The sequence below is a fragment of the Hemicordylus capensis genome, chromosome 1 (assembly GCF_027244095.1).
Source record: "Hemicordylus capensis ecotype Gifberg chromosome 1, rHemCap1.1.pri, whole genome shotgun sequence".
NCBI lineage: Eukaryota > Metazoa > Chordata > Lepidosauria > Squamata > Cordylidae > Hemicordylus > Hemicordylus capensis.
This window is the reverse complement of record NC_069657.1, coordinates 239,542,174-239,683,978: the sequence shown is the minus strand read 5'-3', so window position 1 is coordinate 239,683,978 and position 141,805 is coordinate 239,542,174. Positions and strand designations below refer to the sequence as shown.

At 44.7% G+C, this 141,805-nt stretch overlaps 3 protein-coding genes and 1 long non-coding RNA gene across 19 annotated transcripts; 2 read left to right on the top strand and 2 right to left on the bottom strand.

Moving 5' to 3' along the window:
* The first annotated feature begins 10,121 nt into the window (after positions 1-10,121).
* Positions 10,122-18,123, top strand: LOC128333614 (uncharacterized). Its single transcript, XM_053269294.1, has 10 exons — positions 10,122-10,318; positions 10,546-10,716; positions 10,922-11,049; positions 12,118-12,197; positions 12,838-12,937; positions 13,540-13,635; positions 15,682-15,817; positions 16,285-16,379; positions 16,872-17,024; positions 18,112-18,123. Exons 2-10 carry the CDS (start codon positions 10,563-10,565, stop codon positions 18,121-18,123), a joined length of 954 nt encoding a protein of 317 aa, XP_053125269.1. The 5' UTR covers positions 10,122-10,318; positions 10,546-10,562.
* Positions 18,124-52,253: 34,130 nt separating this feature from the next.
* LOC128339766 (RNA-binding protein 12-like) lies at positions 52,254-130,492 on the top strand. 16 transcript variants are annotated; one of them, XR_008313204.1, is made up of 12 exons: positions 54,828-55,029; positions 55,265-57,160; positions 57,780-57,900; positions 110,556-110,878; positions 111,104-111,274; positions 111,480-111,607; positions 112,677-112,756; positions 113,394-113,493; positions 114,106-114,201; positions 122,123-122,337; positions 125,884-125,953; positions 129,827-130,492. XR_008313204.1 is itself a non-coding variant. In XM_053284176.1 (10 exons), exons 4-10 carry the CDS (start codon positions 110,653-110,655, stop codon positions 122,138-122,140), a joined length of 819 nt encoding a protein of 272 aa, XP_053140151.1. In that variant the 5' UTR covers positions 52,254-52,372; positions 55,265-57,160; positions 57,780-57,900; positions 110,556-110,652; the 3' UTR covers positions 122,141-126,926. The 16 variants fall into 16 exon arrangements, 14 of the variants coding, with proteins under 14 accessions (XP_053140151.1, XP_053140157.1, XP_053140158.1 ...); XM_053284176.1 differs by lacking the exons at positions 54,828-55,029; positions 129,827-130,492 and adding an exon at positions 52,254-52,372 and having other exon boundaries at positions 122,123-126,926; XM_053284182.1 differs by lacking the exons at positions 54,828-55,029; positions 129,827-130,492 and adding an exon at positions 54,264-54,400 and having other exon boundaries at positions 55,265-55,340; positions 122,123-126,926.
* LOC128333564 (uncharacterized) lies at positions 81,262-92,346 on the bottom strand. Its single transcript, XM_053269165.1, has 13 exons — positions 92,193-92,346; positions 91,797-91,961; positions 91,454-91,581; positions 90,479-91,063; positions 89,958-90,037; positions 89,221-89,320; positions 88,523-88,618; positions 87,056-87,160; positions 83,719-83,854; positions 83,153-83,247; positions 82,502-82,654; positions 82,320-82,398; positions 81,262-81,428 (listed from the first exon to the last, which is right to left on the bottom strand). Exons 1-13 carry the CDS (start codon positions 92,344-92,346, stop codon positions 81,376-81,378), a joined length of 1,929 nt encoding a protein of 642 aa, XP_053125140.1. The 3' UTR covers positions 81,262-81,375.
* Positions 130,493-140,299: 9,807 nt separating the features above from the next.
* On the bottom strand, positions 140,300-141,380 carry LOC128339989 (uncharacterized). The gene is made up of 3 exons (XR_008313386.1): positions 141,126-141,380; positions 140,632-140,759; positions 140,300-140,494 (listed from the first exon to the last, which is right to left on the bottom strand). It is a non-coding gene; the product is annotated as an uncharacterized LOC128339989 (long non-coding RNA).
* Positions 141,381-141,805: the final 425 nt, after the last annotated feature.

The window sequence follows — 141,805 nt, the reverse complement described above, 5'->3', positions numbered from 1 at the left end:
GTTAACTGTGCACTCCACATGCTCATTGCTTTTTTATATAAATATCTGAATGTTTTTGCTGACCCCAGTTGTTTCTAAACATTTTAGTATCCATGTGTGAGGCAATGAATCGAAGGCTTTCTTGTAGTCAAACCATGCAACACTTCGATTGGTTTTTCTTCTCTTGCAATTTTCTAAAATCATTTTGTCAATCAGCAGCTGGTCTTTTGTGCCTCTGGTGTTTGGGCAATTTCCTTTCTGTTCAACTGGAAGCTGTTTGTTAGTTAATAAGTGTTGCATCACTTCATCTGCTATTATTCCAGTTAATAATTTGAACATGGTTGGCAGACAGGTTATCGGTCTATAATTACTTGGAAATGCACCTTTTGCTGGGTCTTTCATTATGAGGGGAATTTTCCCAGTTGTTAGCCGTTGTTCAATATCACCTCCTTGCAAAATGTGATTGAACTGTTTTGATAGTTGTTTATGAAGGCTTGTTAGGTGTTTAAGCCAAAAGCCATGCAGTTCATCGTCGCCTGGAGCACTCCAATTTTTAATTATCTTTGCTCTTTCACTTATTAATTCTGGTTATTGTTAGATCTTGCATTTGTTGGTTACATTTTTTGACCTCTTTCATCCAGTCTGCTTTTTTATTATAATCTATTGGATTGTCCCATAATTTAGGGATGTGCATGGTCCGGAGCGGTCCGGACCGGCACTGAAGGGGGGTCTCCCTTTAAGGGCGGGGAGGGTTTACTTACCCCTCCCGCTGCTTTGCCCCCTCCAGCGCCCGTATTCTTAGTAGAAGCCGCCCCTTCTGCCTCCTCCAGTGCCAATGCCGCCTGGGCGCGCGCGCGGCTTTGCTTTTAAAAGTTCCTTTTGCTGGCGCTGAGGGATTAAACACCAAACAGAAGCCGGCAGAGCACCGCGCCGGCCGGCGGCTCCCCCATGCTCAGCCGCCCAGCAGCCACTGAGAACGCCCAGCGAGGACGCGCCGTCGCCATCGCCATCGCCGACGCGCCGCGGCCCCCAGGCAACCCTAACTTCCGGCTTCCATGCGACTTCCCCCAGCATACAGAGTGGCTGCATTCTGCCACTCTGTATGCGGGGGGAAGTCGCATGGAGGCCGGAAGTGATTCAACCCTCACTTCCGGCCTCCATGCGACTTCCCCCCGCATACAGAGTGGCAGAATGCAGCCACTCTGTATGCTGGGGGAAGTCGCATGGAAGCCGGAAGTTAGGGTTGCCTGGGGGCTGCGGCGCGTCGGCGATGGCGATGGCGACGGCGCGTCCTCGCTGGGCGTTCTCAGTGGCTGCTGGGCGGCTGAGCATGGGGGAGCCGCCGGCCGGCGCGGTGCTCTGCCGGCTTCTGTTTGGTGTTTAATCCCTCAGCGCCAGCAAAAGGAACTTTTAAAAGCAAAGCCGCGCGCGCGCCCAGGCGGCATTGGCACTGGAGGAGGCAGAAGGGGCGGCTTCTACTAAGAATACGGGCGCTGGAGGGGGCAAAGCAGCGGGAGGGGTAAGTAAACCCTCCCCGCCCTTAAGGGGAGACCCCCCACCCGAACCGAACCGGCCAGGGGACAGACCGGTCCGGACAGTTCGGAGGCCTTTGCAATGGCCTCCGAACTGGTCCGGACTCATCTCTACCATAATTTCCCCCAGAATAGCATTGTTTCTTCTTTAAAATATGCTTTATTATTATTATTATTATTATTATTATTATTATTATTATTATTATTATTATTCAAGATGGCAGCCACGTGAACATCTGAGGAGCAAGTGGTCTAATTTGTGGACTGTCTAACCAATTTAGACCAAATTAGGTACAGTTGCAGTGAGTGACATATAAGAAAACCTCAATGGCATTCTTTGTGATGATGTCATCCATGCTGATCCAAGATGGCAGACGGACTAACTTTTAGGCTCAAGTGGGCTAACTTGTGAACCACTTAACCGATTCGAACCAAATTTACTACAGCTGTAGCGACACATAGGCATGTCCTAATGGTGTGGTGTGTGTGATGTCATTCACTTTAATTCAAGATGGCGGCCACATGAACATCTGAGGCACAAGTGCGCTAATTTGTGGACTGCCTAACCTATTTGAACCAAATTGGGTATGTTTGCAGTGAGTGACGCACACAGACACCTTGATGGCAAAGCTTGTGATCATGTCATCAAAGCCGATTTAAGATGGCAAACGCATAAACTTTTAAGGCCGAAGAGGGCTAACTTGTGGACCGCTTAACTGATTTGAACCAAATTTGCTGCAGCTGTAGGGACACATAGGGACACCTCAATGGCTAGTTTGTGATGATGTCATCTACCCCAGTCCAAGATGGTGGACACATGAACACCTGAGGTTCAAGTGGGCTAATTTTGTGTACTTTCTAACTGATTGGAACCAAATTACGTACAGTTGTAGTGAGTGATACATAGGGACACCTCAGTGAAGTAGTTTGTGATGATGCCATCCACTCTGACTCATGATGGTGGAAGCATAAAGCTTTGAGACTCAAGTGAGCTAACTTGTGAACCGCTTAACCAATTTGAACCAAATTTGCTACAGATGTAGAGACACATAGGGTTTTCCAAATGGTATAGAAATTGAATAAACAAATAAATAATAAATGGTGTGGGGTGTGATGATGTCATCCACTCCAATTCAAGATGGTGGCCACATGAACTTCTTAGGTGCAAGCGGGCTAATTTGTGGGCTGTCTAACCAATTTAAGCCTAATTAGGTACAGTTGCAGTGAGTGACACATAGAGACACCTCAACGGCTATCTGGTTGACTGGGTAGTTTGTTGTGATATCACCCAACCCAACCCAAGATGGCAGATGCATAAACTTTTGAGGCGCAAGTGCACTAACTTGAGGACTGTCTAGCCGATTTGATCCAAATTTGGAACAGCTGTAGTGAATGACACACAGGGACACCTCAATGGTGCAGTTCGTAGTGATGACATCCACTCCAATCCAAGATAGCGGACAGATGAACATTTGAGGCACAAGAGATCGAACTTGTGGACCTTGATTTGCACCAAATTTAGTCCAGATGAAGAGACAGTGAAAGGAAAGTAGGCTGATTGGTTCTTGCTAGATCAACTTGTTTATAAAGTGTTTTAAGCCAGCTTTGGGGAATACAGCCAAAAATATCAATATGGGTGAACAATGAAGTGAGAGGTTTTACTCACCAGTGAACATTAGATTTGAACAATTCAGAAGGAATTGACCTGGAGCCTTCTCAGATTTTAACTGTGCTATAAAATTGAATATCTCCAGCTCTGAGACTGGTTTCTACTCAGGCAACCCTTCAGTGGGGAACTCTGATTTAACATTCTGAATAGGGAACCGGCTGGACGGCACACTTTACTTTTAATTCTCTTGCAGAACCATTACAAGTGGGGGGAAATGTTCCCATGTGATTTTCAGGAATCGTTTGCTATGTCATAACCAGTAAGTGTTGCTGTGATCATTTGCCAACACTTTACTGTTCTTATTTATTGTGGCCACTATCAATATTTGCCAGCTGTTTTTTTCTGCTGTTTTCTTTCTTGGTTAAGAGATTCTTATAATTATTCCTCAGCTGAACATAGGTATGTGGTAATACTTTGACACTAGAAGCTCTGTATTGCTAATATTGATCATGAACATTCCTCTTCAGTTTTATACAATGAGGCAGCCCTCCCCTTAGCCCAGATTAGCGGACCAAGCGCTCCGCTAACCCGGGTATTTTGGTCGTGTGTTGCCATGGTATGACTCTGCACTGTGGCAAAACACAAGTAGACCCCTGGCGGAGAGCCTAATGCAGCCTCCCGGCTCAGGGGTCTCTCCAGCATGCCCTGTGCGCTCACGTGGCACCGTGTGGCCCCTGATCCCTTGCCAGCTCCGTGACAGAGTCGGCTATTGGTTCGGCCGCCCAGGGCTGCTTCCCTCTGCGGGGAGAGCGGCTTAATCCCGCTCTCCCCGCAGAACGCTATCTGGCAGGTCTCACTGACCGTGAGACCCGCCTCAATCTCTATTAAACTAACGATTTCCCCTTATTGAGTTGAAACATCCAATTGACTGGGTAATAGTCAAATGTTTATAGAGAACTACAATCACGGTGTCATAAGCTACTAATGCTGAGACTAATGAATCACTTTCTATGGCTTTAATGATAAAAGATCAGGACATTTTAGTAGAGCATATTGTCAAGTTTAAATGACCACCTAAGTCTCCTTGAATTGATATTTTCAAGAGCTTTAAGATAGGCTCACGATACTTTTTGTGCAAAGGGAAGACTGGCACGTTCATTCTTAATTCCAATGGTCTGCTGATGGTCACTAAAGACCTGGGTATTTATTGTTAAGCTATTGACAGTCATTTGACTTGGAGATTACCATCTCATCAATAGATCAACTTCCTGCTAGAGTGCTGTAAGTATATTTGCCAGTAAGGTCTCCACAAGTGGAGCCATGTAAGTGTCTCAAGCGACTCCCCAATTTAAACTGAAATCATGTAAAACCTGCAGCATTGATAATATTGTCTTTAGAGTTTCTCAGCTTTACTCCAAAGTCCTCATCATTTCCTCCTGCTTTATTAGACTTAGAGGAATAAAAGATATAATCCGTTCAAGCATCGAAATCTCCAGCCATGACCACGTAAGCTGATGTGTGTTGAATTCCTGACTTCAATAGACATTGTTCTTGATTAGTCCAGCAGGTCCCCTTACAATTTTTTGAATTGGCAGGTTGGAGAGATATAACTAATAATCAGAGAAATATGTCTAATTTTAACAATAAAAGTTATTGCTACTGCCTAAATAAGCTAGTGTGGCATTTAAAGTAGAAGCTAGAACGCTGGCATCTCATCCACATGGTCTACGTTTCTGCTCGGCTGCAACTGCTTCTAATGTCAAACCCTGATGCCTATTTAATTCTATTCTATTTTGGGCCCAAGTTTCTTGAAATCATAATATATCAAACTGATGTATATATTCTAAGAACTCATTGAAGCTATTCTCACGAGCAGCAAAGACCAGGCGAGGGAAGCCCATCCCAGTTTTTGCTGCTCGTGAGAACCGCTGGGAGACACACGACTCCCGGTGGTGGCGCGGCAGTGAGGCCTCTTAGGTAGCCCACCACTTCACCCAGGTTTTGGCCGCGAGTGTGCCCAAACACCGGGCTACCTGATCGTGTGCCTGCTGCAGCTGCTTGCAGCCGCGGCGGACAAATTCAGGGGGGAGAGGGGCTCCCAGGAATGCACCGCGCACTTGCACAGTCATGATTGGGGCCCTGGGGGTGGGACACCATGCGGCAGTGCTTCCCTGCACCAGACCCCCGGAGCTGCTGGGCAAGGCCTGGCGAAGCACAGGTGGCCCGCAGGAGAGCCAACACCCATCTGGGAGGGCGATTTGCACGCCCAGAGACCTCACTGTGATCCTCTGTGGGGAGGTAAGCGTTTTCAGGCTTCCTCCCCACATAAGAGGGTAGCCCTTCTCGCTCATCGTGAGATGGGCTTCATTATCTGCTGTCTTATTAGCCCATCCAGCTAATTCCATGAAAGAAAGTAGAAATAACTGGAATATGTTTTGGATCTTAGATTGTCTACATGTAGGTTCAGTTATTCCTAGCTGATTAACGTAGGTACTGCCATTCTTCTGAGTTTTGGGGTTTATTCTGATTTCTGAGCCTTCATTTCAGTAAGTGATTTCGTAGGGTTTGAGCTCAACCTGGTTAGTTATGTTGGGGACTTTGGCTGCTATTCTTGAAGGAGCATTGATTTTAAATTAACTAATACTGAGTCAATTTCCTTTGGAGAAAAATGGCTACTGACTTCAATTTACTTCATTATTCTTATCAATGGTAATTTGTGGATGTACTACTGCACGTGTTTGTGGATTTTCTGAAAAAACGGTCAAATCCTCTTCAGTTGTCTCTTCATTTCTTTTACTAATGCATTCTAAAGACACTGATCTATTTATAATAGCTTGTTGTTCAATTAAAGCAAGATGGAGAAGGATTGAAATAGTTGTTGTTCTTCAGGTTCTGGGCTTTCTATTTGCAAAGATCTATCACTTAAAACCCTTTTTGACAGAACTTGTTTCTGGACTCAGAATTGCTTCTTTACCTGGATTAATTAGTGACATTCTTTTCATGTTAGGAGGAATCTTGATAGTTTTAGTAATGCTAGGTGGTTGTTTAGCTAAATTACTTATAGAAATAGATAAAGGTTTTACAAACCTCGCCAGGACTTGCCCAGCAGCTCCGGGGGTCTGGCGCATGGAAGTACTGCTGCATGGTGTCCTACCCCCAGAGCCCCAATCACGATTGTGCAAGTGCGCAGTGCATTCCTGGGAGCCCCTCTCCCCTCTGAGTTTGTCCGCCACGGCTGCAAGCAGCTGCAGCAGGCACACGATCAGGTAGCCCGGTGTTTGGGCACACTCGCAGCCAAAACCTGAGTGAAGTGGTGGGCTACGTAAGAGGCCTCACTGCCGCGCCACCACCGGGAGTCGTGTGCCTCCCAGCGATTCTCACGAGCAGCAAAAACCGGGATGGGCTTCCCTCGCCTGGTCTTTGCTGCTCGTGAGAATAGCTTCAATGATTCTTGGAATATATACATCAGTTTGATATATTATGATTTCAAGAAACTTGGGCCCAAAATAGAATAGAATTAAATAGGCATCAGGGTTTGACATTAGAAGCAGTTGCAGCCAAGCAGAAACGTAGACCATGTGGATGAGATGCCAGCGTTCTAGCTTCTACTTTAAATGCCACACTAGCTTATTTAGGCAGTAGCAATAACTTTTATTGTTAAAATTAGACACATTTATCTGATTATTAGTTATATCTCTCCAACCCACCAATTCAAATTTGTAAGGGGACCTGCTGGACTAATCAAGAACAATGTCTATTGAAGTCAGGAATTCAACACCCATCAGCTTACGTGGTCATGGCTGGAGATTTCAATGCTTGAACGGATTATATCTTTTATTCCTCTAAGTCTAATAAAGCAGGAGGAAATGATGAGGACTTTGGAGTAAAGAGTTTCTAAAGACAATATTATCAATGCTGCAGGTTTTACATGATTTCAGTTTAAATTGAGGAGTCACTTGAGACACTTATATGGCTCCACTTGTGGAGACCTTACTGGCAAATATACTTACAGCACTCTAGCAGGAAGTTGATCTATTGATGAGATATTAATCTCCAAGTCAAACAAGTGTCAATAGCTTTACAATAAGTACCCAGGTCTTTAGTGACCATCAGCAGACCATTGGAATTAAGAATGAATGTGCCGGTCTTCCCTTTCCACAAAAAGTATTGTGAGCCTATCTTAAAGCTCTTGGAAATATCAATTCAAGGAGACTTAGGTGGTCATTTAAACTTGACAGTATGCTCTACTAAAATGTCCTGATCTTCAATTTTTTAGAAATATATATCTTTATTATTTCCACGGTTTCTTTCAAGATGATGATGATATTCCTTTCTCTTCTCCAATGGTTTTATTATTTGTTATGAATACTTTATAACAATACTTTGAGAAGCTTAACTGAATGAACAGTTTGTGATGCAAACAATTGGAAGGAAATTGTGAAGGATTAGATATACCTATAGGGGGGAGATCTCACTGTCATAGTGTGTGATAGCTCATGCTCCCAGTTGTAGGTTATAAAGATCAGTTATGGCTGAATTTAGTCTCCCTCTTCATGAAAGGATATCTTTCCATTTATCTCTCCGGTTGGTTTGTTTATTTTTTCATTATATAAGGAGGGGGACTATTAAAGGCTTAGCTGATTTCTGTCAATTACTTTATTGTGGCGTTTTGTACACCTGTTTAGGACGAGATGGGAATTTTGATTATTTATTGGTGGATATGTGGCTTTGTATTTACAATACACATACTATTTCTGTTATGGCAAAACTAGCGTGTTTTTTAAAAATTGTTTTCTTCTCCATTGATCAATCTTGTTTGGAATCGTTTGAATATATAGTTGCCTAATAACTAATTAAACTCAGGGGGAGTGTTCTGTGAGAGGTTTAGGTTCTATTTTCTCTGACGATTAGATTTATAGTTGAGCTTACAGATACTAATATGATTTTTGTATTGCTGTCTTCTGAACCTCTCATGGATTTTTTAGGAGGTAGCTGTGCTGAACTGCGTTTGGAGAAGACAGCCAGTATGAAGTGACTGATGTGATCTATGGTGTGCTTTGGGCGCAGAACCATGCAGAACCAGCTTATCTTCTGTCTGAGGGATCCTCCCCCTTTATTTTATTGGAATTATATAGTGCATTGAAGCACATTTAAAATTACATACTAAGACATATTTGAGACGTACATTTGAGATACATTTAAAACTACATCTCTATTTTAGAGTTCTTATTAGCAGGATTGAATTCGTGAATTCCATTTAGATTCCTTCATCTCTTATTTATAACATTGAAATTTAAGTGGAAGATAGGTGCAACTGAACTTTATAACATTTGGTGGTGGTCTGCTGCTGAGGTTCCTGCAGTAAACCTGTTATACCCTTGTTTTGATAGAACAAGGATTTTAAAATTCACTGAACTCGTTTTTGGTTTTGTTAGATTCATGGATTTTTTTTTAGACAGGGAGCCATTTTCTCAATTATTTTGCTAATTTGCTAATAACTGCTTTGAAAGCTTTTCTGTGCTCAAGTTAATTCTCAACTCTCGGTGGAAAAGAAAAGCTATTACCATGTTACATTCAAAAGAGGGTTGCACAATGCTGCATACAGCTTGAATCTGCTATAAGCGGCACTAATCATAAACCCCAAAGGGAATGCAAAACGAAGTAATGCCATGCAAATAGGTGTGGTGGCCTTGTCAGTCCATTAGCACTACTTTGAAATGCCAACTTAGAATTGTGGGAAGGCCAGATAGCCAGGGCCGGTGCCAGACTATTTTGTGACCCCTCTGAGTTCTGTACTCTGCGCCCCTCTGAGTTCTGCACCTTAAGTGGCTGCCTAGTTGGCCTGATGGTAACACCGGCCCTGCAGTTAGCACTGAGGAGTTACTTTTAATAATCTTCCAAAGATAAAGAAAGAGGGTTTTCTGATTCCTTCTCATTCTTATTTCTCTAGTCATAAGTCTAAAGTATTTTGGTTATCATGGTTATGGACAGAGGCGCTCTTACCCCTGGACTTCCAGGCTGAAGTCCAGGGCCTCCAGTCCCCTTGGGGGACCCCAAATCCTTTTTAGTCTGTCCCGGGTGGTGTGGTCACACTAAAAGTGTGTGTGAAATACTGTTTGTGTGTGTGGGAGGGGCCTTCAAAAACCTTTAGGTCCATGCTCCAAAATTCCCTAGGTGCCCCTCTGATTATGGAACTGGTTGTCCAAGAGCCACTGAAAACATATCTAGAAAATCAGAAGTAAATTCAGAGGCTCAACATAGATCAAAAGCCACTCAGAGAAATGAAACATTGGGACTCAGGAGGAAAAATGGTCCATTGGGCCATGACCTCTCTTGTTACACCTCCCCCTGCTCACTCATCGGTCACATGAGCAGAGGTGCTTTCTGGGAGCAGAAGCATATGCTTTTCTCTGCCGTGTTATAGTGTTGGATCACTATATTGACAAAAAGAGAGAGAAAGAAAGCGTGCACACGTGCATCTGTGTTTGTGCTTGAGCTTTCTGTTAGTCAGAGAAACACAAAGGGAGCAAGATGTAAGTAGGATTTCATAGAGGTTTCTACTTTCTGATTCTATCATTCTCTTTGTGATTTCAGGAGAGCCTTGGGGCTTCCTCTTCTCTATCTAAGGCAAGCATCTTTTTAATAGAGATTGTCCTCAGGGCATGCTCTGATGCTTCAATACACCTGTGTGTGTATCTTCATGACTCCAGGTGCTGGACCATTCATTTGACCCTTTTAAGCAAAGGCTAGTGCCACCTACTGGCTGGACATATTAGAGCAACATTTCCAAACAGGTGGCCCAAGCTCAGTCTAGGGGCAAAGAGCAGGAGGACCCTGCAAGCCCCACCTCTCATCTTCTTTCCACTCGGTTCTAGGCTGCAAAGGCTGCGGACCCTTCTGCGCAAGCGGAGGCCCAAGTCTGGTCCACCAGAAGGAAGCAGCAAAAGATAAGAAGAGGGTGCCACAGTGCCCATGGCTGCTTATCCCAAGAGCTGGCACTTGATAGCCTGCTGCAGAAAGCCAAGAGACCACCAGGATCCTGAACGGCAGGGGAGTTTTGGCATCAGCACTCCATCAGCCCCTCCCAGAACCAAATGGTACCATCTGTGCAGGAGGAGGGAGGCTTTCGCTGTCAAGGATGGGAGAGATGCACACAAAAATAGGCAAAGCTCCAGAGCACTTGGAAACCAGTCTGGAGGTGAAGAGATTCTCAGGATTGGGGGGGGGGGGATTTAGGGGTTGGGAATGGAGTATCTTAGAAATTGAGGCCAATAGGTGAGGATGGGAGGCAGAGCAGGTTCCAAGGTAGCTATACTCTTCCTAAACAAAGAGGGTTTCAGTAAGAAGGAGCTGGGTCCTTTTTGGAAGAAGGACAATGATGGGTGCATTAATATGTCTGCACATTCTTCCTGTTCTTTCCCCCAGATTCATTAGTCAGCAGTATGCACTGCACCCTCATCTCCTCAGATGAATCAGAGCTGGAGGACCTAAAACTGGGTGAGGAGCTCATGGTGGACCGCTCCACACAGAGGGTCTGGGAAGACCTGAGCGATACTGAGAGGCAAAGCTCCAGAGCACTTGGAAACCAATCTGGAGGTGAGGAGATGCTCAGGATTTAGCGGTTGAAAATCTCAGAAATTGAGGCCAATAGGTGAGGATGGGAGGCAGAGCAGGTTCCAAGGTTGCTATACTCTTCCTAAACAAAGAGGGTTTCAGTGAGAAGAACCTGGGTCCTTTTTGGAAGAAGGACACAGATGGGTGCATTAATATGTCTGCACATTCTTCCTGTTCTTTCCCCCAGATTCATCAGTCAGCAGCATGCACTGCTCCCTTTTCTCCTCCAGCTCCTACCAGTCTGAGGTGGAGGACTACAAAGTGGATGAAGAACTAATCAAAATCATCCACAGGCATATGGAGGACAGAGAGGAGGTACAAAACCCCACATCCCAGGTGCTTCCTCCACAGGTTGCTTCCATGTTCTGGACCTTTACCTTTCCAATTGCTTTTCTGCCATCAGATGGAAGGGAGGGGGGTGGGCACGAACGGTGGTTCCACATGACATGTCATATAGGACTGTCACGGTGATATTCCCTGTGAAAATCAGCAATGCCTCTCCCTACCGTCATGATCTTACTGCATGATGAGACTCAGAATTAAGCCCCATTCAGCACCTGCTCCTTTATTTCATTTCTGCCTCCTCAGTCCTCACTCCTTTCTTTCCAAGTGGCTTCTGCAACTTGGGCTGATTCAGAGGCACACAAGTGAACAGGAAACAACTGAGACAAGTGGCAGAAGCGGAGAACAGAAGCCTATTTAAGGATTTCCTTTAAGGGACGCTAGTCCTGGGAAGCCTCCAGAGTGCCCTGCCTAGATATTCTGGCACTGCCCTTGCATTTTAACTCCCAAATTGCACCACAAAGAGGGTGTGGAAAAAGACAAGAGGGCATCATTGAAAATACAGGAAAGTGCTGGGTTGCTCTCCCCTCCGTGTCATCTGGATCCCCTGAAAACACTGAGTGGATGAAATGTGTGCCTCCGGGACAAAATGACTGGAGCAGAAGCAGCCACGGAGCCTAGAACAATTTCCATGGTGGCCTACAGGATCCCACCCCTTTTGATTCCATCTCCTTTTCAGTTCTGCCATTTCTCTGTGCATTAGCAGAATGCTATGCAGGGTGGGAAGGTCCTCAATTCTTCTCCATTCAGAGCCACCGTGGGATGGGTGCTGGACCCTATCAGAATGTCTTCTCTTACCTAACTGCTTGACTCTCTTGCAACTTCAGAGAGCCAACAATCAGGATGAGGATGTCCATTTCCTGGCTGTCATCTGTGCTTGCTGCAAGGCTTCATATAAGAGCGGCCAGGAGAGTCTGGATCTCTGCTTGGAAGGTTGTGTGAGGTTGGAAGGAAAGCTCAAGAGTGGGCTGAAATAGCCACACTAGGAACCCCCATGAATTGATGCTTCTCTGCTCTGTTTTGGCCCTTGGTCTTTCTCAGGTGGTGATGGAGAAGTCCCCTGTGCAGTCTGGGCCTACCATTCTCCTGCTTTATGCCATGGCTGCCGTCTCCCGCCTCAGGTATCTTTTCTGGGAGAAGGGGGATCTCTCTTCACAATAAGCCAAGATGGCTGGCAAAAAGGGGTGCAGTGAAAGTGGCGAGTGAGGGGAGAAAACCTTCAGACTTGCACAAAAGACACCAGAGCAGTTCAAATAAAGGGGAGAGACACGGGCAGAAAAGGAAATGGAAATTGCCTATAAAAAAGAAGGGGTCTTCCCTTTCGCCCACAACACTATCAGTACAAGTGGCTGGGAAAAGAACGGGGATGTATTGGCTCTGTGATGGGCCCCAGAGGAGTTTTGATTCCTCTGGAAGCTGCTGAAAATCAAGGATTTTTTATTGCTGGACATACAGTAATTCGGGCTAAGCCAGAATGCGGAGCCATTATTCGGGAGGCAACAGAGTCGTGTCTGAACTGACCCGATAGCCTGCAACGACTTTGGGGTAAATCCAATTGACATGTGGACTCACGCTCTCTATTCTGGAGGATATTCAAACTAAAAGCCATGTGTGTAAAAGCTCCAGGTAGGACTTGGGGGGGAGCAAGGTGAGGCAGCAATTTGCACCTCACCTCAGGCTCCCAAATGCCTTGGGCTGCACCTGAGGATGACAGCCTCTCCCCCACCCTGCATAACTTAACTTCCCCCTCTACCCTGCCAGCAAAATCAAGCCTCCAACTGACCCAGAGCTAGAGTCTGCGATCCTGCGCTTCGCTGTTCGCGGGGTCATAGAGGTGCAAGCAGGACATGTCCACAAACAGGTACATTCTTATGGAATTCATCAAACACACCTCCTGGAGCCATGATTGCTAATTCCCTGAGATACCTTCTATCTTCAGGGGTGCAGTGGGCAAACAAAGCAGAGGAGGTGATTCACGGGTGCTGACACAGTCTCTTTCCATCTCCTTCATTGCATGGCCCGTGGGCCGCTGGTGGCCTCGACTTTCCTGTCCTCACTCCCGGCCGACGAGGCGCATGCTCTCCCATGCCTTCTGCTGTGCCTTCTGAGTAGCAGCGAGAGACGGGAAAGCCAGGAAGGTGCCTGGAGAGCCCCCTCAGTGTGCACACTCCCCGCTCGCCACTGGGTCACATGCTGCTAGGGGTGGGGGCACTGGACCAATCACAGGCCTGTGGCAGAAGGCAGAAGGAGATGTGGAAGTGGCAGCAGAATGGGCGAGTGCCGGCAGCCTCTGCCGCATAACCAGTGAAGGTCACTGGTCTCTTTTGTCATCCGGAATCCATGGAATGGCTTTGATGGAAGGCTCTCGCCTTGACTGTGCTGAGCTCCTCTTTGTTGACATGCTGGAGGGCGGGGCCTGGGGGGAGTGCCGCAATTACACACTGGCTCTCTCTTTTCTTTCAGGCTCTGCACAAACTCGCAGCAGACAATCTGGAGCTGATGCTGAGGGGTTTTTTGTCAGAGGCCCCAACCACACAGCATCTCTTGTCCCTCCTGGAGGTAAGAACATTGAAGAGGTGGTGAGGTGGGAAGGAGAGCACGGCAGGGAGAGATGGACACCTGGGCCACATGTAGTCAGCGGGAATGCCCGCCATGCACCACTGTGGCTCTTCTGTGATTGGCAGCCCAACGGAAAAGGCAGGAACATCATGCGCAATCTCATACAACATGCTGTTGAACAGCATCACATATGCTCTACACATCTCTGAATAAAAGCTTGATCAGGAACAGTATCCCCAAATCAAAGAGACGCAGGAGAGAAACAACTGAGCAGACTCACCTGTTCCATCCTAGAGATCTCTGGGAAGCCACTCACTTCCTCTCCTGGACACAAAGGGCTAGACTATACATGCACAGATTCAAGAGGTAAAGCTTCTCCTTGAAAGCACCACTTTAGGGAGCAGGTGGCTGAGCAGATACTTAAATGCTCCCTGTGGCAAATCAGTACTGCCCTTGACCCTGACTCCCCCCAAAAGGATTCTCAACTTGACTCTTAGCCAATATAAGGGCATAGGGGAAGAACTGACACCAGCTCTGTGAAGAAATTCTGCTATACGTGTACAGGAGTGGCTGGAGGAATAGTTTCAAATCCAGGCAAAGGGGCATGAGAAAGCTAGATAGGTCCCTCACAGGTGCATCACACAGGCTTCCGACACCTCAGTATGAGCAGTTGACAGATTCCCACAGAAAAACAGAGGGCAGAGGAGGAGAGGTGAGAATGGGAGGAAATCCTACTCCTTCTTTCCAGACCAGAGGCTTCACTGGAGTCCCTGACTAAGTCCATGCGTGAGGCAGTTGTGTGATGAGGCCCGGGGATAGTCAAGAGTTCAGAAGCCGTGACAGAGACAAAAGGAACTTCAAAACTGGACTAATCCTCATGCTCCTCTTTAACAATAACAATGTTTTAAAGGATTCCATAGGGATAAAAATGAAAGGCAATAGTCCATAGGCATAGACAAAATAGGTTAGGAGGAGGGTTCAGCCCAGGATTATCCCTGACATCAGGGGTCTCTGGCTCCCAAGAGATGAAGGGTGGCAGTCCATCTTACAGTGGTGGATTGGCAGACAAGCAGACTGGCTGCCTCCACAGACCTGCCACTGCCTTCAGCCACTACGGCTCTCCTCGACCTGTCATTGTCTCCCCACCCCAACATTGCTTTGCCAGTTACTGCTACTGCCCTTCCACATTTTCCCTCCTTGCCACATCCGATGCTCTGCCTTTTGCAAAAGGCAACCTCTGGGAATTTTTGGACAACACACACACACACACCGCGGCGAAACACTCAAATGTACTTTAAATGGGCAAGGGTAATCAAGGGCCAGCAAGAGGAATGAACAGTTTGAACCCCTGAAACCACCCGATTCCCCCCCAAAACCCATGTGGACGGATACTTGGTTTGCGGTTGGTGAGACCGGACACCATTTCCCAGTCGCAGAGACTGAAACTGCGGGAACCGTTGGGAAAACTGCAGTTGGCAAGGGATGACTGCACTAGTATAGGCTGGGAACTAGTATAGAGCAAAAGGAAGTTAGAATTTGTGATGGTTGAAAGCAACATTAAAAAACACAAAAACTAAAAAAAATTGATTGATTGATTTGATTTATATACCGCCCTCCCAGAAATGGCTCAGGGCTGTTTACATCAAAATCAAAACAAAGAAAATCAATTAACAATTAAAATCAAAACTAAATCAATTAACCAATGGAAATCATTTAAACATTAAAATAGTTTAAAACCAACATTACAAATTTAAAACCATAGATCTCATTAGATTATATAATATCTATAGAAAGCAAATGAAACTAGAGAAGTTTACTCTTCTGGCAATATACCTGTAGGTATCAAGTTCATCCTGTCACCAACCCCTTGCCAAGACAGAGAGGAAAATGCACCCCCTTGGAGGGACCTACTTGTCTATTCACGTTAGGAAGGGAAGAGATGACTGGTCTACCCAACCCAGGAATATCAATTGCCAATGAAAGAAGGGGAAGGGCTGACAAAGAAATGTCGATGACAGAGATCCCTCTCATTTTCCTTCCTGCTAGAACTCTGCAGAACTCCCCAGTTTTGGCCACAATGTGCCCAAACTGGGAATCTGCATTATGGATTCCAGGAGGGATGTGAGCAGATACGCCAGGGAGGGAATCTACCGGCTCCTAGAGGTGCTTCTCCACCACAAAGGTAAGGAAGCTGGTGAGACCAACACTGCTTTCTAGATTATTATGTGTTCTATAACAAATGCCTTAGTTTCAAATACCAGTAAATAAGATTATAGCCCCTGGTCTTTTGGCTTCGTCCATTTATATCTACTGATTTCAGCCGAGTCCCTTGAAAGGTTCTTCAATAAGGATGTGTCCTCCACAAAGATGACTCTACTAGTGAGTGACCAGCAGCTGATTCAGCTGGATTTCCTCATCTCCCCTTCTCCACTAGACCCCATCCCATAAGCAAACATGGAGACAATGAGTATACAGGCCCTCTCATAAACCAGACTCGAACCTCTTATTTCTCAAGTCTGGCTTCGGACCACTGCTGCAATGAGCAATTCCTCTTGGGGGGGAATCCGGAAAAACTTCCAGCCATTTTGTCAGAAACCCCCTATGTCATCAGGATGTATAACTATTTAGCCCCTGATGTTTCCTTCTCAGGCCAGAGCAGCAAAGAAGCTGGGGAGCTGGGGAGCCAGAGATGGCAGCAGGATGAGAGAATTCTGGCCTATCTCAACACAGCCAGAGTTGGGGAGGTAAGAAGATCCCTCTGTGTGGCTCCCTTGGGTTCCAGAATGGCCCGTTGTCCCTCCTTTTGAGAGTGTGAGATGGGCAGAGGCGTCCTCATCACTTTCTGCATTCAAGAAGTGCCAGAATCAGCATTAGGACATCTTGACAGAACACTCTCCAGAGACACAACGGGCTAAATAACTGCAGAGCATGTTAGTTCATGGAAACGCAACTTTCAACCTGCTGTAGTGGCATGACACCTTGATAAGATAATGATGATTAATTTGGAATATCTACATCTATCAATGCACATGGTCCTTTCCTGAGTAGCCTGAGCAGAAGAGCAGGTCCTTCCCCAAGCAGCTTGTCATCTCAATTCTGACTGTGGAGGAGATCAAAGAAGGAAGGAATGAAGAGGGAGAATAGGAGAAGCAGTGCTTATGAGCTGAATGCATGTGAATCAAGTTGCACATCTTTGGGCTTCAGGGGAATTAATTGAGGCTGATTCTTGATTTTAGGTTTTCAGGGAGATCTTTAACAAAGATCAGCGAAGATCCTTCCTGAGGACCACTCTTTGGGCCATTGATCATCCCCTCCACAGGATTGAAGAGGCTGGTCAGATTCTGCTGTACTCCCTCCTGGGCAAGGCCGATGCACTGATGGGGCATGAGGTGAGCCACTGGTTAAGCTGCATGGCAGTGGGGGTGGGGGATGGCACACAGCCCCAGCCCTTTCCTGTAATCAAAAAGGGCCTCTGATTCTGGCGGGGTGGGCATTTCCCCCATCTCCACAGGAGGAGGAAATCAGGAGGAAAATCTGGTGTCGTCTCCGCTTATTTAAAAAGAGCAAAGGGCTGCCTGAAGAACTCCAAGGTCTTTATAGAAACCAAGGTAATCTCTATTTCCAAGGAATTGGAGCTGGTAAAACCACATCCCTGGAGCCACAGTGCAAGTACTTTCACCCACCGAAACCCATCCCCTGTACCATAGCTGGTCTCAGGAGTTAAAGGTCCCAAACATATTGCTGTAATGTGTGTGACCCGGACTTCCCAAGGGGTCATGTCTTGATTAGTCAGAAAACCTTATCCAAGTTCTTGCATTAAGTCATTGCTTTTAAGGCCACATGCACATGTGCAGTGCATCCTGGGAAGATGGAACTTTTGGGAGAGAAATTCCTATAGTTCCTTGCTTTTTCAGGGGCTACAGGCTCAAGGCAACATCCAAGGACCTCAAATCTAAATCTAGTAATCCTATTGTGAATGTCACCCTCCTAGTCACCCTCTCCTCCTGTTGCCAGGACCCAGAAATTCAATGTGGACCTAATGCAGAATTCGGGCGGAATTTATGAACGTGGATGCTTATCTAGAAAATGAATCCACTAATGCGGGATTATTTTCAGAGCCAATTTTCAGCGGCCCACCTAACTTCCATGGCACTTAATACAAGCTACACCTATGACTTGCTTTCTAGCTGCATCTTTTATATGCTGTGGCCTCAAATGATTACTACCACAGGACTATTCTAGAAAAAAATACCAGCCATGACATAACTCCAACAGAGTTCTTTCTGCGAAAGAACCTACTGCTTTGGAAGCAGATGGTACTATTTGCTTTGAGAGCCTAAATGCTAACACCAGCTCCACATACAACTCCTCCACTTATTACATTAGGAGTTCTACAGCGATTCCCATCCCTAACACTTTCCTTAGTCAAATGGTGCTGGCATCATTATATTTTTCCTTCTCTTCTCTTCCATTCAGGTGACTTACTGATGGACCTTGGCAGTGTAGCTAAGCCGACTACCCTCCCATGAAACCTTCTTCCTTCCCTCCCATGACACCTTTCCTTCCTTTCCATATGAAACACTCATACTTGAACTATACATCCTTCCACCCTAAACATATCAAGAGAAAGATCACATATCATCTGAATTAAATGTATCAGTCATCATGATCAAAATTCTTCAAAGGAATCAGGAAACTGAAATGACACCTTTGAAAATGTGGATACCCTCAAAGATTACAACATTAATAGGACATCAACCATATCAAGGGATTCTCTACAGAGGCAAAATATGCAAAAAGAAGAGAGGGTCCCATTTTGGTAGACTTTCATCCTGCCTCACCAGACTATCACCAGGCAATAAAAAGACAGCCACCACCCTGAGAGCTTTTCCCAGAAGTTCAGAATTTGCTTACAGCTAAAGCTGTTGCTTTCCATCAACCACCTAATCTGTACAGGCAATTACTGAGAGTTGTCCAAAAATCACTCATCAGCAATCCTGGATCACATCACTGTCAATCCAGCCACTTCATTACTTTCACTTTTCTAAGGGATATCATCACTTTTAGCAGTACCACTACCAAGAAAACCTATTATATCTGGGGGAAACTCACCTATACATCCACCTGTCGTATATATTAAAGAGTGCAAACATCCATATTGCCATATGCGCTATGAAGGCAAAACATCCTCAGACCTGAAGCCATCTTTCAGGAACCATAAATCTGCCATCTCAACAAAGAACAACCTATGGGCAGATATTTCAACTCAGGTCACCATAGCCTCAATGATATGGAGATCTAAGAGCACCTTTCATCCATCTGCAACATCTGGCCATCACTCTTTTCTTGTCACTTGCCCTTGGACTCTGCTAACATGACATTCTTCATTGCCATCTTATGAACTGTATGTGCTCACACACATCATGATGAATGATAATGGGAGGAGCCACCATGGGACATCCACACCTACAGCTTCTCTTGCTGCATCATTTTCCCTTTGTTCCATCCACACAGGAGTCTTTTTGCCAGGAAGTACTGCAGGTATAGGCAATATCAGTAATTCAAGCACCCAGAAAGAAAGAAGAGAAAAATTGATTAGTTAAATAATAATAATTAATTAAATAGATTTTTTTTAAAGGCTGTCACATAATAAAGAAATACTCAAACCCACTGAAATAAAACCTTCATAGAGTATCCACATAAGAAATCCACCACTTAATGGTCCGCATACAAAACAGATCAATAAAATCAATGAATGTAAATTTCCCCACTCCAATTTTTTTTATTCAGAATTATTCTGAAGCTTTCAGAATCCTGAGTCTAACAGAAAGAGATGAATTTTAAAAAAACTTACAATGTTCTCCAGTGCTAAATTTTTAAAAGGGTTATAAAAAGTCATAAATCTTCTAATATTTTCTGTCCCAGCAGCTCTGAATATCAAATTTAAAAAATCCATGTAGAATACTGAATGATATAAGTAATGAGTACAAATTCCATTAATAATGCTATTTATTAAGCTAATGGAGGGATAGAGTCTAAGATAGACAAAAAGAATCCACGAATCTAGAAAAATGCCAGAAATGTTCAATGTCTTTTAAAATCCTTATTCTGATAACACAAAGACATAAAAAAGCTTCAGTGAAAAGCTATAAATTCCATTCAGACACACCTATCTCTCCAGTCATAGTTTCATTCTGTGAATAGCAGATGAAGGAATTTGGACAAAATTTCCAATCAGGGTTTCAATACTGAGTAGTATAGGCAATGAATGCAAGCTCCATTAGTGGTGCTAAACTAATAGACGGCAGGGGGAGGGGGGACGACTAAAAATCGAGAAAACATTAGAAAAATTCAAAGTCTTTTAAGAAGCATAATTCTAATAAGAAAAGATCAAGAAAAAGAAAAGCTCCTGCCAGCAGACTTCCCCAATGAAAGCTGTAAATTTCGTCACCATAGGTTCAGTGCTGGTAGTGAAAGCTCTAAAGTGAGAATGTAGTTATCTGGTCATAAAACCCTTCATAATGCAAACCAAATAAAGCAGGAGGATCCCTCAAGCAGAACTTAAGCTGATTAACATAAATGCAGAACTCTGTGCCAGAACTATGCAGCAAGATCTTAAGCAGATCACATTAATCCCTTCCTACTGGCTCTCTTCTCAATACACAATACAGCATAGTTGCCTCCTAAAAAGTCCATGGGAGGTTCAAAAATGATGGAAACACAGATACTGAGGAACAAAAATGCAAGGAATCCTGTTAGTACTTATAAGCTCAAAAGGTATTCTCAATTGTGGGAGTGTCATTTAAAACAAAAGGGATAGCGACAAAAATAGATCTAAAGTCTAATGAAAAAGATTTTAAAAATGGATTTTGAACTTCCCATTCGACTGTCCAGATAATCCAAGGGCTTAGGAAAGAAGAAAGTTAATTATTAGAGAGGAAGAAACTGACCATGCAAAGACATGAAGTATGGATATTTTAAACCCAGAGCCAAGACAAAATTCCCAACCCATGCACACCAAATACGAGACGTTTTGGCAAATGTTCATGACTGGCATCTAGAACCTATTATATAAAAAAGAGATGAACAACAGGGAGGAATTTGAGAGAAGGGGAAAAGGTTAATTTAAAGAGAAGAGGAGATCTTATGAAATACTAAAATGAAATTCCTCAATGAAAAATCAAGCAAACAAACTGCATCTGGAACTCTCAATCTTCTGAAAACCAAACACATCTTCAGTGCCATAATCTCATGCAATACCATCCAATTAAACTTCAGTTTTAACCCATGATTTGAAAAAAATAGAGAAAAAACAATACCCTTTAGTATAAAGATTTTCCTCTTCACAAGAATTTTTGATAACAGCTGTTAAATTAACAGGGAATCCATAAAACCAATTCTTCATATTGGAAAAGACTAATTACACATACAGGCCAAAAACATAGCAGTAATTATAATTATAGACGAAATGTATAAATGTATAAATTAATTTCCCTAGTCTCTATAATACTTTTGGAAACTGCAATAACAGGGAATCCAATGGGGGGAAATTAATCAGCTTTCAGTAAAATCTATCTCTTATAAGTTCAACCTAATAGCTTCAACAGATAAATTCACCTATATGCCTTTAAACACAGATTTCCATATTCACCAATATCATACATTTGCTATTTCATCAGAGGGAATAAATTGAATATGTTCATATTAAATAAGCATATAATAATAGCTAAAATAACAAACTAAACATATTAGTATAAATTGTGATAATCTAAATGTATACATTTTTATCTTGAAATAAACCAATAGGAATTAAAAATTAGGGATGTGCACAAAACCGGTTTGCCCGGTTCGGTTCAAATTCGAACCAGGTTAGAACCAGGAGAGGGTGGTTTGGTTTTGGTTTTGCTCAAACCTCCCCCTGGTTCGGTTTGAATTTGAACAATTTTGAACTGGTTTGGACATCGAAAAATTGGTTGGATGGTAGCTGGCACCCAGGGGTACCTACCACCCAAACCCCAAAGCAATCGGACACTCGTACGATTTTTTATGAATTTTTGAAATTTATTTATATTTTTTTCTCATAGGGTATAATGGGACTCGAATGAGCCCATTATTCCTTATTGTGGAGCAACCATGGGTGCCAACAACCACGCAAACCCCAAAGCAATTGGACACCCCTAAGATTTTTTTATGAATATTTGAAATATTTTTAATTATTTTTCTCATAGGGTATAATGGGACACAAACCAGCCCATATCCCCTATTGTGGAGCACCTAGGGGCACAATAGTGGGGTTCATGGTAGACAACCAGGGGTGCCTACTATCCACAAAGTTCCAAGGCAATCAGACACTCCTCTGATTACTGGTGAATTTTAAAATTATTTTGGAATTCCTCATAGAGAATAATGAGGATTGCAGCAAATGTATAGCTTCACGTCGGGGATAAAGGGGTGTCCTAGAGTGGAGTGTGGTGGGTGGTAGTTCCCAAGGTGGGCAAGGAAGCTATCAGAATTATTTGAAAGGAATTGGGCAAAAGGCTGATTTTTAAGTGATTTTTGAAGTTTATGCAACTTTAAGGGTTTTCTCCATAAAGAAGCATGGAGGTGTCAGCAAATGTATAGCTTCAGGTCGGGGGGGGGAGGGGTGTCCAAGAGCAGAGTGTGGTGGGTGGTAGTGCCCAAGAGGGCCCAGGAAGCTATCAGAATTATTTGAAAGGAATTGGGCAAAGGGCTGATTTTTAAGTGATTTTTGAAGTTTATGTGTCTTTAAGGTTAGCAGATGAGAGTGGATTCATGGTTTGTCATTGAAAATCTCATATGCTACCAAAGAATCTACACTCAGAATACTTCCGAAACAACAAAACCCAGTACCCCATGGGTTAGCAACCCATGAAGGTGGTTGGCACCCTCTCTCTGGGCCACCCCAGCACCCCCAAGTGCAGTTATGGGGCTGCTGAAACCTGAATTCTTCCCTATGGAGAAAAACCTTAAAGCCACTTGTGAGGTGCTGGGGTGGCCCAGAGTGAGTGGTGGTCTAGTGCAAAGAGGGTGCCAACCACCCCCATGGGTTGCTAACCCATGGGGTACTGGGTTTTGTTGTTTCTGAAGTGTTCTGAGTGTAGATTCTTTGGTAGCATATAAGATTTTCAATGACAAACTGAATCCACTCTCATTGCTAACCTTAAAGACACATAAACTTCAAAAACCAGCCCTTTGCCCAATTCCTTTCAAATAATTCTGATAGCTACCTGGGCCCCCTTGGGCACTACCACCACCACACTCTGCTCTTGGACACCCCTTTCCCCCCGACGTGAAGCTATACATTTGCTGACACCTCCATGCTTCTTTATGGAGAAAAACCTTAAAGTCACGTAAACTTCAAAAATCACTTTAAAATCAGCCCTTTGCCCAATTCCTTTCAAATAATTCTGATAGCTTCCTTGCCCACCTTGGGAACTACCACCCGCCACACTCCACTCTAGGACACCCCTTTCTCCCCGACGTGAAGCTATACATTTGCTGCAATCCTCATTATTCTCTATGAGGAATTCCAAAATAATTTTAAAATTCACCAGTAATCAGAGGAGTGTCTGATTGCCTTGGAACTTTGTGGATAGTAGGCACCCCTGGTTGTCTACCACCCATCCCACCTTTGTGCCCCTAGGTGCTCCACAATAGGGGATATGGGCTGATTTGGGCCCCATTATACCCTATGAGAAAAATAATTAAAAATATTTCAAATATTCATAAAAAATCATAGGGGTGTCCAATTGCTTCAGGATTTCAATGGTTGTTGGCACCAATGGTTGCTCCACAATAAGGAATAATGGGCTGGTTCGAGTCCCATTATACCTAAGAAAAAAATATAAATAAATTTCAAAAATTCATTAAAAACCGTACGAGTGTCCGATTGCTTTGGGGTTTGGGTGGCAGGTACCCCTGGGTGCCAGCTATCATCCTACCAATTTTTTGATGTCTGAACCAGTTCAAACCAGTTCAAACCGGTTCAAATCAAACCACCCCCATCAAGGGACTACAATTCTCAGGTATCATTTACTTTCCAACATCAAAGCAAAATAGTAAAGAGTCCCAGAAAAAATCACATCAAATAAGTAGATACTATTAAGAGTCTTTCGTAGTCCATCAAGGGGTTAACTTGAAAATCTTCAAAACATTCCAGGTAGAAAGATAAGAGGAAACTCTGCTGGGAGACTAAACACTGCCGGAACTAGCTCCATATGAAAGAAAGCTTGCGCATGGGAAAGTGTGTTATCAGGTTACGTGTAGTAAATATAAAAAGTCTTAGGTCTTCTATTTGTGATTATTCCTATTCCAAATGTTGACTTTCAGGCCAGATTTCTGAATAGGATTTGCAATGCTGGGTAATATTTATACTCCATCAGTGGTGCTAGAAGGTATTCATCCAATTAGTCAACAGCAGAAAATAAAGAGAGTCCAAAATTCCCAAAGGATGCCGTAACGTTCAGAGTTTTTTCTTTTCCCCTGTTTTTCCATCACCATAATCCATAATATAATGAAAAGGAGGCATCAAAAGCTCAGAAATTAAGAATCCCCTTTCTATTTGTCTCTACAGTCCCAAATTCAATAATGTTGCTAAAAGTTCCAGGCAGCAAGCAAGAGACATAAACATAATTGTACCACAAGAGAGCTTCTGTATTCAAACTTCCCTATACATACTGTATTCAAACCTTTAAAAACAAAAAACCCTCATTCATTTATCTATTCCATCCCAACTTCAATAATGCTACTAAATGTTCGAAACAGAGAGTGCCACACAAAGAGCAAAGAACTTAATTACCAGCCATAAAACACTTTTATCAGTGCCGGAATTCCAGTGCTGTGATTAGAGTTCAAAATGAGAGTAATTAGTAACTAGAGCATCAAACGCTTTGCAAAACCACTCGCAGGAATTCTTCAAGGTAAAACTAAAAACTGATTGAAATAAGATGCTGGGTTCTGCAAAAAATTAAGCAGTAGAATCGCACATCGGTCATGTAAGACTTCATTCCTCTCCCAGCCAAGCCTCTTCTTAAAGCCGTTTACATAATTCCCTCTGGAAAAGTCAGTAGGAGGCTCAAAAGTAATAAAGACCAAAAAAGGGGGAGGCCAGAAGAAGTAAAAAGAAATGGCAAAGATCTTGCAAGCTCAAAAGCCATGGTCATCTCAGAGATTTGATAGGCAAGAAAAAAGTAGATAAATAGCAAGCCGTTCTTCAGAAGGCATGATATTAAGCCTGTCTCCGTTCAGCCTGATGCTTAATGCAGAAAGGTCTCTCCTGAGGGTTCATCCAGGGTCCTCCAGGTTTTTTCAAGCCTGGAATCTCCCCAGACTCCCCCCTACTACTACTACTACTACTATCCATCAATATAGATCTAATTTGAAACCAAACTAGCCATGGTATTTGATACCATGGTACTAGTCTTATCTAAGTAGTTATGGATTTTCCCCTGTGTTGGGTTATGAGAATTATATAATTGTTCAAGGAACTTAACAAACTGATCACTGATATCTTTAGTGTTAGTGATGGTTCGACCTTTATAATCCTTTATTACTTTTATAAGCCTCTTCTCCTTAACTTTCTTTAATTTATAGGCTAACGATCTTGTAATTTTATTATCATATTCATAATAACTTTGTTTCAAATAAATGGGTTGAGTAGAAATTTTTGTCATTTCCAAAACCACGAGCACCTTCCTTTTCTTCTCTATTTGCTTAAAGGCATTAACAGACCCTGTTCTATGAAATATTGCCAATAAGTGTTTACTCTCCAATTCTAGTTTATCATGCATTTGTGTTGATTCTTTTTTAATCCTGCTCATCTGATCAATTCACTCCCCTCTAATAACAGCCTTCATCACATCCCATTTCATTACTAGTGATGTATGTTCCTTATCATTTTCATTTAAAAAAAAATTCTTAATGTTTAGGCCAACTGTTGCTTTGCCACCCAGTCCACAAGTAATCTAGGTTTAAAACGCCAAACCGGGAAGAATAAAAATTTCTCCTCTAATTAGATACTGTTTTAATTGTGTTTTAATTATGTTTTAAAATTTTTAACTTTTTAATTTTAATTTTTGAAATGTTTTAATCTTTTATTGGCTGCCTTCATTGTCTATAAACCACCCAGAGAAATTGCGTTTGGGGCGGTATAGAAATGTATCAAATAAATAAATAGAAAGATAGAATTAAAGATCACTGGGGCATGATCTGAAACAAGAATGGGTCCAATTTCTCCCTTATGAAATTTTATGAAATGGATTTGTGTTAAAAAAGTATTAGATGCCCATATATAATCCAACCTAGAATAAGATAGGTGTCTTCCTGAAAAAAAGGTAAAACTTTTGCAGAGGGATCAAGCATTTGCCAAGAATCTATAAGCTCATATTTATGCATCAATCTTTGAAAGTTCAATTATAGTAAGACTTGTTTCTTATATTGTAAAGATCTTGATTTATTCTCGTTAGATGACTTAGTGGCATCAATATTAAAGCCCCCCCCCCCAACACTATATTAGTACCAGCAAACCTTTTCATTTTTCACGAGAGCCAGCGTGGTGTAGTGGTTAGAGTGCTGGACTAGGACAGAGGAGACCCGAGTTCAAATCCCCATTCAGCCATGAAACTAGCTGGGTGACTCTGGGCCAGTCACACATCTCTCAGCCTAACCTACTTCACAGGGTTGTTGTGAAAGACAAACTTAAGTACATAGTACACCGATCCGGGCTCCTTGGAGGAAGAGAGGGAAATAAATGTAATAATAATAATAATAATTTCCCTCATTGTTTTCTGAAGGAAGTCAATATGTCTCTGATTTGGAGCATAGATATAGGCCCAAGTAATATCCTTATTGTGCAACTTCCCCTTAATAAAAATAAATCTTCCATACTTATCTTTCAAAAAAATTTCAATACAAGATCAATGTCAGCTTTAAATAAAATGTCAACCCCTCTTGCCTTGTTTTTCCCTTGAGCAGAAAACTGTTTTCCAAAATATCTATCAGCAATACCATCTATCTTATAAGTCTCTTGCAAAATCCCCCTCCCCTCTGCCTCGTGCTGGGGGAGGGAGTTTGTTCCAGCCCTTCACGGGCCCAAGAAGCAGCCCGATTGGCTGCTTAGCATGAGAGGGGGCGTGGTTTCGGCCGAAATCGGCCGATCCACGCCCCAAGCTAGCAGTTGGCCTTCAGCTCTTCTGCAGGAAGGAGCTCCGTTTGCGTGCTCCTTCGGATCAAGGGAGGGTGGTTGGTTTCGCCCGGGAAGGGGCGTACGGCGCAGGGGAGTCCTCTCTGCAGCATTCGGCATCGCGGCGACGACGTTCTCCGCCCGGCTGGGCGCGGCGCATTTTCGGCTTCTCTGGGCCTTCGGCCCGCACGGTTTGGTCCCTCTCCCCTCCGGCTCCCGGACTAGGCCCTGCCTTTTAAGGCAGTAGCGTTCATGGGGGATAACCCCTTTCACTCTCCTGGGTGGTTGAAGTCCCGTTTTTGTTGTTGTTGTTGTTGTTGTTGTTTCTTTCGTGCATTATCTTCTTCTTCTCCTGGCTTCTTCCTGGTCCCCTGGTGACAGATTGGGGCTGTGGGTGGTCTGCCCAGCTGGGTGGGGGATCGGGACTTGGCCTTGGGGGGGTGGTTTTTTTACGCTGACACAGGGTTCTATCTTCCTGGCTGTTTAACATAGCGTTTCTTGAGTTTGGGTGGATTGGGGTGTTCCTGCCTGCTGCCAAGTGTGTGAGTGTACTGGTTGTTGGCTAACTGGTTTGCAGTCGGTTTGATTGCAGTGCGAGTCATGCCCAGGAAGGCTAAAGAAAAGAAGGGTGGGAGACCCATCAGACCACCCAAGAGACCTGCTGCTCCTCCTCCGTCTTCCTCCGAGGATGAGGACGAGGAAATGGGTGTTATTAGGGCCCTAACATGGAGGATGGAGGCGTTGGAAAGGGCCAGGAATGTTCCATCGGATCCAGGGGCTGGCCCATCTGGCGGCGGGGGCATTCCGCCCCCCAAGGTCCCTCGCAGGACTCGTGGGGCTGCTAGGAGCCAGTCTCTTTCCAGCAGGTTGGAGGCCCTTGAGAAGGCTGGTGGCCCTGCTGGACCCGACACTCCATCTGAACCTTCTGGTCCATCGATGCCTTCGCCAGATCTGCTGGGGCAGCCGGCTCCTGCACGACCTCCGGACCCGGTTCCTGCACTGCCTGGACCTGTTTCACCTCAGCCTGTGGCGCCGGCGGAGCAGCCTCTTCGGGATCCGTCTCTCCCTTTGGCCCCGGGTGAGCCAGCAGCACCGACACCCCCCGGCAGCACCGGCCAGTGGCCTTCTATACCCTGGCCTGTGCCTGCCATGGGGGGATGGGGACCAGCCACATACTGGTCCCCCTATGTGCACACTTGGGGTTCAGGGTTCACTCCACCCATGATAGGTAACGTGTTGGGCCTCCAGGGCTCGGCCAAACAGATTTGGGGTGTCAATAGGCCCTCCGGCGCGCCCATCATCTCGTCTGCGAACAACACTACTGCCCCGGTCCCCGCGCCTAGCGGCCCGGGGTTCTATCCTATGGGCATTACCCCCACACCCCAACACGCCCCGTATGGGAGGATGGGGCTTCCTTTAGGAGACCACTTGCTCCCTGCCACAAAGGAAAAGATCTTAAAGGGAGAGTACATAGACATCTTTAGCCTGCTGTTCAGGGAACCCGAAGTTAAACATAAAGAAGGAGAGTCCTGCAAGGAACATGAGGCTACGAAGCGGAAACCGGTTGAAAAGACATGGAGCAACTGGCTCTCCAGCTTTACCATATACATGGGGGTAATTGTGCAGGCGCAGCCGGCTAGGGGCCCCTCCTTGCTGAAATACATGGATATTATCCACAGGGCCGTCTCTGATTTTGCAGGATCCGCTTGGATCCGCTATGACGAAAGTTTTAGGATGAGAGCGGCCCTTGATCCATCTTTGCCCTGGGATGCCCTGCTACAGGAATTGTGGCTTGTGATAATGTCCCCGGCCCGCCCGGTTGAAGGGGACAGATCTGATAGCAGACACTTGTTGTCTAAGCCGCTTGGCTCCGTGTCTACTACTGGGTCAGGCCATCAGTGGGTTCAATCCCACTTGGTCTGCTGGGAGTACAACTCAAATGGTAGGTGCTCCCGGTCGCCCTGCCATTACAGGCACGCGTGTGGCCTCTGTGGGTCCAAACACCCCAGTTCAGGCTTCTCTCGGACCCATTCCTCTGGTTCGGGAGGCAAGTTTCAGTTGGGAGGTGGTAGGAAGGGGGGCCCCCCTCCACCCGCTGCGGGTAAAGGGGCCCAGCCCCATCAAGCTTGAGGTGTTGGGCCGCCTGTTGCAGGATTATCCCGATGGATCGGCGGCTTCCTACTTGTTTTTTGGTTTCCGGGATGGGTTTCGCATCCCTTCATCTTCTAGGCAGGGGTCCATCACAACACGTAACCTCAAGTCCGTTATAGGTCAGGAGCAGGTTGTCTTAAGGAAAATCGCAAAGGAAGTCGCGGCCGGTAGGGTTGCGGGGCCTTTTCAGACCCCTGCCTTCCCAGGGCTGCGCGTTTCACCGCTTGGGGTGGTACCCAAGAAGGTGCCAGGTGAATTCCGGCTAATTCACCACCTCTCTTACCCCAAAGGGTCGTCAGTCAATGACGGCATCCCCGACACTTTGTGTTCCGTCCGCTACACATCCTTTGATGAAGCGGTCCAGGTTGTTCGCAGTAAAGGGGTGGGAGCTCTCTTAGCCAAGTGTGATATCGAGTCCGCCTTCCGCCTGCTGCTTGTCCATCCAGCTGATTTCGAGCTCTTGGGATTTGCCTTCGCTGGTCAGTTCTATTTTGACCGAGCGTTGCCCATGGGCTGCTCGATTTCATGTGCGGCCTTTGAGGCTTTTAGCACTTTTTTAGAATGGATAGTGCGGCGGAGGGCGGGGCTTGTGTCAACGGCCCATTTTTTGGATGACTTTGTCTTTGTAGGGAGGGGCAATTCTGGGGAATGTTGTCACCTGCTGTGCTCCTTCATGGAGTTAGCAGCGGAACTTGGTGTCCCTCTAGCGCAAGATAAGACGGAAGGCCCGGCTACCCGGTTGTCTTTCCTAGGCATTGAGCTTGACTCAGTAGCAGGGTGCTCCAGGTTGCCCCCTGACAAGTTGCAAGCCTTGCTGGCTTTGGTTAGGACCCTAGGGCAGGCCCGCAAGGTTTCCCTGAGGGAACTGCAGGTGGTAGCCGGTCACCTGAATTTTGCCTGCAGGGTGGTTGCCCCTGGTAGGGCTTTTCTGAGAAGACTCTGCGATCTCATGGTAGGCCTTCGGGCCCCGCACCACAGGGTGCGGATCTCCGAAGGAGTCAGGGCCGATTTGGCCCTGTGGGAAACCTTTCTTCTCACATTTAATGGTACCTCGCTCTGGCGGTCTGAACATCTTTTAGAAGACGACTTGCAGGTCCATTCGGATGTGGCTGGAGGGGCCGGGTTTGGGATCTATTTTAGGGGCCGGTGGTGTGCTGCCCCCTGGCCTGCATTGTGGGTCGAACGAGGGTTAGTTAGGGACATGACTTTTCTCGAGTTGTTCCCCATTGTGGTTGCAGTCCACATCTGGGAGGGGGAGTTTGCCAACTCTTCTGTGAGGTTCTGGTGTGATAACCAGGCCGTGGTGCACATTGTCAATACCCAAACCTCACACTCACAGAGGGTCATGTGCTTGGTCAGAGCACTGGTGCTCCAATGCCTGAGGGGGAATATAGTCTTTCAGGCCTGCCATGATCCGGGGATAAAAAATGAGATCGCTGACGCCTTGTCTCGTTTTCAGGTAGACAGATTCAGGGCGTTAGCTCCCGAGGCAGCGCGGCTCCCGGACCCCATGCCAGCAGTCCTGTGGCAGCTTGGCAATTGGAAGCCCAGCAGGCCATAGCAGCGTCACTGGCACCTAGTACCAGGGCGAGTTACGCGGCCAAGATAGAGGCTTTTGCCCAATTCCGGAAGGCTGAAGGTTTGGCAGAGTCTTGGCCTGCCCCGGTTGGTCACCTGCAGCAGTTTTTAGTCTCACAACACAAAGCGGGGCGATCTGGGTCTACTTTGGGTGGTTACTTGTCGGCCTTGTCTTTTGAGGCTCAGGTTAGGGGGGTCGGGGATTCCTCCTCCGATCCACGTATCAGGCGTATGTTGGAGGGATGGGCCAGGATGTCTCCGGCGCTGATTGACAGCAGGCGCCCGATTATGCTGGACATGTTGGCTTCCATTTTGGGTCGCCTGGACGGCTGTTGCTCCAGCCCTTGGGAAGTTTCCCTCTTTAGGGCAGCGCTTCTGGTTGCCTTTTTTGGCGCATTTCGCCCCTCTGAGTTGCTGCCACGTAGCAGCTGTTCCCCACGGGATTGTTGTCTCCAACTTTCTGACTTAACATTTGAGGCCGGTACGGCTAACCTGTGCCTCCGTCGATCTAAGACGGATCAGAGGGGCAAGGGTCACTTGGTCAAGTTAGCAGAGGCTACTGGTTCTGCGCTCTGCCCGGTGGCAGCCCTTAGGCATTACATTGGACTGTGTCCCCGGCCTGGGGGATGCTTGTTTCTTCATGGGAGCGGCTGCCCATTGAAGCAATATCAGTTTCTGACAGTGATCAGGAAGGTCCTTAAGGAAGCCAGGATACCCACAGCTGGGCTCACCCTTCATTTCTTCTGGATAGGGGCTGCCTCTACTGCTTCCGGATTGGGCATGACTGAGGATGCCGTGCGGCGGATTGGGCGTTGGAGGTCCGTGGCGGTCAGGCGGTATGTGCGCTGACAGTGGCCAACGTCTCATGGTTTCTCTTCTGTGTTTCTCCCTGCAGGTGCTGGTGGAGCGGCGGCTCCAGTCCAGGTCCTGGTGTGTGGCCATTCGCTGGTCTTCTGGGCCTTCAGGTGGGCCAGCACCTCGCAGTGGGGCACACAGTTGGGTTTCGGCCGGAGGGCCTCTATATATATTGGTTGGGCATGCGTGGCATGCTATGGGGCCAGCTGCTCCCCACGGTTAGGAACCATTTAGATACTTTTCCTGCCCCTCAAGTGGTAATTTTACAATTTGGTGAGAATGACTTGGGCCGGCGAACTGGCCTCTCAATTATTCGGCAAGCCGCATCCGATTTCAAGGTTCTTCGGAGCTGGATCCTGGGGGTATACATCCTTTGGGTTAACTGGCTCCAGCGTAGAGTCTGGAGGGGGGTGTCTTCGGGTCTTGGGGTGGAGAAAGCCCGTCGCAAGGCTTCAGCGGCCATAGGCCATATGGTTAGGCCTGCTGGAGGTAAAGTTGTACTCCAACCAGGGATAGCTGCACGCCTACCTCAGCTGTACCGACCCGACGGGGTTCATTTGTCCGAGGTTTGGTGCGATTTGTACCTGAGCAATATTCGGAGGGGGCTTGCCGAGTTCTTGGAGGTTTATGGGGCAGGGAGGTCAAGTGTGGGCTAACCTCCCTGTGTGGCAGTAGCAGTGCGGGCTAAGGGAAATTGAGGTTAGATCTCGGTGAGCACCCTTGGGTATTCTAAGGTTGATTGGTTAATCGCTCCTTTGTTGCCTGTGCGGCACGGGGAGAACGATTGCCAAGAAACCAGCTTCAGGACTTCACCAACCTTTGGGCTCTGCGGTCCGGGGTGGTTGAAGTCCTTGAAGTATCCAGATCACTTCCTGAAAAGGGGGTGGTTGGCTGTGAAGGGATTGGGCGGGTCATTCCTGCCCTATTTCCTGAGCCAGGGTGTGTCGCCCATGCAGGCTATGTGCAGGGCTTTGGGTCCTTGCTCATGCCTAGGAGCCCGCACTGTTGTTTAGCGGTGATTAATCACCTAAAGTTCCAGTTCGCCATGTTGTAATTTTAATAAAGTTGTGGCCCTTTTCACCATATACATGTCTCCGTGTCTTCTTGGGCTAGGGTCTGGGAACAAAGACCACAACTGGGTTAAAGGACTTAATATGTTTAGATATCCTGGCCCTTCTAATTGCATCCCCCAAACCTCTCACATGCAAGGAAACAACCGTACTGTAATCACTCATTTTTGATTCTTAGTTCTTGCTGACAATTATATAGATTGTCAGCAAGAACAAAGAACTAATTTCTCTATGCCAGAATGCATGGGGATGCGCAGGGATGCCTGGTGGAACATTCCAGCCAGAGGAGCAAGGCAGCTGGCAGGGATGAGGATGGCTGGCGGGCAAAGCCCCGCTGGCCTGAGAAGGAGGGCGGCCACTGGGGAGGAGGACCACCAGTGGGCAAAGCCCCGCCGGCCTGAGGAGGAGGGTGGCTGATGGCCCAAGGCCGCCATGAGGAGGAGGCAGCAGCCGAATGGCTGGCCCTGGCTCACCCAGCCCAACTGCTGGAGTGAGGAGGAGGTGGTGGCAGGCCCTGGCCTGGCCGCTGGGAGGAGGGGGGAGAAAGTAGAGGGGGGCCAAAAGCAGGCAGAGGGTGGGGGACGGGGATGGCCAGTCGGCTGGCTGGCCAGTCAGAAAGCCGGCCATGCCAGCATGTTGGGGGGCACAGCTGGGCCCAACTAGCACACAGATGCTCTGTACGGTGTCAGCTAGAAATGATTTAATTTCCCAATTCCAGATAGTTCCAATCCCCTCACATCACCCATTTCTATCTTAGTATATCTATCTATAGAATGCAAAACAATGTATTTAACTGTTCCTTTTTAAAATATGCTTCCCCCTTCCCAGAAAACCCTTCCCTCCAACTGCCTCCTCTTCCTGTCACCCCTTCCCCCCCCCTTCCCTCCCTGGTACACTCAGACCGAAAGCAAACATTGTTGCAGAAGAGATAAATTCTCTAACGATTTGGGGGGGGGGGTGAGAGGAGCATCAGCTCGCCCTCTCTCCATTCCAGCCCAATATTCCTTATAACCAAATGACTATTTAACTACTTACCTATATTCAACCAGCGTAGCTAATCACCTTAGCATTCTCCTCCCTTCTTCCTCATTTCTCTTTTAAAATTCACTTACTATAGTAATTTATCAAATCTTCCAGCTGCTTCTCATAGATTCCAAATGGCCTAGTTTCAAAGGAGACAGTTAAAAAAAAAAAATCTTAGCAGAGACGCATATCTTAAACGAATTCTTCTGTTTCCCAGTTAACTCAAGGCCAAGTTGTTTAGTTCTCTGTGAGACTTTCCAGCTCAGCTACTTCTCTTTGCATTTCTTCCAGAGATGTAATAACTTGCTTCCCTTCAGGTTTGAAGACAATTATTTTAAAGGGAAACCCCGATTGGTATCGAATCCCTTTTGAAAAGAGAATCTCAGTCAAAGGCTTGAATTCTTTATGCCGCTGCAATGTTGGTGTATTAATATCTTGAAAAAATGGTACTTTCTCATTATCCCAGATTACCTCTTTTTGACGTCCTTTATATAGCTCTCTGTCCTTCAAGCCAGAATTAACGAATCTCACCAGGACGTCTCTCAGTTTATATGAGATCCTATGAACTAGTTCCAGATCTCTTCCTACAATTTGCAAGTTTGAAGACACCTCTTCATTTTAGTGATAACATAGCTCATTAAATCCACATTTGGCAAGTTTGCACTAATGCCCCGAATATTTAAATTATTTCTTCTATCACGATCTTGGATATTCATAATATTTTATCATACTTCTTCCACTTTCTTCTGAGTAGCAGATAATTCTAGGGCATTCTTATTCACCAGATCAAAGGCATTACTAGCTGTTTGTCCAATATCAGAGATTTGCAGTGAAAGGTCCTTACATTGCTTATTAATTTGATCAGTTATACTTGCCAAATCTTGACGGACAGTTGTAAACGAGTTACTCCATTCCACTTGTAGTTCATTATTAAGCTGCATTATCAAATGTTTAATTAATTGTAATTCCAAGGTTTGCACGGAGGTATCCAAAGGCTTTTCTTATTGTTTTTGTAACTCCAGTTGAGCTTCTTCCTGGATCTGGTCATCTTCGTCCTCCGTTCCGATATTGTGGGGGGGGGGGGATACCAGCTGGCTTCAAATCATCCAAGAAGGCACTAATTCCTTTCCCTTTCTGCTTAACTCTTTCTTAGACATTTTTCCTCCAATATCACTTCAAATTAACAAATGTAGCTGCCAAACTCTCAAGGCTAGGTCTGATAAAAGGGCTGAGATGGAGAGAGAGATTGAGCTAACATACCATCTTGTCCGTGGCTTGCTCCGCCTTCCCTCTGACAATTTCATTCATGCCAGCCATTTCAGTGAAATACAGTAGCATTAAACTGAAATATCTCTTGGAAGAATGTTGAATTTTTGCATCTATATATTTGCATCTATATATATCTATATTTTTGCATCTATCATTTTGCATCTATAGAAGCTATTGTCTGAAGTTACAAGGAACTATTTTAATTTATTTTTAATTGTTAAAGTTATATACCGCCTTTAATCAAAACAATCCCAAGGGGGTTTACAGCAAAATTTAAAAACAAGGTTGTAAAAAGGACACCATTAAAATATTAAGCTAAAAATATAAAACAAATCTGATTAAAATTTTAAAATGAAAGCATAAAAGCACTACAGAGTAAAAAGAGCAGCAGCAGAGACAATCAAATAGAAGCCTGGGTAAAAAGACACATTTTAACATGCTTTCTAAAAACTGTGATGGAGACCTAGGAGTGAATAGCCACTAGTACAACTTTTCAAATTCTTTGATAGTGACCCTGAATGTGATGCAACCATCAGCACTGAAGCCAAAGGACTACTTCTAAAAAATTACCCACCCATTTTCTGGCACACTTCTTGACACCACCCACCCCCCGCCCAACAAATGTCAAAATTGATACATCCAGCTAATGCTATTCTGGAATTGTTTTCAATAGATATTTCTGTTTCCCATGCCCTTGATGTCATCCTGGCAGTTTGAGAAGAAATGGCATCACTGCAAAATGATGCCACTCAAAATGATGATTTTCAAAGCATTCTTAAAGAAGCAGGACTGAACACTATAGAACACCAACCAAATCATTCAAATGAAATAAGGTCCGGAGATGGGGTGCAAAAGATGGGCAGTGTGTGGGAGGAAGAGATGCAAACTTAGAATCCTGGCAAGGTGGCTCCTCTGCCTGGGTCCCAGTGATACCTCTCGGTTGTGCTAGCATGAGGGGTGGCTGCTGGGGAGGGGCCAAAGGAGACAGGGAAAGAGCTTGAAGTCCTGGATGGGGCCAAGCACAAGCTCCCAGCCCTAGAGCAGTGCTGTTGCCACTAGCCCAAGTGGTGGCTACACAGGGACGGGCCTTCTCTGTTGCCACCTCCAGACTCTGGAATGTGCTCTCTGCTGAAATAAGAGCCTCCCCATCTCTGACAACGTTAAAGAAGCCTTTCAAGAAACATTTTTCACCAAAGCCTTTTAACTAGACTTGTGGTTTTAAATCGTTTTTTAATGTCTGTTTTATTTTGTTTTATGTTTTTGTAAACAAAATAAACTGTCACTCAAATGAAACTTGATGTGGATACATGGATCTCCTTAGCTAACAATATTTGGAGTACAATAAACATAATTAAAATAAATCTTCTTCCCTGTTTGATTTATGTATTAAGGAGTCTCCTCTTATTCATTCGCTGAAAACCCTTCAGACACTTTCTCAAACTTTTCTGACACTTTATATGGCATAATGTTTTTATGGATTTTTAAATCTAGTTTTATGTTAAACAGTTACATTCTTGGTTTCTTTTATTCTATTTTTGTTTTATGCAGTAAACTGCCTAGAGACTTTGGTAGTGGCTAGAATACAAATTTACTAAATACATACATACATACATACATACAATCTCAGTTTTTCCCTTCATAGCTTACAGTTACCAGTCCTAGAAGGGGATCTTAATTTCTCAGCTATTTTACAACATCATAGAACAAATTGGCTTAGTTGGATCTTTAAATTAAAATATGATCTTCCCAACCCTTCAGCATGGTCCACTCTTGAGGTTTGCTTGTATAGCCTCTATCAATCAGACCTGTGTTGTGCTCCAAATTGGACTGGATTGGACTGTGCTCCAGATTTTAACAGACTGGAGCTACCTGTTCTCCTACCATCAAGACTTTGAGAGAAGCATGTTTATGCTCTGTGCTGACATAATGACTCTGATCCTTACATGACAAAATGACCCTCTGATATAATCTTGCAGTCAAAACATCTGGTATTATGTTTACGGAGAACAATGGGGCCAGAAATCATCTTCTAACTCTTGACCAGATATTAGACACCGATCACAATTTCCTGCCTTTTGTGCATACAGGATGATCTGCCCCTGACAGCTCGGTAGCAATACCTGCAGCTGAAACACACTATAACTTCCAGATTTGGGCACTCTGCTCTAAGTGCTTCTGAGGTCCCTAAAGTTTTAGAAGATATCATTTGCATTGCTGACCAGCCGAAACCAAACATATCCATATACCGTAGATACATCACATGATAAGTCTGACTTATTGCTCCTATGTGCCGAGCAACATGAGGAGTTGGAAACCCAGATCCTTCGTCGAATGGACCAATGTTCTAGGAAGCAAAAAATCCTCTACACTAGAAGATCATTCACATGACCAAATCAGCTGGGTCTGGGGAGAAGGCAGGAGCCCACCTGGCCTCCCTCACATGAATGGTGGCTCCGCAAGGCTCTGCCACTTGCATGCCCAGAAGAATGGCATGGTGGCAAGTGGCCAATGATACGGGAATCAAGAGCAGGGGGGAGGGAACTGGGCCTCCTAGAGTCCCACAATGCACTGTGTGAGTTGCATGGTGCATTTGGGAAATTCCCACTGCGGGGCGACTCCCCCTCCCTCTTCCCAGTTCTATGGAAATGGTGGCTATGGCAGCCAAAGCACCCCATGGCCTGGGCATGAGGTAGGAAGTGCATATGCCTCCTATGACTTCACTTTTAGCCTGGGAATGAAAGCAGAGCTATCTGAGGTGGAGTGCCAGGATCGGGAGTGATCCTGGCACTGCGCACAACCCACCCTACCTGGGGTAGCCCTGTCCTGCCCCTGTTGGGCTGGTCGTATGAACAATCACTGATTCTTAAATTGAAGCTCATCCAACAGATTTTCTCCACCTATTGGATACCGTAATGTTTATTTCATAAACATATCACTGCTTTCTCCCTTATATTGATGCTGTGATGTTGCTAAAGGTTCTCTAATTCATATGATATGGTGTTGTCCAAACAGACATCCTGTGATGTCTGGTGCAATGAAAATGGCCCCCAAATTGCAACAGGGGCCATTGTAAGTCAATGCAAAGGAGAAGAAGTGTGAATACAAGTAAGATAACGTGTTTAACTTTATTAGCTGATTTTAATGAAATGGTTTAATGAAGTGCGATTCCAGTTGCAGAGGGTCTATGGGGGACATAATTTCCCGGTTTCTGAGGAAAGTGAAGGGAACATGAAGACTTCCTAGGAGGGGACATGTGTATGCGGAAGGGCAAAGGGTCCTTGCTGCCGGGGTGGGGGTATCTGTTCCACTGTGACCTAGGATGGTGTTGCAAGGGATCACCCTGTCAAAGCAGTCCATGCAGACCAAACCAAAATCCTGCTCCTCTGGCAGCTTGCTGCTGGTAAGCTAGGCCTCTCATTAGAGGTTCAGTCTACTAGGGAGGACCATGCAGCTGAAACCCCTAGGTCTCCCTGTAGACTACATACTCATGAGTGAAGCTAACCCAACAAAGCTTGTGTGGGGTCCCCAACTCTCCATGGTTAAAAAAATATATACAAAAAGAATCCCTGCAACCCCACCCACCCCTTTTTCTGTGCACCCAAAGGAGATTTTGACACTCTATATGTCAGAGCCTGACCGTGCACATAGATGGGGGGGGGCATTGAGTGAGTGGGTGGATCTTTTAATCTATTCAAAATTCCTAAGTCAGGCCTGGCCTGGCATTGCATCATATGCAGATCTGCTGGGAAAGGGGATCTGCCAACTCTGGGGCCCCCCTTTCCCCAACCTTTCTGTGGGGAAAAAAAAAGAATTTGGCTGCTCAAGAATTCCTGGTTGGGGCTGTTTTTTAAACCTGATCCCAGGCACCACACCACGAGCCATTTGTTCCCCTCCCAGTGCTGTGATGGGGTGCCCTGCTTATGTTGCCACCTAGAGTGTTTGTGCTTGTGAACATATATCATTGCTGCTTCCTCCTTGGGGAGCAAAGCACTTAGTGTCCATCCTATCACCCCGTCCCCTTTCCCTCCTGCTTGCCAGGTTGTGGGTCGGGGGGAGCAAGGGACAAAGTGGGAAGAGAGGAATGCCCTTGTGTGACTACACTGCTTGTGAGGCTGACAAATCTGGGGGTGGGATATGGTGGTGTCCCTGTTGGGGGGCAACTCTATAGCTGGATAGGTGACAGGAGGGGTGGGGCTGGTGCTCAGAGAGGTGACCAGTGAGAATCACAGAAGCAATGAAGCGGCTGCAATCCCTGGCACATTTGTGCCACCACCACTTTGAAAATCAGCACAAACCCATGATTATAGCAGCCTTTGGGCTCAGACATAACCCTTTAGTGACCAAACCAGTGGTCTTGGTGGCAAACATTTGTGCAAACTGAAGGTTCAATTTGGAGGTTGTCAAGGCAAACTGCAGATCATTTTTGCTGCAAAAACATGGTTTCACGAATTCAGACATTTATTTTATTTATTTATTCGATTTTCAATTACTGGAGTTCCAACCAATCCCCATTTAACTCCAATTTCATGCCATCTCTGAACTCAGCCATAATGTATGGATCAGGGTTTTTTTCTACATTGGTGATATAGTTCAACTTAAATAAAACAAGAAATACACACAATGTACAAGACGATTGTGTGGTATTCCTAGTGCCATCTGCCCAAAAACTACAGCGATCCATGAATAAACTGATTTGTTTCCAAGTTCGAATAAAAGGAGTTTCAAAAGACACAGTTTATTCACAGAGTATGGTAGACTGTCAGCATATCATGCTAAGAATAGTATGCTAAGAAATGTCCTTGTATGTTTTGTGAATTTAGTGAAATAGTGAAACATGGAGCTATATGACCTGAAGCATTTATTTACTATCACAGTTTTACAGATGCATATGTATACAAGGCACACTGAGGCACACTGGGGAAATTCTACCCTGAAGCTCAATTTTAAGCAGGCGTTTAGGGAGTGAATGCCATTTCATGAAGAGTTATAAGTTATAAGTTTATTCAGTCATTGACCAGCAAATTTCATGATAATGAGGATGAGGACGAGGACGAGGAGGAGAAATAGATTTGGGTTTCATCAGCACCCTGATAATACTTATAACAAGTATTATAAGTATTATAATACTTTCATACAAATCTATGGTGCAACCACACTGGGAGTACGATGTACAGTTCTGGTCACTATATCTCAAAAACTATATTTTAGAATTGGAAAAGCTGCGGGAGAGGGCAACCAAAAGGCTTAGGGGCCTAGAGCACCTTTCTTACAAGGCAAGGCAAGCCTAGAACAACCTCTGGGGCTTTTTAGTTTAGAAAGGGGCGGGGGGGGCAACTAAGAGGAGACATGATAGAAGTCTATAAAATTATGCATGGTATGGAGAGATAATATAATTCCTAAAGATCCTAGCATGGATGTCGGGACTCTCCCCCAACGCCGAGCGGCAATTATTCTTGGCTTAATGCTTTTCACAACATCACAATACCAGTCAAGTGACCAAAAACATACATACAAGAAAAAATGATGAAAAGCAATATACAAAATTTCAAAGGTAAATACGATATTTATAATTGATATGTTACAAAATACATTCCCCTGGTGATTGCAAGTGTTTATGTGAAAGAAAGTGTTGCAAAGTATGACTATTTTATTCCTTATCTTTTTAAGGAATAAAATTTACTTTTCTAAATATTTAAGTGGATCTGGGGGAAAAAATCAAGACAAGTGTATAAAAATTTAGCTACAACTTTGGCAAAATCACAAAAGTCTACAATTTTATAACCAATTACAAAACACATTAGGGAAGCAGGATCTAGAAGTCAAAAGGGCAATTTTCTGGTACAAGAAACATAGACTTCACAGTAGCCTAAGAATGCAACATTATATAGTGCTAGCAAACTTTTTTTTTGGGGGGGGGGAATGTTGCAGATCGCACTTGCTTAACAGGAAGCTCTAGCAGTGGAAATATATATAACCAACAGACTGTAGCATTCTGTCTCTGTCAGTGTGCTTGTTGAAGGCAAGAGAATTCAGTATCAAAGTTACAATTTCTAACTATAATAAGTTACAAAGTTTCATTTCATTAAGATGAAGTTAAGCAATGAAAAACCCTCCCACCCTCCAACGCCCAAAATTATCCCAAATCATATTTTCATCCTTTCCTCCCAGTTTTGTTGGCTCATACCTCCTTGGCCCCCCTTTTTATACCACAAAATAAATAAATAAAATAAAATAAAATTAAAAAATAAAAATCACATTATAGAGATACACCACCATTGTGAATCTAGTTATGAGTACAGAAAAATGTTTTGGAGGCGTTTTCATCAGTGTTTCATGATAATCAAAATGGTGCATCCGCAGAGTTTCCCCCGACACATACATAGCAAGTACTAGACATAGCCAAGACGTAATCAGAAACTTTATACAAAGTAGGTATCGCTTTTTCCTTATTCTTCAGGACCAAGAAATGTGAAAATATGAGAGAAGATCAGGAAATAAAATGGAATTGTTCATGAAGCAGTCGGTTGATTCTTAACAGTTTAAATAAAATCTTTAAACAAAGTTTTTGTAGCATTTCAATGTGTTTTGAAGATACTGGTTCCATCAGCATGTCTTATATACTAAGCTTGTCCCCTAAAAAGCTCATCTTCTGAAGCTCTGTGTTACAGTAGGTAAACAAAAATGAATTTACATTGGTGGGACTACAAGCACCACTCTTTTCCACACAAGCAGCATGGAGTGATTCAAAGCCATGAAACTCATGCCAACTGGTGGGGCATGTTTGTAGAGTGGCCACACACCCTGTTTCTGCCCCTCCAAATGTTAGAAAGTTTGCACATTTCTTCATAATTGCAATCTGTTTGTGTTTTAGATTAATTGGTCAATGCACTCATTGCTTCATTGTCTCCAAACAGAAAACTGCACTAAATGGTAGATTTTACTGTTAAAGACCCTACAATAAGATTGTTTTATCTGTACATTTTTACAGATATTTAACTGTATAAAAATGTTCATTTTACACAATCTTGAATTAAAGTATTTCTTGTCTGTGAATTTCACTTCTGGTAATTTTTATTTTTTGTCGGGTGTGTGTGTGTGTGTTGATTTTTAAAACAATGGAAGACTACAAGCCAACAACAGCCGGAATTGTTACTTTCAAACTCTTAAGAATTTCTCTTCAAGGCTTGCCTGGTGGCTGATTCACACGTTCGCGTGCATCACTAGATGCCCATTACTTGACCTTGTGTGAATTGCTATAACTAAAAACGGTTGTGTTTGAGCTGTGATAACTCTTTCATGTATGCAAGTCATCACTTGATGTTAGTTTGGGGCACTAATGAATATCATGTGTGAATTTGACCCTTAAGAAATGGGGACTCAGACAAGTCAAGCAGTAACCATGAATTTCTCTAGATAACTGCTTTTGCTGCTAGCAGTCATACTTTTGCAGGTGACTGGCATGCTGACATTAAATGTGCTGATGCCCTAGCTGGTTGTCTGTCGTACACATGTACTACAGGGAGCAGGAATGATAAGAATTGTGCAAAACCACAATGACATCTAGAAAACAACAGTAATAATCTATAACTCTCATGTATGTGGTCTTTTTGAAATCATTTTGTTTCTCCCCAACAGTGCTGCCCCTCCAAAATTGCCCCTTCTCCTAAATAAGCAACCTACTCTCATGTGCCCCCCATTACCCAATTAAAAAGCATCCCATAATATTTTCAACAGCCAAGCAATGAAAGCTATTTGTATTAATATGAAAGAAAATTTTCTTAAAGTATTGTATCAATGGTATATGACACCTAAACAACTTAATAAGATATACAAAAGCTCTGTGAGGTGTTGGAAGTGTGGAGATTTAAATGCAGAAATTTCCCATATGAAATGGAATTGCCTTGTGGTTCATAAATTTTGGAAGGTGGTATTAGATAATTTAGAAAGAATAACAAACATAATAATTGAAAGAACATCTAAGTGTTCTGGTGGCTACTCAGGGACGGGGCCTTCTCCACTGCTGCCCCGCGGCTTTGGAATGCGCTTCCTAGTGAAATAAGAGCCTCCCCATCTCTGACAAATTTTAAAAAGTCTTTAAAGACACATCTGTTCACCCAGGCTTTTAACTGATATTGTTTTGGTTGTTTTAATATTGTTTTTAGAATATTGTTTTTGTTTGTTTGTTTTTAAATTAAATAATTGTGTTTTAAATTTCTTGTTTTTGTTTTTTTAACTAATGTTTTACCTTTGTTTTTATCTTCTTGTAAACCGCCCAGAGACATAAGTTTTGGGCGGTATAAAAATATGTTAAATAAAATAAAATAAAATAATAAATAAGTGGTTCTGATGGGATGGTTTGTAAATATCCCCTGTAAACTGGGAACTCTGACAATAGGGCCTGACTGCTGCTAAAAAGACAATTTCAAGACACTTGAAAGACTATGAATCTCTCTCTGTAACTGAATGGTGCAGAAGGGTTTGGGGGGTGGTTCAAATTTATACGGGTTTATTCCAAACACTTTAGCAATGATTGCCAAGTGTATGATTTTACATCTATGTTGTACCATTTACTTTGTTACAGATGAAGTGATAAAGGATAAAAATAACAGAATTCATAAGATAGGAAGAAGGGAGGCAAAGAAGATCATCTTTTTTCTTTTCTTTTCTTTTTTAATTTGGTGGGATCCACTTTGGGGTATCTGGAAGAGAAAACTTGATATGGATTTTAATGTTTATATGAAGCTAGTATTATGAATGTTGAAATTTTTTGTATGGCTATGTTGATATGCTAGGAAATGTGTTGTTTCAGGGTTTTTTGTATTTTGTACTGAGTCTTTTTGTAATGAAAATTCAAAATGTAATTATAAAAAATAAAAATAAAGTAATATATAGTTTTACATAGAGACTGAATTCACAAAAATTCCATGTTGCCAATTCTGATGTCAAGAGAATGTTGATACAGGATGGTGGCACAAAGCTATTTTAAGAAACTATTCACTTCTATAGCAGACTGTGTCGAATAATTCCAAATCTTTCTCAAGGAGGCCTATGCATGTGAGTTTGGCTGTGACCTTAAATCTTGTTGATCAGTGTGAGTAAAGTTACATGGGCACTCAATTCTCACCATCTACCACAGACTTGCACAGGTAGACTTAGCCAATAGGTGATACAGGGGAATCAAACCCTAAACAAATGAAGATGCTTCAACCATGATCCAGAAGACTTATCTTGGAACTCTCAGATTCATATTCAGCATACATATACTGTACAGCCATAGACACACAATAAGAAATGTGGGGGTAAGGGACTGCAGCTGAAGAAGCTATGGGCATTTTGCTAATCCAAAAGAAACTGAAGGACAAATCAATATAATCAAAACGGTACTATTCGCCAATATATATATTTTATACATGTATGTATACATTATAGTGCTTTTTTCAGAATTCTGCTCTACTTCCCCCAAAAGGAAATACAGCTTTCAAAACAGCTGCACTTTCTATAGAGTTATAGCTGTCTGCTTGTACCTCCTTAAAACAGTATCTGCCATAAACATGCTTCTCTTTCACTGTTGACGTAAGCCTGACCTCCTGACCCTAGGGTCATTAATCATTTTGAAATCAAGTATGGTTATTCTACTACTATTGTCAACCCAATCTGTAATGCTTGGGTAATACCCCTTTCGTACAGTAAAGAGCCGCGTCCTTGGCCACCTGGTCTATTCAAAGGGTGTCTCCTCCGTAATAGTGTTCCAGCTGTGCGGGTACTGTATCTCAACCAGGCCCACTTCCCACTCTCCAGGAAGATCCAGGGGCTTTGCTAATTGGATAGTGTAGGCAGAACTAGTGTTCTGTGGGAAGGCCTTATGGCTGGCATTACTGGGCAGAGTAACAGAAAACCCTCTGCCTGCCATTCTACACCGGTTTGCATAGATCTGAAGCAGGCACCCAGCTGTTGAACTTATCAGGCCAACCTGCCCCCTTCACTAAATGTTGTTTTACTCTTCCACAGCCTTTTGTATCTATAATTTTTTCAACCCTGTCCACCTTGTCCACCCCCTCTTTAACTTTCTGCACTTCTTCAGGATAGAAGCTGCCGAGAACAGCTTCCCCCATGTAATCTTTTAACAGGTAAACAGGTCTTTCCCTTCTTCTGATGACTTGGTCCACTATAAAGAATTCTGTGGTGTAGTTCTGTTCATAGCCTTTCTCAAACCTTCCTTTAATCTTTGAAATCCTGACATGATCACCTTTTTTTAGCGTAAGAGTCTTGGCTTTTTTGTGGCTAGTGTTACCGTAAACAGTTTTCCATACAGCCAACTCACTGGAAGGCTTCACATCCACAGGCCTGTTTTGTATGGTTCTGTGAAAACTGTGGTTATAGCTCTTTATGAGTTCAGGTAAAACATCAATATATCTGAAGGTGTTGTGAGCTATGAAATACCTCCACATTCGTGTTTTTAGTGTTCGGTTAAAACGTTCAACCACAGCAGCTTTGACATCATTGTTCGTGATGAAATGGTGTATTTCTTGTTCCTTTAATAGGGCCCCTACTGTCTTATTTAAAAATTCACCCCCTCTGTCCGTCTGGAGCTTTCTAGGTTTTCGGCCTTCACTGAAAATAGCTTTAAAAGCCCTGGCCACTTCCCTACCCTTTTTGTCTTTTAGAGGTACACACCATGCGTATTTAGATAGAATATCCACAACTGTCAATATGTACTTGTAGTCATCGTTGTATTTAGAAAACTGCTGCAAGTCCACTAGATCGGCTTGCCATTGTACATCAACCCCTGAAACAACCGTCTTGTTTCTTTTAAAGTGTATCCTCGCAGGTTTATGCCGAGTGTAAGCATCCTGCTCTGACAGCCATGTCTTCACTTGTCTTTTACTCAACTCTTTAGTGTTCTGCCAGGCCTCTTGATATCGAGGTTCTACACCACCATAGCTCCCTACATTCCCTGGCGTATAATATATTTTCTTTAGGATTTTCTCATGTTCCGCCATGGTGCTACTTAACACAGGTATGAACACACATTTTTTCAAACAAAATTCTTTTATTGATCGTTTTCAGTACAGACACATGTGATACAGGAAACGCTGACATCGCCTAGATGCATGTTCTCAATGGTCCTGGCCTGTACAAATAAGAGGGGACAATACTTTAATAAAACTGAGCATTAAGTAAAACAAACTAATCATACAAAATAAAAGACATATGGCTCACCATCTTGGGATCCTCCTCATTTACATTTTGCTCTTCAGGCATGGCCGTGGTTACCAGACCACTATCCATACATTCCTCCCCACCTTCAGCTGCTGATGTAACGCTTACATCCCTTAAGTAATCCTCTGTAGGGCTGGATGGCCATGGTGTCTCACGATCTTTGCACATCCAACAACTCTGATCGACACACCGGTACTCCCGAGGCCTGTTTGACATGAAAGATAGGGAGCCACACTCATCAGCACCCTTATTCAGCTGATGCTTCTTATTCACCCTTTTTTCCCTACGCAGCTTTGGTTTCACAGGAGCTTCTGTTTCAGAATCTGATGATGATGAACTCACGTTTCTGGGATTGGGGGGTACTCGTTCTCTCCCCTCAGGTTTCACAATCACCTCTTCAGACTCTCGGGGTCCAGTTCCCATAGATGGTTCTTCGACCGATTCGTCCTGCTCCTCAGCTGCTGTTTTCTCTGTAGGTATTGTAAGTACACAGCCATCAGTGACATCCTCCTCACTCTCAGATGCTGATGTGAAACACACAGCCCTACAATAAGAGTAATGATTCTGGCTAGGACTCGGCGTCTCACATTCACATGATGACCAATCTTCGCTCGAACTGCAGCACTTGAGCACACGATAGGATACCCTTGGCCTGGATGACCACTGCTCAGATCCGCACCCACACTCATCAGAATAAGTATACTCCCCACATGAACTATCACAACATTGCTCATCACACCAATCAAAGTGGGGTCTGCTCCTAACCCGTTGCTTTTTCCTACGCAGCTTTGGTTTCACAGGAGCTTCTGTTTCAGAATCTGATGATGATGAACTCACGTTTCTCTGCTTTAGGGCTGTTACTGGTGGTTCTCGGCTCTCAGATTCCCACTCTACTTCTTGAGGGTCTCTGTTCTCCGTTTCCACAGGCACACCTTCAGGAGTGGCACAGGAGTCCAGATCTAGTCCATTTTTCAGGCTCGAGGGTGGAGAGTAGGAGAGGCTCCTCATTACACCATATTTGGAACGACCCCTTCTAGGTTTCACTGGTGCAATCGGTAAAGGTAGGGTCATGGGGCATAAGGGTGTCCTGTAGTCAGACATCCTCTCTGCAAAAGTGTACAACAACCCCTTTTGCAGGAACCTACACCCTAGCCTGCTACTTATATCCTACAGTATCCCTTTTCAACCAATAAGAGCTCAATGACACGCAGGGTGGGACCTCGTTCCTATTGGTCCTCACAGGTCAGGTGGGTAGCCCTCATAGTACAGGAGGCTCTGGGCATGCCTGGAGATGTTCTCTGGAGGGTTTTCAACTCCTCCCTGCTGTGGTGACGTCATGCCCTTCAGGGGGAGGGGTTTGATGATGTCTTGCCCTTCAGTGGGTGGGGCTTGATGACATCTTGCCCTTACTAGGCTCTGACTTCACTTGCCCTTACTTAGGCTCCGCCCAGGTATGTATATAAACTACTACTGCTGGGCTCTGGCGCTGAAACCACATGCTCAGGGACACTTCACGGATCCCATGGCTGAACCAGTTCTGCTGCCCAAACTGGTGATCCTCCCCGCCAGGGTTGCCCAGAAGGTGCAATTGGATGTAACCCAAGTGCCAGACAGCATTAGCACCATGCAGGGAAGCACAAATTACAGGCTGTTCAAGCCGATACAATACTGGGGAAGCCATGGAATTTGAAGCAACAAATGATAATACATTACAATCAGGCCTAAGGGAGGACATGGGGCAGGAAGAAGGCTCTCCAAATGTTTCCTGAAGCTGGGCAGGGGTGAACTCAACCAATCCTTTGGATGGGAGACCAATGGGAGGGGGAAAGGCCCCCCCTTCCCAAAACAAAGAAGCCACAGAAAACAGGGTAACGCAACAATAACAGACCACAGGAGGAGGAGAAACCGTGTACATTTTATATACAGGTGAAACTCGGAAAATTAGAATATCGTGCAAAAGTCCATTAATTTCAGTAATGCAAATTAAAAGGTGAAACTGATATATGAGACAGACGCATTACATGCAAAGCGAGATAAGTCAAGCCTTAATTTGTTATAATTGTGATGATCATGGCGTACAGCTCATGAAAACCCCAAATCCACAATCCCAGAAAATTAGAATATTACATGGAACCAAGAAGACAAGGATTGTAGAACAGAACAATATCGGACCTCTGAAAAGTATAAGCATGCATATGTATTCAGTACTTGGTTTGGGCCCCTTTTGCAGCAATTACTGCCTCAATGCAGTGTGGCATGGATGCTATCAGCCTGTGGCACTGATGAGGTGTTATGGAAGACCAGGATGCTTCATTAGCGGCCTTCAGCTCTTCTGCATTGTTTGGTCTCATGTCTCTCATCCTTCTCTTGGCAATGCCCCATAGATTCTCTATGGGGTCAGGTCAGGCGAGTTTGCTGGCCAATCAAGCACAGTACACTGTATACTTTTCGGAGGTCCGATATTGTTCTATTCTACAATCCTTGTCGTCTTGCTTCCATGTAATATTCTAATTTTCTGGGATTGTGGATTTGGGGTTTTCATGAGCTGTACGCCATGATCATCCCAATTATAACAAATTAAGGCTTGACTTATCTCGCTTTGCATGTAATGCGTCTGTCTCATATATCAGTTTCACCTTTTAATTTGCATTACTGAAATTAATGGACTTTTGCACGATATTCTAATTTTCCGAGTTTCACCTGTATATGCAAAAGGAGCACAATATATCACTTGTACTGAAAACAGATAGGAATGGAATCCAGTTATAATGGAGAGCTCCAGAAGCCCTCTGTGACCATTAGGTAATAGACCTTGGAGTATATTGGGGAGTGGTGGACTAGGACCAGGAAGACCCAAGTTCAAATCCCCATTCAGCCATGACACTCACTGGGCTCTGGGCCAGTCACTAATCTCTCAGCCCAACCCCCTCACAGGGTGGTTGTGAGGCTAAAAATAACCATGAAACCTCTGGGCTTCTCAGAAAGAGAAGTGGGGTATCAATATTTAAAAAAATGTTACAAATAAAAAATGATGGAGCATCATCATAGTGGAAGAGAATTATGTTGAGAAAACATAATGTACAGTGCTCACATGTAGATGTCCTAGCCTCGTATTGTAATGAGGCGCAGTTAAACATCAATTATGATAAGTCAAAAATTATGTGTTTTAAGAACAAAGCAAAGAAATTTATATGGACATTGAATGGACCTCAATTAGAACAGGTCACTCAAAGAAAATATCTGGGGGTCGTTTTTCAACAAAATGCCAGGAAATCTGCGCACATGAGAATGGTAGCCAAGTCGGCAAAATGCAGTGTGGCGGCAAGTAATAGATTCTTTAGAACGCAAGGCGCAGGTTTCATCCCTGCAGCCTTAAGATTATATTCTGCCAAAGTAATCCTTCAGTTATTGTATGGCATTCAATTGGGTCCATACTCAAGTTCTGATATGCTAGGGGGGGAAATCAATCTGGGTTTCTGAGAACTTTATTTGGTACTTCAAGATGCACTCTAAATGTGGTCTTGCGTATGGAGGCTGGTTTTCTAAAAATTGAATCACGTGCTTGGCTGCTAATTATTTATTTTTGGCTGAGAGCACACTTGCGGCCGACTGGGTTAATTCCCAAGTTCCTAGTGGCTGTTCCTCAGCTGACTTGGTATTCAGCGGTAAGCAATAAGCTCACCTCTTTAGGAATAGCTCCTGAACAGCTGGTGGAGTTGGGCCAGACTAAGGCTAAAAGAGCAGTGAGACAACGTCTGGTAGATACTGAGTTGCAAAATAACTGAGCCTCTCTACCAGAGTTTTAGAAAGGAAAAAGGTCTGAGATGGCTCTCTCACCCGCTGATTATTTGTCCTCCATTCTCCTTAGTAAACTCCGCTGGGTATTCACAAGAGCTAGGGTTAACTCCTTCAGCGTTAGTAGGGAGATACCAAGGTATCCCCATAGAAGCATGCTGTTGTAGCTGTGGATCCGGGGAAATAGAAACCACCGACCACATTTTCTTGCACTGTCGATTACACTCAAACGTAAGGATATTTTATTTTATTTATTTTTACATTTTTATACCGCCTTTCGTTAAAAGAGAACCCCAAGGCGGTTTACAAAAATTAAAAACATACAGTAAAAAACAGTAAAAACATCAAGCTAAAAACAGGATATGTTTTATTTTCCTCTTGATATGTAGATTGTCAAACCAGTCTGATGAACATCTTGTTAAATTTTCACTTTCAGATGAGGGTGCCCCAGTTTCTAACTCAGTAGCTAAGTTTTGTTATATTGCTTCCAGGATGTATATAGGGGAATCGTTTTTAGGATGGTAATGTATTATCATATAGATGTAATTGTATTCACAGAGGTATATGTTTTCTGTTTTGGTCTAAGACCGTAAATAAAATTTGACTTGACTTGACTGAAATGCAAACCAGGGCAGACCCTGCTTAGCAAAGGAGGCAATTCATGCTTGCTACCACAAGACCAGCTCTCTGCAGGATGACTGAGACCAGAACTGCTGAGAAAAGCAGGATTTGCCAAATTGGAAACATGCTTCATGATTCTCTCCTGAAAGCAAAACTTTGCAAAATTAGGAACATCGGAAACTGCCATATACTGAGTCAGACCATAGGTCGTTCTAGCTCAGTATTGTCTACACAGACTGGCAGTGGCTTCTCCAAGGTTGCAGGCAGGAATCTCTCTCAGCCCTGTCTTGGAGATGCCAGGGAAGGAACTTGGAACCCAGATGCTCTTCCCAGAGTGGCTCCATCCCCTAAGGGGAATATCTTACATGTAGTCTCCCATTCAAAAGCAACCAGGGTGGACCCTACTTAGGTAAGGGGACAAGTCATGCTTGCTACCCCAAGACCAGCTCTCCTCCAAGAACTGCAGCTTCTTTTATGAATGGCCAGTGAATGACATCATTCTGGCCATTTGGGATGTTGTTGTGGCGACATCTTCCACCCTAATGACACTACCCCAAATTAAACCCCGTGGGGCTTCTGTCAGCCAGAGTGAAAGTTTCTCTCTTCTCTAACCAGGCTGGACTAAGCAAAGGAAACATTTCATAGCTGTATTTTGCTTAGAAATCAGTGCGATGGTGAGATATGCACATTTAATATGATTAATAATAGTATTAATACTTATTAATATGAGCATTATCATTCCCAGTTCCATCCCGACATAAGTATTTTGAGAACCTGCTTTTTCTACACATTTTATCTAGGATCGAAGGGCACTTATCACCACATAAGCCTTGGCATTGAAAGAGATACAGAAACGGGAGAATTTGCAGGATAAAGCAAAAATAAAAATAAAAACCAGACCAATCTGCAAACTTTCAACTTACACAGAACTCTTCCATAGTGCTCATTGAGGAGCCTTGTGCACTTCCAAAGCTGACACAGCTGAGTCAGCCCCAAGATTTTTAGTTAGGCATGCAAACTTATCATGCCCATAAAGTATCTCTGAAGTGAATTGGCTCAGGAGTGAGTCCAGGCACTTGGATCGTCTGCCCAGTTGGGGCAGGAGGGAGAAAACTCTACTGGAAGACTGAGCTGCCCTTTATTACCCACCCCAGAGAACAGAGAGGCGCAATGGGAAGGGCTTTTAAAAAGACATTTTTAAAGAGCCAAAAGAAACCCTCCCAAATGGGGGAAAAGAAGAAACAACTGAGATAGAAATAAAGATGGATAGATAGAAATAAAGATGGAAAGAGAGAGAGAGAGAGAGAGAGAGAGAGAGAGAGAGAGAGGAATAGATCTGCAGAGAAAAAAGAAAGAAGCCAAGCTGGGGATAGCTGGAGGAAAGAGATGCTGGGGCTCATGGGACGAGGGAGAGAGAGAGGGTTAGAGAGAGAGAGAGGTGTGCAAGTCGAAGGAAGGAAGGAATCATGTGAATACGAGAGTGAAAACCCAAAAGAGGCACATAAAAGGAACCACCCACAATAGGAGAGCCAAATAATTGAGGGGGCATTTACTGCCCTGAGTCAGAAGCGATCTTTGCAATCCGATGGCTGAGTAACAGGCAAAAGAAGGTGTGTGTGTGGGGGGAGAAATATCAGCTGGGAAAGGAAGGGCAGGGGTGGTGGTCCTGAGCCCCCTGCAGCATCCAGAAAGGACCAAGATGGTGGGGTAGTGTGTGTGTGTCTCAATTGAGCAAGGGCTTGTTAATATCAACCTCACACACACACACCCCTGCAACACACACACCACCATCAAAGCCCAGGGGGCAGGGCAGGGCAGGGCTGAGTGGGGTCGGGGGAGAAGGCTTTGGGGAAGAAGGAAAGTGGAGTCCATACCCACCAGCTGCTTGTGAGAATGCCCGGGAAAAGGAGCCTCTTCAGAGGGCACAGAGAAGAAGCTTTAGGGTGGTGGAAAGGTAGGTGTGCCACCCGAAGAGCTCCAAAATCAAGAACGGGCAGGGTGGCCAATGGGTGGGAAGGCTGCTTAAACTCACTTTCCCCCCAGATGAGTGGTCTCATGCTCCCGGAAGCGCAGACCACGCTCCCAGACAAGCAGAGCTGTGTGGTGCAGTCTGAAGTTCCAGAGGCTGAGATGATGCGTCCCGGTCTCTGGGGATCCCACAATGCACCATGCAACACAAGTGATGCATTGGGGGATTCCCCTGAGAGATGGGCGTTCTAGGCGTCCATCTCTGTGCGTGGCCAGGCTCAGGGGCGTAGCTAGGGAAGAGGGGGCCCGTGTTCTCCGTTCTTCCTGGTGGCCCCTTGGAGTGAGGGAGAGAATGAAGAAAATAGGGAGGGATGTAGCTGTCGGGGCCCTCAGGAGATGGGGGCCTGGGTTCTTTGAACCCATCCACTCAATTATAGCTACACCCCTGGCCAGGCTAGAAGAAGACCGTGCTTGTACACAAGCAGGTAGGTGGGGTTAAGGGAGCACTTGCTCTAGCTCCCTTAACCTGGGCTAACAGCCGGGCCTAAAAGCCAGGCTAGGTGGCGCTGCCTCACTGGGATAGGGCCCAATGCGCAGTTAACCCAGACTGGGCATTCCTAGCCTGGCTTAGGCAGTGTGTGAGAATAGCCACACTGTAAGAACTTAATAAAATGACATTATGGGTGTCCATCAGAACATAAACAATAATCTATTCGTAGTGTAATGTATTAAATTTATCTAATATATTTAAGTACTGCATGTCTAAGAATTCATGGGTAGCATTCAGTCTAAGTTAGCCATAACCAAGTTCCATTGAAATTTGTGGGCCTTAAGGGAGTAAAGATAACTCTGTGCTTCCAGTGGTGCTTCTCATGAGTAACTTTGTCTAAATGTTATCCCCATAATAAGCAATAGCAATTTTGAAAAGCAACATGATAAGAAAACAACTTAGCTGATAACAGTACAATCTCAATCCATTTAAAACAGCATGTTAAATTCAAGTTGCTTTTTGCCCTTAGAGTGCATCTCTTCTTTTCCATGAGTATTTTTGGTTACTCCATATTTGTAGAATTTTGGTATTGTAGGCTGCCCTGAATAGCTTGGGAGGAGCGTTGGTCTTGTGGTAGCAAGCATGCATTGTCCACTTTGCTGAGCAGGGTCCACCCTGGTTTGCATATGAATGGGAGACTGCATGTGAGCACTATAAGATATTCCCCTTACGGATGGGGCTGCTCTGGGAAGAGTATATTAGCATGCAGAAGGTCCCAGGTTTCCTCCCTGATAAGGCTGAGAGAGACTCCTGCCTGCAATCTTGGAGATGCTGCTGCCAGTCTGTGTAGACAGACAATCCAGAGCTAGATGGACCAAAGCTCTGACTCAGTTTAAGTCAGCTTCCTATGTTCTAGCTTGCTAGAAAGGCAGGGCACAAAAGTTTTAATGAATAAATAAAACAAAGGGCTTGACCCAACCATCCAAGGACAGCGATATTCACATATTAGCAGCACAGAAGAAATACAAACGTTCTTAACGTTTTTCAAAAAAAGTAAGCATAGCTTTACTGTTTGAGAGAAAGACCCTCAAATTGCCTTCACTTGCATTGAACTGGTAAAAGACAAAAAGAGATACTTTATGGGCTTCTGATTAACTTCCAGCAACTTGTGTATGGCTTGATTTTGGCCTCTCCTTCGAATGCTGCAAATGTGACCTTCTCCAGCTGCATGTTGTTTCAGCTCACACACTCCACCGTGCAGAACTAAAGAGTTTACGTTGCATATATTTCAACGAGCCTTTAAAGCAGTATCGTCCAGTTTAGACACCTAACAGAACTCCTTTCCCCATTCGACACGATGTCTTTGCACCACCCTGCCTTTTTGGCTGGAGGTTGGGTGGAAGAAGACGACAGACAAGGAGGCTGCTCAGCTCCAGGGAGAGACTTTTGTAGCATGGGCCTCGCCTTCACAGGCCTGGCTGCTCCACAAGGCCCAGCCTTCTCCTATCGCCTGCAGGAGCAAAGGTGAACTTCGGGCTCCCAAAACAAGCTTCATTGTGGGAGTTGTAGTCAGGGGCGTAGCAAGGTTGGAGGCGGCCCAGAGACAAGATTTTAAAATGTTGTCTCTGGGCCCCCAGAGACAACACACACAAACACACTTCACAATATATTGTGCACTCACACTCACATCCCCATTATGAATACGGTGAATATCTAGTTCACATTGAATCTAGTTTTTTTACTCTCTGCTCCTGCCGATCTCCAAGAGACTCAACATCATCTATAGAGGGTGCAACATGGGCTGGTGGGGAGTCATGTGATGTGCCTTGGGGGGGGGACCTCGAGGTAGTGGGGCCCAAGACGACTGCCTCCCCTTGCCTAATGGTAGTTACGCCCCTGGTTGTAGTCCCACAGTGCAATCTGCTCTCCAGCCTGCAGGGCTGAAGAAGACCCCTTGCTAGAGGCCTGCAACATGAAGCCAGCCTCTTCATGGTGTGTCCACTGCAGCCAGTGACTGGCCTACCTGAGAGTGCTGGAAATATAGAACAAACTGTGTTCTTTATTAAGTGGATAAAGGACAGGTACAGGCTAATGCTAAATAAAGAACCGTTCTTTGAAAGAAAGAATGGGTGGCAGGCCTACGCCCAAGAAAGGTTTGCAGTTTAAATCCTATGCATTTCAAACTGTTCTTTTACTTCTCTTCTGCAAGCATTTTAATTAAAAATTCTATGAGATATATATTTAATTTCTTGAACTTTCCTGTAAGTGTAATCTATGCAACATGACTTTGCTGGGCAACAGCAGGTCTCACCTACTAGTATTTGAGATTTATATAGTGCTTCCAAGCATTCAAAGCACTTCACGGGTGTTATCTTGTAATCCTTACAGCAATCCTGCAAAATGATCATAGGCTGAGAGGGAGTAGCTGGCTTGAGGCCAAGGGAGGACTTCCCAGCAGGCAGAGGTGAGGTTCAGGCTGGGGAGGTCCGGATGTGTCGGTCAGCCTCTGGGCCACTATGCTACATCGGTGCTATTTAATACGTGTGAGTAAGAACTGCCCAAGCCATTTTGGACTTCTCGCCTCAACCATGAAGGCTGGAAATCTGTCTCTCCCGGCTTGGACGCCAGGCCATGGAAAGTTAATATCCTTCTCAATCTGTTTAAGTGACTGAAGCATGTTAGATTCTTAGTCCACCCTCTTCAGTGCAATTCCAGCCAGGTTCCTACGCTCCCTGGATATAGACGCCGATTGAAGCAAGCCTTCAGCTAGTTGGAAGTTGGTTTTTCTATTCTTATTTTAAACCAGGGGTTCCCAGCCTGTGGTACTGCAGATGTTGCTGAACTACAACTCCCATCATCCCCAGCTACAATTTGTTGATAGCGAGAAAGTTCTCCCCCTCTCTCACAACACTAGAACCAGGGGTCAGCCCATGAAACTGAAGGGTGGGAAATTTAGGAGCGACAAAAGGAAGTACTTCTTCAAAGAGCACGTAATTAACTTATGGAATTCTCTGCCACATGATGTGTGGATGGCCACTAGCTTGGACGGCCTCCAAAGGGGCTTGGACAAAGTCTATCAGTGGCTACTCATCTGGTGGCTGTAGGTCAGCTTGCCATCTCCCCTGGGCACTGCCTGGATTTGGGCTCTGCCCCTCGCCCCGCGCCTGGGTCAGCTCTTCATTTGCCCAGATTTTCACTGCAGCTGCCCATCCCCTCTGCAGCTTTGGTGGTGGTGTGACTCGGGCGACGGGTGGCTGGCTGGCTGAGCTGAGCTGAGTTCAGTTGATGGCACCCAGCACGTGACAATGCCATTTCTCTGCCTTTCAAGCTTCATGCTTTGTTTATTTTTAAAATCACTGTCGGTACAGAGTTATCAGTCGTCCTAGGGAGAATTTTTAATATGGAAAGATCTGTTTATAGTCTTATTCTTTGGGAGGTATACGCTCCCTGACCCCTTGTATCCCTGCCCAGTCCTCTGGACTGGTCCCTTGGATTGGGACGTCTCAGGGTTTCGCCACCTGATCGGGGAAGGCCCACCCTCCCAGCAGTTGCGCTAGTGTGAGGCCTAGTCCTCCCTCAAAGCCTCCCCGTCCCCAGTGGCACACCAGGGTGATTTGGGAGCCCAGACCTGAAGGGCTTTGGAGCCCCCCCACCCCACTGGCAAAGTTTTAAGGGGGGGGATAACCTGCATGTGGGGGGCCTGCCCAGAAGCCTGCCGCCACCTTGCCCCTGCCGGACCGCGCCAATCTAAGCCGTTGTAATGCAAATGGCTCTAGGTGTGTCATCCATTGAACACGTGGTGAGAAAGGCTGAAGAGCTGATTCAAGTTAATGGTTATAAACTTCCATTATGTAGTGGTGGTGGTGGTGTAAGGTTTGTAAAAGGATGTCTGGCTTTCAACATACCATTTGTAACAGATCTGCATGGCAGATACAGTTAAAGGTTTGGCAGCAATCACTTGACAGCTTCCTGTGGTGTAATTAAAAAAAACAACCCCAATATGCAGAGTCCAGAGAGCTGTCTTGAGGCAGCAAGCGAAGAGTGGTGGGTTGAAAACACCTGACTGGACTCTTTCTTGTGCCAGAAGAGTCACCTCTTCCTGCACAAAAGCCTAAATTTCAATTTTCACATAATTCACAACCCTGGGCAAACCCTGAGAATCAGATACTGTTTCCCACATAATGGAGGAAGCCGGACTGTGGCAAGACTTGAAGGATCGACAGACTTGATATATTCCTCAGCTTACAAACCTGGGATAAACGGAGTCAAGAAGAGTCAGTTCAGGTAAGGTAAGGACAGAAGACACTTGGCCAGTTTCAGGTGGGAGGAAGAAGTTGCACTTCCAAACACACAACAATGCTAACTGTGCATGTGTGTTGAATGAAAGCTTCTGGTTGTTTCATTCATGTGTTTTTAATTTGTACTTCACCACCATAGAGTCCCAGCACAAAAACACAGTCTATACATGCAATGGGAATGCATTTCCATACCTGGGAGGCTACTGCGCAGGCGCTTTACCCATATATGTGAATGCACCGGTGAATGGATCGTGACGAAGACTGAGTATACTTGCCTTTTCACAATGTAAGGCAGCTTACAATAACTGTCAGGACAAATTAAAATACAGTAGAATGCAAATGAAATGGCGACCCAAAAGCTGTCAGCAAGACTGAGGTCAGACTAAGGAGATGTACCCTCCTAAAAGCCAGCTTTGCCCAGGGAAGTCAGGCTGTTAGACATTCTAGCCTTTTTCTGTCTCTACAGTTTATCCTGGGTGTGTTACTGAGCCCCATTTCTAACATTTAGCCATGCTTAGTTTTTTCAGTAAGGCCCTGAAGCATGTCCTGCTTTGGGTAACTGATAAAGCATCCATTTGCCAACCTGATCATTTGATTGCTCGCAGCTAAAGGAGCACCTGTCCAAGGAGCGTAGCATGCGGGAAACGTTGGAAGAATCCCAAGCCGTCCTGCTCTATCGGATGGAGGATATGGAAGCGACAGTGGAGAAAGAACAGAAACAGTTTGGTGAGACACAGCAATCTTCATCCTTTCTTACCGATTCGACCAAACAATGCAGTCTTCAGCCATTTTTTTAGTAGTATAGACGATCAAATCTACGAACAGCTCACGGCTGATGGCAGCTGGTGAATATCATTATTACGACTGCAGTGCAAAGGTCCTGGTAAAGTTTCTAGAGGGCAGTCCAGAAGGTTTCTGCAGTCAGAGAGCATGAGGATCCTCTGCAGTGTTTGGGCAGCACTGTACTTGCAGAGAATGGGGTGTGCATCGGAAAGGATCCCCACCCCTCTGGTTCTCCACCGATTGTCTGTTGAACGAGTAGCATTGTGACACACCATTCCATGCAGGGCCAACCCCACCTGTCTTCCCTCGGTGCCAGCCTTGACATTGCCCCTCTTCCCCTGGCTCCAGCCTCACCTTCTGGGTGTGTCTACAGCTGACAGCTGAGCATCCCACTAGCTTCTCCTATCCCACTAGAGCTGAAGCAGCAGCGGTAAGAGGAGAAGCCACTGAGATGCTGTAGCTGCCAGCTGAATCCCCAAACAGCAGTGTGGACATGGACAGAAGGTGCGGCTGGCCTAGATGGGGAAGGCCAGTGTCAGGCGAGGGGGATGGGGACTGAGCTGAGGGCCGTCAAGGGGGAAGACACGTGGGGAGGGCAGCAAAGGTCAGGTGGAGCAACAGGAAATGGGGGGGGCAGGGCCCATGTGTGCACCACCTGAGGCTGTTGCCTGATGTTGCTTCAGAGGGGGGCCACCCCAGGATGTCTGAGTTTTTCAGCATAGCAGGATTTCCTTCTACTGTATTTCCCTTCAGATGTCTCCATGTGCTCATAGTTCTCCCAGCCTTAGTCAGGCAATACATATCTAGCATATATTTAAAGCTCTTCCTCTCAGTATAGGATCATGGGAAGTGGCTATAGGCAGGAGAGTCTGGGGCAGGGAAGAAGAAAGGGACACTTTCCCCCATCCTCTTGTAGTCCTCCCCTACTGAGCTGCAGGATCCATTCTGCGACTGACTAGTAGCAGGGAATGGTTCTGGAAAATGAGACAGGACCCTCAAGAGCTCCCAACATTCTGTAAGCCCTGGAAATGCAAGCGCTTGAAAGATCACAGGTCCATTTGGGTTCCGTCCTGTTATTTCTCCCCCGCCCCTTGTTCTCCCTTCCGTTTACAAGCTTATCTGTTCCCAGGCAGCTCCCCACCCATTCTTGGGTTTGTGATTGTGAGCCCTTTGTAGATTGTGGACCCTTTCGGGACAGGGATCCATCTTATTTATTTATTATTTCTCTATTTAAACTGCTTTGGAAACATTTGTTGAAAAGCGGTGTATAAATGTTGTTGTTGTTGTTGTATAGTCCTTTTTTGAAAGACATTCAACCACCTGCTTTCACTATTAGAGGGGATGAGAATTCTAGCTCCCATAAATGTTTAATAAGATTAACCTTTTTCCCATAACAATGCTAGGCTAATATACACATTTGCCAGATAAATAATCAAAACACAGTTCATGAGGATACTTGTGTTGAGGTTGACACTACCAAAAGCCAGAAGAAATGAAATCTTTTGGGGAAAAGAATAAGGCAGATATCTCATTATCTTGCTGTTTTCTGGCTTGCAGCACAGATGTCTGCTGCTGTCCGTCTTCTTGCAGCTTGCCTGGGGTGTGTAGCAGGAGTCCACAAGAGAGACTGCTGGTGGTGAGCCAGGGTGGGGTCGGACTTCTCTCTCATCCATCATCTCCCATGCTTCTCTGACAGGCATTCCTACTGCACAAGTCCCCATCCAGCAATAGTCATGGCAGCAAAGCCGCCCTGGCCTCCTCCGTGTGGCTGTCTCCGTGGCTTCTCGCCGTGGCTCTCAGCAAGGAGCATTCTTTCTTCTTGCCTCCCCCAAGGCCCTTTCACTTCCTGGTCTCACTCGCCATGCTGCATCTCCGGACAGATTTGCTAGGGATGAGATCTGGATTGACTAGAGGCCCACAGTGTTGCAGGAATTCCTCAATTTCCTCAACAGTAATCTTGGCCACAGAGGGTTTGTGGTCTGCCTGGAGCTCCCGCAGAACCACATAAATAGTTTCAATTTCCTTGGGGGACAAATCAGGCTTCATGTACTGTGCTTTGCACCCTGTCAATATGACCGCTGCCTGTCGGTGGGAATGGAACCCACTCTTCATATATTGCTCCATCTGGGCTGCCATTTCTGGCAACTTCCCTTGGTTTTCCCACATAAGGTACTTGCTGATGTTTCCATATGTATACAAGAGGCTTACACTGGGGTCCATTTCCAGCACATCTTTGGGCATATCTACCCAGTTCATATAATTGATACAGTTGGCAAACACACCCTTAGAGACTTCTCTGGTCAAAGGGTCTGTCAGCTGAATTAAGAGGGGAACATACGCTTTGGAAACTTCTCCCTTCGGGCTCTGTTTGGAGCCATCTTTAATCCCCCTCAGCAGCATCCCAAAGAGACCAGTGGAGGCATCTCGCAATTCATTGTCGTCATCATCCATGTACTGCAGGAGGTGAGAGATGAGGGTCTTCACCATGGGCACAAAATCCTCCGTGGCAAATTGCTGGAACATAGCCCGGAGGGTCTTAATGGACTCTTTGGCAATGTTCCTGTCGGAATCTAAAGCACAGGTCAGCAGGGGAGAGAGGAAGGGCTCGAGAGCCTCATGCTTTGAGGAATGCTGCAGAAGGTACACCGGCCTCCGATATTGAGGATCTGCATGAGCGGGCAGGCCTGTCCCATCCATTCTCAGAGGACATCCAGAATGCCTTGCTTCGAAATAAATAGACCAACCTCTGCATGAAAGAGAAGCTCAGCGAAGCAGGCCATCCCAGTCGTTCTCTCCTTAATGTCGGCACGGCGTAAGTAGGCGTTGGCTAGTATGAAAGTATGTTTCAGGTGCATCTTGTTAGATACAATCAAAGTACTCATGAGGCAAAAAACACCTTCAAAGAAATTGTCTGGGGCGGCCAGCATGTCCCAACAGCCTTGCATATCCAGAAGGTTATATTCCTTTAGGTAGCCGGCACACACAATCAGGTTCTTCAGGGCTTGGACGGCAGAGCCCAGCGGGGTGACGGGGAGCTCGCCATTACTTAGCCTCTTGGACCCTCTCCTTCCTGCCCCAATGAGAAAATAGATTTGAGTGACCAGTGCAATGAGCTGGTGGGCAAACGTGCCCTGGATTGCATCCGCACACTCAGGTACGGACAGGATCGGACACAAAGCCTTTGTAGCTGCAATAGGCATGAGAGAGTCACTGTGGCGCCTCTGATAGACGTCTGAAAGAGGCTCTTCATCCTGCAGCCTCCTGAGCAGTGGCCTGATAAGCTTCTTGTTCAGATGTGGCTAGCAGGCCAGGGCCTTCCAGATCTCTGCTATGCTGTGATGACATTCCAGCGAGCATTCAAGGAGGATGTCTAAAACTCGGTTCAGGCATTTGGAAGCTAAGTGACACACAGCTTTCAGAGTCTCCTCTTTGGTGACAGGGTCGGTGATGTGAGGAAGATGTTGGTAAATTTCCTTGACTGTCATGGGCATGTCCTCCATGTCCATCCCACATTCCTCCAAGAAGGAGCTGAGCAGCATGCCTGCCCCCCCGAGAGATGGCCGCCTCTTCATGCTTGAGATGGTCTATTGCTTTGAGCACAAGCTCCGAGATCTAGCTGGGGTCCAGGTGCTCTCCGAAAGCCTTTGCCACTTTGGCGATATTGTTGAAGAAGACAGAGGGGCCAGGAACCAAGAAATCTTCTTGGAACCATTTCACAAAGTTCCCTTTTTTGTTTTTGGGTTTCTTCTCCATCTCCCTGGCCTACTTGCCCATGACAATACAATGGAGATAGTACAGGGCCTCTGCGGCCTGCATGCCAATGTCCTTCACACTGTCAGCTATGCAAAGGGACAGCAGTGCCACCAGATGTCCAAGCAAGGGAAACTCCTGGCCCAAATCAAAATCTGGGTGTTCCGAGACAAACTTCAGTAGGTAGTTGGTGCACCTAACAGCCCTTTCCTGCTCATATTTTTTGGAGGATTCAACCCATGTTTTGAATCAAAACATCCTGTCATGACCCAATATTGGTGTTTTCAGACAGCAAGCCACTGAGCATGCTGTTGCAGACATGGGCGGTCTGTTGATACAAGTCCTGTGTTTGGATGGGGTGCGTTGGGCTGCCAGCTTTCAGCTTGGTCATCTTCAGGGAGGGCAGAGAGAAGACCTTCTGGACACTTTTGTACACGAGGTCAGATCTGAGTTCGGAGCTCAGTGGGGGCTTCAAGGAGGTCAGACACAAGGCGGTGATGATGGCCTGGTGCAGAACTCTAATGAAGCAGGACCCCAGCGGCTCTTCATCAATGATTTGTATAACACATCTGACCAGTTCAGTTTTATGGGGGACACAGCTATCTTCCTTCCGGAAGACTTCAGGAAGCATCTCTTTATTGCGTCATCCTTGTCGTCACGGTGGTACTGAGAGAAGATCTCTGATGGATTTCTGCTTGTGGCAACATCTCCTGCGAAATCGTAGCACAAAATGAGAGTGGCACGCATGTTTCTCTCAAGGACATGTTTCTGTCACTCAGACATCTCTCGCTGCAAAGAGTGCCTTGTAAGCATCAAGTGCCTATAATCCTTAATTGTCGCCATGTTCTCAGGCAAATTGGAAAAAGCCACCCGGTTGACTGCTTCTACGATTCCCTCTCCGCCCCCTTCTCATCCTGTTAACCGCAGAAGCATATTCAGGAGTTTGGGGACCAACTCTTTATGCTTTGATTCTCGCAGTTTTACCCCATAGTACTTATAATTGGAAGACTTCTCTTGGCTATGTGCTTTGGGTCCCTTTTGTGGTCCTGCTTTTTTCTGGCTTGTAGCAGAGATGTCTTCTTGCAGCTTGCCTGGGGTCTGTAGCAGGAGTCCGCTGGAGAGGCTGCTGGAGGTGAGCCAGGATGGTATCTAGGACTTGGCTCTCATCCATCATCTGCGCTGCTAAAAGGACAGTTTTCCCTTTCTGCAGCTTCTTCCTGTCCCACAGATATCAGAAATGCTCATCAGAGAGTTCTGACGATAAAGGTGCTCCACCCTCTGGCAGTTTCTTTTTCGGTATTGGTCTGGTGCTCGGCTTTGGCTTAGCGGCTGGCAGCTTGGGCAAAATGACCTGTTCCTTGGAAGGCTTGCCTAGAACCCGACGTGGCTCCCTCTTGTCTCTCCTATTAGCCCCTAGATCAGACTCAGAGGGTGGAGGCTGCACCAGTTCGGGGAGGGCTACTGGCTGCGACTGCTCCCTGAGCTCAGCAGATGCTGGCACAAGAGGTTTGACCTAGAGCGGCAAGCACGGGGATGTTCTCTGGGCGGGTGGATCTTGGGAACTTGATGATGCTTGAAAGCTTGGGCTTTGGATGGCCTCCCAACTCTCTGGCCAACCTTGACTAGTCTGAGGAATAGGCTTCTTGCTCTCCACACCCTTCTTCTTTAGGAGCTCCTTTAGGATAGGATTCAACCTCAGGCTGACTAATCACCTAACTTTGGTGGGCACTTTTCAGGTTTCCACACTCAGGAAAAGCTCTTTTGCAATACTGCTCTCTCCTCCTTAGCTTTGGGGAAAGCCTCCAGGCCTCTCAAAACAAGGGTCTTGAGGCTACACCCCTAGTTATGGCATCACCGTGATTTATGGCCTCAAAGGTGATGCCAGCAAACAAGAAACCTCTTGCTCAGCTGACTGAAGACAATGGGATGGCTGTGTGCAGGGGAGGCTTGCCCAAAGTAAACATGGCATTGTTGCAGTGCAGCCAATAGGTGTCTGGCCTATGCAGGCAGGGGAATGGCGGCAGAGAAGAGGCTTCTTGCTCTCCACAACCTTTTCTTTAGGAGCCCTAAAATCCTATTTGTTTGGCCTGGCCTTCCAAGGCTTGTTTAAAAAAATATTTAAAAGTATCTTAATTAGTTTTAAATGGTTTTAATCATTTTTGGGTTGTTTTAATATCGTTTTTAGCATTGTGTTTGAATTGTGGGGTTTATGTCTTTTTAAAAAGTTGTTGTCCACCGCCCAGAGCCTCTGGATGGGGCGGTTTATAAATGTGTGTGTGTGTGTGTGTGTGTGTGTGTGTGAGAGAGAGAGAGAGAGAGAGAGAGAGAGAGAGAGAGAGAGAACAAGGTGGGGATATGAAACAAAAACCAAAACAAACAAGAAATGGGAATGGAGGATGAAGGGATAAAGATAATTATCAGTCTGGAAGAAATTACACAAATCTAAATACATCTGCCAGATCTTGGTATGAGAGTCTCCTTTGAGCATACAACAGTAAGTTGTGACTTCAGATGTAGCCAGGTCAGAGAGATCTTCCATCCACTCAGTGCGCATTAACCTTTTTGCCACTCGTAGGCAACCAAGGATTTGCCACCCCTCTCTGTCCGACTCTCAACACGAAAAAACTACTTTGTATATAGTATTCCGTGCATCACATGCAGAAATGAAATTCAGCAGAGCCAGCCCAGCGCTTCCTCAACCTCCTCCTCCTCCTCCTCCTGAGTCTCCTTTGCATTGGTCCTCCAGCATGGCTGTTGGCTGGGACTGCCGAAGCAGCAGCAATAGGGAGGGAAAGCTGGAGTCAAACTGTGCGAGGTGGTGGGGCACGGGCTGCTGAGCGGTCTCTCAGCCTTCCACTTCTCCCCACTCGGGGTCTTCTCTCCTCCTATTTCTCCTTCTTGCAAAGGGAGTAGCGCACTGCAGATTAAGCAGCAACAGCTACGATCTCCGGCAGCATGAGGCAAACAGACAGTCCCTTCAGGAAGCAGCAGTAGCAGCAGGCAGCACAGCACCACTGCCGCCCTGCTCTAGCGCTGGGAGCTTGTGCTTGGCCCCATCCAGGACTTCAAGCTCTTTCCCTGTCTCCTTTGGCCCCTCCCCAGCAGCCACCCCTCATGCTAGCACAGCCGAGAGGTATCACTGGGACTCGGGAGGAGGAGCCTCCTTGCCAGGCTTCCGGGTTTGCCTCCCTCCCTCCCACGCACCTCCCGTCTTTTGCACCCCACCCCCGGACCTCGACGCTGCCTGCCTTGCAGTGGCAACACAAGATCCTTATTGTCGTAGAGTCGGGCTGATTTGCCGCCCCTCTGATTTGCCACCATTGGCAAGTGCCTACTTTGCCTATCCATTCATCCACCCCTGCATCTACTGATAAACTGAAGGCTTGACATACTGCAAAAGGAGAGACATGATCTGCTACCACAAGAGAAGTTTCACAAGAGAAATGAATAAGAGAAGCTTATTAGATGACGAAGAAGGATTAGTTATAGATGATGATGATGATGATGATGATGATGATGATGATGATGAATTCTATTTCTATACCACCCTTCCAGAAATGGCTCAGGGCGGTTTACACAGAGAAATAATAAATAAATAGGTTTTCACAAAATCTAAAATCAGAATTCAAAACTAGGTTGATGCAAGCAATCACTTCTTGCCAGAAGGGAGCTTTATATTGCAACACCACATCATATGAATTGGAGAACCTTTAGCAACATCACACAGCATCAATATAAGGGAGAAGCCGTGATATGTTTATGAAATAAACATACAGGTATCCACTAGGTGGAGAATATCTGCTGCTTCAGCTTCAATTTAAGAATTAGTGATCATTCATACGACCAGCCCAACAGGAGCAGGACAGGGCTACCCCAGGTAGAGTGGGTTGTGCGCAGTGCTAGGATCACTCTCGATCCCAGCACTCCACCCCCAGATAGATCTGCTTTCATTCCCAGGCTAAAAGTGAAGTCATAGGAGGCATATGCACTTCCTACCTCATGCCCAGGCCGTGGGGTGCTTTGGCTGCCACAGCCACCATTTCCATAGAACTGGGGGGAGGGGGGGGGAGTGGCCCCGCAGTGGGAATTTCCCAAATGCACCATGCAACTCACACAGTGCATTGTGGGACTCTAGGAGGTCCAGCTCCCTTCCCCCTGCTCATGATGCCCGTATCATTGGGGACTTGCCACTTTGCCATCATCTGGGCATGCAAGTGGCAGAGCCTTGAGGAGCCACCATTCATGTGGGGAAGGCCAGGTGGGCTACTGCCTTCTCCCCAGCCCCAGCTGACTTGGTCATGTGAACGATCTTCTAGTGTAGAGGACAGGGGCGTAACAAGGCTGGAGTGGGCCCAGAGACAAAATTGTAAAATAGGCCCCTCGCTGATACACACACTTCACAATATATAGTCATGTGACTTGCCTCTGGGGGTCCCTCAAGGCATGGGTGGCCCCAGGCGGCCGCCTCCTCTTGCCTAATAGTAGTTAAGCTCCTGTAGAGGATTTTTTGCTTCCTAGGACATTGGTCCATTCAACTGGAAGGATCTTGGTTTCCAACTCCTCATGTTTCTCAGCACATAGGAGCGATAAGTCAGACTTATCATGTGACGTATCCGCAGTATATGGATATGTTTGGTTTCGGCTGGTCAGCAGTGCAAATCATATCTTCTAAAACTTTAGGGACCTCAGAAGCACTTAGAGCAGAGTGCCCAAATCTGGAAGTTATAGTGTCGTGTTTCAGCTGCAGGTATTGCTACTGAGCTGTCGGGCAGATCATCCTGTATGCACAAAAGGTAGGAAATTGTGATTGGTGTCTAATATCTGGTCAAGAGTTAGAAGATGATTTCTGGTCCCATTATTCTCCATAAACATAATACCAGATATTTTGACTGTAGGATTATATCAGAGAGTCATTTTGTCATGTAAGGATCAGAGTCATTATGTCAGCACAGAGCATAAACATGCTTCTCTCAAAGTCTTGATGGTAGGAGAACAGGTAGCTTCAGTCTGTTATAATCTGGAGCCTGATTGATAGAGGCTATACAAGCGAACCTCAAGAGTGGACCATGCTGAAGGGTTGGGAAGATCATATTTTAATTTAAAGATCCAACTAAGCCAATTTGTTCTATGATGTTGTAAGATAGCTGAGAAATTAACATCCCCTTCTAGGACTGGTAACTGTAAGCTATGAAGGGAAAATCTGAGATTGTATGTCTGTATGTATGTATGTAGTAAATTTGTATTCTACCCACTACCAAAGTCTCTAGGCGGTTTACTGCATAAAACATACCAAGAATAAAACAAACCAAGAATGTAACTGTTAAAACATAAAACCAGATTCAAATATCCATAAAATCATTATGCCATATAAAGTGGCAGAAAAGCTTGAGAAAGTGTCTGAAGGGTTTTCGGGGAATGAATAAGAGGAGACCCCTTAATACATAAATCAAATGGGGAAGAAGATTCATTTTAATTATGTTTATTGTACTCCAAATGCTGTTAGCTAAGGAGATCCATGTATCCACATCAAGTTTCATTTGAGTGAAAATTTATTTTGTTTACAAAAACATAAAGCAAAATAAAACAGACATTTTAAAAACGATTTAAAACCACAAGTCAAGTTAAAAGGCTTTGGTGAAAAAATGTTTCTTGAAAGGTTTCTTGAACGTTGTCAGAGATGGGGAGGCTCTTATTTCAGCAGAGAGCACATTCCAGAGTCTCGAGGCGACCACAGAGAAGGCCCGTCCCTGTGTAGCCACCACTTGGGCTAGTGGCAACCGCAGATGAACCTCTTCAGATGATTTCAGTGGGTGATAGGGCTCATGATGAAGACGCCTAAAATGAGATGAAGATTCCTATTAATTAACAAGCAACTACTGCAGGTGACAATAATTCTGAAGTATTTAATATCTGTTTGGCAAATTATTAAATTCCAATTTTGAAATAAGGAGAGAGGAGAACACGTTCTCAGATGCTTCAGTTCAGACTTGGGCCAGTTAATGCAGTAGCCAGAGAGCTGACCACATTTCTGAATTAGGAGGGAAACCAGGCATAGAAGAAACAGGACCCTTTAAAGGGGGGAGTATCATCAGCATAGAGGGCTATGTTATGCTCTAATTATTATGAATCATTATACCTTAAATGGTGAGATGTTGTCTGACTGTACAAGCCAGAAGACCTAATGCTAAATTAAAAAGGAGATAAAAAGGCAGCCTTGTCTGGTGGCTCAAGAAAGCCTGAAGGGCAATAACAGAACTCCGCTGGAAAACTTTTGAGACTGAGGCACAGAGTATCAAATGCCTATCCAGTGAATGAATTCAGGAGGAAAGCCAAATTTGAATAGAACATAATTCAAAAAAGACCAAGAAACTTTATCAAAGGCTTTCTTTGCAATGGTGCTTTCCAGATTAAACCCTACAACAGTGTCACTACCGATCTGCTAAGTGTGCTTTCATACTTCCTGTGTTGTGATACCACAGTCTCCGCACTGACATCAGGGTGCCGTTCACATTTCTGATGCCTTCCTTCAGATTTGATCTTTGCGTTATAGTGCTACAACATCACAAGTCCATTGCAGAAAAAGAGCTGCATTTTCCCATTGTAGGAGTTTGAGATTCTGGGGATCATTTCCAATACGGTCCTGACAAGCTCAAGCATTTTACCCCTGTTGTAGCATGTAATCTGGAAAGCGCCAAGAAGAGAGAGACAGCAGCAGGAATAGATTTGTCCTGGGATAGTGAGATCATTCAGTAAACTGACTGCGCCTTGTTGGCCATGAGGGGGCTGGGATATTGTTTGCGCCTTGTTAACCATGAATGAAATCCACTTGATTGGGATGTACTATTGAAGATAAAATGGACTGCAGTCTATTGGCCAGAACGGAAGCCAGGATTTGCATGTCAACATTGATGAAAGACATAGGTCTGTAGTTACCATATTTCCTAACAGGGCAAGGGGGGAGCAGTAGGCTAGTAATAATACGTGAACAGTTAGTAGCCCCTTTCACATGTATTACATTAAAAACCATGTATTTTATGAAACAAAGGGTGTTATAATGAAGAACATATAAACACACACGTGCACACAGTATAAACCCAACTCGTAATCACAGATTACTGAGTCTGTTATAGGCTGGTAATTAGGCACTAATTTACCTGTAGCTGAAGCAGGATGGGTTCTTAGGTGGAGGCAGATGCAGGCCTTCCATCTGTCCGGTCACCTCATCCTCTAGATGTAGGTAAGGAAGCAGGATGTGGGCTACAGGGATGGAGGTCAAATTTGGAGACTGCTCAGCTCCTTTAATAGTTCTGTCTCAATCCCCAGTTTCCCCCCTTCCTCTCAGACTTCTGTGGCTCCTCCTCTGGGACAAAAAGCATTATCCTGCTTCCTTTTAAAGGTACAATGTTTGGTAAGCTTGTGAAATGATGGGGGGGAGGGGGATTGGTGAGATTCTGCCATATCCTTGCACTTCATCCGTAGACCTCTTTGCATGTTTGAAGTTCCTCAATTTCTGAAGTTCATTTGGAAATTTCACACAGTGGTAGAAGCTTCTTTGGGTCGAGAAAGTCGTCTTTGTCTGTAATCTTTAAAGTTTGTATGGCAACTGAAATATCCATATACTTCTCCCCAGATGGAGCTGCCATTTCACCTTTCTCTGTATCAACTGCACTGAAATACAGGTGAAACTCAGAAAATTAGAATATCGTGCAAAAGTCCATTAATTTCAGTAATGCAAATTAAAAGGTGAAACTGATATATGAGACAGACGCATTACATGCAAAGCGAGATAAGTCAGGCCTTAATTTGTTATAATTGTGATGATCATGGCGTACAGCTCATGAAAACCCCAAATCCACAATCCCAGAAAATTAGAATATTACATGGAACCAAGAAGACAAGGATTGTAGAATAGAACAATATCGGACTTCTGAAAAGTATAAGCATGCATATGTATTCAGTTCTTGGTTTGGGCCCCTTTTGCAGCAATTACTGCCTCAATGCGGCGTGGCATGGATGCTATCAGCCTGTGGCACTGATGAAGTGTTATGGAAGACCAGGATGCTTCATTAGCGGCCTTCAGCTCTTCTGCATTGTTTGGTCTCATGTCTCTCATCCTTCTCTTGGCAATGCCCCATAGATTCTCTATGGGGTCAGGTCAGGCGGGTTTGCTGGCCAATCAAGCACAGTACACTGTATACTTTTCGGAGGTCCGATATTGTTCTATTCTACAATCCTTGTCTTCTTGGTTCCGTGTAATATTCTAATTTTCTGGGATTGTGGATTTGGGGTTTTCATGAGCTGTATGCCATGATCATCACAATGATAACAAATTAAGGCTTGACTTATCTCGCTTTGCATGTAATGCCTCTGTCTCATATATCAGTTTCACCTTTTAATTTGCATTACTGAAATTAATGGACTTTTGCACGATATTCTAATTTTCCGAGTTTCACCTGTATATTCTCCTAAAAGTTTGATAATCTGTAGGACAGTTCTCGATCACAGCACGGTCAGCATTGCTTTCATACATGTTTTGTAGGTGGAAGAGAGACTTACATATCCTCTTTGGCATTGGTCATTTCATTTGAATGGTTTGGTTGGTGTTCTATAGTGTTCAGTTGAAAATCATTATTTTGAGTGTCATCATTTTGCAGTGATGCAATTTCTTGTGAAACTGCCAGGATGACATCAAGGGCATGGGAAATAGAAATATCTATTGAAAACAACTCCAGAATAGCATTAGCTGGATGTATCAATTTTGACATTTGTGTGTGGGGTGGGCGGGCGGGGTGTGTGTGTGTGCAGGCGAGTAACAATGATCGGGCAAGGGGAGACAGTTGTCTGGTGGCCCCACTGCCTGGAGGGGCCCCCCAGAGGCACCTCACGTGACTCCCCATTGCCCCCTGCCCAGCCCCAAGGCCCCTCAGCCACTTGCCCTGTTCGCCGTCTCTCCAGCTTGTTCTCCTGGCCAGCAATGCAGGCAGCAGACAGGCTGCAAAGAGCTCCTTTTCTCCTGGGCGCCTCTCAGCTGATGGGCGGGTGGGCGGGGCTTCCAGGGAGGCCTCCGTGTAGGCCTCTGTGAAGCCTGAACTCCAGTAGGGCCCAAGCCAGCCAGGAAGGAGGAGGCAGCCAGAGTGGCCACCACTGTTCTCTGCAGCAGAAGAGCCCTTGCTGCCAGGTAGAGTGTGAACTCCTTTTTGTGCTTACCTTCCCCGCCCCCCCCGCCCCCCATATATAGGCATCTGCTTGCCATAGGGCTTGGATATGGGGGGGGAGGGACTGAGAAGTCTCTGAATATTTCTTTTTAAACAGCTTGGAAAATTTGCTGGCTTAAAAAAAACTATTTAAAAAGTCCTATAAGTGGCTTGTTTCATGGCAGAAAATTACAAAAACTTGTGGAAGAAACAGTATTCTATTTATTTTATTCATTCATTTATAAATGCACTTATGTTCAAGTTGTTTTGCAACCCAGAAGGTCTGAGTGAAAACTGTAAAGCATGTCTTGTGCTTTTATTTTATTTTATTTTTCTTGTGTGTGAACTGCTCCCCAATAACTTGCAGGGACTTCAGGGTCAATCTGGCCAACATGGGAATGCAGCACCTCCATTCCAGAGGAGAAGTGTGTTAAAGGGCTTTCAAAGCCTCCTGTGAAAAACCTCCTGGAATCAAACTTGACTGAATTGGTTCAGAATTCTGAGAAAACAGACATAGGCTCACCCTGCATGGTTGAAAGTCTCCTTTGCTAATCTGCAGCAAGGGGCCCATTTTAATCATTAGTGTTTCTAGTGTGTTCTAGGCATTAAAAGTAAAACAAATGTATAGTATTCAATGTATATCACTATATATTGTGAAGTGTGCGTGTGTGTATTCAGTGAAATGTATTTCCAGGCAGCATACTTATTTTGGAATATCAGACTTAAATCCTTGGGGGCCTGGGGTGTGCGGAGGCCCTGGACTTAGAGTGGGGGGGCCCCATTTTAAAATCTCATCTCTGGGCCCACTCCAACCTTGCTACGCCCCTGTGTGTGTGTCAAGAAGTGTGCCAGAAAATGGGTGGGTAATTTTTTAGAAGTAGTCCTTTGGCTTCAGTGCTGATGGTTGCATCACATTCAGGGTCGCTATCAATGAATTTGAAAAGTTGTACTAGTAGCTATTCACTCCTAGGTCTCCATCACAGTTTTTAGAAAGCATGTTAAATCGTGGCTTTTTACCCAGGCTTTTATTTGATTCTCTCTGCTGCTGCTCCGTTTGCTCTGTATTGCTTTTATGCTTTCATTTTAAATTTTTAATCAGATTTGTTTTATATTTTTAGCTTAATATTTTAATAGTGTCCTTTTTATAATCTTGTTTTTAAACTTTGCTGTAAACTGCCTTGGGATTGCCTTTTTATAATCTTGTTTTTAAATTTTGCTGTAAACTGCCTTGGGATTGTTAATGAAAGGCTGTATATAAATTTAACAATAAATAAAATAGTTCCTTGTAACTTCAGACAATAGCTTCTATAGATGCCAAATGCCCTATCCAACATTCTTCCAAGAGATATTTCAGTTTAATGTCATTGTATTTCACTGAAATGGCTGGCTTATGAATGAAATTGTCAGAGGGAGGGTGGCGCAAGCCACAGACAGGATGGTGTGTTAGCTCAATCGCTCTCTACATCTCAGCCCTTCTACCAGACCTAGCCTTGAGAGTTTGGCAGCTACATTTGTTAATTTGAAGTGATATTGGAGGGGAAATGTCCAAGAAAGTGTTGAAGTGGAAAGGGAAAGGAATTAGAGCCTTCCTGGATGATTTGAAGCCAGCTGGTATTCCCCCCCCCCACACCCATAATGGATGTGTGGATGACGAAGAGATCCAGGAAGAAGCTCAACTGAGTTACAAAAACAAGAAAAGCCTTGGGATACCTCCGGACAAACCTTGGAATTACAAATAATTGAACATTTGATAATGTAGCTTAATAAAGAACTACAAGTGGAATGGATTCACACGTTTACAACGGTCCGTCAAGATTTGGCAAGTATAACTGATCAAATTAATAAGCAATTTAAGGACCTTTCACTGCAAATCTCTGATATTGGACAAACAGCTAGTAATGTCTTTGATCTGGCGATTAAGAATGCCCTAGAATTATCTGCTACTCAGAAAAAAGTGGAGGAAGTAAGAGAGACTATGGCGACTATCCATGATCGCGATAGAAGAAATAATTTAAAAATTGGGGGCATTAGTGTGATGTTGCCAAATGTGGATTTAATGAGCTTATTTATGTTATCACTAAAATGAACGAGTTGTCTTCAGACTTGCAAACTGTAGAAAGAGATCTGGAAGGAGGTCATAGGATATCATATAAGATTTCAACACAGAAACCGAGAGACGTCCTGGTGAGATTAGTTAATTTTGGCTTGAAGGACAGAGTGCTTTATAAAGAGCATCAAAAAGGGGTAATCTGGAATAATGAGAAAGTAGTATTTTTTCAAGATATCAATACAGCAACATTGCAGTGGCGTGAAGAATTTGAGCCTTTAACTGAGATTCTCTTTTCAAAAGGGATTTGATACCAATGGGGGTTTCCCTTTAAAATAATTATCTTCAAACCTGAAGGGAAGCAAGTTATTACATCTCTGGAAGAAATGCAAAAAGAAGTAGCTGGGCTAAAACGTCTCACAGAGAACTATGCAACTTAGCCTTGAGTTAACTGGGAAACAGAAGAATTTGTTTAAGATATGCATCTCTGCCAAGATTTTTTTTTTTAAAAAACTCTCTCCTTTGAAACTAGGCCATTTGACCTTAGAACTGTGAAATATGGAACCTACGAGAAGCAGCTGGAAGATTTGATAAATTACTATAGTACGTGAATTTTAAAAGAGAAATTAGGAAGCAGGGAGGAGAATGCTAAGGTGGTTAGCTGGGCCGGGTGAATATAAGTAATTAGTTAAATAATCATTTGGTTATAAGGAATATTGGGCTGGAATGGAGAGAGGGTGAGCTGATGCTCCTCCCCCCCCCACAAAAAGTTAGAGAATTTAACTTCTCTGCAACAATATTTGCTTTTGGTCTGAGTGCACCAGGGAGGGAAGGGAGGGGGGAAAGGGGTGACAGGGAGAGGAGGCAGTTGGAGGGGAGGGTTTTCAGGGAAGGGGGAAGCATATTTTAAAAAGGAACAGTTAAATACATTATGTTGCATTCTATAGATGGATATACTAAGATAGAAATGGGTGATTTGAGAGGATTGGAACTATCTGGAATTTGGAAATTAAATCATTTCTAGCTGACACCACACAGAGCATCTGTGCGCTAGTTGGGCCCAGCCGTGTCCCCCACCCCCCCGATGCTGTCATGGCTAGCTTTCTGGCTGGCCAGCCAGCCGACTGGCTGTTCCCCTCTCTGCCTGCTTCTGGTCCCCCTCCACTTTCTCCCTCTTCCTCCTGGCAGCCAGGCTAGGGCCCGCCGCTACCTCCTCCTGACCTCAGCAGCCGGGCCAGGCAAGGCGGGGCTAGCTGTTCGGCTGCTGCTTCCTCCTCATGGCGGCCTTGGGCCGCCAGCCACCCTCCTCTTCAGGCTGGCGGGGCTTTGCCCACCGGTGGTCCTCCTCCCCACAGGCCACCCTCCTCTTCAGGCTGGCGGGGCTTTGCCCACCGGTGGTCCTCCTCCCCACAGGCCACCCTCCTCTTCAGGCTGGCGGGGCTTTGCCCACCGGTGGTCCTCCTCCCCACAGGCCACCCTCCTCTTCAGGCTGGAACATTCCACCAGGTATCCCCATGCATCCCTACGCATCCCCATGCATTCTGGCTTAGAGAAATAATTCTATAGATTGTCAGCAAGAACTAAGAATTAAAAATGAGTGATTACTGTATGGTTTTTTCCTTGAACGTGAGAGGTTTGGGGGATGCAATTAAAAGGGCCAGGATATCTATATTAAATCCTTTAACCCAGCTGTGGTCTTTTTACAAGAGACTTATAAGATAGAGGATACTGCAGATAAATATTTTGGAAAACAGTTTTCCAAACAAAGCAAGAGGGGTTGGTATTTGATTTAAAGCTGACATTGATCTTGTTGTTGAAATTTTTTTGAAAGATAAGGATGGAAGATTTATTTTTATTAAGGAGAAGTTGCACAATAAGGATATTACTTCAGCCGCTATCTATGCTACAAATCAGAGACATATTTACTTCCTTCAGAAAACAATGAGGAAAATGAAAAGGTTTGCTGGTACTAATATAGTGTTGCGGCCTGGGGGGACTTTAATATTGATGCCACTAAGTCATCTAACGAGAATAAATCAAGATCTTTACACTATAAGAAACAAGCCTCACTATCGTTGAACTTTCAAAGATTGATGCATAAATATGAGCTTATAGATTCTTGGCAAATGCTTAATCCCTCTGCAAAAGTTTGACCTTTTTTCCAGGAAGACACCAATCTTATTCTAGGTTGGGTTATATATGGGCATCTAATACTTTGTTAACTCAATTTCATTTCATAAAATTTCATAAGGGAGAAATTGGACCCATTCTTGTTTCGGATCATGCCCCAGTGATCTTTAAATTCCATTTATTTGTTTATTTGATACATGTCTATACCTCCCAAAACGCAAGTTCTCTGGGCGGTTTACAAACAATAAAAGCAGCCAATAAAAGATTAACATATTTCAAAAATTAAAACTAAAAAGTTAAAATTATTAAAACATAATTAAAACACAATTAAAGCAGTATCTAATTAGAGGAGAAAATTTTATTCTCTCCGGTTTGGCGTTTTAAAGCTAGATTACTTGTGGACAAATGGCAAAGCAACAATTGGCCCAAACATTAAGATTTTTTTTTTTTTTAAATGAAAATGATAAGGAGCAAACATCATTAGTAATGAAATGGGATGTGATGAAAGCTGTTATTAGAGGGGAGTGAATTAATCAGATGAGCAGGATTAAAAAAGAATCAACACAAATGAGTGATAAACTAGAGTTGGAGTTTAAACACTTATTGGCAATATTTCATAGAACAGGGTCTGTTAATACCTTTCAGCAAATATGGAAGAAAAGGAAGGAGCTAGTGGTTTTGGAAACAACAAAAATTTCATACTCAACCTGTTATGTAAAACAAAGTTATTATGAATATGGTGATAGAAATACAAGATCGTTAGCAAGATAGTTATTAACAAGATCGTTATTAAAGAAAGTTAAGGAGAAGAGGCTTATAAAAGTAATAAAGGATGATAAAGGTCGAACCATCACTAACACTAAAGATATCAGTGATCAGTTTGTTACATTCTTTGAACAATTATATAATTCTCATAACCCAACACAAGGGAAAATTCTTAACTACTTAGATAAGATTAGTACCCCACAACTAACTCCAGAGGATATTAAGAATTTGGATGCACCATTTACTGAGGCAGAAGTGTTTTTAACCATTCAGAATCACAAATCTCCAGGACCGGATGGTTTGATAGGGGAATTTTTTAGCCAATGTAAAGAAATTATTATACCAAAGTTTGTAATTTTAATGAATGCTCTGAGTCAGGGAGCATGTTTCCCACCCTCGTGGTATGACTCAAAAAATAACATTAATTCCTCAAATAGGTAGAGATTTACAGGAAGTCAGCTCTTATAGACCAATTTTGCTACTTAATGTTGATTATAAATTATACAGTATACTAAATTATTGGCAAATTGACTTAAATTAATTAGTTATAAAATTGTTCATATCGATCAATCTGGATTCATTCCTAGGAGAAATCTATTTAATTCTATAAGAAAGATATTTCTCCACTAACACCTTTATTAACATATCTGGATAGTGGGGAAGATCAATATGGATTGGCTTATTTGAAGATGTTGAAGGGAAAGAATTTTTATAGAATAAAAGACGTCCATAGAAATAAGAGGTTATTCAAGAAGGTTGAGATTGAACAAGAAACAGGATCTCAAATACCATGGCTAGTATGGTTTCAAATTAGATCTATATTGAGGGATAGTAGCATCGATAGTTCAGCTACCCGATTTTAATACAAATAGAGATTGGAGATCCCCCAATAGGTTTGAGGAATGGACAGAGAAGCAAGATGGCGTTCTTCTGGGAAGTATCTGACAATTTGGCTGCCAGGGCTTTCCGCTCCCGTTTGGTCTAATTATCTTTCATCGGCTACATAAAGATCAGAATGCATGCAGGGTGCATCCCCCCCCCGGGGGGGGATCCGTGGAGATTCCAGGCTTGAAAAAGCCTGGAGGACCCTGGATGAACCCTCAGCAGAGACCTTTCTGCATTAAGCATCAGGCTGAACGGAGACAGGCTTAACAACATGCCTTCTGAAGAACGGCTTTTTTCTTGCCTATCAAATCTCTGAGATGACCATGGCTTTTGAGCTTGCAAGATCTTTGGCATTTCTTTTTACTTCTTCTGGCCTCCCCTTTTTTTGTCTTTATTACTTTTGAGCCTCCTACTGACTTTTCCAGAGGGAATTATGTAAACGGCATTAAGAAGAGGGTTGGCTGGGTGAGGAATGAAGTCTTACATGACCAATGTGTGATTCTACTGCTTACTGTTTTGCACAACCCAGCCTCTTATTTGAATCTGTTTTTAGTTTTACCTTGAAGAATTCCTGCGAGTGGTTTTGCAAAGCGTTTGATGCTCTAGTTACTAATTATCTCCCTGCTAACTTGGCAAAGAGGCACTTTTTACCATGGTGATTCTCTTTATTTAGCAGGGGGAGAGTAACTGGCCCTATCCAAACCCCAGCACGGTACTTGCAGTGACTATTGCTGGTGTGTGTCTTATGTTTCTTTTGGGAATGTGAGCCCTTTGGGGACAGGGAGGTATCTTATTTGTTTGTTGTTTCTCTTTGTAAAACGCCCTGAGCCATTTTTGGAAGTGCGGTGTAGAAATCGAATTCATCATCATCATCGTCGTCGTCGTCATCATCGCAGCACTGGAATTCTGGCACTGATAAAAGTGTTTTATGGCTGGTAATTAAGTTCTTTGCTCTTTGTGTGGCACTCTCTGTTTCGAACGTTTAGAAGCGTTATTGAAGTTAGGATGGAACAGATACATGAATGAGGGTTTTTTACTTTTTAATGGTTTGAATACAGTATGTATATGGAAGTTTGAATACAGAAGCTCTCTTGTGGTACAATTATGTTTATGTCTCTTGCTTGCTGCCTGGAACTTTTAGCAACATTATTGAATTTGGGACTGTAGAGACAAATGGAAAGGGGATTCTTAATTTCTGAGCTTTTGATGCCTCCTTTTCATTATAGTATGGATTATGGTGATGGAAAAACAGGGGAAAAGAAGAAACTTTGAACGTTTCGGCATCCTTAGGGACTTGGGGACTCTCTTTATTTTCTGCTGTTGACTAATTGGATGAATACCTTCTACCACCACTGATGGAGTATAAATATTACCCAGCATTGTAAATCCTATTCAGAAGTCTGGCCTGAAAGTCAACATTTGAAATTGGAAGGATCACAAATAGAAGACCTAAGGCTTTTTATATTTACTACACCTAACCTGATAACACATTTCCCCATGCACAAGCTTTCTTTCGTATGGAGCTAGTTCCGGCAGTGTTTAGTCTCCCAGCAGAGTTTCCTCTTATCTTTCTACCTGGAATGTTTTGAAGACTTTCAAGTTAACCCCTTGAAGGACTAGGAAAGACTCTTAATAGTATCTACTTATTCGATCTGAATTCCTCTGGGACTCTTTACTATATTGCTTTGATGTGGGAAGTAAATGATACCTGAGAATTAAATAATATGTTTTTCTTTCCTCCCCCCCCTTTAAATCCATTACTTTTATTATCCTTTTTTAATATTAATAAGATTTTAAATTCCTATTGGTTTATTTCAAGATAAAAATGTATACATTTAGGTTATCACAATTTATACTAATATGTTTAGTTTGTTATTTTAGCTATTATTATATGCTTATTTAATATGAACATATTCAGTTTATTCCCTCTGAAGAAATAGCAAATGTATGGTATTGGTGAATAGGGAAATCTGTGTTTAAAGGCATATAGGTGAATTTATCTGTTGAAGCTATTAGGTTGAACTTACTTATAAGAGATAGATTTTACTGAAAGCTGATTAATTTTCCCCCATTGGATTCCCTGTTATTGTAGTTTCCAAAAGTATTATAGAGACTAGGGGAAATTAGTTTATACATTTATACGTTTCATCTATAATTATAATTACTGTTATATTTTTGTCCTGTACATGTAATTAGTCTTTTCCAATATGAAGAACAGGTTTTATGGATTCCCTGTTAATTTAACAGCTGTTATCAAAAATTCTTGTGAAGAGGAAAATCTTTATACTAAAGGGTATTGTTTTTTCTCTATTTTTTCAAATCATGGGTTAAAACTGAAGTTTGATTGGATGGCATTGCATGAGATTATGGCACTGAAGATGTATTTGGTTTTCAGAAGATTGAGAGTTCCAGATGCAGTTATTTTTTTGTTTGATTTTTCATTGAGGAATTTCATTTTAGTATTTCATAAGATCTCCTCTTCTCTTTAAATTAACTTTTCCCCCTTCTCTCAAATTCCTCCCTGTTGTTCATCTCTTTTTAATATAATAGGTTCTAGATGCCAGTCATGAACATTTGCCAAAACGTCTCGTATTTGGTGTGCATGGGTTGGGAATTTTGTCTTGGCTCTGGGTTTAAAATATCCATACTTCATGTCTTCGCATGGTCAGTTTCTTCCTCTCTAATAATTAACTTTCTTCTTTCCTAAGCCCTTGGATTATCTGGACAGTCGAATGGGAAGTTCAAAATCGTTTTTAAAAATCTTTTTCATTAGACTTTAGATCTATTTTTGTCGCTATCCCTTTTGTTTTTAATGACACTCCCACAATTGAGAATACCTTTTGAGCTTGTAAGTACTAACAGGATTCCTTGCATTTTTGTTCCTCAGTCTCTGTGTTTCCATCATTTTTGAACCTCCCATGGACTTTTTAGGAGGCAACTATGCTGTATTGTGTATTGAGAAGAGAGCCAGTAGGAAGTGATTAATGTGATCTGCTTAAGCTCTTGCTTCATAGTTTTGGCACAGAGTTCTGCATTTATGTTAATCAGCTTAAGTTCTGCTTGAGGGATCCTCCTGCTTTATTTGGTTTGCATTATGAAGGGTTTTATGACCAGATAACTACATTCTCACTTTAGAGCTTTCACTACCAGCATTGAACCTATGGAGACGAAATTTACAGCTTTCATTGGGGAAGTCTGCAGGCAGGAGCTTTTCTTTTTCTTGATCTTTTCTTATTAGAATTATGGTTCTGAAAAGACTTTGAATTTTTCTAACATTTTCTTAGATGTTTAGTCCCCCCACCCCCGTTTATTAGTTTAGCTCCACTAATGGAGAATTGAGAATTTTTTAAAAAAATATCATCTCTTTCTGTTAGACTCAGGATTCTGAAAGCTTCTGAATAAATAAATCGGAGTGGGGAAATTTACATGTATTGATTTTATTGATCTTTTTTTATATGCGGATCATTAAGTGTTGGATTTCTTATGTGGATACTCTATGAAGGTTTTATTTCAGTGGGTTTGCGTATTTCTTTATTATGCGACATTTTAAAATGTATTTCTAATCAATTATTCTCTTCTTTCTTTCTGGGTGCTTGAATTACTTATATTGCCTATACCTGCAGTACTTCCTGGCAAAAAGACTCCTGTGTGGCTAGAACAAAGGCGAAATGATGCAGCAAGAGAAGCTGTAGGTGTGGATGTCCCATGGTGGCTTCCATTAGCGTTCGTCATGATGTGTGTGAGCACATACAGTTCATAAGATGGCAGTGAAGAATGCCATGTTAGCAGAGTCCAAGGGCAAGTGACAAGAAAAGAATGATGGCCAGATGTTGCAGTTGGATGAAAGGCGCTCTTAGATCTCCATATCATTGAGATGATGGTTGGCTGAGTTGAAGTATCTGCCCATAGGTTGTTCTTTGTTAAGATGGCAGATTTGTGCTTCCTGAAAGATGGCTTCAAGTCTGAGGATGTTTTGCCTACATAGCGCATATGGCAATATGGACATCTGCGCTCTTTAATATATATGACAGGTGGAAGTACAGATGAGTTTCCCCCAGATGTAATAGGTTTTCTTGGTAGTGGTACTGCTAAAAGTGATGGTATTCTTTAGAAAAGTGAAAGTAATGCAGCGGCTGGATTGACAGTGGTGTGATCCAGGATTGCTGATCAGTGATTTTAGGACAGCTCTCAGTAATCGTCTGTATAGATTAGGTGGTTGATGGAAAGCAACACGTGGATGTTCTGACAGCTATTGCTGTAAGCAAATTCTGAACTTCTGGGAAAAGCTCTCAGGGTGGTGGCTGTCTTTTTATTGCCTGGTGATAGTTTGGTGAGGCAGGATGAAAGTCTACCAAAATGGGACCCTCTCTTCTTTTTGCATATTTGTTTTGCCTCTGTAGAGAATCTCTTGATATGGCTGATGTCCTATTGATGTTGTAATCGTTGAGGGTATCCACATTTTAAAAGGTGTTATTTCAGTTTCCTGATCCCTCTGAGGAATTTTGATCATGATTAATACATTTATGATATGATACATATGATACATACATTTATGATAATACATAATACATTTAATTAAAATGTTATATGATTTTTCTCTTGATATGTTTATACTTGAGTGTTTTATATGGAAAGGAAGGAAAGGTGTCATGGGAGGGTAGTCGGCTTAGCGGCACTGCCAAGGTCCATCAGTAAGTCACCTGAATGGGAGAGAAGAGAAGGAAAAATAGAATGATGCCAGCACCATTTGACTAAGGAAAGTGTTAGGGATGGGAATCACTGTAGAACTCCTAATGTACTAAGTGGAGGAGTTGTATGTGGAGCTGGTGTTAGCATTCAGGCTCTCAAAGCAAATAGTACCGTCTGCTTCCAAAGCAGTGGGTTCTTTCACAGAAAGAACCCTGTTGGACCTATGTCATGGCTGGTATTTTTTCTAGAATAATACTGTGGTAGTAATCATTTGAGGCCACGGCATATAAAAGATGCAGCTAGAAAGCAAGTCATAGGCGTAGCTTGTATTAAGTGCCATGGAAGTTAGGTGGGCCGCTCAAAACTGGCTCTGAAAATAATCCCACGTTAGTGGATTCATTTTCTAGATAAGCATCCACATTCAGAAATTTCGCCGGAATTCTGCATTAGGTCCACATTGAATTTCTGGGTCCTGGCAGCAGGAGGAGAGGGTGGCTGGGAGGGTGACATTCATAATAGGACTACTAGATTTAGATTTGAGGTCCTTGGATGTTGCCTTGAGCCTGTAGCACCTGAAAAAGCAAGGAACTATAGGAATTTCTCTCCCAAAGGTTCCATCTTCCCAGGATGCACTGCACATGTGCATGTGGCCTGAAAAGGATTGACTTAATGCAAGAACTTGCATAAGGTTTCCTGACTAATCAAGTCATGACCCCTTGGGAAGTCCAGGTCACACACATTACAGCAATATGTTTGGGACCTTTAACGCCTGAGACCAGCTATGGTACAGGGGATGGCTTTGGGTGGGGGAAAGGACTTCTACCTGCACTGTGACTCCAGGGATGTGGTTTTACCCTCCCCAATTCTTTTGAAATAGAGATTACCTTGGTTTTTTAAGATACCTTCAATTTCTTCAGGCAGCCCTTTGCTTTCTTTGATTTGGCGGAGACGACGCCAGATTTTCCTCCGGATTTCCTCCTCCTGGGGAGATGGGGAAAATGCCCAACCCACCAGAATCAGAGGCCCTTTTTGATTACATGCCACCCCCCACCCCCACTGCCATGCAGCTTAACCAGTAGCTCACCTCATACCCCATCAGTGCATCGGCCTTGCCCAGGAGGGAGTACAGCAGGATCAGTCCAGCCTCCTTAACCCTGTGGAGGGGATGATTAATGGCCCAAAGCGTGGTCCTCAGGAAGGATCTTTCCTGATCTTTATTAAAGATCTCCCTGAAAACCTAAAATCAAGAATCAGCCTCAATTAATTCCCCTGAAGCCCAAAGATGTGCAACTTGATTCACATGCATTCAGCTCATAAGAACTGCTTCTCCTATTTTCCCTCTTCATTCCTTCCTTCTTTGATCTCCTCCACAGTCAGAACTGAGATGGCAAGGTGCTTGGGGAAGGACCTGCTCTTCTGCTCAGGCTACTCAGTAAAGGACCATGTGCATTGATAGATGTAGATATTCCAAACCAAAGCAATCATCATTATCTTATCAAGGTGTCATGCCACTACAGCAGGTTGAAAGTCGCATTTCCATGAACTAACATGCACTGCAGTTATTTAGCCCACTGTGTCTCTGGAGAGGTCTGTGTCAAGATGTCCTAATGCTGATTCTGGCGCTTCTTGAATGCAGAAAGTGATAAGGACGCCTCTGCCCATTCTCACACTCCCAAAGAGGGGGACAATGGGCCATTCTGGCACCCAAGGGAACCACACAGAGGGATCTTCTTACCTCCCCAACTCTGGCGGTGTTCAGATAGGCCAGAATTCTTTCCTCCTCCTGCCATCTCCGGCTCCACAGCTCCCCAGCTTCTCTGCTGCTCTGGCCTGAGAAGGAAACATCGGGGCTAAATAGTTATACATCCTGATGACATAGGGGGTTTCTGACAGAATGGCTGGGAGTCTTTCCGGATTCCCCCCCAAGAGGAATTGCCTGAACCCCGCCATGGCTCACTGCAGCAGTGGTCCGAAGCCAGACTTGAGAAATAAGAGGTTCGAGTCTGGTTTACGAGAGGGCCTGTATACTCATTGTCTCCATGTTTGCTCATAGGATGGGGTCTAGTGGAGAAGGGGAGATGAGGAAATCCAGCTGAATCAGCTGCTGGTCACTCACTAGCAGAGTCATCTTTGTGGAGGACACACCCTTATTGAAGGACTCGGCTGAAATCAGTGGATATAAATGGACCAAGACAAAAGACCAGGGGCTATAATCTGATTTACTGGTATTTGAAACTAAGGCATTTGTTATAGAACACATAATAATCTAGAAAGCAGTGTTGGTCTCACCAGCTTCCTTACCTTTGTGGTGGAGAAGTACTTCTAGGAGCCGGTAGATTCCCTCCCTGGCGTTTCGGCTGACATCCTTCCTGCAATCCATTATGCAGATTCCAAGTTTCGCCACATGGTGGCCCAAACTGGGGAGTTCTGCAGAGTTCTAGCAGGAAGGAAAATGAGAGGGATCTCTGTCATCCACATTGCTTTGTCAGCCCTTCCCCTTCTTTCGTGGGCAATGGATATTCCTGGGTTGGGTAGACCAGTCATCTCTTCCCTTCCTAACGTGAATAGACAAGCAGGCCCCTCCAAGAGGGTGCATTTTCCTCTCTGTCTTGGCAAGGGGTTGGTGACAGGATGAACTGGATACCTACAGCAGGGGCGTAACTACCATTAGGCAAGGGGAGGCGGTTGCCTGGGGGCCCAACCAGGGATACCTCACAGGACTCCCCACTGCCCCCTGCCCAGCCCCAAGGCCCCTCAGCCAGTTGCCCTGCTTGCCTGTCTCCTGCTTGTCCTCCTGGGGGGCCATCGAAGCAGCAGGCCAGCTGCCAAGAGCTCCTTTTCTCCCGGGCGCCTCTCAGCTGATGGGCGGGTGGGCGGGGCTTCCAGGGAGGCCTCCGTGTAGGCCTCAGTGAAGCCTGAACTGGAGTTGGCTTAAAGGGAGGCCCCAAGCAAGGAAAGAAGGAGGCAGGCAGGCAGGCAGGCAGGCAGGCAGAGTGGCCCCCACAGCTCTCTGCAGCAGACCCTCTGCCCAGCCCAGCATTTGCCAGGTAGAAGGTGGACTCCTTTTTGTGGTCACCCCCCCCCGCCCAGATATAGGGATCTGCTTGCCATAGGGCTTTGATGTGGACGGGGAGAGACTGAGACGTCTCTGAATATTTAATTTAAAACTGCTTGGAATATTTGCTGGCTTGTTTTGCAACCCAGAAGGTCTTAGTGAGAACTGTGAAGCATGTGTGGTGCTTTTCTTTTATTTTATTTTTCTTATGTGTGAACTGCTCCCCAGTAACTTGCAGGGACTTCAGGGTCAATCTGGCCAGCATGTGAATGCAGCATTCCAGAGGAGAAGTGTGTAAAAGGGCTTTAAAAGCCTCCTGTGAAAAACCTCCTGCAATCAAACTTGAATGAATTGGTTCAGAATTCTGAGAAAACAGACATAGGCTCACCCTGCATGGTTGAAAGTCTCCTTTGCTAATTTGCAGCGAGGGTCCCATTTTAATAATTAGTGTTTCTAGTGTGTTCTGGGCATTAAAAGTAGCACAAATATATAGTACTCAATGTATATCACTATATATTGTGAAGTGTGTGTGTGTGTGTCTTCAGTGAAATATATTTCTAGGCAGCATACATATTTTGAAATATCAGACTTAAATCCTTGGGGGCCTGGGGTGTGTGGAGGCCCTGGACTTGGGGGGGGGGGCTTTTTAAAATCTCGTCTCTGGGCCCACTCCAACCTTGCTACGCCCTTGACCTACAGGTATGTTGCCAGAAGAGCAAACTCTGCCACACGTCAGGCTGAAAGAAGCCCATTTAGCTCTGAGATGAAAGGATAAGAGGCCTGTGAGTAACGTTGCTGCCAAGAGTAACTTTGCTACCACCACTCAGACCTCATTAGAAAGGATCTGAGACCAACTCTCACTTTCCCCCCATCTTGTTTGTGTGATAGCATAGTCCTTCTGCTGGTGTTGAGGGAGAGGAAATAAAACATACCTAAGTAACAAGTTTTATTGGGTTTTTTGCGTGGGGGGGGGAATCTAAGCGTGATGGTTACAACAAGGTTTCAGATATACATAAGCATAGTGGTTTCAGAATGATGTTAAAATTCTTATAACTTACAGCTTACAGAAATGTTCTGAGTTAAGTTTCTTTCTTACTTTTCCTCCTCTCCACATAGGGGTTAGGTGCCTAACCTGATCGCTTTCTTCCTGATGTGCCTCCCCTCTCAGGACGTTCAGATCTACCCTCCGCCTCTCTGGATTTATCCTCTGCCTCTCCTTAAGCCTGACTTCTCTCTTCTCCAGAAAAGTCCCTCCTGTTCACTACTCCTCCCTTGACCCAAGCCTCCAGCTTAGCTTCTCCCTCTTCATTGTCTGACCAATTGTCATCCAACTGATTTTTAACTATCACCTCTCTCTTACTCTGCCTGCCCCCTCCTGGAGCTTTTCCACATGGGGCTTGGGGTGCATTCCTATGAGGGTGGGATTTAGACCAAATTCATTACTATGTCAGCAAGGTACTGTTCACCTAGCAAGCGGAATTATACAGGTTTTATCTTCACAAATGGAGCTTAATTCAGAGTATCTGCATCCAAAAAGAGTTGTACTTCCTAAAATGTTTTCCTGGGATACTCTGTCATTCTGCAGATACGATGCTGATGTGTGGAGAGACCCCACGGATAAAGTGGATCAAGATGAGATGGAGGGGTGGCTTTGCCGAGTCTTTGCTGACATGATAGCACTCTGGGCAGACTTGTTTCCTGTGCCCTGGAATCAACTTCCATTCATTCATTTCTATTTTTTCTTTAATTTTAAAAATTCTTCCTTCCTGAAAAGCTCAACTCATTTTTTTAAAATTAAAATTAATTTGTCATGGATCTTGGCCAAGCTGCGACATGTCTCTATTGCCAGCTACAAGGGTGTTTTTTCTTTTGTTTTTTAACGTAGGAATCAATGGAAAATTATAAAAAAATTCTTAAGTTGGGGAGGGCTGGCCATGGAGCTCTTAAACCAAGCTCTGTTGTAGCACATGATAGCAGGATTCTGTGTATTAAATTTGAAGCCCTTGAGACAATGGTTTGATTTTTAATAATTTTTTAGACAGGAAGGGTGCTTTCCCTGTTGCTCTTGCACAAGGCTGCCACCTGGTGGCTGATTGCAGTCTTGTGCAAGATCAACAGGGAAATTAAAAAAAGAAAAAAGTGAAATGCCCTCCCTGTCAGGAAAAAAAAAATTAAAAATCAGCCAAGTGACTGATTAGCTTTGAATTTAGTACACAGAGTCCCACTATCCTGAGCTAGAACTGTGCCTGGTTTCAGAGCTCCATGAAATGCATCTCTGGTCTTCGGAGACCAGAGGAAGGTGCAGACAAGGCCAATCTCACTTCCCCACTTTGATTCTTGGCTTTCCCTCTGTTGCCCTCAAATCGAAGGGACAAATGTGAGCTCAAAAGGAAACAGCTCCAGAGACTGTGACAAGTCTTCAGGCCACTTCGATGCAAGGAGTCCAGCCTTCAGACTCACTCCACAAAGCAAGAAGAGAATAAGGATTTCCACTTGCTTCTCTTGCTATGGTTGCCTCCCAAAACAAGGACTCTCTTGGCCTTCAAAACCAAGTTATGCCAACCTGTGTGTGGTAATACTCACATCACAATCAGGCATCATGACACTAAAGCGGAGCAAGCTGGCGCATTGTTTGCTGGCTCGAGCTCTCTCCTGGGCATTCCTGGAGAGGATCCAGATGTTGATGTGCTGAAAGAGAAACAGCACCGCAGAATCTCATTACATGCAGCTAACATTTATTTATTTACAGTATTTAACATGGCCCTATACCACCCCAGATACAAGTCCCTATACAGCTCACAATCTTAAAAAAAACCCTGTTAAAATATTAACCCAATTAAAAGAGTTTAGAACACAGATTAAAAACTCTAAAACCTAAAACTTTAAAATGATAAACCAAAAGCCTGACTTTATTTAGCAACTGACCCTATCCACCCCCAGCACAGTACCTTCAGTGACTGTTGTTGGTGTCTCGCTTACATTTCTTTTTAGATTGTGAGCCCTTTGGGGACAGGGATCCATCTTATTTATTTATTATTTTTCTGTGTAAACCGCCCTGAGCCATTTTGGAAGGGCGGTATAGAAATTGAACAAACAAACAAACAAACAAACAAACAGGTATGTTTCGTATAAAAGGAATGCTTGGCTTCTCAGGGCTATTTCCAGGAAACAGGGAGTCATAGTCCTGTTTTTAAGTTCCTTTTGTCTCTGTCACGCCGTATGAACTCTTGACTATCCCCGTGCCTCATCACACAACTGCCTCCCGCATGGACTTAGTCAGGGACTCCAGTGAAGCCTCTGGTCTGGAAGGAAGGAGTCGGATTTCCTCCCATTCTCACCTCTCCTCCTCTGCCCTCTGTTTTTCTGTGGGAATCTGTCAACTGCTCATACTGAGGTGTCGGAAGCCTGTGTGATGCACCTGTGAGGGACCTATCTAGCTTTCTCATGCCCCTTTGCCTGGATTTGAAACTATTCCTCCAGCCACTCCTGTACACGTATAGCAGAATTTCTTCACAGAGCTGGTGTCAATTCTTCCCCTATGCCCTTATATTGGCTAAGAGTCAAGTTGAGAATCCTTTTGGGGGGAGCCAGGGTCAAGGGCAGTACTGATTTGCCACAGGGAGCATTTAAGTATCTGCTCAGCCACTTGTTCCCTGAAGTGGTGCTTTCAAGGAGAAGCTTTACCTCTTGAGTCTGTGCATGTATAGTCTAGCCCTTTGTGTCCAGGAGAGGAAGTGAGTGGCTTCCCAGAGATCTCTAGGATGGAACAGGTGAGTCTGCTCAGTTGTTCCTCTCCTGCGTCTCTTTGATTTGGGGATACTGTTCCTGATCAAGCTTTTATTCAGAGATGTGTAGAGCATATGTGATGCTGTTCAACAGCATGTTGTATGAGATTGCGCATGATGTTCCTGCCTTTTCCGTTGGGCTGCCAATCACAGAAGAGCCACAGTGGTGCATGGTGGGCATTCCCGCTGACTACATGTGGCCCAGGTGTCCATCTCTCCCTGCCGGGCTCTCCTTCCCACCTCACCACCTCTTCAATGTTCTTACCTCCAGGAGGGACAAGAGATGCTGTGTGGTTGGGGCCTCTGACAAAAAACCCCTCAGCATCAGCTCCAGATTGTCTGCTGCGAGTTTGTGCAGAGCCTGAAAGAAAAGAGAGAGCCAGTGTGTAATTGCGGCACTCCCCCCAGGCCCCGCCCTCCAGCATGTCAACAAAGAGGAGCTCAGCACAGTCAAGGTGAGAGCCTTCCATCAAAGCCATTCCATGGATTCCGGATGACAAAATAGACCAGTGACCTTCACTGGTTATGCGGCAGAGGCTGCCGGCACTCGCCCATTCTGCTGCCACTTCCACATCTCCTTCTGCCTTCTGCCACAGGCCTGTGATTGGTCCAGTGCCCCCACCCCTAGCAGCATGTGACCCAGTGGCGAGCGGGGAGTGTGCACACTGAGGGGGCTCTCCAGGCACCTTCCTGTCTTTCCCGTCTCTCGCTGCTACTCAGAAGGCACAGCAGAAGGCATTGGGGAGCTTGGGCCTCATCAGCCGGGGGTGAGGATAGGAAAGTCGAGGCCACCAGCGGCCCACGGGCCATGCAATGAAGGAGATGGAAAGAGACTGTGTCAGCACCCGTGAATCACCTCCTCTGCTTTGTTTGCCCACTGCACCCCTGAAGATAGAAGGTATCTCAGGGAATTAGCAATCATGGCTCCAGGAGGTGTGTTTGATGAATTCCATAAGAATGTACCTGTTTGTGGACATGTCCTGCTTGCACTGTTATGACCCCGCGAACAGCAAAGCGCAGGATCGCAGACTCTAGCTCTGGGTCAGTTGGAGGCTTGATTTTGCTGGCAGGGTAGAGGGGAAAGATAAGTTATGCAGGGTGGGGGAGAGGCTGTCATCCTCAGGTGCAGCCCAAGGTATTTGGGAGCCTGAGGTGAGGCGCAAATTGCTGCCTCACCTTGCTCCCCCCCAAGTCCTACCTGGAGCTTTTACACACATGGCTTTTAGTTCGAATATCCTCCAGAATAGAGAGCGTGAGTCCACATATCAGCTGGATTTACCCCAAAGTCGTTGCAGGCTATCGGGCCAGTTCAGACACGACTCTGTTCCCTCCCGAATTATGGCTTTGCATTCTGGCTTAGCCCAAATTACTGTATGTCCAGCATTAAAAAATATTTTATTTTCAGCAGCTTCCAGAGGAATCAAAACTCCACTGGGGCCATCACAGAGCCAATACATCCCCGTTCTTTTTCCAGCCACTTGTACTGATAGTGTTGTGGGCCAAAGGGAAGACCCCTTCTTTTTTATAGGCAATTTCCGTTTCCTTTTCTGCCCGTGTCTCTCCCCTTTATTTTAACTGCTCTGGGGCTTTTGAGCAGGTCTGAAGGTTTTCTCCCCTCACTCGCCCCTTTCACTGCACCCCTTTTGCCAGTCGTCTTGGCTTATTGTGAAGAGAGATCCCCCTTCTCCCAGAAAAGATACCTGAGGCAGGAGACGGCAGCCATGGCATAAAGCAGGAGAATGGTAGGCCCAGACTGCACAGGGGACTTCTCCATCACCACCTGAGAAAGACCAAGGGCCAAAACAGAGCAGAGAAGCATCAATTCATGATGCTTCCTAGTAGGGGTTATTTCAGCCCACTCTTGAGCTTTCCTTCCAACCTCACCCAACCTTCCAACCTTCCTTCCAAAGCACTTGTCTATATCTTGATCGACCACTTAACTCCCTTGAGTGGGAATTATAAGTACGCCGCAGTCTTGTGGCTGTTTTTAAGTGGACTTAGTGGTCCTGTTCCAAAAGGCTGCATTGTCCTACTCTCTAGCAAATCCGCAAGCCTTTCTTTTACAGAACCTTCTCAAGATAAGCTTGTGAGCTGCCCTGGGAGCAGTTTGGTGTTAAAAGGCGGAATCTATATTGATTACACAAATGTGTTGACCTCCCAGTCCCACCCCTTATTTAACTTCCATCTTTTCACTCGATTTCTGGTCCTCTTTCTCACTCACCACGATTGCTTTTATCAGTTGTCCTTTGCTGTAGGGGAGATCCAGACTCTCCTGGCCGCTCTTATATGCAGCCTTGCAGCAAGTACAGAGGACCGCGAGGAAATGGACATCCTCATCCTGATTGCTGGCTCTCTGAAGTTGCAAGAGAGTCAAGCAGTTAGGTAAGAGAGGACATTCTGATAGAGTCCAGCACCCATCCCGCGGTGGCTCTGAATGAGAGAGGAATTGAGGACTTTCCCACCCTGCATAGCATTCTGCTAGTGCACAGAGAGATGGCAGAACTGAAAAGGGGATGGAATCAAAAGGGGTGGGATCCTGTAGGCTACTATGGAAACTGTTCTGGGCTCCGTGGCTGCTTCTGCTCCAGTCATTTCCCCCCAGAGGCACACATTTCCTCCATTCAGTGTTTTCAGGGGATCCAGATGACACGGAGGGCAGGGCAACCCAGCACTTTCCAGTATTTCCAATGATGCCCTCTTGTCTTTTTCCACACCCTCTTTGTGGTGCAATTCGGGAGTTAAAATGCAAGGGAAGAGCCAGAATATCCAGGCACGGCACTCTGGAGGCTTCCCAGGACTTCCGTCCCTTAAAGGAAATCCTTAAATAGGCTTCTGCCCCTTGTCTCAGTTGTTTCCTGTTCACTTGTGTGCCTCTGAATCAGCCCAAGTTGCAGAAGCCACTTGGAAAGAAAGGAGTGAGGACTGAGGAGGCAGAAATGAAATAAAGGAGCAGGTGCTGAATGGGGCTTAATTCTGAGTCTCATCATGCAGTAAGATCATGACTGTAGGGAGAGGCATTGCTGATTTTCACAGGGAATATCACCGTGACAGTCCTATATGACATGTCATGTGGAACCACCGTTCGTGCCCACACCCCCTCCCTTCCATCTGATGGCAGAAAAGCAATTGGAAAGGTAAAGGTCCAGAACATGGAAGCAACCTGTGGAGGAAGCACCTGGGATGTGGGGTTTTGTACCTCCTCTCTGTCCTCCATATGCCTGTGTATGATTTTCATGAGATCCTCATCCACTTTGCAGTCCTCCACCTCAGAGTGGTAGGAGCTGGAGGAGAAAAGGGAGCAGTACATGCTGCTGACCACTGAATCTGGGGGAAAGAACAGGAAGAATGTGCAGACATATTAATACACCCATCTGTGTCCTTCTTCCAAAAAGGACCCAGGTTCTTCTCACTGAAACCCTCTTTGTTTAGGAAGAGTATAGCTACCTTGGAACCTGCTCTGCCTCCCAGCCTCACCTATTGGCCTCAATTTCTAAGATTCTCAACCCCTAAATCCCCCCAATTCCTGAGCATCTCCTCACCTCCAGACTGGTTCCAAACTGCTCTGGAGCTTTGGCTGTCCATGTAGCCCATGTTTTCCCATCTGGAGACCCGCTCTTTTGGGCTGCCCACGGTTAGCTCCTCATCCAGTTTATGGTCCTCCAGCTGGGATTGGTCTGAGACGAGGGAGCAGTGCATACTGCTCACTGATGAATATGGGGGAAAGAACATGAAGAATGTGGAGACATATTAATGCACCCATCTGTGTCCTTCTTCCAAAAAGGACCCAGTTTCTTCTCACTGGAACCCTCTTTGTTTAGGAAGAGTATAGCGACCTGGGAACCTGCTTTGCCTCCCAGCCTCACCTATTGGCCTCAATTTCTAAGATTCTCCATTCCCAACCCCTAAATCCCCCCAAATCCTGAGCATCTCCTCACCTCCAGACTGGTTCCAATCTGCTCTGGAGCTTTGCCTCTCATTTTCACTTTGGTCTTCCCAGACCGTCTGTGTTGAGCGGTCCACCATGACCTCCTCAACCAGTTCTAGGTTCTCCAGCTGGGACTGGTCTGAGGAGTCGAGGGAGCAGTGCATACCGCTCACTGATGAATATGGGGGAAAGAACATGAAGAATGTGGAGACATATTAATGCACCCATCTGTGTCCTTCCTCCAAAAAGGACCCAGTTTCTTCTCACTGGATCCCTCTTTGTTTAGGAAGAGTACAGCGACCTGGGAACCTGCTTTGCCTCCCAGCCTCACCTATTGGCCTCAGTTTCTAAGATTCTCAACCCCTAAATCCACCCTGCCCCCCCAATCCTGAGCATCTCCTTACCTCCAGACAGGTTTTCAAGTCCTCTGGAGCTTTGCCTGTGTTTGTGTGCATCCCTCCCATTCTTGAGAGCGACAGCCTCCCTCCTCCTGCAGAGATGATACCATTTTGCTCTGGGAGGGGCTGGTGGAGTGCTGATGCCAACCCCTCCCTGCTGCTCAGGTTCCTGTTGCTCTTTTGGTTTTCTGCAGCAGGCAATGAAGTGCCAGCTCTTGGGATGAGCAGCCATGGGAACTGTGGCACCCTCTTTTTTTCTCTTGCTGCTTCCTTCTGGTGGAGCAGACTTGGGCCTCCGGTTACGCAGGAGGGTCCGCAGCCTTTGCAGCCTAGAACCAAGTGGAAAGAAGATGAGAGGTGGGGCTTGCAGGGTCCTCCTGCTCTTTGCCCCTAGACTGAGCTTGGGCCACCTGTTAGGAAATGTTGCTCTAATATGTCCAGCCAGTAGGTGGCACTAGCCTTTGCTTAAAAGGGTCAAATAAATGGTCCAGCACCTGGACTCATGAAGATACACACACAGGTGTATTGAAGCATCAGAACATGCCCTGAGGACAACCTCTATTAAAAAGATGCTTGTCTTAGATAGAGAGGAGGAAGCCCCAAGGCTCTCCTGAAATCACAAAGAGAATGATAGAATCAGAAAGTAGAAACCTCTATGAAATCCTACTTACATCTTGCTCCCTTTGTTTCTCTCACTAAAAGAAAGCCTAAGCACAAACACAGATGCACGTATGCACGCTTTCTTTCTATCTCTTTTTGTCAATATATTATACTCTCTCTATATACAACTATATATGTTGTATATACAACATATATACAACGATATATGTAATATAATAATAATATAATACAACTATATATGTTGTATATGTCAATATACAACACTATAACAGAGCAGAGAAAAGCATATGCTTCTGCTCCCAGATAGCACCTCTGCTCATGTGACCGATGAGTGAGCAAAGGGGAGGTGTAACAAGTGAGGTCATGTCCCAATGGACCATTGTTCCTCCTGAGTTCCATTGTGACATTTCTCTGAGTGGCTTTTAATCTATGTTGAGCCTTTGAAATTACTTCTGATTTGCTAGATATGTTTTCAGTGGCTCTTGGACAACCGGTTCCATAATCAGAGGGGCACCTAGGGAATTTTGGAGCATAGACCTAAAGGTTTTTGAAGGCTCCTCTCACACACACAAACACTATTTCACACACATTTTTAACGTGACCACACCACCTGGGACAGACTAAAAAGGATTTGGGGACCCCCAAGGGGACTGGATGCCCTGGACTTCAGCCCGGAAGTCCAGGGGTAAGAGCGCCTCTGTCCATAGCCATGGTAACCAAAATACTTTAGACTTATGACTAGAGAAAAAGAATGAGAAGGAATCAGAAAACCCTCTTTCTTTATTTTTGGAGGCAGCTTTGGTCTCCTGCCCAGATTGTCCAATTATTAAAAGTCACTCCTCAGTGCTAACTGCAGGGCCGGTGTTACCATCAGGCCAACTAGGGAGCTGCTTAGGGCGCAGAACTCAGAGGGGCGCAGAATGCAGACCTCAGAGGGGTCGCAAATAGTCTGGCACCGGTCCTGGCTAACTGGCCTACCCACAATTCTAAGTTGGCATTTCAAAGTAGTGCTAATGGACTGACAAGGCCACAACACCTATTTGCATGGCATTGCTTTGTTTTGCCTTCCCTCTGGGTCATATGATTAGTGCTGCTTATAGCAGATTCAAGCTATATGCAGCATTGTGCAACCCTCTTTTGAATGTAACATGGTAATAGCTTTCCTTTTCCACCGAGAGTTGAGAATTAACTTGAGCACAAAAAAGTTTACATAGCAAAATAATTGAGAAAATGGCTCCCTGTCTACAATCTAAAAATAAACACAACTGAAACACCATCAACAGCAATGTGAGAAATGTTACTTTCCAAGCCTTTACACCCCCAGATTCCTCCAAGAAGGGTTTTCACTGCTACCACCAGCAGTTCCAGGCAGGCTGGATGCCTGAAATAAAAGTACTTGAGCCCCCAACTCACACAAGCAAGTTCAATTGTGCTGCTGCTGCTGCTACTACTTATATACCACTTTTCAACACAAGTTCTCAAAGTGGTTTACACAGAATTTTTTAAAAAAATTAAGATGGTTTCCTGTCCCCAAAGGGCTCATAATTTAAACAGGAAAATAAGGTAGACACCAGCATGCTAATATGGGTTGTGGGCAACCCCCTACATTCCAGAAACTTTCAGTAGCATGATCTAAAGTGGAGTGCCCCCTTCAGAATGCAGTTTGTTCAGTACTAAAGATGTTATTCACTTCACCCCTCAACTAATTTTTAATTAAGATATATGGCATAGAGTTTGTGTTGGAGGAAATGACTTACAATGAAATGAACCTATGTCTAGGTTCTGGCTACATGTTGGTCAGTGAGAGACCTATAGAAACATGGTGCTGAGCGAGCAAGCTAGAAGCATTCTGTGGAGAAGGAGGAAGTCACTCCCAGGAAGTTTCTGAGTACATTCAATCAACTGAGGGGTCATAGCGGCAGAGATCATCAGGAAAGAGTAGGAGACCCTGACTGACTATCTCTACTCCCAATGCCCTAGTTGTCATTAGGGTTACTGGTGCAAAAGGTTGATGTCATGCGGAGCTGAATCTCCAACAGATTGCCAGTTATTGACAGGAGACTTATAGGTCTATAATTTTAAGGATCTAGTTTAGAACCTTTTTAGCCTACTTTCCAGTAGGCTTATGAGATCACCCGGCATTCTGTGTCTCTGTCTGTGTGTCTGTCCGTGTGTTTGTCCATCCGTGTGTTCCCGCCCCCCATCAACTTCACGACGCCTGGACCAATATGAACCAGATTGGGTAGAGTTGTAGGGACACATAGGAACACCCCAACGGCATAGTCTGTGATGATGTCATCCCCCCCAATCCAAGATGGCGGACACCTAAACCTTTAGGCACATGTGGGCTAACTTGTGAACCGCCTAACCGCTTTGAACCAAATTTGCTACAGCTGTTGAAACACACAGGGATTTCCAAATGGCATCCAAATGGCATCCCCCTGCTAACTTGGCAAAGAGGCACATTTTAATGTGGTGATTCTCTTTATTTAGCAGGGGGAAAGTAACTGGCCCTATTCACCCCAGCACAGTACCTCCAGTGACTGTTGCTGGTGTCTATCTTGTGTTGCTTTTTAGATTGTGAGCCCTTCGGGGACAGGGTTCCATCTTATTTGTTTGTTATTTCTCAGTGCAAACCTCCCTGAGCCATTTTTGGAAGGCCGGTATAGAAATCGGATGAATGAATGAAAGACTGAATGATGTCATCCACTCCAATTCGGGTTTGGTATTGGAGTCGCCTAGGCTTGTGGTGCTGGGCAACTTCAATGTTCATTTCGGGACCAATTTGTCCAGGCTCAGGAGTTCATAGCGGCCATGACGACTATGGGCCTATCTCAGGTGGTCTCGAGACCGACGCACATTGCAGGTCACACGCATGATTTGGTCTTTCACTCTGATCAGGGTGGTGTTCTGTGGGTGGGGACTCCTGTGATTTCCCCATTGTCATGGATGGACCACCATCTGGTTAAGGTTGGACTCACAGTCACACCCCACCTTCGCAGGGGCGAGGGACCTATTAGGATGGTCCGCCCAAGAAGGTTATTGGATCCCATAGGATTTCAAGAAGCCTTGGAGGGAATCAGTGTTGGCTCTGCCGGTGATCCTGTTGATATCCTAGTGGAGAACTGGAACAGCAAACTCACCGGGGCAGTAGACATGATTGCTCCTAAGCATCCTCTCTGACCCGCTTGAAAACTGGCCCCTTGGTATACGAAAGAACTACGGGGGCTGAAGCAGCGAGGTAGACAACTAGAGCACAGGTGGAGAAAGACTCGCCTGAATCCGTCAGATTGCAACATAGAACTCATTTGAAGACCTGCTCAGGTGATATGTGCGGCAAGGAAGCTATTCTTTTCTACCCGTATTGCATCCGCAAGTTCACGTCCAGCGGAGTTGTTCATGGTTGTGAGAGGACTAGTATGTGCCGCTCCTCCCTTGAATCGGAATCTGAAACCATCGATTACCCACTGTGATGTGTTTAATGAATTTTTAGTGGAAAGAATCTCTCGTATTCGGGCCAACTTGGATTTTGTCTCCACACTTACTTCAGTATCTGCTGTGGAGGTATCCAGCGACTCCTCTTACGTGGTTAGGTTGGATCAGTTCCAGTTTATGACTCCTGAGGATGTGGACAAACTGATTGGAACACTGCGGCCCACCACCTGTCCTCAGGCAGTGGGGTTGTTGTAGAAGACCTGGTAGAGATCATAAATGCATCTCTGAGGGAAGGTAGGATGCCTCCTAGTCTTAAGGAGGCAATTATTAGACCGCTTCTGAAGAAGCCTACCTTGGATCCCTCAGAGCTGAGTAACTACAGGCCTGTCTCCAACCTTCCGTGGCTGGGCAAGGTGACTGAGAGGGTGGTGGCCTCCCAGCTCCAGATGGTCTTGGAGGAAACTGATTATCTAGACCCATTTCAAACTGGCTTCCAAGCTGGCTATGGGTTGGAGACTGCCTTGGTCGGCCTGATGGATGATCTCCAATTGGGAATGGACAGAGGAAGTGTGACTCTGTTGGTCCTTTTGGACCTCTCGGCGGCTTTCGATACTATCGACCATAGTATCCTTCTGGAGCGTCTGAGGGGGTTGGGGGTGGGAGGCACTGCTTTGCAGTGGTTCCGCTCCTACCTCTCGGGCAGGTTCCAGATGGTGTTTCTTGGAGACTGTTGTTTCTCAAAATCTGAACTTCGGTACGGTGTCCCTCAGGGCTCCGTATTGTCTCTGATGTTGTTTAACATCTACATGAAACCGCTGGGAGAGATCATCAGGAGATTTGGTGCAGGGTGCTATCAGTATGCTGATGACACCCAAATCTATTTCTCCATGTCGGCATCATCAGGAGAGGGCATAACCTCCCTAAATGCCTGCCTGGAGGTGGTAATGGGCTGGATGAAGGATAACAAACTGAGACTGAATCCAGATAAGACGGAGGTACTCATTGTGCGGGGTCGGAACTCGAGAGACGATTTTGATCTGACTGTTCTGGATGGGGTCACACTTCCCAAGAAGAAACAAGTACGCAGTCTAGGGGTGCTTCTGGATCCAAGTCTCTCCTCGGTGTCCCAGTTTGAGGCAGTGGCCAGAAGTGCCTCCTATCAGCTTTGGCTGATATGCCAGCTGTGTCCATTTCTGTGGCTGCAGCTGGCATATTGAGATAGACGACCTCAAAACAGTAGTACATCTGCTGGTAACCTCCAGACTGGATTACTGCAATGCGCTCTATGTGGGGCTGCCCTTGTACGTAGTCCGGAAACTACAGTTGGTCCAGAATGTGGCAGCCAGGCTGGTCTCTGGGCCATCTAGGAGAGACCATATTACTGCCGTGTTGAACGAGTTACACTGGCTGCCGATATGTTTCCAGGCAAAATACAAGGTGTTGGTCATAACCTATAAATCCCTAAACAGCTTGGGCCCTGGGTATTTAAGAGAACGTCGTCTTCATCATGAACCCCACTGCCTGTTGAGATCATCAGGAGAGGTCCGTCTGCATTTGCCACTTGCTCATCTGGTGGCTACTCAGGGACGGGCCTTCTCCGTTGCTGCCCTGAGGCTTTGGAATACACTCCCTGGTGAAATAAGAGCCTCCCCATCTCTGACAACTTTTAAAAATTCTTTAAAGATGCATCTCTTCACCCAGGCTTTTAACTGATATTGTTTTGATTGTTTTAATGTTTTTGGAATATTGTTTTAAAATTTTAAATTGTGTTTTAAATTTCTGGCTTTTAATTTTTGTTTTTAATTAAAGTTTTACTTTTTAATCTTGCTGTAAACTGCCCAGAGATGTAAGTTTTGGGCAGTATAAAATATGCTTAATAATAATAATAATAATAATAATAATAATAATAATAATAATAATAAGAAATAGACCAAAATAATCCCAATGGTAATTGCCGCCCTGGGTGCAGTTCCAAATGACCTCGAAGAGCACCTCAACACCATAGGGGCCATAGAAATCACCATTAGCCAATTACAAAAAGCAGCTTTACTGGGAACAGCCTATATTTTGCAACGATATCTATAATAACCAACAGTATTGATGATAAAATTTAGCCATCCCAGGTCTTTGGGAAGGACTCTATGTCTGGATAAAACAAACCAGTCAATAACACCTGTCTGACTGTGTAAACAAGAAATAATAATAATAATAATTATTATTATTTTACACAGTCAGACAGCTGTTATTGACTGGTTTGTTTTATCCAGACATCGAGTCCTTCCCAAGGACCTGGGATGCCAGAATTTTATTGTCAATGTTGTTGCTGTTATTATTATACATATCGTCGCAGAATATAGTGAAGCTGTCCATACTGTCTGTGTCTCAGGTTAAATAAAAATAAAAGGCCAAGCCAGGATTGACAGGTACAAGCTATGCTGGTTAATTATTGGTCCTGACTCCTCCTCCGCCCCGCCCCACAATTGGCTCAAACCAATTTAAAAAAAACCCACAGCTCTGAGAAGTGAAAGTGAAGCAGCTTTTCAAACAGCACCACATAAAATGGCATGTCACTAATTTTTCTGTCATTTCAGATGGCAAACAACATAAAACTACATCACATATTTAGCTGGAAGACTTGATGTGTGAGCACTGCAAGATATTCCCCTCGGGGGATGAAGCCGCTCTGGAAAGAGCAGAAGGTTTCAAGTTCCCTCCCTGGCTTCTCCAAGATAGAACTGAGAGAGATTCCTGCCTGCAACCTTGGAGAAGCCACTGCCAGTCTGTGAAGACAATACTGAGCTAGATAGACCAAGGGTCTGATTCAGTATATGGCAGTTTCCTATGTTCCTATGTCATTTTATAATGTAGCACATCTCTAATTACAACTGTCTTAGGGGAACAGATCAGTAGATAAGTAGTTATGAGCTGCCCCAAGCAGTAGAGCCCCTGGTGGCGCAGTGGTAAAACTGCCGCCCTGTAACCAGAAGGTTACAAGTTCGATCCTGACCAGGGGCTCAAGGTTGACTCATCCTTCCGAGGTCAACATCCTTCCAGAATGTTGGGGGGCAATATGCTAAATCATTGTAAACCGCTTAGAGAGCTTCCAGCTATAGAGCGGTATATAAATGTATGTGCTATTGCTATTACTATTGCTAGTGTGCTGCAAGCCGAGCAGGGTATAAATATGGTTGTTGTTGTTGTTCTTTACACAGTCAGACAGGTGTTATTGACTGGCTTGTTTTATCCAGACATCGAGTCCTTCCTAAGGACCTGGGATGGCTGAATTTTATTATCAATGTTGTTGCTGATATTATTATACATATCGTCGCAGAATATAGGCCGTTTCCAGTAAAGTTGCTTTTTGTAATTGGCTGATGGTGATTTCTGTGGCCCCTATGGTATTGAGGTGCTCTTCAAGTTGTTTTGGAATTGCACCTAGGTGCCAATTACTACTGGGATTGTTTTGGTCTTCTTCTGCCATAGCCTTTCAATTTCAATTTGTAGATCTTTGTATTTGGTGATTTTTTCTATTTCTTTTTCTTCTATTCTGCTATCTCCTGGTATTGCTATGTCGATTATTTTGACTTGTTTTTCTTTCTTCTCGACTACAGTGATATCTGGTGTATTGTGTGGCAGATGTTTGTCTGTTTGTAGTCGGAAGTCCCATAATATTTTTACATCTTCATTTTCTACCACTTTTTCAATTTGATGGTCCCACCCATTTTTGGCTACAGGTAGCTTGTATTTTTTGCAGATGTTCCAGTATATCATCCCTGCTACTTTGTCATGCCTTTGCTTGTAGTCAGTCTGTGTGATCTTTTTACAACAGCTGATTAGGTGGTCCACGGTTTCATCTGCTTCTTTACAAAGGTGGCACTTGCTGTTTGTGGTTGATTTTTTGACTTTTGCTCTTATTGCATTTGTTCTTAGTGGCTGTTCTTGTGCAGCCAGTATTAAACCCTCTGTTTCTTTCTTCAAGTTGCCATTCTTAAGCCATTGCCAGGTCTTGGTGATGTCTGATTTTCCACTTATATTGTGCAAATATTGGCCATGCAGGGGCTTATTTCAACATTTTTCTGCTCGGTTCTTGACTTGTTCTTTCTTGTAGGCCTGCTTTGTTTTATTGGTGTTGAATAGTTTCGCATTATTGACCATTTGAAGTGCATCTTTTTCACTGCCCTTGATATATCCTTCAAGGCCTCTTTTCTCCTCCTCTACTGTTTGATGGACTTACAGCATTCCTCTTCCACCTGAGCTGTGAGGGAGGTATAGCCTATCGACATCATTGCGGGGGTGCAGAGCAAGAGCATGATTGATGGTCATGATTTTCCTGGTCTTATGCTCTAGCATCTCTCGCTCTGCCTGGGTCCAGTCTATTATTCCTGCAGTGTATCTGATAACAGGTATAACCCAGGTGTTTATGGGTTGTATGGTTTTCCCGCCATTGAGTTTGGACTTGAGGATTTTTCTAACTCTCCTGATGTAATCACTTCCAATTTTTATTTTCACTTCAGTGTGTGCGATGTTATCAGCCTGGAGAATGCCCAAGTATTTGTAATGTTCTTTCTCTTCCAGGTTCTTGATTTTGCTTCCATTGGGCAGTTCTATTCCTTCTGTTTTTCTTATTTTCCCTCTGTTCATTATTAATGCAGCACACTTGTCTAGTCCAAACTCTATTGCTATATCGCTACTGAATATACGGACAGTGTTTAGCAGTGATTCGATTTCTGACTGGAACTTTCCATACAACTTCAGATCGTCCATGTACAGCAGATGGTTGATTTGACTGGATGTTTTAGATGTTTGGTATCCAAGGCCTGTTTTGTTGAGTATTTGTGAAAGTGGGGTCATGGCGATTACAAACAACAGAGAGGATAGTGAGTCCCCTTGGAAAATGCCTCTTCTAATGTTAACCTGTCCAAGTGTCTCACCATTGATTGTTAACTGTGTACTCCACATGCTCATTGCTTTTTTATATAAATATCTGAATGTTTTTGCTGACCCCAGTTGTTTCTAAACATTTTAGTATCCATGTGTGAGGCAATGAATCGAAGGCTTTCTTGTAGTCAAACCATGCAACACTTCGATTGGTTTTTCTTCTCTTGCAATTTTCTAAAATCATTTTGTCAATCAGCAGCTGGTCTTTTGTGCCTCTGGTGTTTGGGCAATTTCCTTTCTGTTCAACTGGAAGCTGTTTGTTAGTTAATAAGTGTTGCATCACTTCATCTGCTATTATTCCAGTTAATAATTTGAACATGGTTGGCAGACAGGTTATCGGTCTATAATTACTTGGAAATGCACCTTTTGCTGGGTCTTTCATTATGAGGGGAGTTTTCCCAGTTGTTAGCCATTGTTCAATATCACCTCCTTGCAAAATGTGATTGAACTGTTTTGATAGTTGTTTATGAAGGCTTGTTAGGTGTTTAAGCCAAAAGCCACACAGTTCATCGTCGCCTGGAGCACTCCAATTTTTAATTATCTTTGCTCTTTCACTTATTAATTCTGGTTATTGTTAGATCTTGCATTTGTTGGTTACATTTTTTGACCTCTTTCATCCAGTCTGCTTTTTTATTATAATCTATTGGATTGTCCCATAATTTCCCCCAGAATAGCATTGTTTCTTCTTTAAAATATGCTTTATTATTATTATTATTATTATTATTATTATTAAAGATGGCAGCCACGTGAACATCTGAGGAGCAAGTGGTCTAATTTGTGGACTGTCTAACCAATTTAGACCAAATTAGGTACAGTTGCTGTGAGTGACATATAAGAAAACCTCAATGGCATTCTTTGTGATGATGTCATCCATGCTGATCCAAGATGGCAGACGGACTAATTTTTAGGCTCAAGTGGGCTAACTTGTGAACCACTTAACCGATTCGAACCAAATTTACTACATCTGTAGCGACACATAGGCATGTCCTAATGGTGTGGTGTGTGTGATGTCATTCACTTTAATTCAAGATGGCGGCCACATGAACATCTGAGGCACAAGTGCGCTAATTTGTGGACTGCCTAACCTATTTGAACCAAATTGGGTATGTTTGCAGTGAGTGACGCACACAGACACCTTGATGGCAAAGCTTGTGATCATGTCATCAAAGCCGATTTAAGATGGCAAACGCATAAACTTTTAAGCCCGAAGAGGGCTAACTTGTGGACCGCTTAACTGATTTGAACCAAATTTGCTGCAGCTGTAGGGACACATAGGGACACCTCAATGGCTAGTTTGTGATGATGTCATCTACCCCAATCCAAGATGGTGGACACATGAACACCTGAGGTTCAAGTGGGCTAATTTTGTGTACTTTCTAACTGATCGGAACCAAATTACGTACAGTTGTAGTGAGTGATACATAGGGACACCTCAGTGAAGTAGTTTGTGATGATGCCATCCACTCTGACTCATGATGGTGGAAGCATAAAGCTTTGAGACTCAAGTGAGCTAACTTGTGAACTGCTTAACCAATTTGAACCAAATTTGCTACAGATGTAGAGACACATAGGGTTTTCCAAATGGTATAGAAATCGAATAAACAAATAAATAATAAATGGTGTGGTGTGTGATGATGTCATCCACTCCAATTCAAGATGGTGGCCACATGAACTTCTTAGGTGCAAGCGGACTAATTTGTGGGCTGTCTAACCAATTTAAGCCTAATTAGGTAGTTGCAGTGAGTGACACATAGAGACACCTCAACGGCTATCTGGTTGACTGGGTAGTTTGTTGTGATATCACCCAACTCCACCCAAGATGGCAGATGCATAAACTTTTGAGGCGCAAGTGCACTAACTTGAGGACTGTCTAGCCGATTTGATCCAAATTTGGAACAGCTGTAGTGAATGACACACAGGGACACCTCAATGGTGCAGTTCGTAGTGATGACATCCACTCCAATCCAAGATAGTGAACATATGAACATTTGAGGCACAAGAGATCGAACTTGTGGACCGTGATTTGCACCAAATTTAGTCCAGATGAAGAGACAGTGAAAGGAAAGTAGGCTGATTGGTTCTTGCTAGATCAACTTGTTTATAAAGTGTTTTAAGCCAGCTTTGGGGAATACAGCCAAAAATATCAATATGGGTGAACAATGAAGTGAGAGGTTTTACTCAACAGTGAACATTAGATTTGAACAATTCAGAAGGAATTGACCTGGAGCCTTCTCAGATTTTAACTGTGCTATAAAATTGAATATCTCCGGCTCTGAGACTGGTTTCTACTCAGGCAACCCTTCAGTGGGGAACTCTGATTTAACATTCTGAATAGGGAACCGGCTGGACGGCACACTTTACTTTTAATTCTCTTGCAGAACCATTACAAGTGGGGGGAAATGTTCCCATGTGATTTCAGGAATCGTTTGCTATGTCATAACCAGTAAGTGTTGCTGTGATCATTTGCCAACACTTTACTGTTCTTATTTATTGTGGCCACTATCAATATTTGCCAGCTGTTTTTTTCTGCTGTTTTCTTTCTTGGTTAAGAGATTCTTATAATTATTCCTCAGCGGAACATAGGTATGTGGTAATACTTTGACACTAGAAGCTCTGTATTGCTAATATTGATCATGAACATTCCTCTTCAGTTTTATACAATGAGGCAGACCTCCCCTTAGCCCAGATTAGCGGACCGAGCGCTCCGCTAACCCGGGTATTTTGGTCGTGTGTTGCCATGGTATGACTCTGCACTGTGGCAAAACACAAGTAGACCCCTGGCGGAGAGCCTAATGCAGCCTCCCGGCTCAGGGGTCTCTCCATCATGCCCTGTGCGCTCACGTGGCACCGTGTGGCCCCTGATCCCTTGCCAGCTCCGTGACAGAGTCGGCTATTGGTTCGGCCGCCCAGGGCTGCATCCCTCTGCGGGGAGAGCGGCTTAATCCCGCTCTCCCCGCAGAACGCTATCTGGCAGGTCTCACTGATCGTGAGACCTGCCTCAATCTCTATCAAACTAACGATTTCCCCTTATTGAGTTGAAACATCCAATTGACTGGGTAATAGTCAAATGTTTATAGAGAACTACAATCACGGTGTCATAAGCTACTAATGCTGAGACTAATGAATCACTTTCTATGGCTTTAATGATAAAAGATCAGGACATTTTAGTAGAGCATATTGTCAAGTTTAAATGACCACCTAAGTCTCCTTGAATTGATATTTCCAAGAGCTTTAAGATAGGCTCACAATACTTTTTGTGGAAAGGGAAGACTGGCACGTTCATTCTTAATTCCAATGGTCTGCTGATGGTCACTAAAGACCTGGGTATTTATTGTTAAGCTATTGACAGTCATTTGACTTGGAGATTACCATCTCATCAATAGATCAACTTCCTGCTAGAGTGCTATAAGTATATTTGCCAGTAAGGTCTCCACAAGTGGAGCCATGTAAGTGTCTCAAGCGACTCCTCAATTTAAACTGAAATCATGTAAAACCTGCAGCATTGATAATATTGTCTTTAGAGTTTCTCAGCTTTACTCCAAAGTCCTCATCATTTCCTCCTGCTTTATTAGACTTAGAGGAATAAAAGATATAATCCGTTCAAGCATTGAAATCTCCAGCCATGACCACGTAAGCTGATGTGTGTTGAATTCCTGACTTCAATAGACATTGTTCTTGATTAGTCCAGCAGGTCCCCTTACAATTGTTTGAATTGGCAGGTTGGAGAAATATAACTAATAATCAGAGAAATATGTCTAATTTTAACAATAAAAGTTATTGCTACTGCCTAAATAAGCTAGTGTGGCATTTAAAGTAGAAGCTAGAACGCTGGCATCTCATCCACATGGTCTACGTTTCTGCTCGGCTGCAACTGCTTCTAATGTCAAACCCTGATGCCTATTTAATTCTATTCTATTTTGGGCCCAAGTTTCTTGAAATCATAATATATCAAACTGATGTATATATTCTAAGAACTCATTGAAGCTATTCTCACGAGCAGCAAAGACCAGGCTAGGAAAGCCCATCCCAGTTTTTGCTGCTCGTGAGAATCGCTGGGAGCCACACGACTCCCGGTGGTGGCGCGGCAGTGAGGCCTCTTAGGTAGCCCACCACTTCACCCAGGTTTTGGCCGCGAGTGTGCCCAAACACCGGGCTACATGATCGTGTGCCTGCTGCAGCTGCTTGCAGCCGCGGCGGACAAACTCAGGGGGGAGAGGGGCTCCCAGGAATGCACCGCGCACTTGCACAGTCATGATTGGGGCCCTGGGGGTGGGACACCATGCGGCAGTGCTTCCCTGCACCAGACCCCCGGAGCTGCTGGGCAAGGCCTGGCGAGGCACAGGTGGCCCGCAGGAGAGCCAACACCCATCTGGGAGGGTGATTTGCACGCCCAGAGACCTCACTGTGATCCTCTGTGGGGAGGTAAGCGCTTTCAGGCTTCCTCCCCACACAAGAAGGTAGCCCTTCTCGCCCATCGTGAGATGGGCTTCATTATCTGCTGTCTTATTAGCCCATCCAGCTAATTCCATGAAAGAAAGTAGAAATAACTGGAATATGTTTTGGATCTTAGATTGTCTATGTGTAGGTTCAGTTATTCCTAGCTGATTAACGTAGGTACTGCCATTCTTCTGAGTTTTGGGGTTTATTCTGATTTCTGAGCCTTCATTTCAGTAAGTGATTTCGTAGGGTTTGAGCTCAACCTGGTTAGTTATGTTGGGGACTTTGGCTGCTATTCTTGAAGGAGCATTGATTTTAAATTAACTAATACTGAGTCAATTTCCTTTGGAGAAAAATGGCTACTGACATCGATTTACTTCATTATTCTTATCAATGGTAATTTGTGGATGTACTACTGCACGTGTTTGTGGATTTTCTGAAAAAACGGTCCAATCCTCTTCAGTTGTCTCTTCATTTCTTTTACTAACGCATTCTAAAGACACTGATCTATTTATAATAGCTTGTTGTTCAATTAAAGCAAGATGGAGAAGGATTGAAATAGTTGTTGTTCTTCAGGTTCTGGGCTTTCTATTTGCAAAGATCTATCACTTAAAACCCTTTTTGACAGAACTTGTTTCTGGACTCAGAATTGCTTCTTTACCTGGATTAATTAGTGACATTCTTTTCACGTTAGGAGGAATCTTGATAGTGTTAGTAATGCTAGGTGGTTGTTTAGCTAAATTACTTATAGAACTAGATAAAGGTTTTACAAACCTCGCCAGGCCTCGCCCCGCTGCTCCGGGGGTCTGGTGCAGGGAATCACTGACGCATGGTGTCCCACCCCCAGGGCCCCAATCACGAATGTGCAAGTGCGCGGTGCATTCCTGGGAGCCCGCCTCCCCCCTGAGTTTGTCCGCCGCGGCTGCAAGCAGGCACACTGCAAGCGAGGCACACTCGCGGCCAAAACCTGGGTGAAGTGGAGGGCTACCTAAGAGGGCTCACTGCCGCGCCACCACTTGGAGTCGTGTGGCTCCCAGTGGTTCTCACGAGCAGCAAAAACCGGGATGGGCTTCCCTCGCCTGGTCTTTGCTGCTCGTGAGAATAGCTTCAATGAGTTCTTGGAATATATACATCAGTTTGATATATTATGATTTCAAGAAACTTGGGCCCAAAATAGAATAGAATTAAATAGGCATCAGGGTTTGACATTAGAAGCTGTTGCAGCCGAGCAGAATCGTAGACCACATGGATGACTTGCCAGCGTTCTAGCTTCTACTTTAAATGCTACACTAGTTTATTTAGGCAGTAGCAATAACTTATATTGTTAAAATTAGACACATTTCTCTGATTATTAGTTATATCTCTCCAACCCACCAATTCAAAAAATTGTAAGGGGACCTGCTGGACTAATCAAGAACAATGTCTATTGAAGTCAGGAATTCAACACACATCAGCTTACGTGGTCATGGCTGGTGATTTCAATGCTTGAACGGATTATATCTTTTATTCCTCTAAGTCTAATAAAGCAGGAGGAAATGATGAGGACTTTGGAATAAAGAGTTTCTAAAGACAATATTATCAATGCTGCAGGTTTTACATGATTTCAGTTTAAATTGAGGAGTCGCTTGAGACACTTACATGGCTCCACTTGTGGAGACCTTACTGGCAAATATACTTACAGCACTCTAGCAGGAAGTTGATCTATTGATGAGATATTAATCTCTAAGTCAAACAAGTGTCAATAGCTTTACAATAAGTACCCAGGTCTTTAGTGACCATCAGCAGACCATTGGAATTAAGAATGAACGTGCCGGTCTTCCCTTTGCACAAAAAGTATTGAGAGCCTATCTTAAAGCTCTTGGAAATATCAATTCAAGGAGACTTAGGTGGTCATTTAAACTTGACAGTATGCTCTACTAAAATGTCCTGATCTTCAATTTTTTAGAAATATATATCTTTATTATTTCCACGGTTTCTTTCAAGATGATGATGATATTCCTTTCTCTTCCGCAATGGTTTTATTATTTGTTATGAATACTTTATAACAATACTTTGAGAAGCTTAACTGAATGAACAGTTTGTGATGCAAACAATTGGAAGGAAATTGTGAAGGATTAGATATACCTATAGGGGGGAGATCTCACTGTCATAGTGTGTGATAGCTCATGCTCCCAGTTGTAGGTTATAAAGATCAGTTATGGCTGAATTTAGTCTCCCTCTTCATGAAAGGATATCTTTCCATTTATCTCTCCGGTTGGTTTGTTTTTTTTTTCATTATATAAGGAGGGGGACTATTAAAGGCTTAGCTGATTTCTGTCAATTACTTTATTGTGGCGTTTTGTACACCTGTTTAGGACGAGATGGGAATTTTGATTATTTATTGGTGGATATGTGGCTTTGTATTTACAATACACATACTATTTCTGTTATGGCAAAACTAGCGTGTTTTTTAAAAATTGTTTTCTTCTCCATTGATCAATCTTGTTTGGAATGGTTTGAATATATAGTTGCCTAATAACTAATTAAACTCAGGGGGAGTGTTCTGTGAGAGGTTTAGGTTCTATTTTCTCTGACAATTAGATTTATAGTTGAGCTTACAGATACTAATATGATTTTTGTATTGCTGTCTTCTGAACCTCTCATGGATTTTTTAGGCGGTAGCTGTGCTGAACTGCGTTTGGAGAAGACAGCCAGTATGAAGTGACTGATGTGATCTATGGTGTGCTTTGGGCGCAGAACCATGCAGAACCAGCTTATCTTCTGTCTGAGGGATCCTCCCCCTTTATTTTATTGGAATTATATAGTGCATTGAAGCACATTTAAAATTACATACTAAGACATATTTGAGACGTACATTTGAGATACATTTAAAACTACATCTCTATTTTAGAGTTCTTATTAGCAGGATTGAATTCGTGAATTCCGTTTAGATTCCTTCATCTCTTATTTATAACATTGAAATTTAAGTGGAAGATAGGTGCAACTGAACTTTATAACATTTGGTGGTGGTCTGCTGCTGAGGTTCCTGCAGTAAACCTGTTATACCCTTGTTTTGATAGAACAAGGATTTTAAAATTCACTGAACTCGTTTTTGGTTTTGCTAGATTCATGGATTTTTTTGTAGACAGGGAGCCATTTTCTCAATTATTTTGCTAATTTGCTAATAACTGCTTTGAAAACTTTTTTGTGCTCAAGTTAATTCTCGACTCTCTGTGGAAAAGGAAAGCTATTACCATGTTACATTCAAAAGAGGGTTGCACAATGCTGCATACAGCTTGAATCGGCTATAAGCGGCACTAATCATAAACCCCAAAGGGAATGCAAAACGGAGTAATGCCATGCGAATAGGTGTGGTGGCCTTGTCAGTCCATTAGCACTACTTTGACATGCCAACTTAGAATTGTGGGAAGGCCAGATAGCCAGGGCCGGTGCCAGACTATTTTGTGACCCCTCTGAGTTCTGTACTCTGCGCCCCTCTGAGTTCTGCACCTTAAGTGGCTGCCTAGTTGGCCTGATGGTAACACCGGCCCTGCAGTTAGCACTGAGGAGTGACTTTTAACAATCTTCCAAAGATAAAGAAAGAGGGTTTTCTGATTCCTTCTCATTCTTATTTCTCTAGTCATAAGTCTAAAGTATTTTGGTTATCATGGCTATGGACAGAGGCGCTCTTACCCCTGGACTTCCAGGCTGAAGTCCAGGGCCTCCAGTCCCCTTGGGGGACCCCAAATCCTTTTTAGTCTGTCCCGGGTGGTGTGGTCACACTAAAAGTGTGTGTGAAATACTGTTTGTGTGTGTGGGAGGGGCCTTCAAAAACCTTTAGGTCCATGCTCCAAAATTCCCTAGGTGCCCCTCTGATTATGGAACCGGTTGTCCAAGAGCCACTGAAAACATATCTAGAAAATCAGAAGTAAATTCAGAGGCTCAACATAGATCAAAAGCCACTCAGAGAAATGAAACATTGGGACTCAGGAGGAAAAATGGTCCATTGGGCCATGACCTCTCTTGTTACACCTCCCCCTGCTCACTCATCGGTCACATGAGCAGAGGTGCTTTCTGGGAGCAGAAGCATATGCTTTTCTCTGCCGTGTTATAGTGTTGGATCACTATATTGACAAAAAGAGAGAGAAAGAAAGCGTGCACATGTGCATCTGTGTTTGTGCTTGAGCTTTCTGTTAGTCAGAGAAACACAAAGGGAGCAAGATGTAAGTAGGATTTCATAGAGGTTTCGACTTTCTGATTCTATCATTCTCTTTGTGATTTCAGGAGAGCCTTGGGGCTTCCTCCTCTCTATCTAAGGCAAGCATCTTTTTAATAGAGATTGTCCTCAGGGCATGCTCTGATGTTTCAATACACCTGTGTGTGTATCTTCATGAGTCCAGGTGCTGGACCATTTATTTGACCCTTTTAAGCAAAGGCTAGTGCCACCTACTGGCTGGACATATTACAGCAACATTTCCTAACAGGTGGCCCAAGCTCAGTCTAGGGACAAAGAGCAGGAGGACCCTGCAAGCCCCACCTCTCATCTTCTTTCCACTCGGTTCTAGGCTGCAAAGGCTGAGGACCCTCCTGCGCAAGCGGAGGCCCAAGTCTGGTCCACCAGAAGGAAGCAGCAAAAGAAAAGAAGAGGGTGCCACAGTGCCCATGGCTGCTCATCCCAAGAGCTGGCACTTGATAGCCTGCTGCAGAAAGCCAAGAGACCACCAGGATCCTGAACGGCAGGGGAGTTTTGGCATCAGCACTCCATCAGCCGCTCCCAGAACCAAATGGTACCATCTGTGCAGGAGGAGGGAGGCTTTCGCTGTCAAGGATGGGAGAGATGCACACAAAAATAGGCAAAGCTCCAGAGCATTTGGAAACCAGTCTGGAGGTGAAGAGATTCTCAGGATTGGGGGGGGGGATTTAGGGGTTGGGAATGGAGTATCTTAGAAATTGAGGCCAATAGGTGAGGATGGGAGGCAGAGCAGGTTCCAAGGTATCTATACTCTTCCTAAACAAAGAGGGTTTCAGTGAGAAGGAGCTGGGTCCTTTTTGGAAGAAGGACACAGATGGGTGCATTAATATGTCTGCACATTCTTCCTGTTCTTTCCCCCAGATTCATTAGTCAGCAGTATGCACTGCACCCTCATCTCCTCAGATGAATCAGAGCTGGAGGACCTAAAACTGGGTGAGGAGCTCATGGTGGACCGCTCCACACAGATGGTCTGGGAAGACCTGAGCGATACTGAGAGGCAAAGCTCCAGAGCACTTGGAAACCAATCTGGAGGTGAGGAGATGCTCAGGATTTAGGGGTTGAAAATCTTAGAAATTGAGGCCAATAGGTGGGGATGGGAGGCAGAGCAGGTTCCAAGGTAACTATACTCTTCCTAAACAAAGAGGGTTTCAGTGAGAAGAACCTGGGTCCTTTTTGGAAGAAGGACACAGATGGGTGCATTAATATGTCTGCACATTCTTCCTGTTCTTTCCCCCAGATTCATCAGTCAGCAGCATGCACTGCTCCCTTTTCTCCTCCAGCTCCTACCAGTCTGAGGTGGAGGACTGCAAAGTGGATGAAGAACTAATCAAAATCATCCACAGGCATATGGAGGACAGAGAGGAGGTACAAAACCCCACATCCCAGGTGCTTCCTCCACAGGTTGCTTCCATGTTCTGGACCTTTACCTTTCCAATTGCTTTTCTGCCATCAGATGGAAGGGAGGGGGGGTGGGCACGAACGGTGGTTCCACATGACATGTTATATAGGACTGTCACGGTGATATTCCCTGTGAAAATCAGCAATGCCTCTCCCTACCGTCATGATCTTACTGCATGATGAGACTCAGAATTAAGCCCCATTCAGCACCTGCTCCTTTATTTCATTTCTGCCTCCTCAGTCCTCACTCCTTTCTTTCCAAGTGGCTTCTGCAACTTGGGCTGATTCAGGGGCACACAAGTGAACAGGAAACAACTGAGGCAAGGGGCAGAAGCTGACAACAGAAGCCTATTTAAGGATTTCCTTTAAGGGACGCTAGTCCTGGGAAGCCTCCAGAGTGCCCTGCCTAGATATTCTGGCACTGCCCTTGCATTTTAACTCCCAAATTGCACCACAAAGAGGGTGTGGAAAAAGACAAGAGGGCATCATTGGAATTACTGGAAAGTGCTGGGTTGCTCTCCCCTCCGTGTCATCTGGATCCCCTGAAAACACTGAGTGGATGAAATGTGTGCCTCCGGGACAAAATGACTGGAGCAGAAGCAGCCAAGGAGCCCAGAACAATTTCCATGGTGGCCTACAGGATCCCACCCCTTTTGATTCCATCCCCTTTTCAGTTCTGCCATCTCTCTGTGCACTAGCAGAATGCTATGCAGGGTGGGAAGGTCCTCAATTCTTCTCCATTCAGAGCCACCGCGGGATGGGTGCTGGACCCTATCAGAATGTCTTCTCTTACCTAACTGCTTGACTCTCTTGCAACTTCAGAGAGCCAACAATCAGGATGAGGATGTCCATTTCCTCGCGGTCCTCTGTGCTTGCTGCAAGGCTTCATATAAGAGCTGCCAGGAGAGTCTGGATCTCTGCTTGGAAGATTGTGTGAGGTTGGAAGGAAAGCTCAAGAGTGGGCTGAAATAGCCGCACTAGGAACCCCCATGAATTGATGCTTCTCTGCTCTGTTTTGGCCCTTGGTCTTTCTCAGGTGGTGATGGAGAAGTCCCCTGTGCAGTCTGGGCCTACCATTCTCCTGCTTTATGCCATGGCTGCCGTCTCCCGCCTCAGGTATCTTTTCTGGGAGAAGGGGCTCTCTCTTCACAATAAGCCAAGATGGCTGGCAAAAAGGGGTGCAGTGAAAGTGGCGAGTGAGGGGAGAATACCTTCAGACTTGCACAAAAGACACCAGAGCAGTTAAAATAAAGGGGAGAGACACGGGCAGAAAAGGAAATGGAAATTGCCTATAAAAAAGAAGGGGTCTTCCCTTTCGCCCACAACACTATCAGTACAAGTGGCTGGGAAAAGAACGGGGATGTATTGGCTCTGTGATGGGCCCCAGAGGAGTTTTGATTCCTCTGGAAGCTGCTGAAAATCAAGGATTTTTTATTGCTGGACATACAGTAATTCGGGCTAAGCCAGAATGCGGAGCCATTATTCGGGAGGGAACAGAGTCGTGTCTGAACTGACCTGATAGCCTGCAACGACTTTGGGGTAAATCCAGCTGATATGTGGACTCACGCTCTCTATTCTGGAGGAGATTCAAACTAAAAGCCATGTGTAAAAGCTCCAGGTAGGACTTGGGGGGGAGCAAGGTGAGGCAGCAATTTGCACCTCACCTCAGGCTCCCAAATGCCTTGGGCTGCACCTGAGGATGACAGCCTCTCCCCCACCCTGCATAACTTAACTTCCCCCTCTACCCTGCCAGCAAAATCAAGCCTCCAACTGACCCAGAGCTAGAGTCTGCGATCCTGCACTTCGCTGTTCGTGGGCTCATAACAGTGCAAGCAGGAAATGTCCACAAACAGGTACATTCTTATGGAATTCATCAATGTTCCGGCAAACACACCTTCTGGAGCGATGATTGTTAATTCCCTGAGATACCTTCTATCTTCAGGGGTGCAAAGGGATAAAAAGCAGAGGAGGTGATTCACGGGTGCTGACACAGTCTCTTTCCATCTCCTTCATTGCATGGATCGTGGGCCGCTGGTGGCCTCGACTTTCCTGTCCTCACCCCCGGCCGACGAGGCGCATGCTCCCCCATGCCTTCTGCTGTGCCTTCTGAGTAGCAGCGAGAGACGGGAAAGACAGGAAGGTGCCTGGAGAGCCCCCTCAGTGTGCACACTCCCCGCTCGCCACTGGGTCACATGCTGCTAGGGGTGGGGGCACTGGACCAATCACAGGCCTGTGGCAGAAGGCAGAAGGAGATGTGGAAGTGGCAGCAGAATGGGCGAGTGCCGGCAGCCTCTGCCGCATAACCAGTGAAGGTCACTGGTCTATTTTGTCATCCGGAATCCATGGAATGGCTTTGATGGAAGGCTCTCACCTTGACTGTGCTGAGCTCCTCTTTGTTGACATGCTGGAGGGCGGGGCCTGGGGGGAGTGCCGCAATTACACACTGGCTCTCTCTTTTCTTTCAGGCTCTGCACAAACTCGCAGCAGACAATCTGGAGCTGATGCTGAGGGGTTTTTTGTCAGAGGCCCCAACCACACAGCATCTCTTGTCCCTCCTGGAGGTAAGAACATTGAAGAGGTGGTGATGTGGGAAGGAGAGCCCGGCAGGGAGAGATGGACACCTGGGCCACATGTAGTCAGCGGGAATGCCCACCATGCACCACTGTGGCTCTTCTGTGATTGGCAGCCCAACGGAAAAGGCAGGAACATCATGCGCAATCTCATACAACATGCTGTTGAACAGCATCACATATGCTCTACACATCTCTGAATAAAAGCTTGATCAGGAACAGTATCCCCAAATCAAAGAGACGCAGGAGAGGAACAACTGAGCAGACTCACCTGTTCCATCCTAGAGATCTCTGGGAAGCCACTCACTTCCTCCCCTGGACACAAAGGGCTAGACTATACATGCACAGACTCAAGAGGTAAAGCTTCTCCTTGAAAGCACCAGTTTAGGGAGCAGGTGGCTGAGCAGATACTTAAATGCTCCCTGTGGCAAATCAGTACTGCCCTTGACCCTGGCTCCCCCCAAAAGGATTTTCAACTTGACTCTTAGCCAATATAAGGGCATAGGGGAAGAATTGACACCAGCTCTGTGAAGAAATTCTGCTATACGTGTACAGGAGTGGCTGGAGGAATAGTTTCAAATCCAGGCAAAGGGGCATGAGAAAGCTAGATAGGTCCCTCACAGGTGCATCACACAGGCTTCCGACACCTCAGTATGAGCAGTTGACAGATTCCCACAGAAAAACAGAGGCGAGGTGAGAATGGGAGGAAATCCGACTCCTTCCTTCCAGACCAGAGGCTTCACAGGAGTTCCTGACCATGTCCATGCGGGAGGCAGTTGTGTGATGAGGCCCGGGGATAGTCAAGAGTTCAGAAGGCGTGACAGAGACAAAAGGGACTTCAAAACTGGACCAATCCTCATGCTCCTCTTTAACAATAACAATGTTTTAAAGGATTCCATAGGGATAAAAATGAAAGGCAATAGTCCATAGGCATAGACAAAATAGGTTAGGAGGGGGGTTCAGCCCAGGATTATCCCTGACATCAGGGGTCTCTGGCTCCCAAGAGATGAAGGGTGGCAGTCCATCTTACAGTGGTGGATTGGCAGACAAGCAGACTGGCTGCCTCCACAGACCTGCCACTGCCTTCAGCCACTACAGCTCTCCTCGACCTGTCATTGTCTCCCCACCCCAACATTGCTTTGCCAGTTACTGGTACTGCCCTTCCACATTTTCCCTCCTTGCCACATCCGATGCTCTGCCTTTTGCAAAAGGCAACCTCTGGGAATTTTTGGACAACACACACACACACACACACACACACACCGCGGCGAAACACTCAAATGTACTTTAAATGGGCAAGGGTAATCAAGGGCCAGCAAGAGGAATGAACAGTTTGAACCCCTGAAACCACCCGATTCCCCCCCAAAACCCATGTGGACGGATACTTGGTTTGCGGTTGGTGAGACCGGACACCATTTCCCAGTCGCAGAGACTGAAACTGCGGGAACCGTTGGGAAAACTGCAGTTGGCAAGGGATGACTGCACTAGTATAGGCTGGGAACTAGTATAGAGCAAGAGGAAGTTAGAATTTGTGATGGTTGAAAGCAACATTAAAAAACACAAAAACTAAAAAAAATTGATTGATTGATTTGATTTATATACCGCCCTCCCAGAAATGGCTCAGGGCTGTTTACATCAAAATCAAAACAAATAAAATCAATTAACAATTAAAATCAAAACTAAATCAATTAACCAATGGAAATTATTTAAACATTAAAATAGTTTAAAACCAACATTACAAATTTAAAACCATAGATCTCATTAGATTATATAATATCTATAGAAAGCAAATGAAACTAGAGAAGTTTACTCTTCTGGCAATATACCTGTAGGTATCAAGTTCATCCTGTCACCAACCCCTTGCCAAGACAGAGAGGAAAATTTACCCTCTTGGAGGGACCTACTTGTCTATTCACGTTAGGAAGGGAAGAGATGACTGGTCTACCCAACCCAGGAATATCAATTGCCAATGAAAGAAGGGGAAGGATTTTTGATAACACAAGAATTTTTGATAACAGCTGTTAAATTAACAGGGAATCCATAAAACCAATTCTTTATATTGGAAAAGACTAATTACACATACAGGCCAAAAATATAGCAGTAATTATAATTATAGACGAAATGTATAAATGTTTAAATTAATTTCGCTAGTCTCTATCATACTTTTGGAAATTGCAATAACAGGGAATCCAATGGGGGGAAATCAATCAGCTTTCAGTAAAATCTATCTCTTATAAGTTCAACCTAATAGCTTCAACAGATAAATTCACCTATATGCCTTTAAACACAGATTTCCATATTCACCAATATCATACATTCGCTATTTCATCAGAGGGAATAAATTGAATATGTTCATATTAAATAAGCATAGAATAATAGCTAAAATAACAAACTAAACATATTAGTATAAATTGTGATAATCTAAATGTATACATTTTTATCTTGAAATAAACCAATAGGAATTAAAAATTAGGGATGTGCACAAAACCGGTTTGCCCGGTTTGGTTCAAATTCGAACCAGGTTAGAACCAGGAGGGGGTGGTTTGGTTTTGGTTTTGCTCGAACCTCCCCCTGGTTCGGTTTGAATTTGAACCGTTTTGAACTGGTTTGGACATCGAAAAATTGGTTGGATGGTAGCTGGCACCCAGGGGTACCTACCACCCAAACCCCAAAGCAATCGGACACTCGTACGATTTTTTATGAATTTTTGAAATTTATTTTTTTCTCTCATAGGGTATAATGGGACTCGAATGAGTCCCTCTCTCTGGGCCACCCCAGCACCCCCAAGTGCAGTTATGGGGCTGCTGAAACCTGAATTCTTCCCTATGGAGAAAAACCTTAAAGCCACTTGTGAGGTGCTGGGGTGGCCCAGAGTGAGTGGTGGTCTAGTGCAAAGAGGGTGCCAACCACCCCCATGGGTTGCTAACCCATGGGGTACTGGGTTTTGTTGTTTCTGAAGTGTTCTGAGTGTACATTCTTTGGTAGCATATGAGATTTTCAATGACAAACTGAATCCACTCTCATTGCTAACCTTAAAGACACATAAACTTCAAAAATCAGCCCTTTGCCCAATTCCTTTCAAATAATTCTGATAGCTACCTGGCCCCCCTTGGGCACTACCACCACCACACTCTGCTCTTGGACACCCCTTTTCCCCCGACGTGAAGCTATACATTTGCTGACACCTCCATGCTTCTTTATGGAGAAAAACCTTAAAGTCATGTAAACTTCAAAAATCACTTTAAAATCAGCCCTTTGCCCAATTCCTTTCAAATAATTCTGATAGCTTCCTTGCCCACCTTGGGAACTACCACCCACCACACTCCACTCTAGGACACCCCTTTCTCCCTGACTTGAAGCTATACATTTGCTGCAATCCTCATTATTCTCTATGAGGAATTCCAAAATAATTTTAAAATTCACCAGTAATCAGAGGAGTGTCTGATTGCCTTGGAACTTTGTGGATAGTAGGCACCCCTGGTTGTCTACCACCCATCCCACCTTTGTGCCCCTAGGTGCTCCACAATAGGGGATATGGGCTGATTTGGGTCCCATTATACCCTATGAGAAAAATAATTAAAAATATTTCAAATATTCATAAAAAATCATAGGGGTGTCCAATTGCTTCAGGATTTCAATGGTTGTTGGCACCAATGGTTGCTCCACAATAAGAAATAATGGGCTGGTTCGAGTCCCATTATACCTAAGAAAAAAATAAAAATAAATTTCAAAAATTCATTAAAAACCGTACGAGTGTCCGATTGCTTTGGGGTTTGGGTGGCAGGTACCCCTGGGTGCCAGCTATCATCCTACCAATTTTTTGATGTCTGAACCAGTTCAAACCAGTTCAAACTGGTTCAAATCAAACCACCCCCATCAAGGGACTACAATTCTCAGGTATCATTTACTTTCCAACATCAAAGCAAAATAGTAAAGAGTCCCAGAAAAAATCACATCAAATAAGTAGATGCTATTAAGAGTCTTTCGTAGTCCATCAAGGGGTTAACTTGAAAGTCTTAAAAACATTCCAGGTAGAAAGATAAGAGGAAACTCTGCTGGGAGACTAAACACTGCCAGAACTAGCTCCATATGAAAGAAAGCTTGCGCATGGGAAAGTGTGTTATCAGGTTACGTGTAGTAAATATAAAAAGTCTTAGGTCTTCTATTTGTGATTATTCCTATTTCAAATGTTGACGTTCAGGCCAGATTTCTGAATAGGATTTGCAATGCTGGGTAATATTTATACTCCATCAGTGGTGCTAGAAGGTATTCATCCAATTAGTCAACAGCAGAAAATAAAGAGAGTCCAAAATTCCCAAAGGATGCCGAAACGTTCAAAGTTTTTTCTTTTCCCCTGTTTTTCCATCACCATAATCCATAATATAATGAAAAGGAGGCATCAAAAGCTCAGAAATTAAGAATCCCCTTTCCATTTGTCTCTACAGTCCCAACTTCAATAATGTTGCTAAAAGTTCCAGGCAGCAAGCAAGAGACATAAACATAATTGTACCACAAGAGAGCTTCTGTATTCAAACTTCCATATACATACTGTATTCAAACCTTTAAAAACAAAAAACCCTCATTCATTTATCTATTCCATCCCAACTTCAATAACGCTTCTAAACGTTCGAAACAGAGAGTGCCACACAAAGAGCAAAGAACTTAATTACCAGCCATAAAACACTTTTATCAGTGCCGGAATTCCAGTGCTGTGATTAGAGTTCAAAATGAGAGTAATTAGTAACTAGAGCATCAAACGCTTTGCAAAACCACTCGCAGGAATTCTTCAAGGTAAAACTCAAAACTGATTGAAATAAGATGCTGGGTTCTGCAAAAAATTAAGCAGTAGAATCACACATTGGTCATGTAAGACTTCATTCCTCTCCCAGCCAACCCTCTTCTTAATGCCGTTTACATAATTCCCTCTGGAAAAGTCAGTAGGAGGCTCAAAAGTAATAAAGACCAAAAAAAGGGGAGGCCAGAAGAAGTAAAAAGAAATGGCAAAGATCTTGCAAGCTCAAAAGCCATGGTCATCTCAGAGATTTGATAGGCAAGAAAAAAGTAGATAAATAGCAAGTCGTTCTTCAGAAGGCATGATATTAAGCCTGTCTCCGTTCAGCCTGATGCTTAATGCAGAAAGGTCTCTCCTGAGGGTTCATCCAGGGTCCTCCAGGTTTTTTCAAGCCTGGAATCTCCCCAGACTCCCCCCTACTACTACTACTATCCATCAATATAGATCTAATTTGAAACCCAACTAGCCATGGTATTTGATACCATGGTACTAATCTTATCTAAGTAGTTATGGATTTTCCCTTGTGTTGGGTTATGAGAATTATATAATTGTTCAAGGAACTTAACAAACTGATCACTGATATCTTTAGTGTTAGTGATGGTTCGACCTTTATCATCCTTTATTACTTTTATAAGCCTCTTCTCCTTAACTTTCTTTAATTTATAGGCTAACGATCTTGTAATTTTATTATCATATTCATAATAACTTTGTTTCAAATAAATGGGTTGAGTAGAAATTTTTGTCATTTCCAAAACCATGAGCACCTTCCTTTTCTTCTCTATTTGCTTAAAGGCATTAACAGACCCTGTTCTATGAAATATTGCCAATAAGTGTTTACTCTCCAGTTCTAGTTTATCATGCATTTGTGTTGATTCTTTTTTAATCCTGCTCATCTGATCAATTCACTCCCCTCTAATAACAGCTTTCATCGCATCCCATTTCATTACTTGTGATGTATGTTCCTTATCATTTTCATTTTTTAAAAAATTCTTAATGTTTAGGCCAATTGTTGCTTTGCCACCCAGTCCACAAGTAATCTAGGTTTAAAACGCCAAACCGGGAAGAATAAAAATTTCTCCTCTAATTAGATACTGTTTTAATTGTGTTTTAATTATGCTTTAAAATTTTTAACTTTTTAATTTTAATTTTTGAAATGTTTTAATCTTTTATTGGCTGCCTTCATCGTCTATAAACCACCCAGAGAAATTGCATTTGGGGCGGTATAGAAATGTATCAAATAAATAAATAGAAAGATAGAATTAAAGATCACTGGGGCATGATCTGAAACAAGAATGGGTCCAATTTCTCCCTTATGAAATTTTATGAAATGGATTTGTGTTAAAAAAAGTATTAGATGCCCATATATAATCCAACCTAGAATAAGATTGGTGTCTTCCTGAAAAAAAGGTAAAACTTTTGCGGAGGGATCAAGCATTTGCCAAGAATCTATAAGCTCATATTTATGCATCAATCTTTGAAAGTTCAATTATAGTAAGACTTGTTTCTTATATTGTAAAGATCTTGATTTATTCTCGTTAGATGACTTAGTGGCATCAATATTAAAGCCCCCCCCCCAACACTATATTATTACCAGCAAACCTTTTCATTTTTCACGAGAGCCAGCGTGGTGTAGTGGTTAGAGTGCTGGACTAGGACAGAGGAGACCCGAGTTCAAATCCCCATTCAGCCATGAAACTAGCTGGGTGACTCTGGGCCAGTCACACATCTCTCAGCCTAACCTACTTCACAGGGTTGTTGTGAAAGACAAACTTAAGTACATAGTACACCGATCCGGGCTCCTTGGAGGAAGAGAGGGAAATAAATGTAATAATAATAATAATAATTTCCCTCATTGTTTTCTGAAGGAAGTCAATATGTCTCTGATTTGGAGCATAGATATAGGCCCAAGTAATATCCTTATTGTGCAACTTCCCCTTAATAAAAATAAATCTTCCATATTTATCTTTCAAAAAAATTTCAATACAAGATCAATGTCAGCTTTAAATAAAATGTCAACCCCTCTTGCCTTGTTTTTCCCTTGAGCAGAAAACTGTTTTCCAAAATATCTATCAGCAATACCATCTATCTTATAAGTCTCTTGCAAAATCCCCCTCCCCTCTGCCTCGTGCTGGGGGAGGGAGTTTGTTCCAGCCCTTCACGGGCCCAAGAAACAGCCCAATTGGCTGCTTAGCACGAGAGGGGGCGTGGTTTCGGCCGAAATCGGCCGATCCACGCCCCAAGCTAGCAGTTGGCCTTCAGCTCTTCTGCAGGAAGGAGCTCCGTTTGCGTGCTCCTTCGGATCAAGGGAGGGTGGTTGGTTTCGCCCGGGAAGGGGCGTGCGGCGCAGGGGAGTCCTCTCTGCAGCATTCGGCGTCGCGGCGACGACGTTCTCCGCCCGGCTGGGCGCGGCGCATTTTCGGCTTCTCTGGGCCTTCGGCCCGCACGATTTGGTCCCTCTCCCCTCCGGCTCCCGGACTAGGCCCTGCCTTTTAAGGCAGTAGCGCTCATGGGGGATAACCCCTTTCACTCTCCTGGGTGGTTGAAGTCCCGTTTTTGTTGTTGTTGTTGTTGTTTCTTTCGTGCGTTATCTTCTTCTTCTCCTGGCTTCTTCCTGGTCCCCTGGTGACAGATTGGGGCTGTGGGTGGTCTGCCCAGCTGGGTGGGGGATCGGGACTTGGCCTTGGGGGGGTGGGTTTTTCACGCTGACACAGGGTTCTATCTTCCTGGCTGTTTAACATAGCGTTTCTTGAGTTTGGGTGGATTGGGGTGTTCCTGCCTGCTGCCAAGTATGTGAGTGTACTGGTTGTTGGCTAACTGGTTTGCAGTCGGTTTGATTGCAGTGCGAGTCATGCCCAGGAAGGCTAAAGAAAAGAAGGGTGGGAGACCCATCAGACCACCCAAGAGACCTGCTGCTCCTCCTCCGTCTTCCTCCGAGGATGAGGACGAGGAAATGGGTGTTATTAGGGCCCTAATAGGGAGGATGGAGGCGTTGGAAAGGGCCAGGAATGTTCCATCGGATCCAGGGGCTGGCACATCTGGCGGCGGGGGCATTCCGCCCCCCAAGGTCCCTCGCAGGACTCGTGGGGCTGCTAGGAGCCAGTTATTGAAGTCTCTTTCCAGCAGGTTGGAGGCCCTTGAGAAGGCTGGGGCCCCTGCTGGACCCGACACTCCATCTGAACCTTCTGGTCCATCGATGCCTTCGCCAGATCCGCTGGGGCAGCCGGCTCCTGCACGACCTCCGGACCCGGTTCCTGCACTGCCTGGACCTGTTTCACCTCAGCCTGTGGCGCCGGCGGAGCAGCCTCTTCGGGATCCGTCTCTCCCTTTGGCCCCGGGTGAGCCAGCAGCACCGACACCCCCCGGCAGCACCGGCCAGTGGCCTTCTATACCCTGGCCTGTGCCTGCCATGGGGGATGGGGACCAGCCACATACTGGTCCCCCTATGCGCACACTTGGGGTTCAGGGTTCACTCCACCCATGATAGGTAACGTGTTGGGCCTCCAGGGCTCGGCCAAACAGATCTGGGGTGTCAATAGGCCCTCCGGCGCGCCCATCATCTCGTCTGCGAACAACACTACTGCCCCGGTCCCCGCGCCTAGCAGCCCGGGGTTCTATCCTATGGGCATTACCCCCACACCCCAACACGCCCCGTATGGGAGGATGGGGCTTCCTTTAGGAGACCACTTGCTCCCTGCCACAAAGGAAAAGATCTTAAAGGGAGAGTACATAGACATCTTTAGCCTGCTGTTCAGGGAACCCGAAGTTAAACATAAAGAAAGAGAGTCCTGCAAGGAACATGAGGCTACGAAGCGGAAACCGGTTGAAAAGACATGGAGCAACTGGCTCTCCAGCTTTACCATATACATGGGGGTAATTGTGCAGGCGCAGCCGGCTAGGGGCCCCTCCTTGCTGAAATACATGGATATTATCCACAGGGCCGTCTCTGATTTTGCAGGATCCGCTTGGATCTGCTATGACGAAAGTTTTAGGATGAGAGCGGCCCTTGATCTATCTTTGCCCTGGGATGCCCAGCTACAGGAATTGTGGCTTGTGATAATGTCCCCAGCCCGCCCGGTTGAAGGGGACAGATCTGATAGCAGACACTTGTTGTCTAAGCCGCTTGGCTCCGTGTCTACTACTGGGTCAGGCCATCAGTGGGTTCAACCCCACTTGGTCTGCTGGGAGTACAACTCAAATGGTAGGTGCTCCCGGTCACCCTGCCGTTACAGGCACGCGTGTGGCCTCTGTGGGTCCAAACACCCCAGTTCAGGCTTCCCTCGGACCCATTCCTCTGGTTCGGGAGGCAAGTTTCGGTCGGGAGGTGGTAGGAAGGGTGGCCCCCCTCCACCCGCTGCGGGTAAAGGGGCCCAGCCCCATCAAGCTTGAGGTGTTGGGCCACCTGTTGCAGGATTATCCCGATGGATCGGCGGCTTCCTACTTGTTTTTTGGTTTCCGGGATGGGTTTCGCATCCCTTCATCTTCTAGGCAGGGGTCCATCACAACACGTAACCTCAAGTCCGTTATAGGTCAGGAGCAGGTTGTCTTAAGGAAAATCGCAAAGGAAGTCGCGGCCGGTAGGGTTGCGGGGCCTTTTCAGACCCCTGCCTTCCCAGGGCTGCACGTTTCACCGCTTGGGGTGGTACCCAAGAAGGTGCCAGGTGAATTCCGGCTAATTCACCACCTCTCTTACCCCAAAGGGTCGTCAGTCAATGACGGCATCCCCGACACTTTGTGTTCCGTCCGCTACACATCCTTTGATGAAGCGGTCCAGGTTGTTCACAGTAAAGGGGTGGGAGCTCTCTTAGCCAAGTGTGATATCGAGTCCGCCTTCCGCCTGCTGCTTGTCCATCCAGCTGATTTTGAGCTCTTGGGATTTGCCTTCGCTGGTCAGTTCTATTTTGACCGAGCGTTGCCCATGGGCTGCTCGATTTCATGTGCGGCCTTTGAGGCTTTTAGCACTTTTTTAGAATGGGCAGTGCGGCGGAGGGCGGGGCTTGTGTCAACGGCCCATTTTTTTTGATGACTTTGTCTTTGTAGGGAGGGGCAATTCTGGGGAATGTTGTCACCTGCTGTGCTCCTTCATGGAGTTAGCAGCGGAACTTGGTGTCCCTCTAGCGCAAGATAAGACGGAAGGCCCAGCTACCCGGTTGTCTTTCCTAGGCATTGAGCTTGACTCAGTAGCAGGGTGCTCCAGGTTGCCCCCTGACAAGTTGCAAGCCTTGCTGGCTTTGGTTAGGACCCCAGGGGAGGCCCGAAAGGCTTCCCTGAGGGAACTGCAGGTGGTAGCCGGTCACCTGAATTTTGCCTGCAGGGTGGTTGCCCCTGGTAGGGCTTTTCTGAGAAGACTCTGCGATCTCATGGTAGGCCTTCGGGCCCCGCACCACAGGGTGCGGATCTCCGAAGGAGTCAGGGCCGATTTGGCCCTGTGGGAAACCTTTCTTCTCACATTTAATAGTACCTCGCTCTGGCGGTCTGAACAGCTTTTAGAAGCCGACTTGCAGGTCCATTCGGATGTGGCTGGAGGGGCCGGGTTTGGGATCTATTTTAGGGGCCGGTGGTGTGCTGCCCCCTGGCCTGCATTGTGGGTCGAACGAGGGTTAGTTAGGGACATGACTTTTCTCGAGTTGTTCCCCATTGTGGTTGCAGTCCACATCTGGGAGGGGGAGTTTGCCAACTCTTCTGTGAGGTTCTGGTGTGATAACCAGGCCGTGGTGCACATTGTCAATACCCAAACCTCACACTCACGGAGGGTCATGTGCTTGGTCAGAGCACTGGTGCTCCAATGCCTGCGGGCGAATATAGTCTTTCAGGCCTGCCATGATCCGGGGATAAAAAATGAGATCGCTGACGCCTTGTCTCGTTTTCAGATAGACAGATTCAGGGCGTTAGCTCCCGAGGCAGCGCGGCTCCCGGACCCCATGCCAGCAGTCCTGTGGCAGCTTGGCAATTGGAAGCCCAGCAGGCCATAGCAGCGTCACTGGCACCTAGTACCAGGGCGAGTTACGCAGCCAAGATAGAGGCTTTTGCCCAATTCCGGAAGGCTGAAGGTTTGGCAGAGTCTTGGCCTGCCCTGGTTGGTCACCTGCAGCAGTTTTTAGTCTCACTACACAAAGCGGGGCGATCTGGGTCTACTTTGGGCGGTTACTTGTCGGCCTTGTCTTTTGAGGCTCAGGTTAGGGGGGTCGGGGATTCCTCCTCCGATCCACGTATCAGGCGTATGTTGGAGGGATGGGCCAGGATGTCTCCGGCGCTGATTGACAGCAGGCGCCCGATTATGCTGGACATGTTGGCTTCCATTTTGGGTCGCCTGGACGGCTGTTGCTCCAACCCTTGGGAAGTTTCCCTCTTTAGGGCAGCGCTTCTGGTTGCCTTTTTTGGCGCATTTCGCCCCTCTGAGTTGCTGCCGCGTAGCAGCTGTTCCCCACGGGATTGTTGTCTCCAACTTTCTGACTTAACATTTGAGGCCGGTACGGCTAACCTGTGCCTCTGTCGATCTAAGACGGATCAGAGGGGCAAGGGTCACTTGGTCAAGTTAGCAGAGGCTACTGGTTCTGCGCTCTGCCCGGTGGCAGCCCTTAGGCATTACACTGGACTGTGTCCCCGGCCTGGGGGATGCTTGTTTCTTCATGGGAGCGGCTGCCCATTGACACAATATCAGTTTCTGACAGTGATCAGGAAGGTCCTTAAGGAAGCCAGGATCCCCACAGCTGGGCTCACCCTTCATTTCTTCCAGATAGGGGCTGCCTCTACTGCTTCCGGATTGGGCATGACTGAGGATGCCGTGCGGCGGATTGGGCGTTGGAGGTCCGTGGCGGTCAGGCGGTATGTGCGCTGACAGTGGCCAACGTCTCATGGTTTCTCTTCTGTGTTTCTCCCTGCAGGTGCTGGTGGAGCGCCGGCTCCAGTCCAGGTCCTGGTGTGTGGCCATTCGCTGGTCTTCTGGGCCTTCAGGTGGGCCAGCACCTCGCAGTGGGGCACACAGTTGGGTTTCGGCCGGAGGGCCTCTATATATTGGTTGGGCATGCGTGGCATGCTATGGGGCCAGCTGCTCCCCACGGTTAGGAACCATTTAGATACTTTTCCTGCCCCTCAAGTGGTAATTTTACATTTAGGTGAGAATGACTTGGGCCGGCGAACTGGCCTCTCAATTATTCGGCAAGCCGCATCCGATTTCAAGGTTCTTCGGAGCTGGATCCCGGGGGTATACATCCTTTGGGTTAACTGGCTCCAGCGTAGAGTCTGGAGGGGGGTGTCTTCGGGTCTTGGGGTGGAGAAAGCCCGTCGCAAGGCTTCAGCGGCCCTAGGCCATATGGTTAGGGCTGCTGGAGGTAAAGTTGTACTCCAACCAGGGATAGCTGCACGCCTACCTCAGCTGTACCGACCCGACAGGGTTCATTTGTCCGAGGTTTGGTGCGATTTGTACCTGAGCAATATTCGGAGGGGGCTTGCCGAGTTCTTGGAGGTTTATGGGGCAGGGAGGTCAAGCGTGGGCTAACCTCCCTGTGTGGCAGTAGCAGTGCGGGCTAAGGGAAATTGAGGTTAGATCTCGGTGAGCACCCTTGGGTATTCTAAGGTTGATTGGTTAATCGCTCCTTTGTTGCCTGTGCGGCACGGGGAGAACGATTGCCAAGAAACCAGCTTCAGGACTTCACCAGCCTTTGGGCTCTGCGGTCTGGGGTGGTTGAAGTCCTTGAAGTATCCAGATCACTTCCTGAAAAGGGGGTGGTTGGCTGTGAAGGGATTGGGCGGGTCATTCCTGCCCTATTTCCTGAGCCAGGGTTTGTCGCCCATGCAGGCTATGTGCAGGGCTTTGGGTCCTTGCTCATGCCTAGGAGCCCGCACTGTTGTTTAGCGGTGATTAATCACCTAAAGTTCCAGTTCGCCATGTTGTAATTTTAATAAAGTTGTGGCCCTTTTCACCATATACATGTCTCCGTGTCTTCTTGGGCTAGGGTCTGGGAACAAAGACCACAACTGGGTTAAAGGACTTAATATGTTTAGATATCCTGGCCCTTCTAATTGCATCCCCCAAACCTCTCATTTTCAAGGAAACAACCGTACTGTAATCACTCATTTTTGATTCTTAGTTCTTGCTGACAATTATATAGATTGTCAGCAAGAACGAAGAACTTATTTCTCTATGCCAGAATGCATGGGGATGCGCAGGGATGCCTGGTGGAACGTTCCAGCCAGAGGAGGAAGGCAGCTGGCAGGGATGAGGATGGCTGGCGGGCAAAGCCCCGCTGGCCTGAGAAGGAGGGCAGCCACTGGGGAGGAGGACCACCAGTGGGCAAAGCCCCGCCGGCCTGAGGAGGAGGGTGGCTGACGGCCCAAGGCCGCCATGAGGAGGAGGCAGCAGCCGAATGGCTGGCCCTGGCTCACCCAGCCCAACTGCTGAAGTGAGGAGGAGGTGGTGGCAGGCCCTGGCCTGGCCGCTGGGAGGAGGGGGGAGAAAGTAGAGGGGGGCCAAAAGCAGGCAGAGGGTGGGGGACGGGGACGGCCAGTCGGCTGGCTGGCCAGTCAGAAAGCCGGCCATGCCAGCATGTTGGGGGGCACAGCTGGGCCCAACTAGCACACAGATGCTCTGTACGGGGTCAGCTAGAAATGATTTAATTTCCAAATTCCAGATAGTTCCAATCCCCTCACATCACCCATTTCTATTTTAGTATATCTTTCTATAGAATGCAAAACAATGTATTTAACTGTTCCTTTTTAGAATATGCTTCCCCCTTCCCAGAAAACCCTTCCCTCCAACTGCCTCCTCTTCCTGTCACCCCTTCCCCCCCCCTTCCCTCCCTGGTACACTCAGACCGAAAGCAAACATTGTTGCAGAAGAGATAAATTCTCTAACGATTTGGGGGGGGCAGGTGAGAGGAGCATCAGCTCACCCTCTCTCCATTCCAGCCCAATATTCCTTATAACCAAATGACTATTTAACTACTTACCTATATTCAACCAGCGTAGCTAATCACCTTAGCATTCTCCTCCCTTCTTCCTCATTTCTCTTTTAAAATTCACGTACTATAGTAATTTATCAAATCTTCCAGCTGCTTCTCATAGATTCCAAATGGCCTAGTGTCAAAGGAGACAGTTAAAAAAAAAATCTTAGCAGAGACGCATATCTTAAACGAATTCTTCTGTTTCCCAGTTAACTCAAGGCCAAGTTGTTTAGTTCTCTGTGAGACTTTCCAGCTCAGCTACTTCTCTTTGCATTTCTTCCAGAGATGTAATAACTTGCTTCCCTTCAGGTTTGAAGACAATTATTTTAAAGGGAAACCCCGATTGGTATCGAATCCCTTTTGAAAAGAGAATCTCAGTCAAGGGCTTGAATTCTTTATGCCGCTGCAATGTTGGTGTATTAATATCTTGAAAAAATGGTACTTTCTCATTATCCCAGATTACCTCTTTTTGACGTCCTTTATATAGCTCTCTGTCCTTCAAGCCAGAATTAACGAATCTCACCAGGACGTCTCTCAGTTTATATGAGATCCTATGAACTAGTTCCAGATCTCTTTCTACAATTTGCAAGTTTGAAGACACCTCTTCATTTTAGTGATAACATAGCTCATTAAATCCACATTTGGCAAGTTTGCACTAATGCCCCGAATATTTAAATTATTTCTTCTATCGCGATCTTGGATAATCATCATATTTTATCATACTTCTTCCACTTTCTTCTGAGTAGCAGATAATTCTAGGGCATTCTTATTCGCCAGATCAAAGGCATTACTAGCTGTTTGTCCAATATCAGAGATTTGCAGTGAAAGGTCCTTACATTGCTTATTAATTTGATCAGTTATACTTGCCAAATCTTGACGGACAGTTGTAAACGAGTTACTCCATTCCACTTGTAGTTCATTATTAAGCTGCATTATCAAATGTTCAATTAATTGTAATTCCAAGGTTCGCCCAGAGGTATCCAAAGGCTTTTCTTATTGTTTTTGTAACTCCAGTTGAGCTTCTTCCTGGATCTCGTCATCTTCGTCCTCTGCTCCGATATTGGGGGGGGGGGATACCAGCTGGCTTCAGATCATCCAAGAAGGCACTAATTCCTTTCCCTTTCTGCTTAACTCTTTCTTGGACATTTTTCCTCCAATATCACTTCAAATTAACAAATGTAGCTGCCAAACTCTCAAGGCTAGGTCTGATAAAAGGGCTGACATGGAGAGAGAGATTGAGCTAACATACCATCTTGTCCGTGGCTTGCTCCACCTTCCCTCTGACAATTTCATTCATGCCAGCCATTTCAGTGAAATACAGTAGCATTAAACTGAAATATCTCTTGGAAGAATGTTGAATAGGGCATTTTGCATCTATAGAAGCTATTGTCTGAAGTTACAAGGAACTATTTTAATTTATTTTTAATTGTTAAAGTTATATACCGCCTTTAATTAAAACAATCCCAAGGGGGTTTACAGCAAAATTTAAAAACAAGGTTGTAAAAAGGACACCATTAAAATATTAAGCTAAAAATATAAAACAAATCTGATTAAAAATTTAAAATGAAAGCATAAAAGCACTACAGAGTAAAAAGAGCAGCAGCAGAGACAATCAAATAGAAGCCTGGGTAAAAAGACACATTTTAACATGCTTTCTAAAAACTGTGATGGAGACCTAGGAGTGAATAGCCACTAGTACAACTTTTCAAATTCTTTGATAGTGACCCTGAATGTGATGCAACCATCAGCACTGAAGCCAAAGGACTGCTTCTAAAAAATTACCCACCCATTTTCTGGCACACTTCTTGACACCACCCACCCCCCGCCCAACAAATGTCAAAATTGATACATCCAGCTAATGCTATTCTGGAATTGTTTTCAATAGATATTTCTGTTTCCCATGCCCTTGATGTCATCCTGGCAGTTTGAGAAGAAATGGCATCACTGCAAAATGATGCCACTCAAAATGATGATTTTCAAAGCATTCTTAAAGAAGCAGGACTGAACACTATAGAACACCAACCAAATCATTCAAATGAAATAAGGTCCGGAGATGGGGTGCAAAAGACGGGCAGTGTGTGGGAGGAAGAGATGCAAACTTAGAATCCTGGCAAGGTGGCTCCTCTGCCCGGGTCCCAGTGATACCTCTCGGTTGTGCTAGCATGAGGGGTGGCTGCTGGGGAGGGGCCAAAGGAGACAGGGAAAGAGCTTGAAGTCCTGGATGGGGCCAAGCACAAGCTCCCAGCCCTAGAGCAGTGCTGTTGCCACTAGCCCAAGTGGTGGCTACACAGGGACGGGCCTTCTCTGTTGCCACCTCCAGACTCTGGAACGTGCTCTCTGCTGAAATAAGAGCCTCCCCATCTCTGACAACGTTAAAGAAGCCTTTCAAGAAACATTTTTCACCAAAGCCTTTTAACTAGACTTGTGGTTTTAAATCGTTTTTTAATGTCTGTTTTATTTTGTTTTATGTTTTTGTAAACAAAATAAACTGTCACTCAAATGAAACTTGATGTGGATACATGGATCTCCTTAGCTAACAGCATTTGGAGTACAATAAACATAATTAAAATAAATCTTCTTCCCTGTTTGATTTATGTATTAAGGAGTCTCCTCTTATTCATTCCCCGAAAACCCTTCAGACACTTTCTCAAACTTTTCTGACACTTTATATGGCATAATGTTTTTATGGATTTTTAAATCTAGTTTTATGTTAAACAGTTAAATTCTTGGTTTGTTTTATTCTTGGTTTGTTTTATGCAGTAAACCGCCTAGAGACTTTGGTAGTGGGTAGAATACAAATTTACTAAATACATACATACATACAATCTCAGTTTTTCCCTTCATAGCTTACAGTTACCAGTCCTAGAAGGGGATCTTAATTTCTCAGCTATTTTACAACATCATAGAACAAATTGGCTTAGTTGGATCTTTAAATTAAAATATGATCTTCCCAACCCTTCAGCATGGTCCACTCTTGAGGTTTGCTTGTATAGCCTCTATCAATCAGACCTGTATTGGGCTCCAAATTGGACTGGATTGGACTGTGCTCCAGATTTTAACAGACTGGAGTTACCTGTGCTGACATAATGACTCTGATCCTTACATGACAAAATGACCCTCTGATATAATCTTGCAGTCAAAACATCTGGTATTATGTTTATGGAGAACAATGGGACCATAAATCATCTTCTAACTCTTGACCAGATATTAGACACCGATCACAATTTCCTGCCTTTTGTGCATACAGGATGATCTGCCCCTGACAGCTAAGTAGCAATACCTGCAGCTGAAACACACTATAACTTCCAGATTTGGGCACTCTGCTCTAAGTGCTTCTGAGGTCCCTAAAGTTTTAGAAGATATCATTTGCATTGGTGACCAGCAGAAACCAAACATATCCATATACCGTAGATACATCACATGATAAGTCTGACTTATTGCTCCTATGTGCCGAGCAACATGAGGAGTTGGAAACCCAGATCCTTCCAGTCGAATGGACCAATGTTCTAGGAAGCAAAAAATCCTCTACACTAGAAGATCATTCACATGACCAAATCAGCTGGGTCTGGGGAGAAGGCAGGAGCCCACCTGACCTCCCCCACATGAATGGTGGCTCCTCAATGCTCTGCCACTTGCATGCCCAGAAGAATGGCATGGTGGCAAGTGGCCAATGATACGGGAATCAAGAGCAGGGGGGAGGGAACTGGGCCTCCTAGAGTCCCACAATGCACTGTGTGAGTTGCATGGTGCATTTGGGAAATTCCCACTGCGGGGCGACTCCCCCTCCCTCTTCCCAGTTCTATGGAAATGGTGGTTGTGGCAGCCAAAGCACCCCACGGCCTGGGCATGAGGTAGGAAGTGCATATGCCTCCTACGACTTCACTTTTAGCCTGGGAATGAAAGCAGAGCTATCTGAGGTGGAGTGCCAGGATCGGGAGTGATCCTGGCACTGCGCACAACCCACCCTACCTGGGGTAGCCCTGTCCTGCCCCTGTTGGGCTGGTCGTATGAACAATCACTGATTCTTAAATTGAAGCTCATCCAACAGATTTTCTCCACCTATTGGATACCGTAATGTTTATTTCATAAACATATCACTGCTTTCTCCCTTATATTGATGCTGTGATGTTGCTAAAGGTTCTCTAATTCATATGATATGGTGTTGTCCAAACAGACATCCTGTGACGTCTGGTGCAATGAAAATGGCCCCCAAATTGCAACAGGGGCCATTGTAAGTCAATGCAAAGGAGAAGAAGTGTGAATACAAGTAAGATAACGTGTTTAACTTTATTAGCTGATTTTAATGAAATGGTTTAATGAAGTGCGATTCCAGTTGCAGAGGGTCTATGGGGGACATAATTTCCCGGTTTCTGAGGAAAGTGAAGGGAACATGAAGACTTCCTAGGAGGGGACATGTGTATGCGGAAGGGCAAAGGGTCCTTGCTGCCGGGGTGGGGGTGGGGGTGGGGGTGGGGGTATCTGTTCCACTGTGACCTAGGATGGTGTTGCAAGGGATCACCCTGTCAAAGCAGTCCATGCAGACCAAACCAAAATCCTGCTCCTCTGGCAGCTTGCTGCTGGTAAGCTAGGCCTCTCATTAGAGGTTCAGTCTACTAGGGAGGCCCATGCAGCTGAAACCCCTAGGTCTCCCTGTAGACTACATACTCATGAGTGGAGCTAACCCAACAAAGCTTGTGTGGGGTCCCCAACTCTCCATGGTTAAAAATATATATACAAAAAGAATCCCTGCAACCCCACCCACCCCTTTTTCTGTGCACCCAAAGGAGATTTTGACACTCTATATGTCAGAGCCTGACCGTGCACATAGATGGGGGTGGGTGGGTGAGTGGGTGGATCTTTTAATCTATTCAAAATTCCTAAGTCAGGCCTGGCCTGGCATTGCATCATATGCAGATCTGCTGGGAAAGGGGATCTGCCAACTCTGGGGGCCCCCTTTCCCCAACCTTTCTGTGGGGAAAAAAATGAATTTGGCTGCTCAAGAATTCCTGGTTGGGGCTGTTTTTTAAACCTGATCCCAGGCACCACACCACCAGCCATTTGTTCCCCTCCCAGTGCTGTGATGGGGTGCCCTGCTTATGTTGCCACCTAGAGTGTTTGTGCTTGTGAACATATATCATTGCTGCTTCCTCCTTGGGGAGCAAAGCACTTAGTGTCCATCCTATCACCCCATCCCCTTTCCCTCCTGCTTGCCAGGTTGTGGGTCGGGGGGAGCAAGGGACAAAGTGGGAAGAGGGGAATGCCCTTGTGTGACTACACTGCTTGTGAGGCTGACAAATCTGGGGGTGGGATGTGGTGGTGTCCCTGTTGGGGGGCAACTCTATAGCTGGATAGGTGACAGGAGGGGTGGGGCTGGTGCTCAGAGAGGTGACCAGTGAGAATCACAGAAGCAATGAAGCGGCTGCAATCCCTGGCACATTTGTGCCACCACCACTTTGAAAATCAGCACAAACCCATGATTATAGCAGCCTTTGGGCTCAGACATAACCCTTTAGTGACCAAACCAGTGGTCTTGGTGGCAAACTTTTGTGCAAACTGAAGGTTCAATTTGGAGGTTGTCAAGGCAAACTGCAGATCATTTTTGCTGCAAAAACATGGTTTCACGAATTCAGACATTTATTTTATTTATTTATTCGATTTTCGATTACTGGAGTTCCAACCAATCCCCATTTAACTCCAATTTCATGCCATCTCTGAACTCAGCCATAATGTATGGATCAGGTTTTTTTTCTACATTGGTGATATAGTTCAGCTTAAATAAAACAAGAAATACACACAATTTACAAGACGATTGTGTGGTATTCCTAGTGCCATCTGCCGAAAAACTACAGCGATCCATGAATAAACTGATTTGTGTCCAAGTTCGAATAAAAGGAGTTTCAAAAGACACAGTTTATTCACAGAGTATGGTAGACTGTCAGCATATCATGCTAAGAATAGTATGCTAAGAAATGTCCTTGTATGTTTTGTGAATTTAGTGAAATAGTGAAACATGGAGCTATATGACCTGAAGCATTTATTTACTATCACAGTTTTGCAGATGCATATGTATACAAGGCACACTGAGGCACACTGGGGAAATTCTACCCTGAAGCTCAATTTTAAGCAGGCGTTTAGGGAGTGAATGCCATTTCATGATGAGTTATAAGTTATAAGTTTATTCAGTCACTGACCAGCAAATTTCATGATAATGAGGATGAGGACGAGGAGGAGAAATAGATTTGGGTTTCATCAGCACCCTGATAATACTTATAACAAGTATTATAAGTATTATAATACTTTCATACAAATCTATGGTGCAACCACACTGGGAGTACGATGTACAGTTCTGGTCACTATATCTCAAAAACTATATTTTAGAATTGGAAAAGCTGCGGGAGAGGGCAACCAAAAGGCTTAGGGGCCTAGAGCACCTTTCTTACAAGGCAAGGCAAGCCTAGAACAACCTCTGGGGCTTTTTAGTTTAGAAAGGGGCGGGGGGGGCAACTAAGAGGAGGCATGATAGAAGTCTATAAAATTATGCATGGTATGGAGAGATAATATAATTCCTAAAGATCCTAGCATGGATGTTGGGATTCTCCCCCAATGCCGAGCGGCAATTGTTCTTGGCTTAATGCTTTTCACAACATCACAATACCAGTCAAGTGACCAAAAACATACATACAAGAAAAAATGATGAAAAGCAATATACAAAATTTCAAAGGTAAATACGATATTTATAATTGATATGTTACAAAATACATTCCCCTGGTGATTGCAAGTGTTTATGTGAAAGAAAGTGTTGCAAAGTATGACTATTTTATTCCTTATCTTTTTAAGGAATAAAATTTACTTTTCTAAATATTTAAGTGGATCTGGGGGGAAAAATCAAGACAAGTGTATAAAAATTTAGCTACAACTTTGGCAAAATCACAAAAGTCTACAATTTTATAACCAATTACAAAACACATTAGGGAAGCAGGATCTAGAAGTCAAAAGGGCAATTTTCTAGTACAAGAAACATAGACTTCACAGTAGCCTAAGAATGCAACATTATATAGTGCTAGCAAACTTTTTTTTTGGGGGGGGGATGTTGCAGATTGCACTTGCTTAACAGGAAGCTCTAGCAGTGGAAATATATATAACCAACAGACTGTAGCATTCTGTCTCTGTCAGTGTGCTTGTTGAAGGCAAGAGAATTCAGTATCAAAGTTACAATTTCTAACTATAATAAGTTACAAAGTTTCATTTCATTAAGATGAAGTTAAGCAATGAAAAACCCTCCCACCCTCCAACGCCCAAAATTATCCCAAATCATATTTTCATCCTTTCCTCCCAGTTTTGTTGGCTCATACCTCCTTGGCCCCCCTTTTTATACCACCAAAATAAATAAATAAAATTAAATTAAATTAAAAAATAAAAATCACATTATAGAGATACATGTTTTGGAGGCGTTTTCATCAGTGTTTCATGATAATCAAAATGGTGCATCCACAAAGTTTTCCCCGACACATACATAGCAAGTACTAGACATAGCCAAGACGTAATCAGAAACTTTATACAAAGTAGGTATGGCTTTTTCCTTATTCTTCAGGACCAAGAAATGTGAAAATATGAGAGAAGATCAGGAAATAAAATGGAATTGTTCATGAAGCAGTCGGTTGATTCTTAACAGTTTAAATAAAATCTTTAAACAAAGTTTTTGTAGCATTTCAATGTGTTTTGAAGATACTGGTTCCATCAGCATGTCTCATATACTAAGCTTGTCCCCTAAAAAGCTCATCTTCTGAAGCTCTGTGTTACAGTAGGTAAACAAAAATGAATTTACATTGGTGGGACTACAAGCACCACTCTTTTCCACACAAGCAGCATGGAGTGATTCAAAGCCATGAAACTCATGCCAACTGGTGGGGCATGTTTGCAGAGCGGCCACACACCCTGTTTCTGCCCCTCCAAATGTTAGAAAGTTTGCACATTTCTTCATAATTGCAATCTGTTTGTGTTTTAGATTAATTAGTCAATGCACTCATTGCTTCATTGTCTCCAAACGGAAAACTGCACTAAATGGTAGATTTTACTGTTAAAGACCCTACAATAAGATTGTTTTATCTGTACATTTTTTCAGATATTTAACTGTATAAAAATGTTCATTTTACACAATCTTGAATTAAAGTATTTCTTGTCTGTGAATTTCACTTCTGGTAATTTTTATTTTTTGTCGGGTGTGTGTGTGTGTTGATTTTTAAAACAATGGAAGACTACAAGCCAACAACAGCCGGAATTGTTACTTTCAAACTCTTAAGAATTTATCTTCAAGGCTTGCCTGGTGGCTGATTCACACGTTCGCGTGCATCACTAGATGCCCATTACTTGACCTTGTGTGAATTGCTATAACTAAAAATGGTTGTGTTTGAGCTGTGATAACTCTTTCATGTATGCAAGTCATCACTTGATGTTAGTTTGGGGCACTAATGAATATCATGTGTGAATTTGACCCTTAAGAAATGGGGACTCAGACAAGTCAAGCAGTAACCATGAATTTCTCTAGATAACTGCTTTTGCTGCTAGCAGTCATACTTTTGCAGGTGACTGGCATGCTGACATTAAATGTGCTGATGCCCTAGCTGGTTGTCTGTCGTACACATGTACTACAGGGAGCAGGAATGATAAGAATTGTGCAAAACCACAATGACATCTAGAAAACAACAGTAATAATCTATAACTCTCATGTATGTGGTCTTTTTGAAATCATTTTGTTTCTCCCCAACAGTGCTGCCCCTCCAAAATTGCCCCTTCTCCTAAATAAGCAACCTACTCTCATGTGCCCCCCATTACCCAATTAAAAAGCATCCCATAATATTTTCAACAGCCAAGCAATGAAAGCTATTTGTATTAATATGAAAGAAAATTTTCTTAAAGTATTGTATCAATGGTATATGACACCTAAACAGCTTAATAAGATATACAAAAGCTCTGTGAGGTGTTGGAAGTGTGGAGATTTAAATGCAGAAATTTCCCATATGAAATGGAATTGCCTTGTGGTTCATAAATTTTGGAAGGCGGTATTAGATAATTTAGAAAGAATAACAAACATAATAATTGAAAGAACATCTAAGTGTTCTGGTGGCTACTCAGGGACGGGGCCTTCTCCACTGCTGCCCTGCGGCTTTGGAATGCGCTTCCTAGTGAAATAAGAGCCTCCCCATCTCTGACAAATTTTAAAAAGTCTTTAAAGACACATCTGTTCACCCAGGCTTTTAACTGATATTGTTTTGGTTGTTTTAATATTGTTCTTAGAATATTGTTTTTGTTTGTTTTTAAATTAAATGATTGTGTTTTAAATTTCTTGTTTTTGTTTTTTTACTAATGTTTTACCTTTGTTTTTATCTTCTTGTAAACTGCCCAGAGACATAAGTTTTGGGCGGTATAAAAATATGTTAAATAAAATAAAATAAAATAATAAATAAGTGGTTCTGATGGGATGGTTTGTAAATCTCCCCTGTAAACTGGGAACTCTGACAATAGGGCCTGACTGCTGCTAAAAAGATAATTTCAAGACACTTGAAAGACTATGAATCTCTCTCTGTAACTGAATGGTGCAGAAGGGTTTGGGGGGTGGTTCAAATGTATACGGGTTTATTCCAAACACTTTAGCAATGATTGCCAAGTGTATGATTTTACATTTATGTTGTACCATTTACTTTGTTACAGATGAAGTGATAAAGGATAAAAATAACAGAATTCATAAGATAGGAAGAAGGGAGGCAAATGAGATCATCTTTTTTCTTTTCTTTTCTTTTTTAATTTGGTGGGATCCACTTTGGGGTATCTGGAAGAGAAAACTTGATATGGATTTTAATGTTTATATGAAGCTAGTATTATGAATGTTGAAATTTTTTGTATGGCTATGTTGATATGCTAGGAAATGTGTTGTTTCAGGGTTTTTTGTATTTTGTACTGAGTCTTTTTGTAATGAAAATTCAAAATGTAATTATAAAAAATAAAAATAAAGTAATATATAGTTTTACATAGAGACTGAATTCCCAAAAGTTCCATGTTGCCAATTCTGATGTCAAGAGAATGTTGATACAGGATGGTGGCACAAAGCTATTCTAAGAAACTATTCACTTCTATAGCAGACTGTGTCGAATAATTCCAAATCTTTCTCAAGGAGGCCTATGCATGTGAGTTTGGCTGTGACCTTAAATCTTGTTGATCAGTGTGAGTAAAGTTACATGGGCACTCCATTCTCACTATCTACCACAGACTTGCACAGGTAGACTTAGCCAATAGGTGATACAGGGGAATCAAACCCTAAACAAATGAAGATGCTTCAACCATGATCCAGAAGACTTATCTTGGAACTCTCAGATTCATATTCAGCATACATATACTGTACAGCCATAGACACACAATAAGAAATGTGGGGGTAAGGGACTGCAGCTGAAGAAGCGATGGGCATTTTGCTAATCCAAAAGAAACTGAAGGACAAATCAATATAATCAAAACGGTACTATTCGCCAATATATATATTTTATACATGTATGTATACATTATAGTGCTTTTTTCAGAATTCTGCTCGACTTCCCCCAAAAGGAAATACAGCTTTCAAAACAGCTGCACTTTATATAGAGTTACAGCTGTCTGCTTGTACCTCCTTAAAACAGTATCTGCCATAAACATGCTTCTCTTTCACTGTTGACGTAAGCCTGACCTCCTGACCCTAGGGTCATTAATCATGTTGAAATCAAGTATGGTTATTCTACTACTATTGTCAACCCAATCTGTAATGCTTGGGTAATACCCCTTTCGTACAGTAAAGAGCCGCGTCCTTGGCCACCTGGTCTATTCAAAGGGTGTCTCCTCCGTAATAGTGTTCTAGCTGTGCGGGTACTGTATCTCAACCAGGCCCACTTCCCACTCTCCAGGAAGATCCAGGGGCTTTGCTAATTGGATCGTGTAGGCAGAACTAGTGTTCTGTGGGAAGGCCTTATGGCTGGCATTACTGGGCAGAGTAACAGAAAACCCTCTGCCTGCCATTCTACACCGGTTTGCATAGATCTGAAGCAGGCACCCAGCTGTTGAACTTATCAGGCCAACCTGCCCACTTCACTAAATGTTGTTTTACTCTTCCACGGCCTTTTGTATCTATAATTTTTTCAACCCTGTACACCTTGTCCACCCCCTCTTTAACTTTCTGCATTTCTTCCGGATAGAAGCTGCCGAGAACAGCCTCCCCCATGTCATCTTTTAACAGGTAAACAGGTCTTTCCCTTCTTCTGATGACTTGGTCCACTATAAAGAATTCTGTGGTGTAGTTCTGTTCATAGCCTTTCTCAAACCTTCCTTTAATCTTTGAAATCCTGACATGATCACCTTTTTTTAGCGTAAGAGTCTTGGCTTTTTTGTGGCTAGTGTTACCGTAAACAGTTTTCCATACAGCCAACTCATTGGAAGGCTTCACATCCACAGGCCTGTTTTGTATGGTTCTGTGAAAACTGTGGTTATAGCTCTTTATGAGTTCAGGTAAAACATCAATATCTCTGAAGGTGTTGTGAGCTGTGAAATACCTCCACATTCGTGTTTTTAGTGTTCGGTCAAAACGTTCAACCACAGCAGCTTTGACATCATTGTTCGTGATGAAATGGTGTATTTCTTGTTCCTTTAATAGGGCCCCTACTGCCTTATTTAAAAATTCACCCCCCTCTGTCCATCTGGAGCTTTCTAGGTTTTCGGCCTTCACTGAAAATAGCTTTAAAAGCCCTGGCCACTTCCCTACCCTTTTTGTCTTTTAGAGGTACACACCATGCGTATTTAGATAGAATATCCACAACTGTCAATATGTACTTGTAGTCATCGTTGTATTTAGAAAACTGCTGCATGTCCACTAGATCGGCTTGCCATTGTACATCAACCCCTGAAACAACCGTCTTGTTTCTTTTAAAGTGTATCCTCGCAGGTTTATGCCGAGTGTAAGCATCCTGCTCTGACAGCCATGTCTTCACTTGTCTTTTACTCAACTCTTTAGTGTTCTGCCGGGCCTCTTGATATCAAGGTTCTACACCACCATAGCTCCCTACATTCCCTGGTGTATAATATATTTTCTTTAGGATTTTCTCCTGTTCCGCCATGGTGCTACTTAACACAGGTATGAACACACATTTTTTCAAACAAAATTCTTTTATTGATCGTTTTCAGTACAGACACATGTGATACAGGAAACGCTGACATCGCCTAGATGCATGTTCTCAATGGTCCTGGCCTGTACAAATAAGAGGGGACAATACTTTAATAAAACTGAGCATTAAGTAAAACAAACTAATCATACAAAATAAAAGACATATGGCTCACCATCTTGGGATCCTCCTCATTTACATTTTGCTCTTCAGGCATGGCCGTGGTTACCAGACCACTATCCATACATTCCTCCCCACCTTCAGCTGCTGATGTAACGCTTACATCCCTTAAGTAATCCTCTGTAGGGCTGGATGGCCATGGTGTCTCACGATCTTTGCACATCCAACAACTCTGATCGACACACCGGTACTCCCGAGGCCTGTTTGACATGAAAGATAGGGAGCCACACTCATCAGCACCCTTATTCAGCTGATGCTTCTTATTCACCCTTTTTTCCCTACGCAGCTTTGGTTTCACAGGAGCTTCTGTTTCAGAATCTGATGATGATGAACTCACGTTTCTGGGATTGGGGGGTACTCGTTCTCTCCCCTCAGGTTCCACAATCACCTCTTCAGACTCTCGGGGTCCAGTTCCCATAGATGGTTCTTCGACCGATTCGTCCTGCTCCTCAGCTGCTGTTTTCTCTGTAGGTATTGTAAGTACACAGCCACAGTGACATCCTCCTCACTCTCAGATGCTGATGTGAAACACACAGCCCTACAATAAGAGTAATGATTCTGGCTAGGACTCAGCGTCTCACATTCACATGATGACCAATCTTCGCTTGAACTGCAGCACTTGAGCACACGATAGGATACCCTTGGCCTGGATGACCACTGCTCAGATCCGCACCCACACTCATCAGAATAAGTATACTCCCCACATGAACTATCACAACATTGCTCATCACACCAATCAAAGTGGGGTCTGCTCCTAACCCGTTGCTTTTTCCTACGCAGCTTTGGTTTCACAGGAGCTTCTGTTTCAGAATCTGATGATGATGAACTCACGTTTCTCTGCTTTAGGGCTGTTACTGGTGGTTCTCGGCTCTCAGATTCCCACTCTACTTCTTGAGGGTCTCTGTTCTCCGTTTCCACAGGCACACCTTCAGGAGTGGCACAGGAGTCCAGATCGAGTCCATTTTTCAGGCTCGAGGGTGGAGAGTAGGAGAGGCTCCTCATTACACCATATTTGGAACGACCCCTTCTAGGTTTCACTGGTGCCATCGGTAAAGGTAGGGTCATGGGGCGTAAGGGTGTCCTGTAATCAGACATCCTCTCTGCAAAAGTGTACAACAACCCCTTTTGCAGGAACCTACACCCTAGCCTGCTACTTATATCCTACAGTATCCCTTTTCAACCAATAAGAGCTCAATGACACGCAGGGTGGGACCTCGTTCCTATTGGTCCTCACAGGTCAGGTGGGTAGCCCTCATAGTACAGGAGGCTCTGGGCATGCCTGGACATGTTCTCTGGAGGGTTTTCAACTCCTCCCTGCTGTGGTGACATCATGCCCTTCATGGGGAGGGGTTTGATGACGTCTTGCCCTTCAGTGGGTGGGGCTTGATGACGTCTTGCCCTTACTAGGCTCTGACTTCACTTGCCCTTACTTAGGCTCCGCCCAGGTATGTATATAAACTACTACTGCTGGGCTCTGGCGCTGAAACCACATGCTCAGGGACACTTCACGG

Coding starts and splice junctions, on each gene's coding strand:
- LOC128333614 (XM_053269294.1), top strand. CDS start 10,563: ATGCACTGCACCCTCATCTCCTCAGATGAATCAGAGCTGGAGGACCTA. Junction 12,198..12,837: donor GCTGCCGTCTCCCGCCTCAG/GTATCTTTTCTG, acceptor CTACCCTGCCAG/CAAAATCAAGCCTCCAACTG. Junction 15,818..16,284: donor GGTGCTTCTCCACCACAAAG/GTAAGGAAGCTG, acceptor TTTCCTTCTCAG/GCCAGAGCAGCAAAGAAGCT.
- LOC128333564 (XM_053269165.1), bottom strand. CDS start 92,346: ATGCACTGCTCCCTCGACTCCTCAGACCAGTCCCAGCTGGAGAACCTA. Junction 88,619..89,220: donor CAGGACATGTCCACAAACAG/GTACATTCTTAT, acceptor CTTTTCTTTCAG/GCTCTGCACAAACTCGCAGC. Junction 81,429..82,319: donor GCTGCCTGAAGAAATTGAAG/GTATCTTAAAAA, acceptor TCTCCCATTCAG/GTGACTTACTGATGGACCTT.
- LOC128339766 (XM_053284170.1), top strand. CDS start 121,851: ATGCCCAGGAAGGCTAAAGAAAAGAAGGGTGGGAGACCCATCAGACCA. Junction 122,338..125,883: donor GTCTCTCCCTTTGGCCCCGG/GTGAGCCAGCAG, acceptor TTCTCCCTGCAG/GTGCTGGTGGAGCGCCGGCT.